The sequence below is a fragment of the Humulus lupulus genome, chromosome 5, assembly GCF_963169125.1.
Source record: "Humulus lupulus chromosome 5, drHumLupu1.1, whole genome shotgun sequence".
NCBI classification, from domain to species: Eukaryota; Viridiplantae; Streptophyta; class Magnoliopsida; order Rosales; family Cannabaceae; genus Humulus; species Humulus lupulus.
This window is the reverse complement of record NC_084797.1, coordinates 243267986-243412164: the sequence shown is the minus strand read 5'-3', so window position 1 is coordinate 243412164 and position 144179 is coordinate 243267986. Positions and strand designations below refer to the sequence as shown.

The window sequence follows — 144179 nt, the reverse complement described above, 5'->3', positions numbered from 1 at the left end:
TCATTTTCTTGTGTTATTATTATTACTCTCACGGCATTATTTTTTGTCGAGTGGTTAATATTTTTATTATATATCTCATCAACATAATTTTTTTTCTATATAACAAGATTGTCAAAAATTGATCATTATGTAAATATTGTCAAAAATGGATCATTACACAAGAGTATATATATAATTTTGTAAAAAAATGGATCTCCCTCCATTGTGACGAAAGCCAGTTGCAAGAATTATTTTATTTTTTATTAAAAAAAGTTGGGAGAGAAAATTGGAAGAGAGTAATCAAATAAGAATATTATCTTTATAACAATAATATATCTCCTCTATATAATAAGTGTGTAGATAACATAAATTATTGATTTTAATGGTTTTTTATTTTTTTAATGTTAAGTTTAACGAAATATTTTTATATTTAACGGAATATTCTTATATTTAACATTAGTTTGTAAATATTACTTAAACTTAAATAAAACAAATTATAATATAATATTTAAAAATAATAAATAATTAAACAAATTATAATTTGATATTTTTGAGATATTTTACAATGATAATTATTTAAAATTAATAAATAATTAAATAAATTAAAATATGATATTTATGACATATTTTACAACGATAATTATTTAAAATTAACAAATAATTAAAAAAATTAAAATAAGATGTTTTTTTATATATTTTACAATGCTAATTATTTAAAAATACTAAAATCATAGTTTTTATAACTTAAATAAAATTTAATTAAACTTAAATTCACTTATTATAATAATATCATATTAAACATATAATATAATCTATTGTCAATTAGCAACAAATTCTTTTTTTTAAAAGATTATTTAATTAAAATAGGATATTTATTTGAAATTTATATGACATTAATATAAATTTAATAAAAATAATTATAAATTTTATAAATAAAACTACAGAAACGTGTATTGCAAGTTACTTGTATCTAGTATATATATAAACCAAAAACAAGTTGATGCTATTCAAATTAGAGATTAAAAATAATTTTTTTAGAAACAAAAAAAAAAACAAAAATCAGAAATATAAACTAAATTGAGATTGATAAAGAATGAAAGAACCATAGATGAATTGACAACTCAACATTAGGGATCTAATTAAAATCCACAAACAAAATTCACTCGAATTATTATTTTTATCATGATATCAAACACAAATTTGTTATTTAATAGTAAATTTGCAATGAAAACTTCATTGAAAAAATAAATATAATAGTAAATTTCTATTGAAAACGAATAATATAGTTTAAAAACAAAAGACGCTCTTGAGTTAAATTTTAAAAAAATTGTTATAGTATTTTTATTTGAATTTATATATTTTTGGATTATATGTTTTGTTTCATGTTTAGACTATGTATAAACTTATAAGAAAAGAGTGTCGAACCTCTTCACAATGATAGAAAGACGAGAAGCCGCTACCACCACCAACTCGGAGGACTATATTTATCCACCATTTTGGTGAGTCAAAATAGGCCAAACAATTATGTTCTATGCATTAGTCACTAAGACCAAATAGTTCTGTCTACACCAAACATAGTATAATTTTAAAATTATCAAATACAATTCATTTTTAGTCCAATCTTATCAAATAATCCAATTCAATCTTATCCAAGAGATTCATAGCCCTAAAAAAAGTATAATAATAATAATAATGATGATGATAATGGACCTAGACCCATCAATAAGATTTGGTTCTTCCTTGTGACTTTTCAAATCAGTTTGATTTGGACTTGACATAAATGGATTGAAGCCCAATAAGCCCGGACCAAGTAACATTTTTTTTTGGTTTTTTTATTTTGTTTAGTCAATTAAACTGAAAATTTCAGTTTATAATGAAAGTGAGACTCTAATTTGATACCTAAGAGAAGTTGTTTACACATACAAATAATTTTGAGATCAAATCTCTATTTTCTCTCTTTAACAAATGAAATAATAAAAAAATTATAAGGCGGCGTTTGGTTGAAGAGAATAAGAAAAATAATAAGAATGAGAGTAAATAAAAATTAGTATTATTAAAAAAATTAATTTTTGTAAATATATATTGCATTGAAATGATATTTCATTCCATTTTTAAATAAATAGTCATTACACCAAAATAGTGAAAAAACCATTAAATACTCTAAAATACAACCAAACAAAGAAATAGAATGAAAATTGAATTATTTCTTCAACTATCCCTAACCAAACATCACCTTAATTTCTCACCTATTAAAGAAATTGCCCTCCATTTAATTATTCACACTTTGTTTGGACCTTGGATTTTAATAAGGAAAAACTTAATGAGGGAAAATTTTAATAAGGATAATATTTTTCACAAATTTAATGCAAGATTTATTTTAATATTTTATTGTTTTGTATGTATTTATAATTTTTGTAAATTTTAAAAAATTATACTACCTTTAAGTTTTAAATTTTCTAAAAATAAATTGTGATTTATTAATTCAATCCAAAGATAAGAAAATGAAATCTTATAAAGAAAAACAATACAATCCTTCCTTATTCTTATCCACTTCTGTCAATTTTGGGATTGTGGTATTGTTTTGGTTGTGTTGGAAGTTGATATGATCATGATGAAGTTTGAGGATAATTTTAAAATAAGATTTGATGGGCAATTCTCCAATTTTGTTGGTCAAGTTGGGCTTCTCTTTAGGAGTTTATTCTTATATATTATTTATTTATTGTTTAATGTTGACTATTGTTAACAATAACATCAAATTTAAAAAATAAAAATATTCTCCACCGAAGTCTAAATCCAATTGAAAATGGGCAATTTTCACTTATATACAACAAAAGTAAAGAAATTACCGTAATAATACCAATAAAACTAATTACAAAAATATATACAATCTAGACTATTTTAATATAAATAATTATGAAAATGCAATCCTTAAAATTCAGACACTTTCCTTATATGTATTAGTTTCAAAATTTGTAACTTCCCATAAATAAAATACAAACAATAAAATCGTAATATTAAATATAAATGATATGATATGAATAAATATACACAAATAATATCATACAATTAATATCTGATTTACACAAACAAAAAATGAAATATGTAATCACTATTATCACGTGTCATTTTCAAAAAAATTTGACATATATCTTCAACGTAATCTCTTTATTATAAGAGGAAACAAAATAAATGCAACCTAGACATAAAAAAACACAAAACAAATCTGTAAAATCAGTTATAAATGAAGATATTTATTAATTAATATTTGATATGAATAAATATACAAATTTAATATCATACAAATAATGACGGATTTACACAACAAACAATTGGAAAAACATAATCACTATTATTAGGCGCCATTTAAAATTTTTTTAGACATATATCTTCACAAATCTGCATTTGTTCACAATTTCAAGAGAAAACAAAAGAAAAAATGTTGGTTGAAAGAAAAATAAATATGTTTATAATTTCATATAGGAATTAGGGGTATTGATCTAAAGCACACTTCTTATACAAAAGATGCAATATCTACTTTTGAAGCTGCTATGGTTAAGAATGAAAAGTTTCAGTAATAATAGGAACAGTCCGCATATAGATATAATTATCAATTTCACCAGTTCAAAAAAATAAACTAATACGTTTATTTTGTAAGGAGTGGACATGAACAAATAATTATGTTATGATCCATTGTTAGGAATAATACGAATAACTTAAAAAATGATATAAACAAAACACAAAAATAAATAAACTATGATGAGGAAGGAAAAAAACAATGCTATTGTAAATCTAAACATAAAAATATAACACTTAAAAGGACTCTTTGAATAAATAATTAACACTCACATTAACTTTTATAAAACTATAACCTAATAGTGTTATGTTTTTTTAATTATTAAATTAGATCTGTTTTTTTTTTTTTAAATATTGTGTGAAATTAAAACACATCTGTGTAACTCAGAACCTTTTGTTTATTTTCTATGACATGGTGAAAAAAAATGAACACGTGGAAATAAACAAAAAAAGAGTGAATTGCTCTCACAAATAAATTAATAAAAAAAGAGGTTTAAAGTAAACGCAAAGAAATAACGATTAGTATTATGAAATATTGATTAAAAAAATGCGATTTATTTATATTATCCAGTATTACAATAACATTTGTTAATATAAAAATGATTTATATTTGTAAATGAATAAAGGATAAACTAAACAAAAAAATATATATAAATGATATTCGATTTTAATAACATTTGATAATAAATAAGTTATTTTCATTTGTACATGAATAAAAAATAAACAGATAAAAGACAAATAAAATAAACACGAATTAAAATTAAACAAAACATGCTAAATTTAATACCATTGAAACTTGAATAAAATTAATGTGCTCAAAATAAAATACTAAAGGAAACTGACAAAACAGAACTCTACCATAACATTATAAATGAAGTACAAACTTAAAATTCTAAGCAACAACGATCCTATTATTTCTTCCGACATTTTCCGAATCAGAACCACAATTTTTTTCAATTTTGTGAGCACCATGATTATACAACTTCACGGCGATCTTGTTCCGGAATGCTTGAACAGGTAATGGATTGGGCAACTTTTCAATACACCCATGCAAAAAGAATTCAGCATACTTGATAACAAAAATGCCACAATCACTGAAATAAACATACGAAAAAACAATAATAGATAAAATGATTAGACATGGGTAAAGTAAAATACAAAAGTATAAAAAAATTTATTAAAAATTACCATTCTCCTTGCTTCGGAAGTTTTGGAACAACGAATGTATCAAATTGATCACCATCCTTCTTCCTAATAAAATATGATGTGTTTTTGTTCACATCAATCCTGTTTTGGTAAAACCTCATATTGGCTAACAATAATGGCAACAAAATAACAAAAGGCTCAAGAGATTTCTTCAATCTCCTATAAGTTTTTCCCACTAGCGAATTGAACAATTTCAATTTCCGTTGATGAATGTCAAATACCAAGAGATACCAATGATCAACTATATCCATATGCACAGGAATCAATACAAAATTGACAAGCAACCATGGAGTGAACTACTTGAGATTGATATTCAAAAGACTGAATATCAATAAAATGCTCAACACAAGACTTTCTAAAAATTTCCTTCTGCGCATTAGTCAATGTCTCATTAATAATCTTTATTACATTATAATGAGATGTGTAGACTAACCTCCCACCCGGTCTATTATCGGGTCTGAAAAAAAATTCCCAATCCTGTAAAAAATTATACAAATTAACATAAAGGAAAAAACAACATTTCAGCAACAAAAAAAAATAAAAATAAATATATTATGATGTAAAACAGGTTGATATGAACAAAATTTTAACACACAAAAAATAAATCTAAATCAAAAACCTAAAATAAAAAAATAAACAAAATTTTTATAATATGAAAAAATAAACAAGCGCAAACAAATGAGAAAAATAAACAAGTGCAAACAAATAAAAAAATAAACAAAAGTATAAAAATTCCAAAAACAAATGAAACAACAAACAATTGCATAAAACTAATAAATAAAAACTATCTGTTAGAAATACAACAAAATAATACCTACATTAAAACACTATAACTTTCTATTATGATAAAAATCTTAACTAAAAGAAAACAAATATTTACTTGTTCAAGAACCCAGAAAAATATACAGAAAAAAAAGCTACAAAAAAAAAAAAACAAACCTTTATCAATGGGGATTCGGGGATTGGGTCGGAGTCAGAAATAGAGTCTTGAACAAGGACAGCTTCATCAACAATTTTCAACTTCTTGTTAGTTCTCGGTTTAACAGAGGGGGGTGATCTAGTTTTCATCTTTTTAAGAGTTGCATGCATCTTCACACTCGGTGGGGAATCTCTGTCATCATCGGACTCGTCGGTTTCAAAGTCATCATCGATCGGACCATCATTCTCCGGCGACTCAATGGATAGATTGTCTCCGGCACTCCGAGTTGATACCATGGCAATGGATGATGAAAAATAAAAAATGGGTTTGGGAGTAAGGGTTCACGATAAGGAAAGGAAATAGAAGGAAATATGGGGTTTTATTTTTGAAATGGGAAAATAAGTATTTTCTGGGTATAGGAAAGGGGTATGGTGCAAAATGACCCTTAATGCTGTGTGAAAGTAAGTAAATGTCCATGTTTTTAATTTTGTAGTAAAATAGCCTAATCATCAATTTAATATCACATATTACCAAATACACCCTCAAACAAATTACTATTTTATTCTAAATATTTTAATATTATGGTATATGTATATTAGTTTTGTTTAATTAGTTTTTATTTTAAAGTTATTTTGATTTTTTTTCGTTTTTTATGGGATGTTGAATGATATACTATACCACAAAATATATATACTGAGTTGAAAAATAATATACTATCAAAACTTACAAAATTATTACTAAAAAATGTATATACTATGCTAACAAAGTTATATACTACCATTAAAATGTATATACCATGATACAAAATTATATACTACCACTATGTATAATAAAATAGAAATTAAATATCACAAAAAAAAAAAATTATATACCATACCACAAAAAACATATACACTAATTGGAAAATAATATACCAACAACCTATAAAAAAATTAAAAAATCAATATAACTTTAAAATAAAAACTAATTAAACAAAACTAATAGACATATACCACTATATTAAAGTCATACAGTCCTAAATAAATAAAAAATGGCAATTTAGGTAATCAACAATGTAAAATGGTCATTTATCTACAATTTTAAAAATGAAGACATTAGCTTCTTGATAGCTTTATTTTGGGTCATTTCCTATAATTTCTGGCAGAAGGAGAAAACTGGGTTTGGGGGTAAATGATCACGGTAAGGAAGATAAAGATAAGGAATTTTGGGGGTTTTGATTTTGAAATGGGAAAAAGGCTTTATTGGGGAAACAAAATGGCAAAGACTTTTTAAAAGTTGTTCAGAAATTTTATTGAATGAAAACAAAAAGGCAATCAAGTATTAAAAGGAAAATAATAAATATATAAACTTATATCACGGAAAGTAATAACTAATACAAAATCATTAAAAGAAAAAATATATACAATCATAGTAATTAAAATAAAAAATCGGTTAGGATATGTATATAAATATGAAAATATGTTGGAATGTATTAATATAGTAAATAAAAAAGATATTGTAATGAATTGTGTAAATATCCCATTGAAAATCCCAATTCTCCCATTAAAATCTAAAACCTAAAAATATTTTCAAAACTACACACAAGCTAGATAGGGCCTTTTTCTTTGGATTAATTACATAAAACACTGTATGTTTAAAAAAAGTTTGAAATATACGGTGAATATAAATAATTACATATATACGGTGCTTTCAAAAAAAATATACGGAGATTAGTAAAAGGAAATAAAACAAGAATACAATTCATTAATGTATCAATTTGGTCTCTAATAGGTAATGAATAACTTTTTTTTATGTCAGAAGAAGTGTGATGAAATTTTATTTTGTTGTTTACTCATAAAAAAAGAAAGATCATTAATTGATGTAATTTAATTATGTTGATGTGATATAATAATATTCAATCATTTTCTTTTCAATTTTTGTATTTTTATTTATTTAAAATGAATGTATTATTAATATTAAATAAATATTTATGCTTGCATAAATTATAATATTTTTAATAAATATAATCTATTTCTATACTAGTAGTTATATATTTTTTTTAATATTTGTTACTTATATTATGTAATCAAACATTTTTGTATATATTAGTTACAAAATAAAATAGTATCTTTTAATAAGAAACTTAGTTTTATAAATTTTTTTACAAACATGTACTAAATTCACAAGTTAATTTTATAAATTTTTGTAACAATCATGTTAAATAAATTTTATAAATATTTATGTAAATGTTAGTTACAAAATTAAACTTTTTAGTTGTGAAATTAGTTTCGTTAATTGTTGTTATAAAATGTAAAATTTGTTTAAAAAAATATTGTATTTCACCACTATATATATTCATTAAAGTGTTTTATAAATAATGAATATCTTAAATTTATATTTTTAAGTTGTATAACATAAATATGAAGGTTCCTATAATTATTTGGTACAATATTGTAACAATATGGAAAAAATATAATATTTTTATGTATATTTTGGTTATGATTTCTTAACTATAAAATATTTTCGTAAATGTTAGTTACAAAAATATATTTCTTAGTTATAAAACTAGATTTGTAAACTATTGTTACAAAAATAAAAAATTTAGTTACAAATTTGTTTGTAAGTTTTATCTACAAAAAAACAAAAAAAAATCTACAATTCTATAACGGATTTTGTAAATACTATTTACAAACACGTAACAGATATTTACAAGTTTGTAACAGATATTTACTAGTTTGTAAACGTTGTTCACAAAAAATTGTATTTTACAGCTTTTATTTATGATTTTGCCACTCCGTATTTACAATTTTGCCATTCCGTGTTTTTATCCAAAAATTCCGTATTTTTGTAATGCACCGTATTTTTCAGATTTTTTTTAACTTTTAGTGCATTTTTGTAAATTTCCCTTTTTCTTTTTCCAAAAAAATGGTATTATTAAAAGAAATAAGGATTTGGTTAGTTTTGAAAAATATAAAAACTATAAATATAATTAATGGTTGTATTTTTAAACTTAAAAATAGAAATATTATTTTTACTTTTGTTTCTTTATTTTTAAAAAATAAAAATATGTTTGGTATTACTTTTGTTTTTTGTTTTAAAAAACAAAAAATAATAAATGTATTTGATAACTTTTATTTTTATTATTTGTTTAACAATATAAAATAAGCTGTTAATTTGAAGAAAAAAAAAAAAAAAGTCGAAAACGGTTTAAAAAAAATTTGAAAATGAAAAAATTCTATTTTCAAAATTTAATAAATTTTAATTAAAATTTAAAAAAATAATAAATAAAAATAGAATTACCAAACACGTTTTATGTTTAATTATCAAATTTTTAATTAATTAAATAAAAAACTATTTTTGTAAGTATTACCAAACAACACCATAATTAATGTAAACTAAATTTGATTTGAAAACCCATATTTCTAAGAGAATTAAAAAAAAAAATTTGTTTCTTCCATTCGGTCAATTTTTTTTCAATCTTCAATGGCCACAAAATTTGCTAAACAAAAATTTTCAAACACAATATTGAATAAAATTGAATTTCAATACTGTTTGGGAGAAAGACAATAGTCATATAATATGATTTAAAAAAAAAAAGAAAATGGAGAAAATGAATTTGTTTTTGTAAAGAAAATAGATTAGTCAACCCTTTGACCATTGACTTTGGACATTCATTCTTTCTTGGTTTCCAAACAAGAGTTGGGACAAAGACTGTTATTGATAATAAGAGTTCGAACGAATTAAACAACTCATAATCAAACACAGACAAATCACACAAACGATCATCACAAATAATCACATTCATTATTTTTTTTTTCATTTGAACAAACCAGAATCCTGAAATCTAGAAATGGCATTCTCAAACTGGCTCCATTTTTGGTCCAAAGTCCCAACGTACCCAACTGACATTCTGATCAGCCCAGGTGAGATTCCGGCGAGGGCTTTCTCCTCACTGTTGAGCTCACTGCTGGTGCTGCTACCGGAGCAGGACATTAGGGTTTCGTAGTAGCCCAAACTCACAGCCATGTAGCCAAACTGGGAATGGTTCTGCAACACGTCCATTAGATCATTGGCTCTCTCCTCCGTCACCATGTCCAGACACAGAAGACCACCGTAGCCATAGTCCTTGTTGGCCATGGACTTGAGGAGCTCGTGGTGAGGGTGGTCTTCTAGGCCTGGGTAGATCACTTTCAGCCCCATTTTCTTCATTCTTGTGGCGAATTCCAAGGCCCTTTTGCAGTGTTCTTTCATTCTCAGGCTCAGGTGGGGGATTCGCTCTGAGAGTTCGAAGGCAACCTTGGCATTCATTGTTGGGCCTAGAAGCATTAGACTTCCTTGGTGAAGGTCCATCATCGAGTTTACCAACTTTTCTGGCCCACACACAGCTCCTGGTTCATGTTTGGGCCCAATACAACAAAATTAGGGATTTTTTTTTCATAAATATGGCTTTTTAGCTATTAATATGAAAAAAAAATATGGTAATTAAACTTTTTTTAGTTTGTAGGGACAAATTTAATAAAAAAAAATCAGATTATGGGAAAAAAAATGGCATAATAATGATTTTTTACAAAAATATGGCATAATAATGATTTTTTTAAAAACTTTATTAAGAAACCCATACAAAATGTAATTTTCACAAAAAATTAATACTTTTGGTATTTTTGTAAAAAATTGTAACCCTTTTGGCTGGGGATCGTAGCCACATGCCGACCTGCCTATAGCGTATATTTCAACAAGAATAAAGCATTTTGTAATAATTATATATAAAATTATAGGAAAATTCTCTTATAGGAGCTTCACTTTAAGCCCTACCTATTCTCGACCTTTGAACAGTCTTTAGCACGAATTTTTTTTATGACCGTATATATTGTAGCTATTTAGAGCATCAACATGATTTTTAAAAAATATTTTTATGATTTTTAGTTAACAAAAAACTAAGTTCAAATATGTTGTTGTACGCGTAACTAATTTTTTTTATGTACGTAGAAAACACGTTAGAACCTAGTTTTTAGTACTGTAAAATTTTCTGAAAATTTACAAGATGCTCTAAACAACTAGAATTTACACGGTCATAAAAAATCGCGCCACGAATCGAGAATAGTGAAACGGCCCGCCGATAGGAGAATTGTCCTAAAATTATATTTTTCTAAAATTTGAGAGTCATTAGTCACAGACCTGGCCTACTTATGTCATTTCGACAAAAACAGACCTAACTAGATGAGTAAGTAAAATCATACAACATATTTATATCATTTTAATATGTTTGTGAAAATCTAGTGGATGTAATAAAGTTCACAAAAGTATTTATAATTATATAGTTTAGAGAGATGGTGATGATAATGACAACAACAACAACATCATCATTGAAAAAGGGTTGAGTTTTATTTTTTTATTTTTGATTGAATTAGCATTATTATCTTCTAATCTCTTTTGCCATATCTTTTGTTTTGTTTGATTAAAAGTAGATTAAACTTATAAATAGAAAATAAAGAAAAAACCTCTCTAGTCTCCACAGTATCTAAAATAGTACTTTGAAGAAAGATAAGAAAGACAGAAACACCACGAGTCACGAGAAAGAAAAAACACAATAACTCATCACACGTGCTTTTCAGTTCACAAAAAAAAAAAAAACAGAGTACACGTGTCATGTATATCCGAATGAGGTCAAATATCCAACTGTTGAGGACTTAATGAGATTTAACACGTGTGCGGTTACAATTATTTACTATTGCAATTATTTTATATTTAAATTTTTTATTTTATTTTTTAAAAAAACACCTCAACCTAAAATTAGACCAATATAGATGAATTATGTGAACATTTTTTTTTCTGAAAAAAATGTATTAAATTTCCATTTGAAGAATAAAGTGTTACACTTTTTGTTTCATTATTATACTTAAAAATTTAGGTAGGTTACTATTGCAATATGTTTTACGTGGCTTTCTATTGGACACATATTTTAATTAATTAATTAATTTTTATAAATAAATTTAGATGTGTTGCTTTTTCTTTATGGAAAAGCTGAATATTCTGTGATCTAGTTAACTGAAATTTTAATTTATATGGTACAGCTTTAAAATTCTTTATAATATGTTTTTTTTTTGCCAAGTGAAATTTTCGAGAGGTTATAATGTTATACACATATATTTTATTTTAATATATATACAATAATATTATTTAAATCCTAATTTCAACATTTATGTAGAATTTTCTGAAAATAAATTTGTGACAAATCTCATTAAAAATAGAGATAAAAATACTAACAATATGTATAACTACCCAAAATAAAATTAATGTTTCCATTTTTTGTTATATAGAGAAATTTTAACATAATTTTTTATTAACAACTTTTTGAACCAAAATTACACACTAATATATTTATTGTTTTGATATTTATATACTCGCTATTTAAATTTAAATTTTTAAATTTATGTAGAATTTCCTAAAAATAAATATATGAGAAATCTCATTAAAAATAGAGTAAAAATACTAAAATTATGTATAACTATCCAAAAAATATATGTTTCCATTTTTGTTATATAGTGAAATTTTAACCTAATTTTTTATTAACAAATTTTTGAACACTAATATAAACATGGTTTTTGTAGGTGGCACATTTTATATATATATATATATGAGATATAACAATTTCATTTTTAAGTTTTATTGGTTCAACTTTCAATTATATTTAAATTTAATTTTCAGTAATATAAATTATTTAAAATTTTCTAAAAATTTATAAAATATTCTAAATAACTACAATATACTTAATTTTATAAATAAATTACGCTGAAAATTATTAACAAATCAAAAACGGTGAAGAGTCACACCAACGAACGAATCAAACAAAATTATCATATATATATATATATATTTATATAAAAGAGTAATTATGAGTATTGTATTTTTACCTGCAATAATGTCGGCCCCACCACTGATGAACTTAGAAATGCTATGAACGACAACATCGGCTCCGAGCCGAGCCGGCGACAGAACCATCGGCGAGAAAGTATTATCGACGACCACCGTCACACCCTTCGCGTGTGCCACACGACTGAGCTCGGGGATGTTAGCGACGGCGAGAGTGGGGTTCGAAACGCTCTCGAAGTAAAGCACTTTGGTCTTGCCCTCCACGATCGCCTCCCTCACGCTGTCCACGTCACTCACGTCGACAAACGTGGTGGTTATGTTACACACTCGGGGAAGGAAGTGGGTCAGGAGGGCGTGGGTCCCACCGTACAGTGTCCTCGAAGCGACGACGTTTTGGCCGCTACTGACTAGCTGCATCAGAACCGAGGATATGGCGGCCATGCCACTGGAGGTGCAGTACGCGGCTTCGGTGCCCTCCATCGCCGCCATCTGCCGTCCGAGATTGAGCACCGTCGGATTGAAGTGGCGGCTGTAGATGAAGAAGTCTCTGTCCGCCCCCAATTCTCCGGCGAACATCCGCCGCATCGTCTCCGGCTCCATCACCGTGAACGTCGCCGAAGCCTCGATCGACATGTTCACCCCGCCGTGCTCGCCGAACTCGTGGCGCGCACCGGCTAGTGCCGCCGCTGGGTCTTGGTCCCACGTCGTCGGGAGCAGCATTGATTTCTTGTTGGCCACGGTTCCGCTCCCGTAGTCGCTTCCGTCTCCGCCGTCGTGTGCGGCGGAGCGCCTCTTGGTTGGGATGATTCGTGTTTCGGCCATTGCGAGTAAGGATTGAGATTGAGATTAAGAGAGTGTTAGAATGTTGTGTGCATGGAATGGAAGTTTGGGGTGGCTATATATAGAGAATGGGATTGAATTTTAGGTACCTATTTTTGTGGGACAGGTACACTGAATGTGCCCGTGATTTTATTTTTAATGACTTTTATTTATTTTTATAAAAAAAAATTTAAAAAAAAAGAGTTAGAATTTGATTAGTACTTGTATGTGAATAATAAAATTATATAAATAAATTATAGGTATTTTGGTAAAATGATTTACTTTTTAAAAGTTATTTTATATTTTAATTTAGTTTTAATAATTATTTGTAAAATCTTTTCTCATAATTTAGATAGTTAGTCGAAAATTTAGATAAATAATCGAAAAATTCAAACAATCAATCTGGTCAAAAAATTTAGACGACTAGTTAAATTTTAGACGAATGTCATTTTGTAAAAAATTATCAAAGACATACATAAAACGTACGTAAGATATATCAAAAGTTTGTTAATTTGTCCAAATAAAAGCCAAAAAAGATACATCATATACCTAGGTATATATAATTAAACACTTTATTATATATATATATCGCTTCATTAACTTCAGTGAACAATTAATAATACAGAATATATGATATATATTTGTCAATGTATTATATTATATATATATATATGTTTAGAGACATTAATTTTGCTGATTAATTCCATAAAATATATGCCAACAATTAACACCCTTATTTTCACTAAAACAAAATATTATTTTCACTAATTTTTCATAAATTAATTAGTAATTGTACAAATGGAAAATAGATTTTTTATTTTTAAAATGTTATTTTACAAAAGAGTAAAAAGAGTATTGTGATGTTGGACACTCTTTTGATGTCATTATTGAAATTTAATATGAACTTGATATATTTTAATTTTGGATTTGATATAAAATTACATTAATAATAATATTTTTGTCAAGAGTGTTGTTATACTCAACACCAATTTAATGTGATTTTTATAATTTAATATCAGTCTTATATCTTTTATTTTTAATCATTTTTATAAATTAAATGAGATCCAAAAAAATAAGCCGATTTAGAAAATCATTTTGCACAAATTATTAAAAGAGACTATTGTAACATGTGTGTATTTTGAGTTTTTAGTTTTTAATATTTAATTTTTTAGGTGGTATGATATTATATATTTTTTCAATAAAGTTTTTGAAAAAAAAAACATTAATTAATAAAGAATATGTGATTAAGATTCAGAGGGAGAAATGAATGACCAAATTGAGGAAAAGAACAAAAGATATAACATAAGGAATCTTTTATGTATTTGCTTTTTTCTAATTATTATTTTGTTTAATTTTTTTGTGGCAAATTATTATTTTATTTTTGGTTATTGGAATCTTATATATTGAAGGATTATGGTCCGTTAATAAATTATATTATCTTTTAGACTCTTTTTATAATTTTTGAATTTAAGAATATATTTGTTCAAACATATGAATAAAAAACTAAAATGATAATGATTATAGAAGTAAAATTAGTAATGATTTCCACCAGAATTTATAAAATTAAATATAAATATTATGGAATGTGTGGATGGATATGCAATGCAAATATACCACGTCTGCTTTTTTTTTTTTTCTTTTTTTTTTATCCATATAGTTGGAACTTCTACCAATAATTTAATTTTGAAAAATAAATATCTATTGTTGTGGTAATTAATTAGAGAATGGATCTTATCTTTTTTTTTTTAAAAAATAATAATTTAGTCTAATTAATATTAATGGAGATTGACAAGACATAAGCAACAAAAAAGTGGGTGTAGAATAGGATTTGTTAATTTAATTTAAAGTATATTTGTTAATCTATTCATCCTTATCTTGCTAGTTATGATGAGCAAATACCTAATAAACTTATTTTTATATAATTTTAAAATATAGAAATATATTTGATCCCAAATAAATAAACATGTACTAATTATTAGGGAAATTAAATACATATATAAATAAAATACTTTGGTTTAAATTCATTATATTATTATGATTAATTTTGTAGTGCTCATTGGAAATTGATTTTGATTGATTGATTGATTAAAACTCAAAGTAACTAGCTTATAATGACTACCCTAATTTCCTTTTCATCTTTCTCGGAAACCAAACAACACTTTCCATTTGTTCGTGATTTTTAATAGACATTTTTTGATATCTGGTTTGAAAAATCTCTAGAAATTTCTGTCTTTTATGGATTGTCTACATTAATATGGTTGTGACACAATAGTTTTTTCTTTAACCAAAATAGAATAGTCACAATAATATATTATTAATATTGCAAATAATAAGTTATTTAAAAAATATTCTAATTAAAATTCCAGTTGTAAAAAGTAGAGTTATTTGATTGCAAATTATCAAAGTTTGTTTTTTTGTGTGGGGCTGCGTAGATGTATAAAATGAACGATATTTTGGAGTTTTTCATTTTTGCAATATATAGAAGAAATAAAAAAATCTAAGTCTATATAAGTCTACATGAGTAATGTGTATAATCTCATCTAAATAAATCTATATACATGTTTCCTATTCTAAATATAATATATATGCATAGAAGATATTTTTCATACGGAAGTTTGTAAATACAATAACAAAACTATTAAAGTACTTACGATATGCTAGGAATGTAAACGGGGCTGGGCGGGGTGGGATCGGGGATGGCTCCCCCGTCCCCACCCCGTCTCGGAGTCGGGGCCCCATCAGGTACCCATTTAATAAAAATATTTAATTTTTTTCTTTATAAAATTGATAAAATAAATTTAAAATAATTAATACTTTTTAATATAAAATAATTATAAAACAATAAATTATACCATTACTAAATATATATTTTTTATATAAATTATTATATTATATATTTTTAATAATATTTATATTAAAAATATAAATTGCAATGTAAACGGGGCGGGTTCGGGACGGGGTCATGTCCCTTGCCCCCACCACATTAGGAGTGGGTCCCCACGAGGACCCTACCCGCGGGTTAAATTGACATCCTTACGAGAAGCATAGCGGAACAATGACTACACCCTTTGGATTCCCTAATATTTTGTCATTGTTGAATGCTAGGAATTGCAATAAATCCAAACCGCGCGCTTTGAAACAAGATCATAATCTTCTAAGTCTTTCTCTAAAACAACTTAGTATTTGTATGGGCAAGTCTCAACACGTGAGAAGAAAATTCCTAGAAAAAAAACTAAGAGGGAGTGGACGACTATGTATAGAATATTAGTAGTGAATTCTTATCTTGTCAAATTTATATGGTGGTTCGATGCATAGATATTAGTAATGACTTAGCATCGAGCACTATCGAGCACCATCGAGCTAAGTCATTTTTTCATGAAAATCTTGATCTTGAAGGCCCCAGGGAATGGTTGCTCGATAGTGCTCGATGCTAGCTCGATGGGGCCTTCAAGATCAAGATTTTCATGAAAAAATGATTTAGCTCGATGGTGGTTCGATGGTAGCTCGATAATGGCTCGATAATGCTCGATGGTGCTCGATGTAATTCTTGCAAGAGATATAATTTTTCACTTAGGTGTCCGTTTGGGGTGATTTTTTTTTTGTATTTTTTCAAGATATACACATTTAACATACTCATATGCACATTTGAGAAGTTTAAAACTTAAAAATATACCAAAAGATGTCTTAAACATGAGGTATGTTTGCACTTTTGTATTTTTTACAAGTGTTACACTTCACAAATGTGCATATTAACATGTCAAACGCGTAGATCTTGAAAAAATACCAAAAAAAAAAAAAATCACCCCAAACGGACACCCAAGTGAAAAATTATGTCTCTTGAAAGAATTGCATCGAGCACCATCGAGCCACTATCGAGCTACCATCGAACCACCATCGAGCTAAGTCATTTTTTCATGAAAAATCATGATTTTGAAGGTTCCATCGAGCACCATCAAACGACCATCAAGCAAGGTCGATTTTCTACAGATTTCAGAGTTTCAGATCTGAAAAAAATCGCCAAAAAAACCCAAAAATCATGTCCAAATTTGTTCGAAATATAATATTTAGTGCGGTGGTGGTGTTGGTGGTGGTGTGAGGTGAGAGAGAGAGAGAGAGAGGGAAGAGAGAAGAGAGAAGAGAGAAATGAGGAGGAAATGGTAAGGGCATTTTGGGTAAAGTACAAAAAAGTAGCATTATTTTGAAAATTTTAATATGCCTAGTATTTTTTTGTAATTATAGCATTTATCAAGCATACAAAGTGAAATTTCCCTTATGACAGACGGGGAAGATATTCTTTACAATAAGTATTTATATCTCTATGAAACATTATTTCTGCACGATTGTTATAACAGACATCCCACTAATTTTTTAGAAATTCTAAATAATTTACAGTGTCAAAATCAGAGTTCATACAGTCAGTTGCATACGTGCCTAATTTATTTTATACGCATGGAAATATACTATTTGAACTTTGATTTCAGCATTGTAAATTATCCTGAATTTCCCGAAAATTGGCGGGATGCTTATTATAACTTGCAAGTATGCAGTCATACAAAAAAATAAAATTGGCTTATAATTTCTCTAAGTACCAAAAATAGAAAACACTCTTATGGTAGGGGCAAAAATAATATCCCTACCTAAGAAACTCTCTATATTTATATATATATGGAATTTCTCATATAGGGGCTTCACTTTAAGCTCAACCAGTGGGACTCTTCAGTGTTCTCAACTCGTGAACAGTTTTGGGTGCGATTTTTTTTATGACCGTGTATATTGTAGTTGTTTAGAGCATCCTGCAAATTTTCAGAAAATTCCAAATAGTTTACAGTACAAAAAACTAGGTTTAAACATATTTTCCACGTACATAAAAAAAATTAGTCACGCGTGCAACATGTTTAAACCTAGTTTTCGGTACTATAAACTGTTCAAAATTTTCTGAAAATCGTGTCGATGCTCTAAATAACTACAATATACACGGTTATAAAAAAAAATCGCATCAAAAATTGTACAAATGTCAAGAATACTGAGAATCCCACCGAAATGGCTTAAAGCGAAGCCCTATACAAAAATTGTGCTATATATATGTGTGATTGGATTTAGTAGGCCTTCAAAATTACTTATAGATCTAAGATTTACAACCAAGAAACTAAAAGAGAATAATATGATTCATCATCAACTTAGCTTAGGTTGCATTTTAGTATTGTTGAAATGAAATGGATTAATGTCAATACTTTGTGAAACATGAAAAGTAACATTATTTTGTTTCTGGCAGCTTTAGCATGTTATCCATGGACTTTTGAACCTATAATTATTCGTTAATACTTGGTGAAAGTGTGCAAGAAAGAGATACTATAACACTACTTTAATAGGTATTTTAAGTGTTGAAATTACTTTTGTTTACTTAATGATATTTGTTGGTGTTTATATTTGATTTATTACCTTCTTAGACTATTACAAATTGAATTTTTATTTATTTATGCATATATTTCACACTGCAATAAATCTCTTACTTTCAACAAGTTTTTTTTATTATTATTTTTTAAATGAGAAATTTATTAAACACTTAAGTCTACTACATGTCAGAAAAGCATGGAGATCAATTATAAATCTTACAAAAAGATGATCTATGATGGCTAAACAATTTAATTTTTTATTTATTTATCTATGCATATATTTCACACTGCATGGAAGTTAACACAAGAGGTTAACAAGGAAAACGAAAGGTGAAAGTATGTAATACAACAGAAGGAAGATAACAAAGTAAATACCCGAGCTACAACTACTGGTCGCTACACTATTGACTCTATTAATCATATACTCATTTTCTGGCATGAAGAAGTCTGGCCCTAGATTTGAAGCATATGTAAAGCTACCGTCCCCGTCAAACATATGACAGGGAATTGGCAAACCATTTAAAAGCGAAATAACGTTACCATTGTCATCAGAAGACTCTCCCAAGTCAACAATAGGCTCTGTGGCCTTTTCTTTCCCCTTGCCTTGGGGAGCAGAAGGCCTTTCTGCAGAAGGGCTGCCCGTGGGTTCCCTGATCGTAACTCCTGTAGGCCTCCTCCTGGGAGAAGGCACAGGAGGTTGCTGCTTGGGAACCCCCTCGGCAGTGGCTTCGTCCACTGCGGACCCTCTGTTTTCATGGCGAGGAGCCAGGAGGCCAGATGACCTCAGGTTGTTTTCAATGATTAAGGCCTTGACACTTTTCGCTGCATCAGACATCCTGGCCAAAGCATTGGACCTCAACACCATGTCTGGTGTTGGAGTCGGACGTAACCAAGGGCCTGAAAAACAGGTCAAGTTTGAGAAAAAGGGAAAGAGTATATTCTGGGGAAAGGTATCGACCAGCGAAAAGATAAGCTCTTACCTCCTCTTGCGAAGGCCAAGTTGTTACTGGCTATGTCCGGAGTAAAGAAGTACTCCTTATTGTAATGCCCCACGTTCGAGATATGGGTAGTGCCACTCAAGAACGTCCGGCCGGTTTCCTGGTGACAGAAGTGAAAAAAGCCCGTCCCGTTGTGCTGAGGGTTGGACTTGAGATCAAAGAGGTAGTTGACCTCATGAGGTGAAGGTTCTGGCCATTTGTTAAGTTTGTATAGGATATAGAGCGCGGCCAGCATCCTATATCCATTGGGAGTTATTTGAAAAGGGGCGACACCAAAGTAATTGGCCACCCCCACAAAAAATGGATGAAGAGGAAGATAAGCTCCCGCCTCAATGTGGTATCGGGACCAGGCGCTGTTCACCCCTCCTGGGCGGTTAGCTCTCTGGTCCGCGGTGGGACGTGTAATGGTTACCCCCGTGAGGGGGAATTTTCTGAAGTAGTTGGCAACCATTCGAGGGGTCACCGAACTAGCTGGGGAGGTATACCACTCGACATCAGGCAGATTCCGATGACGAGGACGAGTCCTAGTTTGAATATTAGGGTCAGGAACAAGATTTTCTCGATCACTGGTCGAAGGAACCCCAGCCTGCGAGCCAGGCTGGGCAGGAGAAGTAGGGTTACTTTCAGACTCGGGCCTTTTCTTACCAGAAGACTTTGAACGAGCCATCGGAGGATAAGGATGTGGTCTGAAAGAGGTTCGCGAGAAAGGTATCTGGTGAATGCGATCGGTTGGTTGTTCTTCTCCCTCAAGCAGCTGGGCGAGGAGGTCGTCGTCGATGGGTCTCTCACCTCACCACAAATCTGGCATTAAAATCTGCAAACAGAAGAATGGGGAGGTGAGGTTAGAGGACTCTAGAAGGCTTTTAGAATAACGCTGGTCGAGTATAAAAGTTAAGCCTTTATACAACAACATTCTAACAAGAAACTAAATCTTTCTATGCGAACAGTTTGAAAAACGAATTAAAGGGTGAAAGTGAAAAGTTTTCCTAAAAAGTTTTTTCAACTCCCCTTAGGGCGGGAAAAATTATTTTTTTCAACTAGCTTAAAAATCGAAATGTTACTTCGGTTTTACGTCCTAAAAAGCATGATCCTGGGTTTTAAACTAACTCATAAGCCTACTCTGCCTACAAAAACATTCTACCTACAGGCACCTAAAAACCAGAAGCCAAGAGACTTAAACAGTACACCATTAAAAAGCATGCACCACGAGAAATTAGAAGCATGGGGTTTCAGTAACTTACCAGGGAAAATGGTCGTGAAGGTGGAAGAGAGAACTTCGGAAATCAAGGAGCCCACCGTCTGAGTCTTGAAAGCTCAAGGGAACGTTCGCCGGAGAAGGTAAAGCTCTGGTTTTTAGGGTTTTGGGCAGAATAATGGCGTGCGTGAAAAGAAAAGAAATGACTCTGGTGATCTTATATAAGTCTGTCTCTGATATTAAAAAGGCGTAATCATTAGTTTTCCATTTTAGAAGTATGGGGGAACGTGATGGCCGTCGAAATTGTTTCTGGGGAACTGAAAAGTCATAATTAGATAGGAGTGGGTTGCTTTTTTCAAGAACACACGAAGGGTTCTGACACGTCAGGAGGGGTTACCAAAGAGTCGTTCGTTCAAAGTTTATTTACTGTTCGTAGTAAATAAACTTTGGGGGGCAAATGTTATCCAATAAATTAGCATTTGTGACGTGGCGAATAATCTCTTGACACATGGCTGATACCTGGAAGCGTCTGCCAGAGTATCGACCAAGAGGCACACCAGAAGCAGGACAAGCCTGTCTTACTCGCGACCAGTCTGGTCGGTAGTTCCGCAAACAAGGCAACATTTATGGGAAGATCTTTATGAATCCCGAATTTATCTCATGTAATCTTCGGAATATCCCAATATTCAGGGGATTATATCTGTAACAATCTTTTGTAACCCTCCTTGGGCCTATAAATAGCAAGAGATGGCTCAAGGAAATGGACTTTTGGCTTCTGAATCATAGGAATTATAGAATTTCTCTTAGCAAACTTGTATTGTTTGTCAGAAGTGTTGAAACTCATTGAACCCAAGTTCTCTGATCACACTTTTGATTATATATCAATATCATTCTAAGTGGACGTAGGTCATTACCAGATCCTGGGGCCGAACCACTATAAATCACTGTGTTTTCTTTACTTTTGTCATCATGTTATTCTCTTTACATTTGTTTATTTCAATCATATTTTAACTCCGTGTCAGTTGGCCAAATCGTGGGTCAAAAATCATCAACTTAGCATGTTATCCATGGACTTTTGAAATGAAATGGATTAATGTCAATACTTTGTGAAACATAAAAAGAAACATTATTTTGTTTCTGGCAGCTTTAGCATGTTATCCATGGACTTTTGAACCTATAATTATTCGTTAATAATTTGGTAAAAGTGTGCAAGAAAGAGACACTATAACACTACTTTAATAGGCATTTTAAGTGTTGAAATTACTTTTGTTTACTTAATGGTATTTGTTGGTGTTTATATTTGATTTATTACCTTCTTAGACTATTACAAATTGAATTTTTATTTATTTATGCATACATTTCACACTGCAATAAATCTCTTACTTTCAACAAGTTTTTTTTATTATTATTTTTTAAATGAGAAATTTATTGAACACTTAAGTCTAATACATGTCAGAAAAGCATGGAGATCAATTATAAATCTTACAAAAAGATGATCTATGATGGCTAAACAATTTGATTTTTTATTTATTTATCTATGCATATATTTCACACTGCATTAATTCTCTTACTTTCAACAAGTTTTTTTAAAAAAAAAATGTTAAATAGTTAAGTAAAATTATGCCTAATTCATGTCAGAAAAGCATGTAGATCAATTATAAATCTTACAAAAAGATAATCCATCATAGCTGACCAAACTATTTAGGTACAATATCTAAAACGATAAGCCAGTCAAAATTCCTGCAAACAGACATAGATGAATATAATTTCTTGATTTTTTTGTTTTTTAATGAAAATTTAATTGATGTTAAATGGTCAGTTTGATGATGATTCGATGTTAAATTAGTAGAATTTCGATAATTAGTGTAATTTGCTAAATAAATGATTTATTTTAATAGTATTTTGATGAGGTTCGATGATAAGATAATTTAAAAAAATATAAATAAACTATGGACCTTGATGATATTTCAATTGCCAGGGTTGATATTAGACATGATGGGGCTGTTTGTTAATGCTTAAAAAATAATTTTTTATTTAATTAATTAAAAATTTGAAAATTAAACATAAAATGTGTTTGATAACTCTATTTTTATTTATTATTTTTTTAAAATTTTAACTTTAAAATAAAAAAATTTCACTTTCAAATTTTTTTTAAACAGTTTTCATTTTTTTATTCTTTTCTTCAAATCAACACCTTATATTGTTAAACAAAAAATAAAAATAAAAGTTATCAAACACGTTTATTATTTTTTGTTTTTAAAAACAAAAAACAAAAATAAAATAATATTTTCATTTTTGTGTTTAAAAAATTCAAAAACAAAAATTTTACCAAACACAACCGATATTTTTTGCAAAAAAAAAAAAAATCATATCATTGAAAGTCATCGAACACCATCCATTATTGACACACTAGTTTGTATCATAATTATGAGCCAAATTATAAATACAAATTATCATATTCAAATGAAACAAGTATAGTGTAGTGTGTATCCAACTAAAAAAACATAATGAGTAAGAATATTAGATAAAGTTTTAATTTTTTTCCTTAGAAATATATGTCCATATTTGCCAAACAACTTAATCAAATTATAGATTTTCCTAATAATAGGGTGCTCTAGTATTAAGAACATCTCTTCAAGTCAATTAGTGCTTAACACTCAATAGTATGTGGACCAAAAGAAAGTTGCAAAAAGTCAATATTTTGGAACAACTTGTTAGTTACAATACTAATGGTCACTAATAGAATTTTAGTTATAAAAATTTGGTTGAACTAAAAATACATTTGTCATAATAAATATATTTTTTTAATCTTAATATATTTTTATAATAATATTATTTGGGGTAAATAATTATTTGGTACCCTATATTTTCAATAATGCTTATTTGCTATCATGTAATTTGAAATTATACGTATATAGTACCCTGTACTTAAATTTGATCAATAAAATTGTATCAATATGATCAAACTGTCATAAGTTATATGTAATTAAGTAATTAAATTTGAATTTAAAACTCATATAATTGATGGCAGTTTGGTCATATTGATCACATTTGAGTCTAGAGTATCAAATATGTACAATTTCAAATTATAAAAAATCAAGCTTATATTTCGATAAAACACATGATATCAAAAGAATATTTATCCTATTATAAATTTTTAAGTGGTTTTGAATGATCGATATATGTATTAGATAAAGATAACTTTTTTACTCGTGTATGTAACAAGTTTCTGATTTGTCTTCGTGACTATATCATTATCATTTTGTCAAAATTAATTTTGGTACATTTTTCTTCTATCTACCTATACACGTAACTAGAATTTCAATTCAAAAATAAAAAGAAATTCAACCTTGATTTCTAATTTTTCCAAATTAGTGTTAAGGGCGACAAAGAAAAAGAGATCAAGTTTAAAAAATGCCAAGCAAAATTGAAATTTAATTGAGTTTGACATCCAAAATTTTAGGATTTTTATTTTCTTTTTTGCCTGGCAAAAGGGGATCATGTGTGTACATGGATGGAGACAATAACTATAACTTATCTTAAAAGGGCAAAAACGTGAAAATAATTTTCGAGGGGGCAATTTCATAATTTCCTTAAAAATCAGGGAATATTGTGGAAAATACTTATATAATTTTATTTACAACTCATATCTCCCCCATTTCCTTATGAAAATTGTGGGTACCATCGAATGAAGGCAAACTACAAATTTATTTTATATGGTAATGTAATTAAAAAAATAGGGTAGGTAACTATTTGGTATCCTTTGTTTTTCCAAAGTATTATTTTTGTACACTCTGTTTTTAATAATGTTCATTTGGTATCCTGTATTTTAAAATCGTACATATTTGATACCCTAAACTCAAATTTAATTAATAAATTTTTACCAATTTAATCAAACTGCTGTCAATTATATAAGTTATAAAATTAAATTTAATTACTTAATTTCATATAACTGATGAGAGTTTGATCATATTGACAAAAATTTATCTATCAAATCTGAGTCTAGGGTATCAAATATGTATAATTTTAAAATACAGGGTACCATATGAGTATTATTGAAAACAGAAGGTACAAAAATGATACTTTGCAAAAACATAAGGTACCAAATAAGTAAATTCCCTAAAAAATATCATGTAAGCCCTTTCTCAAAGAAAAATAGCATTTCATAGGTAGAATAGTGTTTTTAGTGTTGCAGTACCCAATCTTAAGGGATTGACATCCCTTTAGGTTACCTATCTTAAAGAAAAATAACATTTCTAATGTTGTGTTTTGTATATTTTTTTGTTTGGTAAGTTGTTTTACAGTGATATAGGAAGAATGTGCGGGTTTAATAGTAGCACTATATTAGAGACTTATGTTTGGTCTTCTTTCGAGTTTTGTTGAATCAGATTAATTAGTAGTTGTAACTATTTTTTCCAAACGATCATCTTATTGCAACGACTTAGATTTTTTGTTAGATGATATTGCAAGTTTGTTGTCCAATTTTCCAGGAGTATCGCTAATCCATGTACGTCGTACAACCAATAAGACTGGGGTGGACGACGAATTCGTATGGCTAGAAAATTTCTCTTATTTTCTTCGAGCTATTTAGTCTTAAAGACTGTATGACATTATAAATGTAAACACAAAAATAATATACTATATAATATAAATCACATTTAACATCTTGGGGCCTTTATTAATATTTTGGATGCTTCCTTTTTCTTCATAATTAATTTAAAATAATGGGTCTAAGGATAAATCACAATCAAGGCTCTATTCACTCGTGGGCATGACATATTTGATACAAAATTAGATGTGAACGATATCGAAAACATGAAAAACGATGAAGAATTGTTAATTACATAGTTAGTGATAATTATTAAACCATTATTACTATATCAACTACGTAACTGAAAGTAATGTCTCTTTACATGATGAGGATTATTATTATTATTAATTGTACACGTAACTCTCAAATTAAAACGCTATATAAGATTAATTAACTAGCAATTTGTTCAAATAAGAAATTCCAAAAATATATCATTCATGCACGTACGTACTGTTTATATATACAAAAACGTTATTATCTAATTAATCTAATAATCTCATGCGTAAAAACAAATATATATCTTTTATACTAAGTAGAAGCAACGTTCAAGGCATATTTTCTTACAGGGCCGGCCCTGAAAAAAAGTGGACCTAAGGTTTTAATAAATTTGAAAAAATGGGCTCTTTTGTATATGTAATTTTTTTATGTAATTTTAAATCAAATTAAACTAATATTTAGTAATTGTTAAATTGTAAAATTGTTGGTAAAATTGGTAAAATTACATGATATTTGGTAAAATTGGTAAAAGATGATAGTTGGTAAAATTGTAAATTACATGATATTTTTGGGCCCTGGGTAGGGGTGGGCCCTAGGCACGGGCCTAGCCCGCTTATGCCCAGGGCCGGTCCTGTTTTCTTAGTTTTAAAATTGTAAACATTGTCTATAATTTTAATAAAAACTAGTTTACTGTTTTTTTTAATATATATATAATAGAATGAATTATAGTTCTACAGTATATATAAATATTGGGGAATTCTTTTATAGGGGCTTCACTTTAAGCCCTACGGGTATGGCTCTTAGTGTTCTCGACTTTTGAACAGTTTTCGGTACGATTTTTTTTATGACCATGTATATTGTAGCTATTTAGAGCATCAGCGCGATTTTTAGAAAATTCTGAATTGTTTATAGTACTGAAAACTTGGTTCAAACGTGTTGTTGCACGCGTGACTGATTTTTTTTATGCGCGTGGAAAACAACATATTTGAACCTAGTTTTCGGTAGTGTAAACTATTCAGAATTTTCTGAAAATATGCAAGATGCTCTAAATAGCTACAATATATACGGTCATAAAAAAAATTGCGCCGAAAACTGTTCACGGGTCGAGAAACACTGAGAGCCCTACCGATAGGGCTTAAAGTGAAGTCCCTATTGAAGAATGATCCTATAAATATTTATATCAATAGTCTCTACATATATGATATCTAAACACAACGTTGATATAGATATATATTTACATAGCTACATGACATATATATAAAATACAATAATATTTAAAAAGAAATTAATAATAGAAATAAGATAAGAATAGAAAAAGTCATAGTGTAGACAGTAGTATACATGCATCAACTATTTTTAATTTCTAAAGTATCTCACAATATCATTTGGTGAATTTGACGAAGAAAAAGAGCTTCAATAACTCGATAAAAAAATAAACTATTACACAAATTTATGAGATAAAATATATGTATGTCTTTATTATTTTTAAATAAATATGATTTAGTTATTTAAATTTTCATAAAATATATTTAAAATATCATATTTTAATTAAATTTGATTGTTTAAGTGTATGTTTGTTCTAGTTTTGTAATTTGACAGTGAAAACAAAAGATTATATATTATATGTTTAATATAATATTAAATTTAAGTTTAATTAAATTTTATTTAAGTTATAAAATATATGATTTTATTATTTTTAAATAATTATCATTGTAAAATATCTCAAAAATATCATATTTTAATTTATTTAATTTTTTTTAAATTTAAGTCATGTTTACAATCTAATGTTAAATATAAGAATATTCTGTTAAATATAAGAATATTTTGTTAAAGTTAATATAAAAAACCGTTAAAACTAAGAATTTCCGTTATCTACACACTTATTATATAGAAGAGATAATAAGTGTGTAGATAACGAAAATTATTAAATTTAATAGAATATTCATATATTTAAAGGTAGTTTGTAAACATCACTTAAATTTAAATAAAATAAAATTAAAAATTAAAAATAGATATTTTCCAATAATAATTATTTAAAAATAATAAATAATCAAACAAATTAAAATATGATATTTCTGAGATATTTTACATTGATAGTTATTTAAAAATAATAAATAATTAAACAAATTAAAATATGATATTTTTTTTTAGATATTTTACAATGATAATTATTTAAAAATAATAAAATCACACGTTTTATAACTTAAATAAAATTTTATTAAACTTAAACTCACTTATTAGAATAATATCATATTAAACATATAATATAATCTATTGTCAATTAGCAACAAATTGTTTTTTTTTTTTAAATTAGCAAGAAACTTAAATTTAAAATACACGTATAATATTTAATATTACATTAAACATATAATATATATAATATCTTGTTGTCACTCCCAAATTCAAAAACTAGAATAAACGTAAACTTAAAAAAAATTATTTAATTAAAACAGCATATTTATTTAAAATTTATATGACATTAATATAAATTTAATAAAAATAATTAATAAATTCTATAAATAAAACTATAAAAACATGACTTGCACGTTATTTGTATCTAATATATATATATAGACTAGGTAGAAGTAACGTGTAATGCACGTTTTCTTAGTTTTAAAGTTGTAAACATTATTTATAATTTTAGTAAAAATTGGTTCACTGTTTTTAAATATATATATATATGATAGAATGAATTATAGTTCTATAGTAAATATAAATATTTATATCAATAATCTCTACATATATGTCATCTAAATATAACGTTGACATTAATATATATTTACATAGTTACATGATATATATATATAAAATAAATTAATATTTAAAAATAAATTAATAATATAAATAATAATAGAAAAAGTCAAAGTGTAGATAATAATATACATGCATCAATTATCTTTAGTTTCTAATGTATCTCACAATGTCCTTTGATAAATTTGATGAAGAAAAAGAGTTTCAATCACTTGATAAAAAACAAACTATCACACAAATTTATAAGATAAAAAAATGATATGTATGTCATTATTATTTTTAATTAAATATGATTTAATTATTTAAATTATCATAAAATATCTTTAAAATATTATATTTTAATTAATTTTTTTTGTTTAAGTTTATGTGTGTTCTAGTTTTTAAATTTGACAGTGACAACAAAATATTATATAATATAATGTTTAATATAATATTAAGTTTAAGTTTAATTAAATTTTATTTAAGTTATAAAATATATGGTTTTATTAATTTTAAATAATTATTATTGTAAAATATCTCAAAAATATCATATTTTAATTTGTTTAATTATTTATTTATTTAATTTTATTTAAGTTTAAGTCATGCTTATAATCTACCGTTAAATATAAAAATATTACGTTAAAGTTAACAGAAAAAAAAAATAAAAAACCGTTAAAACAAAAAATTTCTCTTATCTACCCACTTATTTATATAGAATAAATATATAAATAATTATTATTTTTTATATATTTTTTTATATATAGGTATGGTGCACATGGCACCAACATAAAATATATATATATATAATTTATATAAATATATTTGTAAATCCCATTCCTCTCTCAAGTCTCAAAAGCCGGCTGACTATTATTTTTACAATCTTAAAAAATAAATTATTTCAAAAACATTATATGCATTTTTTTTTCCTAAATCATTTTGTTCATTAAAATTGACAACTAAAATAACACCAGATCATGACATATAATCAACCCTCGTATATTAATAGTCTTTAGGCATTAATTTCTTTTTAAAACAATTAATTAAAAAAAATCATTACTTAAAGACTCAAAATTTTCACATTGAACTCAAATCAGGCTTTTATAAAATCATTATTAGTACAATAAAAATAATAATTCCAATCAACCATGTTTACAAGGCTTGATCCTTGTATTATTAAGACTTAATTAGGAGCATTTGGGTTTGAGATTGTATGTATAAATCATATTTTTTTATATTATTATATTTTACTTTAAAATTAATTTATAAATTTCAACACGATTATAAATAAGAAGGAGAATAATGGTAAAAATAAGAAATAAGAGAATATAATTATTATTTTGTATTTAATAAATTGTAAGCTCGAAAATATTCTAATACAAGAGAATTTAAAATCTACCCATTTAATATATTTTATATTATATCTCATAAGATAAATTAAATCCTAATTTATTTATTTTTTGCTTAAAAAAAATCAAAACTTATATATAAAACATAAAATATGTAAAGATTACTATTTTCATATTCGGATTACCCATGCCCAAGGGACCATAAGGGTAATAAAATAATCAGCCTAAAGAAGCACGAGAAGATTGTAAATATTATTAGAATAAGGTTAAATATTATTTTGGATCATGTGTTTTGTAAAAGTTATCGATTGACTCTTATATTTTTTTAAATGACAGTTCAGAACATACGTTTTGTAAAATGAAACAAAAGAGTATATTATACTTAATTTTAATCAATTCTTAAGTCGTTTGTAATGCGAATTGGTTTAGAGAAATAATGAAAGTAGTCGATGAGCTGAGAATGAAATATTATATTTTAATTTTTTTTTACCAAAATTAAGCATAAATTACTATTTTATTTTATTTTGTAGAACACAAAATTCAAAACAATATTTAATCATAGAATAATAATACGCATATTCAAAATATAGACTTAAATATTAAATAATAAAACTTAATTAATTGAAAAAACTGTCATGCACATATTACTATTATTATTATGGGAATTTACTAATTTAGTACCCTATGTTTTTGCAAAGTATTATTTTGGTATTTTCTATTTTCAATAATGCTCATATGGTACCCTGTATTTTAAAATTATACATATTTGATACCCTAGACTCAGATTCGATAGATAAAATTTTGTCAATATGATCAAACTGTCATCGGTTATATATAATTAAGTAATTAAAGTTAAATCTGAAACTTACATAATTGACAGCAGTTTGATTAAATTTGTAAAATTTTATTAATTAAATTTGAGTTTAGGGTACCAAATATGTACGATTTTAAAATACAGAGTACCATATAAGCATTATTAAAAACAGAAGATACCAAAATGATACTTTACCAAGAATATCAAATGATTGCCTACTATTATTATTATTATTATTATTATTATTATTATGGAAATTAGATAGAGTATATTCTAGAAAAATCATAAAGAAGCACGTGGTAGGGAATGAGTACACGAGTGTCACTTGAGATAAGACCAGATAACAATGACATTGTCTAATGTTTATTATTATCTATTTTGTCTAATTCTACTTTCCATTTTCACACCAACTTAATCATAATCCTTCTAATGTATGTAGTGATTCATCATCAACAACTACAACCTCATCATCTTCTTATTGTTCTTGTTCTTGTTCTTGACGTGTTTTTATCTATAACTATTTGGTTGAAATTATTTGTAAATTTTGTACAAAATTTGATACACTTTTCAAAATATCATTGGAATAATAATTTTGCTAATATGTGTTAAAAGATAACAATTACTACGTTTTTGGTATTTCATTGAAAATGCTCTTATGTTACCAAATTCTATCTAATAAAAAACTCAACATAATATATGACACCCGACATTAAATTATATTATTAACAACGTGAGATATTAAACAATACTATATTTTTTTCGGGGAATTCTCTTATAGGGGTTTCACTTTAAGCCCTATCGGTAGGGCTCTCAGTATTTACAACCCGTAAACAGTTTTCGGCGCAATTTTTTTTATGACCGTGTATATTGTAGCTATTTAGAGCATCCTGCAAATTTTCAGAAAATTCCGAATAGTTTACAGTACCAAAAACTAGGTTCAAACATGTTGTTGCACGCGTGACTAAGTTTTGTTATGCGCGTGGAAAACAACATGTTTGAACCTAGTTTTCAGTAATGTAAACTATTCGAAATTTTCTGAAAATTTGTAAGATGTTCTAAATAGCTACAATATACACGGTCATAAAAAAAAGTCGCGCCAAAAACTGTTCACGGGTCGAAAAACACTAAGAACCTTACCGGTAGGGCTTAAAGTGAAACTCCTATAGAAGAATTTTTCTATTTTTTTTTTTTTTTTGGAAAAAGTTTAAAATTATTAATCAATAATTGTGAGGTGTAGAAGGGACATGTTGGGCCCTACAAATAATCTTCTGCCTATCCATCCACATCTACCAAACTTGGTTTATGTCAAGTCCTAGCAAAAGTAGTAACCTTATCCACACATGTGTCTCAATAAGCCAATCTTTTCTCTTTTTTCTTTGTTTCCTTTGGCATGGCTTTTGCCTCTAGTTATTGTATGGTAGAACAAAAGTAAAAATTTAAAAGTTGATTGGTTTGTCATTAAAAAATTATAAATTATATGGTTCTTAATTAAAAATTTGAATTTAGTATATACAAATTTTGTGATTGGTTCTACTATTATTTATTTTTAATGGGTTTTTAATAGAAGAGTAGGAGAATATTTTAAAAAAAAATTGAAATAATGATTTGAATAATAAAAAAACATGAAATTTTTGTTTTTAGCTTAAAATTTGAATTTGGTCTTTAAACATTCTTAACTAATAAGTTATTACTATTTAGATACTTTAAAAAAAATATTGGGTTAGAAAAACTATATCATATTGCGATTAGAGCTATGCAAAAATTTTTGCAATCCACCTAACCTAAATAAACCGCCAAAACCAAGCCGAAAAACCCGAGTTAAATTTGACCCGTGGGTTGAAAAATAGGTCCAACCCGCCCAATTAAATTTTTATTTAAACTTTCTTTTTTATATTTTCTTAGACTTTAAACTTTCATATTTTCATTTTATTTTTAGATTAAATATTTGTTTAATACTTTAATGTTGATTCAATTAATATTTTAAAAGCTACAAAAAATTTTAAAATTTTGAAGCTTGATGTATAACAATTACACTAACAACATATTGTAAAAAAAAAATTATAACTGTTTGGCGGATTAACCAGCCCAAACTGTTGGACGGGTTAAAAAAAATTTCCTTATTTGGGTGGAATATAAATTAGATAATCCAAATCGATTATTACATAAAACGATTTAAAATTTTTATAACCCGCCCAATGCTTAGCCCTAATTGCGATTGCAACGAAACTAATTTTTTTAACTAGAATAAGGATAAAATAAAGAATTCATAATAAAAAAAAAGGATAAAATAGGAAATTTTCAAATTTTGACTAATGTCACAGTCTCACGCATAGTTTCATCTATTTTGTATCCCTAGCTAGATCTCGTGTGCTGTATATATAGATTAATAATAAAATTTTAAAATTTATAAAAGAAAACAAATGAAGAAGGAAGCTATGGTTTTGTTTTTGACCAGTCTTTCAGGGGTCGTCTTCCAAAAGGAAAATTCTACATACTATATATGTGTGTGTATATAATCCAATCCGAGTTGGTGAGTGTCCAAGATCTAAATATCGTCTACATTAATAGCAAAATTGCAATTGAATTGATGTGGTGTTGACAAAGTCAGTTGTGGAGAAGAAATCACACAAGTGGGATTATATGGGTAAGAAAACAACTGAAGAGATTCACAAAAAGACATCAAGAAAAAGAATATTCCTTCACATATAGAGGACAATCCAAATGGGTACAAAAAAAAGACTGCAAGAGTTTCTGAATCACATCACATCATGTTCATTTTTTGATAGCAATATAATGTATACAAAGTTTTAATCATGATCAACACAAATGGACACCTTCACCACCAGATATAATTGATTGATTTTCATGTTTTATAATGTGCAATTTTCCTGCTAGGCTGTAATGGTAGCAGTTAAAAACAAAAGAATCGTACCAGTATGTTGAATATGGAGAATGAGGCACTTGCTGATGATTTACACCTCCATGTGGTGCACTATGCCTGTGTTACTAGAAGATGAAAGAGCTTTAGATGATGCTTCTCTCTCCAGATGCTCAAGGAATTCAATGACTACAGTGTCTGTCCAAGGGGCTCCAATGGGAGCTTCACCACCGGCAACCCATCCGAGATGGCCGCCTTGTGGTGTCACTATCAATAAACAATTTGGATTCGCCTGAGAAATTGTATGGGATATTTCAAAAGGTGTGAGATAAGATTAAGATTACATGTACAAAAAATACACAATGAGTAAAGATAAGTAGGTTGGACTAGTAGTCCTCATTGAGCCATCACTGGAAGAAAATGACATTTGTGCTGGGGAAAAGTTTATCACCCTAATATATTGGGAACTCTATATCAGAATAATACCAATATTTCTTCTCTTTTTCATTGAATTCTCAGAATAGGAGAGAGCACAAGGTAATAGGGACATATGGTATTAAAACAAATTAAGATTTTAGGAGGTGGTATTATTATATAGAGCGAAAGAATGCCTCGGACCTTTATATCTTCACGAGGAATTCCCCTACTTGGAGCAATTGGATCATTTGCTGCCTGTGAACCATTAAAAAGATAATTATGATAAGTTCATATAAGGTATTTACTGAAAACACACACACAATTCCTGAACCAGTACCTTGAAATTCAGGGTATATTTACCAAATATGAATTTCTACTTAAAATCTGGATGCAACACAGAATACAAAAAATGTAGTAGCAACAACTATGTCCTTCAATTGTACACTGCCCTAAGTCCATTCCTGATGCTTGTAGATAATAGTTAACATCTCTTGCATGTTCTCTTCAGTGTTATTAAGTAATCATTATTAACAGGAGGTTACCACCCATATACTATAAGTGAGCTATCTTCTATTTAGGTACCTTCAATAGAAAACGTTATGTGGAGTGGAGAATCAACTGCCAAGTATTCATTTATCAATGTCAAGAAACCAGCCTAATACCTATACCAGATGATTATCATAATGATTTATGATGATATAGTGAGATGTAAAAGGACAAGAATAAGTGTGTATGGGGTATGACTCTGGTATTACCTGGATGCAAAGCAAAGGTCTGCAGACATCTTTAATGGAATCTGAACTACTGGAGTTGAAGTAGTAATCATCTACTGACTTAAAGCCAAATGAAACTGAAAGGTATATTGAATATTTTAAGGAATGCGCTCAGCAGTGATATTATATAATTGTATCTAGGTAGAAAAAGCAGCTTTATAAACAAATATTTACCACGAGTTAGTCCTTCATCAAAGTCCCTGACAGTCTTTGCCTTGGCAGCCATTGGAATATTAAAATCACCACCAATGTCCTCGAAGAGTAGAGCATGCCTGCAATGTAGCATCAATCAATGGACTCGTTAATTTGAGCAATGTTTCAGGAAACTAGGTCGGTATATCAAGGAATTACTTTTTGAAAATTTTGCAAAGAGCACTTGAAAGAGCTTTGTCATAAACATTATTGAATCCCTTGTGAAAATCCTCATCTGCAATGACCAAATTGAAAGGATTGCACAATGACACAGCACCAGAAAGGGGGCAGGTATGAGATTCCTGCAATTAGCATATAATTGATGAAATGCAGGCTGGAGCAGTGTAAAGGCAAACAAAAGACAATAATACACACACACACACACACACATATATATATTGCAGTTCTTATCCCTTTAAAATCAAACAATAAACTCTCCTTCCGAATGGATTAAGCCTCAATCATAGGAGCTCAAGTTGATAACTGTCAACTAGATGTGCTTGGCAGATTAATGTTCAATTCTTTGAGTTCCCCATCCCCATTATGGGAAACCCTTTTTTAAGTGAACTTACTACTTTCTCAAGCTTATACCATAAAATTACCACCTTGAACTAAGGGTATATTTGGTTGGGGGTATTAGAATAGAATGTAATGGAGTAAAACAAAATCCATATTCATTCCATTTCTTTGTTTGGTTGCAAATTATAATATTGGAATGTCATTCCAATAGAATGGTTTTTCGACTATTTTGGTGGAATAGCTATTCTTTCAAAAAAAAAATTAGAAGAAAAGGTCTTTCTAATGCATAATAAAAAAAAATTATCAATTTTTTTTTACTTGTATTAAATCTTAATTCCATTCCATTCTTGTTCCTATGTTTTCATTACTCCCAACCAAATGTATCCTCGTAGATTAGGAAAGTGAGTCATGAGCATTGTATGGAATATATGTACAAGAAAACGAGGGTGATTAAATGATCATCTCACCTGACCTAAGTAGCGAACAAGAATGTTTGCACCAAGAGACCAACCAACAGCATATAAATTAGCTTTCGGATACCGAGCACCAACATGTGCTACTACTTCGTGCATGTCTCCTAAAAATGAAGCTGAATAGAACTGCAGATCAGTGTTATGAAATTATTACAAACTTAGTTAAGTCACTAGCATATCAGACTTCAAAAGTGCAACTTAACAATCCAATTAAAAAACATGATAAAAAAAACTGAAAATAGCATGAATTTTTAATGCAGCAGTTCTTTGGCAAATGGGATTCAAAAGATCCCAGCATTAGGAAACACTTCCCTCCCAGCTCCACAAGAATTTTAAATTTCACAATCCTAGATCCACTAAGTTTTATAGTTAATCACCAATTCTAAAATGAGCATAACTAAATTAACTGGCCCACCTCAGCTGGTAATAATCAATATAGTGGGACATGCACAGAGATTTAGTAATGGCATTGGGTAATCATCAATTCTGAAATAAAGACCAGACCTGATAAGTTAAAAATAATGTAATTCAGGGTCAGGGTAACCCAAAAAGACATTACTTTGCCTACCAACATACAATATTTGGCAAATGAGATCAAAAGAGCCCAACATATTAGGTAACACTTGCCAACCCCCTCAAGAATTTTAAATTCCAGTATTCAAGATACATCAAGCTTTAATGGCTAATCATCAACTCTGAAAAAGGGCAAATAACTGCATACTAAATGGTCTACCTATGATAGTAATTTCAAGGGATAAAAGGTGGAAACGTGAGACAAGGTCAGATAAAAGACCCAATATTTATTTAGGCCTGACACGAAATAAGATTCAATGTACTGTAATTTACATGTAAAGGTCAGTGTATCACAATGTACATAGTATTAGTATATCAGTATACTGACCTGAGGAGTGGTAACGGGGCTATTCCCACAACCCCTGCTATTGAAGACAACTACACGCCATCCCTTGCTTTTGGCTCGAAGTAGCATATGTCTCACGTAAGAATCATCACTACCACCAGTCAAACCAGGCTGCAATAATCCATTACAAGCGATTAAGCATCAAATTACAACAATTGCTTAGTTACCATATCAAATTAGACAAGCAATTAAAGAAATTTGCTAGAATCGCTGATGCACAAGCTCAATTTCCCTTTCAATCGAACTATATCAAAACAACAAAAGTAACAAACCAGAAGAATGAGAAGAGGAGACTCGGGCGACAATCTGCGATCATCGCCAGGGACCCAATCGAGGGCAACAGAACCATCATCCTTAGTACGGAGGCACTCGCGGCGGAGCCTGACGTCGGGGACGGACCGGAAGAAGGCGGCAAAGATGGTTTCCACGTGGCGGTTCCAGGCGACGAAGGGGAAGGGTGTGTAAGGTCGGACTAGAGTCTTGAGCGCGTGTAGAAACGAGCCACGAGTTCCGTCGACGATTTCTAGCGACGGGTGCGGCCGAGGTGGGTTCTGGTCCGGCGGCATTGCTCCGGCCGAGGAGAGACGCGAGCGTTTGTGGAAGAGTGTGGAGTGGGCGAATGGGTTGATGTGTGGTGTGGTGCCTAAGTAGGCTTTGGCCATGGAGTTTTGTATGGATATGGAATCTTTAAAGATACGTTTTTTACTTTCCTTCCAATTCCAATCTCAATCTCCATTCATTCCCATAAAAATATGTTGTAATAGTTCTCAATCTTTTCATGTCAATGCATGTTTGAGTACAAATGGCATTCTTGAAATATTTTATATTTTAATTTTATTTTTTGTTTAACAATATAAAATTAGGTTGTGATTTGAAGATTAGATAAAAAAATAAATAAATAATCGAAAAAAATTATATTTTTAAAATTTAATGAATTTTAAATAAATTTTTTTAAAATAATAAATAAAAATAAAATTACTAAACACTAATTTATATTTTATTATTAAATTTTTAATTAATTAAATAAAAAACTATTTTTTTTTTAAGTGTTATTAAACAACACCTAAATAACTAATAAAATTTAGATAAATTCTAAGATGAACATCCTTTTTTTTGTATTGGTACATTTTTTTTATTTTCGGTATATTTTTTAGGCATTTTTTTATGATTTTGTACATTAAAGTTAATTAAAATATCGATAAATTTTTCAAGAAATTCTTAATAATTAAAATATTGAAAATAGAGTTCAAATAATTTGTTACACTCGTGATCATTATTATTTTTTATGCGCATGGAAAGTAGCTTGTTTGAGCTCTGTTTTCTTCAAATTAAATTATTTAGTATTTACTAAAAAAATTATAAAATACTATAAATAATACAAGATGATAAAAAAAATTAAGTAAAAAATTATTAGGTAGTGAAAACAAACTAAAAGTGCACTGGTACACCCAAAGGTGTTATGAAGAATCACCCTAAAATTTATTAGAATATTTACCATTACTATTAAATAATTTAGTATAATATCTCATATATTTTATTTTTGGGCAAAAATCAATATAAGATCATGTTGGATACTATTATTGTACTTTGGCAATGTCTAATTTATTTTATTATTGGTGCAAGTTGCACCAATCATGTTGAGAACTATAATTGCCCTCTAATAATGCTTGATAGAGAAGTGTTAAATGATGTTTATTTTCAATTGAATGCATGGTTGACAAATGGTATCCTTACTTAAAATATTTTATATTTTAAAAGTTTTATATATAATCAATAAAATAAGATACAATTTTAATTTAGGGTTACAATTCTTCAATATTTGGACTTTAATCATTCAAAATATTAGTTTTTATTTGTGTTGACTGATGATTTAGCCAACAACACGGAGTCACTAAAACGATAAAAATTTATAAGTTGAATGCAATAACTAAACAAACCAATGATTTATAGTAGTTCGATCCCAGATCTTGGTAATAACCTACTTCCACTTAGTATTTTTGTTGATGTATTATGAAATCTGTGATCAGCAAACTAGAGTTCACTGAGTTTCACAAGCTCCAAAAAATGATACAAAAGTCGTGTATAAAAAGCATTACTTCTCTCTGAATACCAATTGGGGTCCTCTCTCAAATGAATCTCTTGAGTCCTATTTATAGGCTCAAGGATATACATATGGGTCGTGTCTACATTTTGTTTCAAGCATATTTGAATAATAATAAAAATCATAATCTTTACATAAAAATATTGTCAAATATATTACTGATAACTATATTTGAACTCTGGCTTCGTTACTACAACCAAACCTGGTCGTATATGTCATCACATCTTCTGTCGTACTTTTTAGCCTCTTTCTTGAATCCATCGAGCAACTCCTATTCTGGTCGCTAGTCGACCACGATGTAATCACAAAATAGTCACATACAACCCACGTGCACACTAATTTTGACACGTCAACAAGTAAGTATTTTTTAGGGTAAACAAGTTGCATTAAGAATTCCCAAATACAATGGATCTATTTTTTTTCAAGAATAAAGCATTATATGCAATGATACAAAACATGATAAGATCTTTTACATTACTTAATCCAAAAATAATTTTTCAAACTCGACACAACCGACCAGAAATAAGTGTCAAATTAATATGAAGAGTACATAAGATAATACTATGAGGACAACATACAACCAACACACTATTATTATCATTATCACTATGACTCCGACTTTAAAGCCAAAAGCTCCAACCACCTAACCATGCGAAATTAAAAGCCTCTTTATGTGGAATTATTCCCACATTCAAGACATTATTGACCATATTTATTCATTTAGAGCACTCAAATATAAGATGTGAGTCTTTCTTTTACTCTTCATTGGTGTTGACCCACGATTTGGCCAACTGACACAGAGTCAAAATATGAACGATGTGGGCGAATGTAAAGAGAATAATGTAATGACGAAAGTAAAGAAAACACAGTAATTTATAGTGGTTCGGCCCCAGGATCTGGTAATGACCTACGTCCACTCAGAATTATATTGATATGATATCAGAAGTATGATCAGAGAACTTGGGTTCAATGAGTTTCAACACTTCTCACAAAACAATACAAATTTTCTATAAGAAATTCTATATCTCTATGATTCAACTGCAAAAAGGTCCCTTCCCTTGAGCTATATCTTGCTATTTATAGGCTCATGGAGGGTTACAAAATATTGTTATAGATATTATCCCCTGAATAATGGGATATCCAGAAGATTGCGTGAGATAAATTCGGGATTCACAAAGATCTTCTCATAAATGTTGCCTTGCCAGCGGAACTACCGACCAGACTGGTCGTGGGAAAAACAGGCTTGTCCTGCTCTTGCTGTGTCTCCTGGTCGATACTCTAGCAAACGCCGTCCAGGTATCAACCACGTGTCAAGAGATTACCCGCCACGTCACAAATGCTAATTTATTGGATAACAATTGGCTTCTCGATTTGGATTTTGATGTTCTTATAGCATAAAGTAACGAGCGTTGCTATTTGACACATCCAACACCACGTGAGGCGGCACTCTATAATTAATTAAGAAATATTTATTTGTTTAGAGCACTCAAATCTCTTTGAGATAAGATATGAGTCTTTTTTTACTCTTCATTGGCTTCTCGATTTGGATTTTGATGGTCTTATAACATAAAGTAATGAGTGTTGCTATTTGACATTTCCAACACCACGTGAAGTGACACTCTATAATTAATTAATGATATCTCATAATACTTATTAAATTAAAATATATGGGACCTGATATTGAATTGCACCAATAACAATATGTCACCTTCTTGTAGTGTAGGACACAGTAATAATGCCCTTAGCAATTCTCTAAAGTAATGCTAACTCAACAATTCTTACTCTTTTTTTCACCATTTTGTTTCTTCACAAAATGGTTCTCTATTTAGGAACATTAGAAACTTCTTGTTTGTCCTTTCAAAGTATATTGCTTAGAGACTAACTAAATATGCATTGTTTGTTTATTCATAGTTGGAAGATCTTATGACATTTGTACATGTATTTTACTACATGATTCATATTATCAAGGACAATAATAAGATTAACTTTCTCTTAAAAAAAATCAATCATTGAGAGAAAAATTGTCAAATTATAAGAATGTCTAATCAACATTGTGTGTGAGTAAAATATTTTGATTTTTAAGGTTCTTTTTAGTGATTATAAAATAAAGTATGGTGTTAAAGAAAATCTATGATTTAATATTACTTCTATCAATATATTCATTTCATTTTTTTTAAGAAAAGTACTTTTAGATAAATAAGAAAACAGTTGGATAGTAATTTTTAACATTATAATCGTCTTTTAAAATTGAAAAAAAAAAAGAGTAATGGCACACATGTAAATTATCATATTATAATTTTTTTTCAAAAAAAAAATTATTCAGAAAAAAAAAACAGTTACAACGACAAACCGCCATTGAAGAGAAGCTTTCAAGCTTCAATAGCAGCCTTATTCTTCTTCTCCTCCAAGTACTTCTCTTTCTCCTCCTCCGTCATGAACGCCGTCGCCGGAAACGACTTGCCAATCCCCATTGGGGTTTTGAAGTAAATCTTCTTCTTCGCCGGATCTTCTATGCTCATCTCCACAATCGGAACCCATAAAAACATCTGCTTGCTCTTAACTCCGGTCATCTTCTTCATCTTGAACTTCTCCACATACGCCGTCACCTCCACCGCGTAGCTCACACGAGTATTCGTCTTCTCGAAGAAGTGTTCGTACGGTGCCTTCTGTTTCATCCACACGTAGCCAGTCTCTTTCACTCTTCCACACTCTTCCAGATCCTGCAAAGGCAGAACCCCCTTCGGAAACCCTAGCTCCTCCAGAAGCTCGATCGATCTCCGGTGGCACTCCTCGTGGCCGTACACGATCTCCGCTCCCGCGCGCTCGTCTTCGCTGGCCATTTTCCCCAAAAGGTGATGTCTCCGAAACACTTGATTTCAATTCTGTAAGGGTTAGGGTTAGGGTTTGGGTTTGGGTTTGTTTGGTGAATTGGGGTTTTTGGAGGTTAATATAGAAAACAAAAGAGGAGTAATTAGGGTTGTTGAGCTGAATTTTGGCCTCTTGAAAAGGAGGTGGTTCAACTAATGGCTAGCCACTTAATGATCTTTCTTTATTGTCGGTGTGAATTTTCCCTCTGAGTCAAAATTTTCTAGGAAAACGTAAGCCAAAGATTGAGTCTTTAGCGTGCACGGTTTCACAGCCATTTCTAAGCTAAGCACATACATAACTACTAGTACTACTGTACCACTACCTACTCAGAATTGTCTAGTAATGAATATTGAATATGAATACGCTTTCTTTATCATTTTTAATTACCCAATGATCTGTTGTTTTCATATGTTGATGAAAGTAAATTTCAATTCATTGTGGTCATGGTGTTTCATTGTGGTCTGATGATGAAATGTGATCCTTTATTTTTAGTATATAAATTGACATGAACACATGGGTGTTCAGCTCATCATCTCAGCTCAGCTTAGCTCAGCTCATGGGCACCAGCAACTGTGTTCTTTCTTGTTGAGCCTTATTGTCACTGAGTGACCCCATGACTAAGCTCATTGGGCCCTGAAGCTTATGTCAGAGGAAGATGACAATAATAATGATTCATAAATGTTGTCTTTTTGTATCAAGTGATGCACTGTTGCTTTAAAATCATCTCTGATTTTTCTAACTTTTCTAGAATTATATTGCAATTGAAGTGACTAAAAATTAACTGTTGTATTGTATATACCAGTAAAAGATATTTCAATAATATTTGACCATTTTTTTAATATGCTGCTCATATAAGGTATTTGACCATCTTCTTCTTCAGCATTACAGATTAACCAGACAGAAAAATTCTTCAGAAGAAAATATGATCTTTTTTCTTACAATCACTTGTTTGATAAACCAAACCAAATACAACTTAGTTCTCTTTGTTATGATTAGGTTTTATTCAGTACCCACCTTATGTTTTGAGTTATCAAATATATTTTTCTGTTATAGAAAACCATGGCATGTGCTAATGATTTGGCTTTTTGTTGCTACAATGCCTTGGATTACAGTTTCCCTCTTTATGAGAGAATATCAGTCGCTATGTTTTATTATTATAAAAGGTGAAAGCTTTTTCAGGCCATGTGAAGGAAAGGAAGGACTGAAACTTTTCCAGGTCTTGCTGTACAATCCTTGTCATTATCTGCTGGTATGTTACCATTACACTAAAGAGCTTTTCTCTTGTTTTGAACAACATACTGTTGCTATGTGAATAGATGACAAACTTACAACTATACAAAAGAATCATTGTTTCTCTTTTGTCTGAATTCTGGGATTTGAAATGAATACCATAAATGCATTCCAGATCTTATACAGTAACTAGCTTAACCATGGTTACCATGTTTTAAGATTAACTTTCTTATCAAAGGAAAAACTCACTTCAATAAAGTGCGGTAATTATATGGAAATCATTGAGGGCTTGATTGGTTCGGGATTGGAAAATTACATTTTCAAAAAGTGTGCTTCTGAAATAAAAATCTGTGTGAAAATATATTTTTGAAAATGTGATTGGTTCAGTATCAGAAAACTGTTTTTGAGTTTTAAAAAACTGAATATGTGATTGGTTTGGTAGGGAATCTGAAAATATAAAGAAGTGATAGATTTGTAGGATTTTATGATAAAATGATTTGGAATAAGAGAAAACGTGATTTTCTTGTTCTTGATTTTAGAACACAAAATTAGAATACCGATTTGAATTTTATTTTCAAAATTATCTTACCAATCACTTATTCTTATAGTTCTTATAGGTTTCACTGTTTTCAAATTTTTAAAATGATAAAATTAGATTCGGTTACTATACTTTGCATGCTTATGCGACTTCTTTCAGAGTATTTTTCTTCATTGATGAGGCAAGCCTTTTCTTCTGAATTCTACTGTATATGTGAGATCTATTAGAAAAGTTGGTAGATTAATTAGACATTTTTTGTCATATACCTTCAAACTTTTTTGAGGGGTTCCTTTCATTTCATGTTCTAACTAATGGTTTTCATTTGATTTAACTCGGAGATTTCAGTTCTTTAAATCATGTAGAATTCATTCAAATATGATCTTTGAAGAAGTTTTCATTATTCTAGTCTAGTGTATGACCTACCATATCACATTCCTTGCTGTTGTTTTCTATATCATAGTCATGTCCTAAGCTCATATATTTAAATTTAAAAACAATTCTAGTTCATGTTGTTTGCTTCAATCTTTATTTATGTCATTATTCTTCTTTTTCTCAGGCTGGAAAATATATTAATTGTTTGGGTAAACCGCAAAACTAAAAGGACATAATTGATATTATGTAATCATTTGTACTTTTATTTTCATTTGAAAGTCTTTAAAATTGATGTTTATTTTAATATAGAATATAATCATTTGGTGCCCTCATAATCAACAAAATATAGGTTTGGACTTTATAATAGGAATAATACTCGTGGTACCTTAAAATTATAAAATTGGTATAAAATAGTACCTTCATCGCAAATTTGGTACTTTCGCTAGTTTAAAAAACAATATTGGGACATGTATTTTATTTCAATTGATCCATGTATGTTATAAATAATTAAATATTTTAAAATTATTTTCTCCAATAAATCCTATATTTCAAGTAAATTAAAAGTTTACGAAAGAAACATAAAACTAAAATGAATTAAAACCAAATTTGTGTTCTTTCTAATAAAAATATTTTGTTTTTAAACTTAAAATCAAATTTTTGATTCTATTAATTCTCATAATCAAATCCAATTTCACCATTAACGAAACCACATTAAAATTACATGAACAACTATTCAACAAGAGCAACATCAAAGTGTAGGTCTTCTCACGTTGCTGCCTAGAACCCTAACAGACAACAAATTTGTTGTTCCAAAACCCTAACAAAGAAAAGATTTGCACGATTCACAACCTAAACCTCATCAATGACTAGATCTGGGCCAGTTTTGCCCATAACTCTACCGACTTGCATATTCACCTTCCCACCACAAAAATTACGTGAACAAAACCTATTCATTATCAAACTCATTCTAGAAATGTAGAAAAGAAAGAGCAACAACAAAGTGTAGACGTTCTCATGTTGCTGCCTAGAACCCTAATAAAGAGCAAATTTGTTGTCGTTCAAAACCCCAACAAAGAGAATATTTGCACGAGACACTACCCAAATCTCATCAACGACTAGATTTATGCGGGTTCTGCCTATAACTCTACCGACTTGCATATTCACCTTCCTACTTGCCTATCGGCTACTCTATCGTTAGAAAGAACTCGAAGACGAGCTACGAAATTTGTCTTTGTGGATATCCGACCCTCCGTGGTTAGCTACCATACTTCTCCAATCTAGGGTCTTGCACCTCCTCAACCAATAGGTACATGCCTTGACATAGAGAAGAGAAAGAGGAGGAAGATGAAAAAGAAAAAGGATATGATTTTTGTTTTAGGTTTTTTTTATTTAAAATATAGGTTTTATAATTACTAAGTTAATTAAGTTTCTAGAGAAATTTATCTTTACAAATTTAATTATTTTTTTTAATTTTAAATATTTTTAAAAATATATATATATAACATTTACCAATAAGAAGACATGCGTCATTGTATTTTTCTCAAATTAATTTAATATAATATTTTAATTACTTAATTATTTTGAACTAAGAACAAATAAAAGTACCATTTTAAACCCTTTTTGTATTTTCATTAACTGCACGAGTAAATAATATTTAAATTGTATTGAGAATTGTGAACCATTTAATGGTAGCCAATCTGTTTTATTAGCATTACAAGAGTAAGGGCATCTCTTGATTGGTTCTTGAATTTCACGAGAGAAAAAAAAATTAAAAATTTTCATTTTCTCTTATTTGGATTAAAAATAAAAAATATATCCCAACATAAAAAAATATCCAAAAAATGTAAATATTTTCCTTTATCTTTTTCTATTCTTTTCTCGTACAAAATTTTTCCTGTGTAAATATCAAAATCCAAATAAAGTCTAAAAGATCTTCAAAAACAAGGACAGTTGGATGAGACAATTCTTGTAGAAATGTAAAATATTTAAAAAAAATGATCTTCTAGAGACTATGGCCAATGAATTTACGTGTGAACCCATATAAGCCTAACCATAAAAAAAAAAGACAGATCATTGAACAATCGTTGACAGAAACAAAAACAAAAGAAAAAACAAAAATGGTAATTTGGTGAATGTGACAATGATGACATATAACAATGCATGAAGCTATAAATATTATGTGGTTGTCACTAAATCCCACAAAACGAACAAGTATACAGAATGTGACTACAAAAAGTGATGAAAAAAGAGGAATTTGATCGAACTATTGATCGAACTCTGTGACAAATGACATGATGATGTTGTAACAATGCAAAATAATCTTTGACACCAAATTTTGGTGAAAAAAGAACAGAAAAAAAAAAAAGGAAAAGAAAAAGAAAAGGTCAAATATTTAAGGGGAAAATGCAGACTTTACCGCGGCCGCCGAAGGGCCCCAAACTCCCGACTTCAACCCCAGAAAACGGCTATTGGTTTGCCTTGCCCATGGAAACAGTATGGCAGGGCAGGTGGTATAATTTTCCATCTCATTCTCCAACCTCTCTCAATAAATCGTATCTCCTGATCTATGACGCCATCGCCTTTCTGCCAAGGTGGCAGAAAAACATGCATGGACATCGCCGCCACTGACTTCTCTGCACGGCAATGTCAAGACAACAGAGCGGAGGAGAACTATAAATAACCCCCGAGCTGTTGATCGAAATACTGCGCTCGCCACCAACCCCAAACTGTCATTTTCCCAAAAACGTGATGACCTGACTCATGGTATGCAATCCCAGACTCCAACTCTAGACTCCCAATGCATGCAAAGAAAAGAAAAATATGCCAAGTACCAGCAGCCTCAAAAAGAAATTGCTCGACTGATGGCCAACTTGGCCCACTCAGCAGATTCCTTAATCAAATGATCATCTGAAGTCAAACATTCATTTAGAAAGTCTTTGCTCGACAGTGATTGCTGAATCAAGATACCAGCATTACTACCCAGTGTATCAGCTAGGTCCCCAAGGACCCCAATGGCTGTCTTGGTCACCACATCGTCCCTGAAAGAAGTAACATAAATCATGAGAAACGATAGCAGTAATGATTGATAAAAAAATAATAATACGGTTATGAGTAAAATGTAAACAAATTCTATTTGAGCATACATGTCCTTCTCCATAAATAGACTATCCAAGAACTGCAGGACATGAGGTGCAAAAGGCATCAATAGTTGGATCTTCGCAGAGCCCTTGAATCCCTGAAAAATCCCAGAGTAGGCCTCCAAAATTCCATTCCTTAAAGTATTGGTGTATTCTATCATGTCATCATCAGCCCCGGATGTATTGACAGATAGCTCTGCAGCACCCTGAAGCATGGGCATTGCATAAACTAAGTACTTCTCGAAATTCTCTCCAATTGCCAAAGCAATGTCGCCAAAGCATGAAAAGATGGGAGGCTTCACAGAACGGTGCAACTGGTTGCTTGATAAGTTCTTGAGGAGTTGAGTCATTATCCCATCACAGTAAGGCAATATACTACCTTCTAGTGCTCTGCAAATATCCCCCACCACACCAACTGTAATGGCACAGACCTGGTAGTCCTCGAAATCTTGAAGACCCATTTCCAAATACTTGTAAAACTCTTGCATGTACTTTGCAAAGTCAGAGCCTGCACAATAGGCAAGAGCTCCAATGGCAAGCATAGCCTCCTCATGAGCTGTGGCACTTTTACTACCGAATACTCTCAGAAACAGGGTCATCATTTGGTCAGCATATTGCAAAAAAGGACTCTTTGTCGGTTCAGATGAACCTAGTTTCTGAATCATGACCTGCAAGCAGCCACAGAGAAGACCTTGTAGTTCATTACGCTTCTCTCTCTCTTCCGATGAACTACATTGTGCTGTAAAAGTCTGGTCCAGCTCCGAAATAATGGCAGGAACCAAATGCATCACTATCGGAGCTGTATCATCAGTAGAACACCTGACAACTTCATTTAAGGTCTCATAGGCTGCTGTTCGAAGGCGTGACTCTCCAGCATCAGCCCGATGAGTCACATTGAGAAGAGCCTGAATAATATCATGAAAAAACGGAGTCAATGGAGAGGATGATTGTTCCACGTCCTCATAACCCTGAGCTAGGAAATACAGAGCGCCGCAAGCTTTCTCAGCAACATTAGGAACATCATTCATGCTCTGAAGAAGAACTGTCATAATCTGTTGGCAATTTGCTTGGGTAATTATCGGTGTCTCCAGGGTTGACCCATGCATAAACTCAAAAATTCTTCCAAGTGTCCACGCTGTAGTGTCTTTCACATGATTATTTGGATCGTTCATCAGAGCATTAAGCATAAAGGTCAGAGCAACATTAACAAGGGGGGTGAGCTTGTCTGGGGATGGACCTTCTAGAATAGAGCCAAATGCATAAGTGGCCGCTTCCCTTTGTCTCCAATCTGGCTTTGCTATGTTCTCCTCAATGAATGGCATTACCAATGGGACAATGGCATCACCAACTGTACGTGCAACCAAACCCAAGCATGTGCCTCCAGCCATTGCAATATTCCAAGCTCCTTCATCCTGATCCTGATCTTCTTCTTGCTTAAGCAAAGTTTCCAACAACAATGGCACAAGGGCTGGTAGAGCCTGCTTTACAAAATAAAAGCACGGAATATCAGAGTCCCCACTAAATTCTCCTCCATACTCTTCTAAGATATCTATCTCTTCATCACAAATTGAACTCCAAAACTCAACAGCTTGTAGTGCAACAGGTTCTTCATCTTCTTTGATAGCCTTTGCTGTAATGTTAAAAATGTCCTGGATATAAGAAGCCAACCTCTCATAGTATGTTGAAGATATAGCAACTAAACACTCAAAGGCTGCCTGTCGAATCCTCAATTCAGGAGAAAGAGTGGCCTCACAGACAACTCTCATAATATAATCTCGTTCCATGTCGTTGGAAAAATTTGCCTGAGCAAAACCCAAAGCATTATACAAAGCTCGAGTAGCAGCAAGCCTGACATCATTGTTACTCTCAGTTGCATTCATGCCCTGAACAACAGCTGTAAGTATCTTATTCACCTGAGCCTGCTCTATCGCATCAGGAGAAACTTCCTCACATATGTACCCAAGAGTTTCCAAAGTTGCTTGCCTTGTGTGAGCTGGAAGCTGATGAGTATTTGACAACAAAGCTTCGATCAGTTCAGGCCATTGTTTATGTGGCAACTCGATACTAGCAACCTTTGCAATGACTTGTGATGCAGTTGACCGAGCATCAAGGGCAGGAGATGTTAGGGTTTTTAACAAGCAAGCTTTAACATGGGCCTTCACAGGTTGGTCCAATGACAGCCATCTTTGTACAAGTTCAAGCTTCCTGTTGTGTTCTTTTGCATCCAAAGCATTCTTAAGGATCAAACCAGCTAATTTACGGCTCTCGGCAGGCTTCTCGTCATTAGCCAACTCCCCAGCAAGAGAAAGCAAAAAACTTGGAAGATTTTGCTCCTGGAATTGTTTAAGGTTCTCTTCTGCATGATTACGGACACTACTATCCACGGCTTGTGCATTTAAAAGGATTTGTGTCACCTCCATCGCCATTTGAACCTGATATATATATATATATTTTAAAAGGGCCAATTATGTCAGATTAGACTTTAAAGGATCCACGATTCTTACAACAAGCCAAACAATATTTTAATGCACATATGTAAAAACCAAGCAGATTAAAATAGCACTAAAGATTGAGCAATTTGTCAACTGACAAGTACAACCAGAAAAAAAAAAAAAAAAAGTCTGAAGACTTTAGAGTTAATAAGCTCAATGAAGTTAAGAAAATAATAACAGCAACCATTGTAACTAGTAAGAGATTAGATTCCACGTACTGAAAGGAGTTAATCACACACACCCAAACAGAGATACAAAAAATACGACTTAAAGTACGTGTAGAAAACTTGAATTTCATATAAATTGCAAAATTCATTAATTACTTCAGTATAATATAAAACTAAAAGGAACATTAAAAAGCAGAAAACTAAGTCGTCTACAAAATAGTTGAAGCCTTTTTCGTACATGGGTTACGTGGGTTACGGGCTAATAATAGAAATTTCTTGAAAAATCCTATAAAAGTAGAATCCAAGTTGTAGAAAAATAAAGACCTCGTCTCTTCCTCCCAAATTCTAACTCATTAGAAAACTAACCCAGAGGTTGAACCGTCAAAGTATCAAACAATGACAAAGATATGATTTAACAGATACTAAATTCTCTTCTCGCCATACAAGAAAAAAAAAACAGATAACCAAATCAACAAGTCTGTGTAAAGTTACCCATGAACTTTAACCCTACGTTTGAAACCCAGATTGGACGAGGAAAAAAATAAGGATTCCATTTGCTTTCAAATGAATTTTGAAAAGAGATAAGAATATTTTTTTCGAGAAATTAGAACAAAAACTTAAATTAGTTGGGAAGAATTATCTCAAAACGATTGATAAAGTCAAAATTTTGAAAAGAAAAATTCATGAGAGAACAGAAAACAATTTTTCTCAATTTTTTATTCTATGCAATTCCCCCCACAATTGTTTTCCTCTCGATTAACAATCCAAAGAAAGCCTAAAGATCTATACTGAAGAAAAGAAAAATAAGACCAAGTTGAATTAAGCTACGATACTATCGTCTTCATCAGAAGCATAATGTAGTTCACAACGTACTCCCATTGCTCCAAAAAAACATTATTAAAAAAAATTACCAAAATGAGAAAGGAAACTAACAACCCTAATTACATCAATTTCTCGCGCTTTCCAAAACTGAAAAACACGAAACCTATTCTCCACAACCAACTGAAAAATTTCAAGTAAACCAAATCAGATTTTCACAGAAACCAGAAACGAATAGTTCTTTTTCTAATACTATCCATTCGTCACAATTTTCTCATCAACCAAACAAACCACAACAACGAAAATCACACACAAAACAATACCATTAAGCGAAAACAAAGCTCGAAAAGACTCACACAGCCTGGATCAAAACACACAGATCCACAATCGAATAAGATTCAACTGTTGGATAGCATATTGAACAAACAAAACACGAAGCCCCAAAAAAACAAGCACATACTTACTTGGAACGAGCTAACTCGGCGAGATTGAGCGAGTGATCAATCCGAGTCAGGGAGACAAAAGTAGAAGAAGGAGAAGAATAAGGAACGGTTGGCGACTCTGTAACCCTAGCAGAGACTGTGGGAAGAACAAGCAGAGAAGCCGATATTGTAAAGCTGGGGATTTACAGAGAAAGAGAAAAAAAAATGAAAAAGAAAAAGAAAATTAAAAATTAAAAATAAATAAATAACTATATTTGATCTATTATATTGTTGTCAGGTGAAGTCACGCGGGAGTTAAGCGCGTGAGAAATATGAGCCAATAAATGAAGAGCAGGCGCGTTTGGTGGGGCCAACTGGGCTAGTGGTTTACTGGGTTAATGGGCCTTTTAGGGCTTCGTTTGTTGAGAAACGTTGCGTACGCGCTTTGGTGGCGCGTGGGAATATGAGTGGGAGTATTATTATGAGTGTTATGATTATAGTTTTTTTAATTATTGGATATGGGCTTGATCCGCTGTAAGCCTTCTAATCACAACTGTATATGTACCCTTCTTCTTCTTTTCTTTTCTTTTCTTTTTTTTATTATTATTATTTTTTTTTTCCCTTTTTGGAAGTTTGCTATGAAAACACAAAACGACAATAAATTGTCATGATCTTGTGTTGTGTAATAAATTTGAGAAAAATAGAGATGAATGATTTATTGGTTTGCATAAGGTTAGTTTTGAAAATAATATGTAAAATGTACTTACACAACATTCTCTTGTGTAACTAGGGTCTAGTAATTGGAGTTAATGTAGTGTTTTTCTTTGTTGGAGTTCTTAGAGTGATGTATTTTTTTTCTCTTTTAAGTTCCGACATGAGAGATTATGTGTTTGGTTGACCATTAAATGGAATTTTCAATTTTGAAAAAATGTTGGTAGAATTCTTTATTTTATGGAATCATAAAGTAGTGTAGACTCAAATTTTAGTTAATAAAGCTTTGGGTTTGTTTAAAGGATGGAATTAGAGATGTAAACGGGACGAAACAGGGTGGGGCAAGTCGGGGTCGAGGCGGCTCCCCCACCCCTCTTTTTTCGTTGCAAAAATGTACATTTATTTAGCTCTTGTTCATGCTCAAATGGGGTTGGAAGCCTCAGCGAATGCTCATTTAACTAAAAAAATGATTTTTAAAAAAGAAAAAAACTAAAGATAATTAATATTATATCTTTTATATATGAGTTATTATATTATATATTTTAAATAATATTTATATTGAAAAATAAAATATAATTGGAGCCTGTTTGGGGTGGGGTCTTGCCCCCGCCTTGGCCTTATACCCCGTTAAAAATAAGGTGGGTTCCTGTGGGTTAAAATGGCAACTCTAAAAGCACAACCTATGGATGTTCTACTCTATTTTTAAAATTACATCTTCAAAATCTTACTTTTTTCTATTTTACATCAAACATTTACATTACATCTTACATCAACTTCTCTATTATTCTCTATATTTTCTCTACATCACTTAAATAATATTTTTTATTCATTAAAATAGTAAAAAAGAAAGAGAAAGAAACAAAACAAAATAAAATATAATTAATATAGAAAGAGAAATAAAGAAAAAATTAATAAATCAATTTTAACTCAATGAATGGTTGTCTTTACATGTAGACTTCATTAAGGTAAATAATGTTTAAAATAGCTCAAATTTAACTCATTCATTGGAATCCCAATTTTATTATTTTTCTTTATATTTTAGAAATTTAGCTAGTTTAGCTATCATCATTCAAACTTGAAAACCTTGGCTTTGTAAAGTGTCAAATACCAACTTTATACAAACACCACACCTCTATATATATATATATATATATGCTTTGAAAATATACTAGGTAGAAGCAACGTACAATGCACGTATGTTTGGTTTTAAAGTTGTAAACATTGTCTATAATTTTATTAAAAACTGGTTCACTATTTTTTAAAATATATATATATAATATAATGAATTATAATTCTATAGTATATATAAATATATATATCAATAATCTATACATATATGACATCTAAACACATCATTGACATATATATATTATCATTGTTTTCCACCCATAACACGTGGCATGACTCAGTGGGTTCGAGGGCCCTCTTAAAGAGGTCAAGGCCCATCCTGAGCCCGATGAACAGGGAATAAGAAAGTCTTGATAGCCCAACAACACTCGATGGGCACGACCATAATAAGGGAACCGAAACCAAGATGCAGGTCTGACTCATCTTCCCGATCCCAACCTACCTGTATCCTCCGGGATGCCAATAGAGGTGGCAGACTAACTAGTCGATGGAAATAAACCTTGCCAAGAATCTAGGGGAGATATTCAGTGTCATGATGCCTAGGACTTTGTAGAGTGGATATTTTGGTTCATTTGGAAGTTTGGATGAGGTTTGGGACCAAGTTTTGGAGCTTGGAAGTGGAGAAATCGAAGGAGGAAGAACCAGGGCTGATTCAGCCTGGTCCTAGCGCTATAGCGCCCAAGGGAGGGCGCTACAGCGCTGTCCAGGGCTAGGCTGCTCTGGTTCTAGCGCTAGGGGGGCAGCGTTGTAGTGCTACCATGTTCTTCTTTATTCATATTTTGGGCACTTTTGAGGGTTTTTGGCTCGGGGTTTCAACTCCTAAGGCGCGGGATTGATTCTACTAACCGTTTGAGTACGATCCGAGGTCCCGGGAGTGAGGTTTAGGTCAAGAACCTTTTCATTGTTGATTTCATTAATTGGAGTTCCATATTTTGTTATGACTAGGTGACCGCTAAGGGAATCCAATGATTGATCATTCTCAATGGTCGTTATGCACCCCATATGTGACATGCATGGTTATTAATGACGCATGTTGAGTGCTCTATATGTGGACATTTATTGCATATCAAATGCTTAGCAAATCTTGCTTACTTGTGAATGGCACTGACTCATTAGTCAGAATCGGCAATGGTATTAGTATTAACTGTGAAGTTGTGACTCATGAGTCAAGTTAAGCAGTAGTACTGAGCACTGGTCGTATGGTATTAACTCATGAGTCAAGAACGGTATTAGCGTGTTTAACGCAAGCCAAAAAGATTATATCTAATCGACATAAGCATTGAATGATTCATCATGAACATTAATGCTTGACCGACCTCAAGTTCGATGAAAATTAAAAGCGCTTGTTTAGCCTAATAGCTATTTACTTAAAGCAGGGCGAGAAGGCCCAGGTGACTGCATCGTCACTTAGCTTAAGTTCGTGACTTACTTATCAGTCACTTATCTGGTTCAAGTTCGAGACTTACTCATCAGTCAATTATCTGATTCAAGTTCATGACTTACTCATCAGTCACTCATCTGGTTTAAGTTAGTGACTCACTCATCTGGTTTAAGTTAGCGACTCACTTATCAGTCACTCATCTGATTAGGGCTGTAACACCCTCACTTATTTTAGTTAAAACCATATTTGAGGTGTTACGTTTTAAAACTATATCATAATTTATTTCTGCGGAAGTCTGGACATATATATATATATATTTTTAAACTTGAAAACTTATTTCACATTATTTACCTTAAACATAAAGTGTGTCTCAAACATATTATACATAAGTATTAAATAACCCAGTTTGTTTTCAAAACATAACTTCACACTTTATTACAAACATCTCACTGATAACTGAAATAACCCACAAAAGGTCGATGTGTTCATATGTACAAATCAGGGTCAGGACCATGCTTCAGTTCTCCTCATATCATTCACATATTTCTTTCTCTACCTGCAACACAAGACAACTGTGAGCCTAAAGCTCAGTAAGCAAAGTAATGCATGCAATGCTAATGATTACCCAATATCAATGGACATACACAACTTATTTTTAAATTTTGGGCCCCTTAATATTGTGCACACTGTTTGAATTGGTCAATGCCTGCAGGGCTTGTTACACATATAATACAAAATCCCATGGGTTCTCCTCCGGCTAGCCATCACCACAGTAGGACACATTAAAAACCTTATTCTATCGTTGCCCCGTCGGGCTCAAGAGTTAAGGCGGCCACACACTATGGTGTCAATACATATAACAATAACTCATATGGAGGAGAAATAAAACGGAAACATGGCAAACAATATTATTGGTTCACTAAAACCTAGCCAAAATTATTGGGCAGCCACTATAAGCCTACTATAGGCCTCCGTTTACACTTATTAACACTTTCATTCGCCTTTTCAAAACAGTGGCACTGAACTTAAACTTCTTATAACAACTTTCTTTTATGTTGCACAAAACTTGCAAAGGCATCATATAATTAATCATCATAATATCATGCATGGTCTTATATCATATAATAATTTACCATATCACTATTATGTCATGCATACAAATTTATGATGAAGTGTCACTGTATGTTAATACCACTTACTCACAAAATATTCATATAATGCATACTTTCACATAACACATAATTCTTGTGTTGCAGTTGAGTACTTTACTTACCTTTTGTCCAAAATATAGTTCACCGTGTAACAAGTGGTGTCTTAGGTATTGATGTGCTTATCCTGACAATGGCATGGATTTCTCATCATAATGAAGGCAGTAAGACATTGAACTCTCATTTAAAAATACCCATAAAACATCATATCAAATTTCATATCAAAATCATGCCTAAAATGTCTTAAACCACCTAGATCGAGCGTTAGATTTATCTTAGACACTTAGAGAAATTTTGACAGAGTTTCCCCTTAATTTTAGCTATCCTCAAATATCAAAATCAACCAATAATCAACATCAAATAACCTGTCATAACCATATATCCCAAATACCAACATGATTCATCATAAAGTTATCATATACCGATTTTGATAAAATTCTTATCTCCTAGATCATCACCCAAATTAAATGAGTCTCCACATATATTCAAACATTTATAAACATATATAATCTCCTATAAACTCAATCAAATAACCAAAAATCATCTTGTACTCCAAGAACCCCAAAAACCTCATAAAACACAAAATTTCACTTACCGAGCAACTTTTCGGCGAAAACAATCTCTTCAAGATTTTCTAAACCTCAAACCACTTGGAAACCCCAAGAAATATCTTAAAAAGGATAAAACAACATATATAAGCTCTCAGAAAAATTCAAAAACATAGTTTAACTTCCAAGTACAAGAACTTACCATAAAAATGTTAGAACTAAGCTTAATCTACTTCTTTGGCTTTGCTTTCACTTGGATCTCCTTAGAATTTCTTCAAACCAGACAAGAAATGGTTTTTGGTTTTCTTTTCTCTCTGTTTTTCAGAATAATGGTCGTGCAATGTGATAAGGTTGATGAAAATTCCTTATTTTCAATGATTTAGCCTTATTGTATCAAAATTTGACACCTTTCATCTCATCATTTCACCTTTTGACTTATGAAAACCTTATCACTTCAATAATTTCGACTTAATCATCTGCTAGGCCTATTATCCTTATGTGTAAAACACTCACACCAAACCTTAGGTCCATATGACTTCATACCCAATAGTTATGCTTACCCGATCGAGCGTAGCGCACTTATGCTAAGCTCGTTTTGACTTTGCATCAATACCACTGATTATGTATACCTCCCATCAAGAATTGATCTAATGGTTCTAAAACCATTTTTACATCATCAATGAGACCTTAATCATACCTCGATTACATTTGGTCAATCCATAAATACTCAATTTTACACCGAAATACTAGTAATCAACATTGTACTATTTTTCACTACTTAATCTATTTTGCCTTCTATATCTCACTTTCATCACTTAATTCCATGCCTTGTCCATATTTTTCATACTTTCTTATATCTTGAGCACATCAAACACCCATAAAAGACAACTCAAATGCCACAAGGTTAATAATATTGAGCATACATATAGACATCACATACACAACTTTTATACTTATACATGAAAACACTTATAAGAATATGCATATGCTCAAATTATACATATTGTATGATATGTAATGCAATGCAATCATGTGATTATTGGCTATATTATATCAAAATAATGTGGGTGCTACAAGGGCTATAAGCCCTAACATGGTTATTAGAACATCGAAGTGTTAATCATTCATCTGATTAGGGCTACACGCCCTAGCATGGTTATTAGAACCTCAAAGTGTTAATCATTCATTTGATTAGAGCTACACGCCCCAACATGGTTATCAGAACATCAAAGTGTTAATCACTCACCTAATTAGGATTAACTTGATAGTCATCCGTACAAGAGGGTGGGATCCACAATCATTGTTTGGACTTATTTGCATGCATGAATAGGACTATTATTGATAAGCATGCCTATTATGACTTAGTAATATGTTATTACTGTTCATGAGCATAATGAGTTTTCTTGCTGAGCTTCGACTCACGGGTGCTATGTGGTGCAAGTAAATGTAAAAGAAAGCTGGACCATCATTGAGTTGGAGAGCTTAGGTGATGATGTGTACATATGTGGCTACTCAATCGCCACGACCGAGGGTTTAAAAAGGAATTATGGTTAAACCTTATTTTGCTGCTTAAGTTGGCTGGTTGTAAATCTTTTGTTGTAATCAACATTTAAATTATATTTTTTGGATCCCAATGTATATGTAACGTCCCTAAGGTAGGGTACGTCTGCCACATACTCGTAATTCTAGGGTTTACGAGTATGTAAGGCACTTGACCAAAAGGATTAAATAAAATGATACGAAGAAATGCAGAAAAATTTAAACTTTTATATAAACTTATTAGAAGAAATTATTACACGTATGAATACTTTAAATTTAAGGCAGCCATATGAAAACTCTAAACCATTATTGCATTGCTACTGAGTCCGTGCTCCACAAGTTGCTCAACAGCTAAAGCCACACCTGGAAAAATGTTGGAAAATAACATAATGAGCTAACGCTCAGTAAGCAAATCTCATGCATACACATACACATGAATGTCGTGAGTTTGTAGTGCACATATACTAATATGCTGACTTATATACTTATGCATTTCATTTATTGCTCATGCACTTTCAAACTTTACTTTTATGCTCTTTCTTTTAGTTTCACATTTTTATGGGCCCAATATCACTTGTGCACACTGTTTGATTCAGCCAATGCCTGCAGGGCTTGTTACACATATCATATAGAATCCCATGGGTTCTCCTCCGGCTAGCCATCATCTCAGCTAGGCTCATCATAACACTCATTTCATCGTTGCCATAGCTGCCATACTTATTACACATATGGAGGAGAAAGACGGAAACATGGCAAACATATCTGAATGGTCAACTCTGACCTAGCCCACACTAGTGGGCAGCCACTATAAGTCTTATAGACTTCCGTCTTCTTTACTGAACTTACTTGATTGCTTCATCAAAACAGTGGCACCCTTTTTAAACATCTTATTATCACTTTGCTTAAGCCTTGTGTCATTAAAATGTTTAACTTTACATAAGACTTTTCAAGACATTTCATAACTTTTCTCATATCCATATGCATGGTCTTATATCACATAAATGTACATGCCATGCATACATGCTGATGCTGAAATGCCAATGTTCGTGTTCATGACTGATGTTGATGGTATTCAATCAAGGCATTGTATCACATCTCATATAACTCAAAACATCTTTAGTCATAATACATGAAGCTTTGGGTTGGTGGCGTTGTTATACCTTAACGTAGAGCTATGGCTCAGGTCTAAGGTTTCCAGCCTAAAAACTTAAACGCTTCATATATCATAACATATAACAAATCATGAACATAGAGTAATCCACATATCCATCAACATAAGAACACATACTTGCACATAATTCATATCATTCTTAACCAAGTAAGACATCTTTTACATATCACAGAATTCATCAATTACATATCACACAACACCCTTATGGTGTTCATATAACCATTCTTCACATACTTATCATATGCATCATCATCATACCATACTTAACTCATCAGATGTACACAATCAATGTAGTCATGCATCTTACACTTAAGCACAAAAGGTGAGATTTACTTACCTTAGGTCCTTAGCTTATTTTAAAATTCCTCACCAAGAGTCAATCAATCAAATCCATACAAATCCTATTCAATGCACATCATTTATTAAATTCTATCAAAATCATAAATATACACTATTGATAGTGTATATTAATAATACCAGAAACTATATAAATGATAATAATAAATTATTATCAACGTAATGCAAATAACTCTTCATATAAAACAATGCTTTAAACCTTGCTCATAAGATAATGTACTCTTATGATAATAATAATAATAATCCCAACAAAATAATAATTATCGTCTATAATTAAACTTATTTCGATATTAATAACAAAATACTTTAATAGCAATACGTATATGAATGTATATATTCAAATAATCATTTTATAAAAGAAATCATATTTTTAACATAAAGTTGTAATAATCAATATAATGATAATAATATAAATATAAATATTTCTATTATTATTAAATAGTCATAATATCAATTCCAGTGATATAATAAATATACTTTCTCCAAAATTCACTGGTCTTACAAATATCAATAACTGTAAGAAACTAATATTTGATATTATTTTAATATTCAAATATTAACAAAATATTAACATATAAGAATAATTGTTAAATAATACGTTTGCTATAAATCACACTTTTCATAGATATATATATACATAAAACTGTATTCTTGATTTACTTAACAAAACAATAACAATAATAATTAAAATTAATTAATCATAATAATTTCCATATTAATGGAAAAATCAATTAAATATGTATTTTTATACTTTATTTAATATCTAATATTTTCTAGAAAATTGGACAGCACAACGGCTATAAAGTGGACAATTCCAAAATCAAAACCTGTATCAAAAATATATATAATCCCAGACAGCCAGTAATTTACAGAAAATATTCCATATATCAATAATATATAATTATATACTATAAATACACATAATAACAATTACTCTAATCAATCACAATTAAATCACAATATATAGGTTAAAGAAATTATACCAAAATGATCGGGTTCCACAACAAGTCAAACGATGATTTTCTGAGACTCAAAACGTACTTCGGAACCTCGAACACTAAGTTTCGACCGTCGGTCTACGGTGGATCGCGGTGGCTCGTGGTGGGCCCACCACCCAACTATGGTAGATGTAGGAACAAGTTATTGGGTTTTGAAGCCCACAACACGAGGAGCACGATGGTGGTGACGGATCGACAAACGGATGCCCGAGGTGGCCGAATCGCAACTTTGAAGTCGCGGGGTGGCCGAACTTAAATCGAGTGGTTGAGGCGTTTAATCGGCGAGTGAGCTCTAGATTCTCGCGTGGGTCGATAGTTCGGAGGCCTCTGAATCCAACGGTCCGGCGCGTGGCTAAAAATGGTGGCCGGAAAGTACTCCTGCGTCGTCGGCAACAGTAATACGCAGAGGAGAGAGAGAGAGAGAGAGAGAGAGAGAGAGAGAGAGAGAGAGAGAGAGAGAGAGGTTTTCTGAGGAGAGAGAGAGAGGGTTCGGGTAAAAAGAAAGGCTGAAGCCTTTTCTTTTCTTTTTTTTTATTTTTTATTTTTTATTATTTTTAAAAATTACACTTGGACCCAAAATACTAAAATTCTTTTCAAATAAGCCCTTTAGCAAAACTTTCTTAATTTTATAAAAATCCCCAATTAAAATTATATGACATTCGGGTCCAATACTTGACTATTCAAGTTTCTCTCTCTTTAATCTCATTAAAAACATAAAATGATATTTTAAATACTATTTTTCCATTACTATTTCTTAAATTTGTAAACTTGTATATTTTATGTATTAAAACTCTGATTTATAATAAAAAAAATGTATAATGAAAATGTTGGATATTACAGTATACAGTAAACATTTTAGTGAAACGTTGTATCTTACCAAATTTTTTAATCATAAATCATACTTAGTTACACGATTATGGCCAAATGACTCGATTAACGAGTTTAGTACTGTTTAAAATGCACACCGTAACGGTCCTTGGGTAGCAGGGCATTACAATATCTATCTTGCTCATCTCTTTTGAGAGATTTGTATTAACTACTAGATATAAGCAACGCGTAATGCACATCTATTTAGTTTTATTTATAGAATTTATTAATTATATTTATTAAATTTGTATTATTGTAATATAAATTTCAAATAAATAAACAGTATTATATATAAAAGAATGACATAAATATATTAAATGAAAAATTAAACCAAAATGCTGGTTATATATATTTTTTAAATATATATAATATGATAATATTTTTAAATATAAATAATAAATTTTTTAATAAAAATTAAGAATATGTACTATATATTATTATTATTATGATATTTTATAATATTTAAGTTTATATTGATATAAGTATTAAATATATAGTTTTGTATTAAATATTATTATAATAATATTTTATAATATTTGAATTCATATCAATATATTTAGTAAAAAAATTGGGATTTTATATTGTTATCATAATAATATTTTATAAAATTTAAATTTATATTAATATAATTTAGTTTTATACAATATATTATTATAATAATGATATTTTATAATATTTGAATTTAAATTTATATTAATATAATTATTATATATATAGTTTTATATTAAATATTATTATAATAATAATTTTTTATAATATTTAAATTTATATTAATATAATTGATAAATATTAGGTTAGTCTCAAAAACATATTCAAATATTTACAGATTTGACCAGTTCAAACCTTAAAAGCATGTTTATTTTACCATTTAAATAAAATTCCATTTTCTCTCTCTCTCTCTTTTTTTTATTGAAAAATTCCATTTCCTCAAAGAAAAAAAAAAAAGATAAACCCACACACTTACACGTGCGTACCCGTGTAGGATTTTAATCCAACAATTCAAACCAAAACGCCGTCGTTCAAATGCTCTCCCTTCAGTCACAAAGGAGCCATCCACAGCCGAAAAAGAAGGCTCTCAAATATCGGCAAAACCCTTGTGTTGCGAAGCTCAATAATATCTCAAATCAAAAAATTTAAAATTCGTTACTAAATATTTCCATCGAATTATTTTCCCGGAAAACAAACGTATCAGGTTTCCGAGAAAATGACAGAGGTGGCGGGCTCTGTGGTGCAAGAAGTGCTTGGCCGTAGGGCATTGGATGTGGATCAACCAATTATCGACTACATCATCAACGTCCTCGCCGACGAGGACTTCGATTTCGGAATAGACGGCGAGGGTGCTTTCGATGCCATCGGTGAGCTCCTCGTCGGCGCTGGTTGCGTCAATGACTTCACCGAGTGTCGTTCTGTGAGTTTCATCTTTCACTTACCTTTTGGTTTTGTTTCTCGGTCAAAACTCTTTCCACAGAACTTGAATTTGCCGACTAGGAACAGCAGTGGATTGATCCTGTTATACTTTCGATTTATATATTTATATTTGTTTTCTCGGAAGCCAAACTGGGAAGTTTGGGATGGTCATTTCAGTATGCTTGATAAGTGCAATGCCAGTTGCTATTACTATTATCTGTCGTGAAAATTATGTTAAAGCTTTTTATGCTGAATTCATGGAACTCGTGATTCATTATTTGATTAAAATTTTTGTTTTTGGGGATACCTTTGGTTGTTGTTTATAATAGGTATGTAGCACATTATCTGAAAAGTTTGGCAAGCATGGGCTAGTCAAACCTAAACCAACTATGCGGAGCCTTGCAACACCTTTTAGAATGGATGATGGAATGGATGAAGAGCAAGCTCCAAAAAAGAAGCCTGAAGTTTTTGATGGCCCATTGCTCACTGAACGCGACAAAGCTAAGCTAGAAAGGAGAAAGAGGAAGGACGAGCGCCAAAGAGAGGTAAAATAGAACACACAGAAAGAACAAAGAAGATATAGAAGAGAGAAATTAGTAACACATGTCTTTAAATGAGTTTGCAACATATTAGGAGTCATACAAACCATATAATGAGCACTGCTGTTATTTGATCGATGTTTCATATGAACTGGGTCACTATCAAAATATATGGTCATTAAGTTTTTTTAATCAAAATATGTACTAATTTTTATTACTCAGGTGGAATACCAAATCCATTTAGCAGAAATGGAAGCAGCCAGGGAAGGGATGCCTGTTGTATGTGTTACTCACGACAATAGTGGTGGATCAACTGTCAAGGACATCCGCATGGAGAATTTCAGTGTTTCTGTTGGTGGCCGTGAGCTCATTGTGGATGGTGAACTCACACTCTCGTTTGGAAGGCATTATGGTAAGTTTGATTTATGTTGGCATTGTAATTGTCTTTATTTCATCTTCATCATGGGGAGGGTGAGTTTTAAAAAAAAAAAATTTCACCTTGCATCAGTCTCATGGGCGTATTCTAACAAATTGACTCTCTATTTGAAAAGAAATTATAAATGACTAATCTCTTTCTATTCATTGCAACTTCTCTCACTTTGATGGTGATTATTTAAGACAAAATATATATTAATAAAGATGAAGATGTAAAAGGAATGGATCTTTTGATTTTATACTACTTCTGCACACAACTGTATTTTATGTTTCATGGTTGGTGACTTGTCAGATTAGACCAATTGTAATATGTGTGTTGGTCTTTGGATTATCTAATGATATTTGGAAAGGGTTACCATTCATCCCATAAGGTTTTGTCATTGCTGTAAAGGAAATTGTACTTTTGCACTGTTGAAGGAAATTGAAGTCGTCTTTAAATGATACAAGTGATGGCAAATTGAAATTGACGTGTGACGACGACATGTTTCTGTGCAATTTTCCAGGTCTTGTTGGAAGAAATGGGACAGGAAAAACAACATTCCTTAGGCACATGGCTATGCATACCATTGACGGCATTCCTTCAAATTGCCAGATATTGCATGTGGAGCAAGAAGTTGTTGGTGATGATGTATCAGCTTTGCAATGTGTTCTTAACTCTGACATTGAAAGAACCCAACTTTTGCAAGAAGAAGCTCGTCTTAGTGCTCTGCAGGTGAATACATATTTTCCATAGTTGCTTTGTTTGTCTTATTTTGTCCTAGCATACTTTGATTGATCTTTTTGGTTGAGCTGATGTTTAAATTCTCTTTTTTTGGCTTACTTTAAGAGAGACATGGACTCGGAGGATTTTAAAAGCAATGGAGGAATGGACAAAGATGCAATTTCACAAAGGCTTCAGCAGATATACAAACGGCTTGAATTCATTGATGCGGATTCTGCAGAGTCTCGTGCAGCTGCCATCCTCGCGGTTAGTTCTGTTTTGGGTGTTTGAATCTTGTGACTTCTTAGTGTCTTCTTGACATATTGCCCTAAGCTCTTTTCTGAAATTTAGCTTGCTTTATTTGATCTATAATAAATATAAATGGTGAAGCAACTATGTTTTAGCTTGTTCATTTTCTGATTGGTGTCATGCTATAAAAATATTCTACAGGGTCTTAGTTTTACTCCAGAAATGCAGCTGAAAGCAACAAAAACATTTTCAGGAGGATGGAGAATGCGAATTGCCCTTGCGCGTGCCCTGTTCATAGAGCCTGACTTATTGCTACTGGATGAACCCACGGTGTGCATTACAAGTACCTTTGACTATATTCATTTTTAGTCTATATATTGATTTATAAAAATACTCTTGTATGAGCGGCTTGCCTACTCTCTGTTTTATTTTCCTTCAGAACCATCTTGATCTTCATGCTGTCTTGTGGCTGGAGACTTACCTGGTGAAATGGCCAAAAACGTTCATAGTTGTTTCTCATGCTAGAGAATTTTTAAACACGGTAATATATCTTTGTTATGTTTCCCATGCTTTGTATATTTAATAATACATGCAGGGCATGTTCAAATGGTCAACAATCATGTCTTATTCAAAGTTCCTTGTTTCTGCAGGTGGTCACTGATATTCTTCACTTACAAGGACAAAAACTAACTGCTTACAAGGGGAATTATGATATATTTGAGAGGACACGAGAAGAACAGATAAAAAATAAACAGAAAGCTTTCGAAGCAAATGAACGTTCAAGATCCCATATGCAGGTTGTTAATCCTTTCATAATGAAATAAATGTGGTTATGCTGATTGTTTTTATTATTTACAATTAAATATCTTTTTATGCTAAACTTTGTCTGCATTATTGGTTGCCTTGGCATCAACACAGAGGGAGGTCAAGCTGTAATTATTGTCAAAAACATATGCTTTGTTAATAACCTTTAATTCTGTCTGAACTCTGAAGTATGACATGTAAAACATATTATTTATACATTCTGGTTTAACTGATTCTGACTTCTGAGTGGCCTATTAAGTTGGATTTTATATCCTTATAGGTAGTTCATGGGTAATTTGTTTTGGAATTTGCTGCTACATTTCTTTTATTTTTCTGCGACTCCTAATTTCACTGAGCTTTTGTTCACTGTTGTGGATGCAAATAACCAAGCTTTTACTAAAATCTTGTTATTTCAAAACATCTTTTTCTGTCTTTTTTATTTTGTCATGACTCATGTTTGACTAGCACATGATCTCCTTAACAATGCAGACATTTATTGATAAGTTTCGCTACAACGCAAAGAGAGCATCTCTTGTTCAGTCAAGAATCAAGGTAACCTGTCCTCCCACACTCTTCTCTCTGCGATTTAGAGATTGCTTTAACTTTAACCTCTACATCCTGGTTCTATTTTCTTTTTTGATGTTCGACGCATTGTTATTTATTTATTTTTTTGTTATATTACTCTGTCTTTGCTAGTCCATTGACATATTTCTTTTTTCATTAATTGCTAGGCATTGGAGCGGATGGGTCATGTGGATGAAGTTGTCAACGATCCTGAGTAAGCACCATTTCTTTTTGTAGTCAATGTTAAATTCCAAAGAACAGCTGCTACATCAAAATTTGTCCTGAACTTTTTTCCTGCATTGTAATTTCATTTTTGTTTCATTAATTTCTAGCTGTTCTTACTCCGTTCTTTTTTTCTTTCTATGCAGCTATAAGTTTGAGTTCCCAACTCCAGATGACAGACCAGGCGCCCCTATAATAAGTTTCAGGTTTGCAACTGATTTTGCAGAGTGGTTATATATTTATCTATTGATACCTTTTGGCTTTTGGAATTGATAGTGTTGTTGAAATTTTTCATTTGCTATTATTTCTGCTGCTTCTAGTGATTGGGATTTATACTGACTTCATTTTCCATATAATAACCACCTCAACAAGCACTGTTCTTGATAAACTTCAAAATATTGAATCTTAGTCATATTCTGGTTTAAGATACCATTTTTCACTTGATTAACCTGTGGTGCTTTCTATTCCCATATTCTCAATTAGATCAAATGCTTATAATCTTTTGATGTGATGGAAAATTATTTGCAGTGATGCATCGTTTGGTTATCCTGGTGGACCTATATTGTTTAGGAACTTAAATTTCGGGATCGACCTAGACAGCCGAGTTGCAAGTAAGGAATCTTGTTGAAGTGGACTTTTTTTATTTCTCTTTCTAAATTATCTAGGAATGCAGTAGACAGTTTTTTTTTAGCTATTTGTAGTGTTATTCTGTGCATGTACTTTACAATTTCAAAGTTTGTGGAATTTTCCAATGTATCCGGCATACATTTATGTGATATAAATCAATCACAAAACTGATATTTATACTTAGGAGTGCGTGTGTGTGTTTTCATGGTATGTTTGGATATATTTATGTGACATAAATCAATCTTAAAGTTGATGTTGACCCATAGGAGTGAGTGTGTTATCCCACTGTATATTTGCATTTATTTATCTGATATAAATCAACTTAAAGCTGATGTCGATACCTACAAAACTCATAGTCTTGAATAATTATGTTATTTTAAAAAAAAAAATCACTGTTGCTAGTGTAATCTTAACATTTTGTTTTTCAACTAGTTAATTTTGTATTTTCTTCCATTTCTTACCCAAATTCACCTCTGGGTTTCAAAATCATTTTGCAGTGGTTGGGCCAAATGGCATAGGAAAATCAACCATACTCAAACTAATTGCAGGGGAGCTACAACCAAGCTCTGGGACAGTTTTCCGCTCAGCTAAGGTTTGTTCGTTTTTCCTTCAACTAGTCAACTATAATTATAAAATAGTAATTGAATTTCACATTTTAATTGAAATGCGAGTGTGTTTTGTTAATGGTTGATATTTTGGTGATATAAGAGGACTGCTGGATTCATTATTATCAATAAAGCTATCTTGTTTCCTGTAAATAAATAAGTATATATAAGACATTATTAAAGCAAAATATATGCTTGTTTGATTATTAACTCAACTCATTGCAGACCTGGAGGTTTAGTGCTTTAATCTGATCACCATATTGTTCATTCAGGTTCGTATAGCTGTCTTCAGTCAGCACCACGTGGATGGACTAGACTTATCTTCAAATCCTCTTTTGTATATGATGCGCTGCTATCCAGTAAGTTCTTGTTAACAAAACTACTTTTCTTCCAGAGCTAACAAACATAACAGCCTGTTCTTAGCGTTGCCCCATCTACTTTCCTTGTGTTTCAAATACATGTTAACCTTGGCAATATGGATTTTCAGATAGCACCAGAAATTTTCATTCTTACCTAACGAATATATGGCTCATTAGAAAAGTTCATGCTAGAATTATTGAACTTTCAACCTAGGGAAATATCTTTAATGAAGTTTAGGTTTTTTTAATGCTCATAATTCCCATCTCCAATTGATCGTTCTGGGAATAATGTTGTTTAATTCCTGCCTTAAAAATTCACTTTCGGTTGAGTGGGTTTAAATTGAACCTTTTGTAGTGCTTTTAGCTCTTCTGGAAAAATTGACCAGGTTATTGTCAAGGTCTTCAGGATTGCACTTGTAACTGTTACCATGGATTTATCGTCCTATTTATTATTTTATACCTGTTTGAATATTTGATATAACGTTTTTGTTTCCAATATGAAAACAAGATGATAAGTCTCTCATATGAAGTTTCCTTTTTCCAGGGAGTTCCTGAACAGAAGCTTCGAAGTCACCTTGGTTCTTTTGGTGTCACTGGAAATCTTGCTCTTCAGCCAATGTACACTTTGTCTGGTATTTTTCTCACTTATTTCTGTCTACTTTTTAGAGATTAATTAATTCTGTCACTTGTATTTCACCCTGGGCCACAAAAAGAAAGAAACTATGGTGGTCAGGTGTCAGCCAGCGTTTGACAATGATCAGTAGCTCTTTTCTTTTTATTATTTGTTTTTATCTTTTTTAATGCTTAACCGGATTGCACATTCATTTGCTCAACTGAAATATTAGGTGGTCAGAAGAGCAGAGTTGCATTTGCTAAGATAACTTTCAAGAAACCTCACATAATATTACTTGACGAGCCATCCAATCATTTGGTAAGACACCCTTTTCCTATATTTTCTATTTAATGGCTTTTCCCAGTTATGATCAAAGACTTGCGAATTTAGAATGCTGATAGTTGATTAACACGAGTATCCTGGTTGAACATCATGGGTTACACTTGGTCCTTTATTTTTCTAACTTCTATTGTTTTTTGAGCCAAGTGGAACCGTCAATTACGGATCGATTTAAGTTAGCCAGTTTTTTGTAAAGAAACTTGCAATTATCAAAATATTTTAAGACTTTAGATAAACATGTACTCATTAATGGCTAAATGTGTTATCTTTCCTCTGTTCTGTTTCCTTTTATAAAAAATGTGTTGAGACTGGCAAATAAATTACATAGCTCTAAATTCTAATTCATTTTTCTATGTATTGTAAGAAACAAACAACATTATCTTCATTAACTACGATCTTCTTACATATTATCATCGAAATGTAGGATTTGGATGCTGTTGAGGCACTAATTCAAGGACTCGTTCTTTTCCAAGGAGGCGTTCTTATGGTAATTTAGTTCCATCTTCTTTGCAACTCCCATTTACATCCAAGAAAGATTATCGCCTTCTTTTTTTTTTCAACTTTTAAAATCCAATTAATAAACTAGTATAATCTAGGCATTTTACTTTAGCTTTAGTTACAAATTGTGTGTGTTTCTTCTTGGTTAACAGGTTAGTCACGACGAACATCTAATATCGGGAAGCGTGGAAGAGCTATGGGTGGTCTCGGAAGGTAGGGTGAATCCATTCCATGGAAGTTTCAACGAGTACAAGAAGATTCTCCAGTCTTAAAACAGGTAACAGGTTACAACATTTTCTTCTCAATAGTTGTGAATTATTTACACTTGAGGAACTGAATTTATATCTTCAGAAAAAAAAAGTGAGAATATTTTGGATTCTGCGATATAATAAAGCTTTCTTTTCTCCAATTTAATGGTCATTTATAATGGCCTCATTTGGGTTCACTTGAGTTGAATTTTTCATTAATGTGCGTATTGCTCAGTTCATTTTGTAAGGGGAATATAATTAATTACTGCATTGGTTCCTAAAGTTCCAAAACAAAGTCTTATTTTTGGTTTTAATTTTGAAACAAAAAAAAATAGAAAAAAAAATTAATGTGGCATTTCAAAGTAGAGTTGATCTTAATATTAAGTCTCATATACTGTAAAAAGATCTGTTTTTTTTTTTTTGGTTAAAACTTGTACAGAAATTATTGGAAAAGGACTACGAATTATAATAGATTTACGATGTTAAAAAAACATAATGCGAAATTTGCCCCAAAGGTGAAAAAAATGATTTTTTTTCCTCTACTTTATGGTAGTCAGAAGGAATACTTACAAAGTTGTAAAATAAAATACCATAAATGGGCAACAAATTAATTAATATATATATACATATATATTTCTATTCAAGGGGCTAGTTGGTATAGCTTATAGCTTTTAGTTTCTTAAAAGCAGTTTTTTACAAAGTTAGAAAGATATTTTTTTTAAAGTAAAAGCTTAGGGCTTGTTTGGTGTTGTTTTTTATTTTTTGTTTTCAAAATTTTGTTCTCAGAAATGAGAACAGAAAATTGTTTTTGTAGTTTTCAAAAAATAAGAGATGTTTGGTTAATGTTTTCTAAAAATAATTTTTTTAGTTTTATTTTTTAAAAATTTTAAATAAAAAATTAACAAATATATTTACAAAGAGAAAAATATTTTAAGAGTTTGTAATAAATAATGAGATAAAATAATTTGAAAGAAAAAATGATGAAAAATAAGAAGTGAGAAAGTTAAGAAAATTTGAGAACAATAGAAAACAACTTTTTGTTGTTCTCAAAATTTTCTGTTTTTTGTAACTTTTTTTTTTTAAATTGTTTTATGAAAATAATGCCAAACACTCTAACTTATTTTCAAAATATAATTTTTAGTTTTTAAAATAAAAAAACAGTTTTTTAGTTAAGGTGTCAAATACCCTCTTAAATTTTGAGCAAACTCATTAAAAGGAATGCACACATGTCAGTTTTTCAGATTTTAGGTGTATCGAGTTTGAATTTTGCGGATTTCGAGTTGAGAAATAGGATGTCGAACCCATTCTGAATTTTTTGGGTTGCCAAAGATTTCTTAAAAAAACTAAAAGCTAAAATTTGTCTTTAAGAAACATTGTCAACCAGATACTAAGTAAATAATGTTTAATTAAATGACAGAAGAAGACAATTTCGCTAAGATTAATCAAACCAACTAGAGATTACACTGATAAAAACGTGCCATAGACACAAAACTTAAATAAATAAACTAATCTAGTCTTCAAACCGATACAATCATCAATGAGTTGCCTTTCAAATTATATTAATTAATCTATTGATACTCATTTGATAACGCTATCAATAGCTTCAAGTTATTAAATTTTGTAAGCCTTCGATTTCATTATGCTAATATCTTGGCTTAGCAGTGTATCAATTCTGGTTTAAGATACATAATTATATTTTGTTTAAACAAATAATTTTATTAACAATCAATGCAATAGTATATATTCATATATATTAGGTAAATTTTGCAGCAAATATAAGTTTCAAGACAAAAAATTTTTTTTATAAAAAAATATTATATTGGTTTCAAGACAAATGTATGTTTTATTGAAGTTTGCGGCAAAAATATCAAATAGTTGTTGCACTTAAATACCATTTTTTTTTTAATTTTAACATCAATAATACAAAATCTTTGTTAATAGTTGTACTTAAATACCAAATCTTTGTTTATAGTTACTGTTGACGGTGAAATATCGTCAATGAAATTAGGTCGGAAAACTCAAAGGTGAATGTGGCGATACTCATGATAGGCGAGCAATCACGCGCACATGGTTTAGCGGTTTGCTATGCTCTGTGATCTTATTCTTCTCCAAGACCCGTGTTTAGATAAAAACTTAGAATGAACTTATGGAAGGATACACATAGATGAACAATGGATTGAAAAATGTATATTGCTTAATAGCCTCTGCATACAATGAATCTTCCAACCCCCTTTCTGGAGGGGTGATCATCTATTTATATTGGAGCTCTAATGGCTCTTTTGTACATAGTGGTCCCTCAGGACAAAATAGTACATGAGTACACTGTCAGGATAGCAGTACAGATGGTAGTGGTGTTGGAAGAGTGGTGGTCTTCTCTAGTACATGTCAGGGGCCTGCAAAAGTGCTCTTGTCTTGGTACCATATTATGCCCCCACTACTTGTTGGGTACTGACCTCATAAGCGTGCTGAGGGAGTCCTGGCCATGTACCATTCTTGTACTGCCGCTACCAGTCTGGCGTGGACACCGTACCATTTGTATTCTAACTCTTCGTCCTCCGTGGTCACCACGTGGACTCCCTTAAGGACGAGGCTGGTGTGTGAGAGGAGGCCACCACGAGGACCACGACGTGACCGTTGCGTGTGGCATCTTGGGGGTCGCGAGACGTTTGTCTCCTGGTGGTGTCGCGAGGTGAGCGGGGCGCGCGGGACGCTTGGGCTCTTTACTAGTGTCCAAGGTGGAGTGGTCAATTTGAGCAGGGTCATTTTGAGCACTAATTTGAGGGTTCAAATGGACTTCAACACATGATTGCTTTGGACCTTCCAGGGACCTTAGGCATGAGATGTGGGTTCTTTACCAATGTTGAATTTTGAGCATCCACACTTGCCCCCCAGTCTAGGAGAGGACCTTTAGGTGCTCTGGTAGACTCTTCTCTTTGATTCTTATAAATAGGTCTTCATGCCAGGCCTATACCGTGGCTCAGCGATTTGTCGACTCGGCTCATAACCTTTCCATGTCGAATGCCGAGACGGACCGTCTTGCGGTTCGGGTCCAGGAGCTTGAGGGGGAGCTTGCTGAAACCAGGTCTATGCTAGAAAGGGCCTTGGCGAAAATTTCTTGCATCATCGAAAAAGAAGAAGAGGGCAATTGCCAAGGCCACGATGTTGCAGGAATGGGTCACCAGCCTAGAGGCCGAACTCCAGGGTGCCAATGCTACCGCGGCTGGGTCGCAGGAGAGGGCCGCTTCCTTAGAGGCGGATAGGGTAGTTATTGAATATAGGTCCATAGAGCGCGCCCTTTACGGTGTATAGAGGCAGGATCCAAACTTTGATTTCTCCTCCTTTTGCAAGCACATCGTTGCCCGGGCGGTTGGGTGGAACGCCCGTAGCAGGTGCCGTGGTTGGTGCGTGAGGCGAGGCAAGGTGCACGCGGGAAGCCTAGCGAAGTGCCCTGCATAGCGAGAGGGTTCAAGGTCCTTAGAGTGTCTCGCAAAGCTAGGCGGCCCTTTGGGACCTATGTTCGGATGCGTGCGTCTATGCATGCGGGACACAGGAAGTCTAGCGAGGCTGCACCCCATGTGATCACTTAGAGGCAGGACGCGATGTCTCGCGTAGACATGACGCGCATAGGAGGCCAGCTGTGAGCCTCGCGTAGCGAGGGTGGCGCCTTGGGGTACCCATGTCCGAGTGCTGAAGAGTGCGTGGGAGGCCAGTTGTGAGGGCCTCGCTATGGGAGGGTGGCTCTCTTGGATGGAATTCACAAAGGAAGAATTCCTACATTCACAGCTCCGGTGCCCTCGACATCTCTCAGCGTCAAGACAAGTAGGGCCTCGCTATGGGAGGGCCTCGTGCACCTGTCCTCTTGTGACGCGTAGCTTGGCCTCTTAGCCTAGCAAGGCCATACTTCACGGCTCATAAGGTGATGCTTCCCTTGGGACAATCTCTCGGTTTCACAAGACTTACGGGTCTGAACCTGATAATGTGACTAAGTGACCTTTAGTCTTGTATTTTAACCATGTACTGGAGATTTTTTTTTTATGGTGTATTTTTGGTATCCACCCTTGCCCCCAATCTATAGGGAGGCCTTAAGGCTTTCTTGTAGACTTTTCCCCTTTTTTTTATTTTTATTTTTGTATTTATCATGCTTGAGGTCCTTTGGAGCCCACGTGAAAGGGGGTTCGATAGGTCTCTCTTTGGTGCACCTTGATCGTATCTATAAGGATATATTGACCCCTTGGGTTCTAGTTATCCTTTTATATATTTTTGCGCACGCTTATTATTTCTTGCGAGAAGTGTCCTTCTCGTCATTAGGCATAGTAATATTTTTGCAAGCGTCTTCTTTGGGACCCTTTTTGCAAGCGTCTTCTTTGAGACCCTTTTTGCAAGCGTCTACTTTGAGACCCTTTTTGCCAGCGTCTACTTTTGAGACCATTTTTGCAAGCGTCTACTTTGGAGACCCTTTTCTCAAGCGTCTACTTTTGAGACCCTTTTTGCAATTTTTGAGGTGATCTCCCCTCGGGTCGGGACTTTCATGGCTAGATGGTCTTCGTTCAATCTCAAACTTGGTCAGCAACCCCTCTAGCATGACGCCCCCTTCTATATGGACTCTTCAGACGTATTGGTAGTAGGGCAACTGGAGGAAGGTTCGCTTTCTTCAACATAGAAGTTCTTATGAACCTCTTCCACACGTATGTACTTCTGTGCTCTCTCTCGAAGTCATCCAAATTCGAAACTTCTCTTTTGAGCATGTTACCCCACAACTTGCTTCCTGGACGAACTCCGGCTGTAATAGCCATCTTGTGCTCCACTTTGGTTAAACCTCCCACCTTTGTTGCTTCTATACTGAACCTATGGATGTAGTCCTTTAGACTTTCATTCTCGCCTTGTTTTATGTTAGCGAGGTTGGTAGTTGGCATGACGCAATCATAGGCTGCATGATGTTGCTGAAGAAATTCATCAGAGAATTGTTGCCATGACTCGATTGTTCCTGGCCTTAACCTCTTGAACCACTTGTACGCCACTCCTTTAAGCATAACGACAAAGCAATGACACTTTGCCCTGTTGTTGACGCCTCTTAACCTCATCAAGTTATTGAAGGAGTCTAAGTGATATTTTGGGTCTGTAGTACCCTCGTACGGAGTCATGCGAGGCTCTCTGAAGCCAGTGGGCATTTGCTCAGCCTAAATCTCCCTTGTGAAGGGTGAATCACGGTCGAATTCTTCGTCATCCATGTGCCCCCAAGTGCAGTGGTGATCTTGCCTCGAGGGGTTCGCATTTTGGTGTCTAGTCCCATCCTCTTTTTGCATAAGGAGTTTTGCAGGTTCTCGGGCTAATCCCTTGCCTTGGTTGTGTCCCTCGGGGGAACCGCGGGGGGTGCGTTTCTTACTTCTGACCTCTCCCCATGGAGCTCTTTTCTTAGGCCAAGGGGTGCCTCCTTTGAGGGGACTTCAGCCTCGTTCTTATGACCATCACCTTCCCTCCGCCTTTGCTCCTGGGGACATTTCTTCGGCCTAGGTCCCCCCTGGTACTTTGTCTGGGGGGTTTTACTGGTGGAAAGTTGAGTTCCCCCATCGTCTATGGGGACAGTGCTTTCCCCTTTTTCATTCTCCTTCCCTTTACACTTAGGGAGGGGTATGCTTGACTTCCCTTGCAGTAGGTCGTTTAAAACCTCCTGCATGTTCTTCATCGTGGTTTCCATCATTCGAGTCTTTTTATGCAACTCGTGAATCTCATCCTTGTAGAAGCGAGTCCTTAAGCTGGAACTTACCGAGCGTACCCCGGGACCCTTGCCTGGCCAGTGCGTCGAGGGACCGAGGTCCTGATGGCTTGAGCGTGGTGTCAACGGGGGACGGTTAAGTGGATACACTAGTGGCTCTGAATGACCTCCACCGGGCTGGATAGCTGGGGACGATGCTTCCCTCTCCTCCCCCGGGGGAAGAGGTTCCTCCGGTCTACCTCCATGCTTAGGTGGAGGGGGGTCTTTCTTGGACGCCCTCCACTCTACTCCATCCCCACAAACTTCATCATCTTGCATTTGCCGTAGGCGTTTTGAACGTCTTAGCATTTTTCTTTGTTGGTAGTGATGAAAGAACGTTGGCCTGATGCTTGTTCTTCCCACAGACGACGCCAAACTGTTGACGGTGAAATCTTCTAATAGCCTTTTCTTAGAATGAAAGGTCGGAAAACTCAAAGGTGAATGTGGCGATGTTTAGATAAAAACTTAGAATGAACTTATGAAAGGATAAACATAGATGAACAATGGAGTGAAAAATGTATATTGCTTAATAGCCTCTGCATACAATGAATCTTCCAACCCCCTTTCTGGAGGGGTGATCATCTATTTATATTGGATCTCTAATGGCTCCTTTGTACATAGTGGTCCCTCAGGACAAAATAGTACATGAGTACACTGTCAGGATAGCAGTACAGATGGTAGTGGTGTTGGAAGAGTGGTGGTCTTCTCTAGTACATGTCAGGGGCCTGCAAAAGTGCTCTTGTCTTGGTACCATATTATGCCCCCACTACTTGTTGGGTACTGACCTCATAAGCGTGCTGAGGGAGTCCTGGCCATGTACCATTCTTGTACTGCCGCTACCAGTCTGGCGTGGACACCGTACCATTTGTATTCTAACTCTTCGTGCTCCGTGGTCACCACGTGGACACCCTTAAGGACGAGGCTGGTGTGTGAGAGGAGGCCACCACGAGGACCACGGCGTGACTGTTGCGTGTGGCATCTTGGGGGCCGCGAGACGCTTGTCTCCTGGTGGTGTCGCGAGGCGAGCGGGGCGCGCGGGACGCTTGGGCTCTTTACTAGTGTCCAAGGTGGAGTGGTCAATTTGAGCAGGGTCATTTTGAGCACTAATTTGAGGGTTCAAATGGACTTCAAAAATGGTTGCTTTGGACCTTCGAGGGACCTTAGGCATGAGATATGGATTCTTTACCGGTGTTGAATTTTGAGCATCCACAGTTACAATTAAGTACTAATATTTTAAAAATAATTTTGTCATTATAAATTAAAATCAATTTTATACATTTTTTAAAAACAATTTAAGAAATATTTGCTTTTATAATGCTAAAAATTTGGTATTATTGTTGTAAAAAAATTGGTACTTAAATGCAACTATTAACAAAATTTTAGTATTTTTTTTTGTAAATATAAAAATTAGTATTTAAGTGCAACTATTAACAAAAATTTTGTATTATTGCTACAAAATAATAAAATTGATATTTAAGTGCAATTATAATGAAAGAATTGTCAAATTTTTAATTAATTAAACAAAAAATTATTTTTTTCAGTGTTACCAAAAAAAAGATTCTTTAGTGTATTTTGTCTTTTGTATTTTCATTGTTTAACTTCGTTTTTTATTATTTATTCTTTTCTTGTTTTGTTTTGATTGATAATTTGTCCTTTTATGCATAAATTTATATAATTTTTTTTTTAGGTTTATATTTTTTTGGACCATGTATTTTGTTCCATTATTTGTTTGGATCCTGTGTTTTGACAAATTACTTTTTAGACCCTATGTTTTGTAAAATGGTTAAAATAGAACCCTAAACTTAATTTTGATGAAAAAAATTTGAATATAACAACACAGTTTTTAAGCAGAATGATTTTATTTTTGTTCTAAATTGTTAGTTTAGTAAATTATTTGTGATTTTAGTTGAGAAAACATTGACCAAAATTGGGTTTAGTGTTCTATTTTAACCATTTTACAAAACATAGGGTTTAAAAAGTAATTTGTCAAAACATAAGATCCAAACAAGTAATGGAAAAAAACACAGGGTCCAAAAATGTATAAACCATTTCTTTTATATAACAATTTAGGATCTGATTGAATTTCAAAAATCCATCGTCATCCATATATAATAGATTTAAAATACATATATTACTACAATATATTTCTTATAACATAAATAATCTTTATATTTTTTTTCTTTTTCTATATTTTGTTGAATAAGCATCTACATATTTTTTATTTTATTCTTATTGTTTATGTACTTCATTCATTCTTTTACGTGTCTAATCTTATATTTACAAATAACACCTTAAAGAAAGTGTTCGGACTGAGATAAAAAAATGAATGTTTAAATGTTAAGAATATTTTTATCCAAAAAAATTAAAATAATTATGTATTTGGGATAGTAACTTGTGTTAACGCACTACAAAATTTCACTAAGATATATAACATGAAATTTCTCTAACCAAATCTCTATCAAATTAAGTCAACCTAAATTCTTGACCATTTCAATCTATATTTCAAACAACACCCCCAATTAATTATTAATTACGATTCACTACACAAAACCCTGCACGTCTTACAGTTTCAACCCTCTTATAAATATAGAAAGATATTTATTACACGATTTTTCTCGTTTCAAATTCTCAATTATTTTTCTCGATCTGCGAACCCCTCCAATGGAAGACGACGGTAACAATAGTATCGTGGCGAAGGAGAAGCTGGACCAGGTGGCCACCTGGGTTGGCTCCACCGTCTCCTCCGCCTTCTTCTCCTCCCTCGAGCGATTCTCCTGCGTCAACGTCACCACCGACGACGACGACGAAGAAGAAGAAGGAGAAGCCGACTCCCAAGACGCGGTCAAGAACCCTCCTTTGACCGTAACGGACCAGTCTCAGTCTCAGACCCAGGCCCAGGCCCAAAACGACGTCGCCAAGCTCCCCGTTTGAACTGGTCTCGGTATATCTCGATTTCTACCCTCCTATTCAATTCTCCCCTATTGTATACTAAAGAAGCTAAATTCTGAAACCGTTTGTTAATATTCGATTAGGGTTTGGATTCTTGTTGTGTTTTTGTGAGATGACTTGGTTTGTGAATGGTGGAATTGTGGAAATTGACTTACTTATTATTTATATTGTGAATGTGAAATAAAAAAAAATCGTTTTTTTCTTGAATTATGATTGGTTTGAAATCTTTGTTAGTGATTTATGTTGGTTTTGAATGATGTAAACTTCCATAACTAAAATTGGTGCTCGAAAATGGCAAGTATGGTACAGTTTAAAAGGATGTTATATTGGGTATAAGTTTATGAGAATTGTTTGCTTCATTCAGCTATCAAAAATTAATTAATAAAAAGAAGTTTAGCAATATATTTGCAATTCAATTGTTAATTTTAATGGCACACCTGAAAACTGACACAAGCTCCTTTCCCAGTTTGAACAATGTTCTTATTTATCTCCAAAGATATGCAGTTCATTTTCGGCCAAGTTATTATCTTTTATTGTCCTTAGAAAGTTATCGAAGAATCTGATCATGTACATTATGAGTCCAAGTATTCGTTTGTTTAAAAGTGAAATGCATTTACCTTATGCCTCTGGCTTTAGAGCTGGAATTAAGACTTAACCTCCAGACTTTGTTCCCCTCCCCTCCTCTCATAATCTCACCCTGGCCTACCCTATGAACTTCTGATTGCTTTAAATTACTTAGTCTAAGAAATATATTTTTTTCAGGTAAATTTTGACTGGCTTAAGAGTTAAGACAAAATAGTACTGTGCTCAAGCAAATTTATTGCAGTTTATACTTTTGCTAGTGTAGACATCTGTGTTAACTTTGAGTTCAAGTTAGAATTTGTGTGGTCTTACATAGAGCTTTACTTAAACCGTTGCATTAACTCATAGTCATCTTCTCTATCACATGGCTTGCTGTTAGAGTCTAGAGATATCAAAATTTCAGGAAAACTTTTACGTCAAAAGTAGTTTTAGAAAATGAATTGATCAATGATGCTCCTATATTTTGCAAAGTATTGAACCCTACATATTTGCCTTCTATAAGAGTAACAGCAAAGGTCTTAACTCCAGAGAAAGTTGATTTGCTACAAAAGTAAAAGTTTCTACAAGTATGTAACCACTAGAAGAGGCATAGTAAGAGCATATTAACACTAACTTTACCATGGTTGTCAATCTCCACGCTCCTTCCAACATAGCAGCATGAAAATGCAACGTCTGATAATGTACAACCGTGCTCTCTTCTCCTTGAAAACTCTTTTTGATGTCTGAACTTTGATTTGCTTCTGTGAAGAAGTGGAGTTGGACAGCTCCATGAATGGAAGCCTTCTGGTTTAACTTTCTCTTTTTTTCCCCTCCTGCTGTTATAGCCTACTTCTTCTGCGTTTCTTTTATCTCTGGGTAAAGGAATTTCCCTTATCTAAAGGAATCTATAGGAGTTACTAGAGGTTGTTTCAGAACTCCTTTTGTAAGTCAGTAAATTATTGTTGAATGTAGTAAAGGCGTGGAGACTGACTCCACTGAGCTTCTGCAGTCAAACAGGGAGCTGGATTTCAGCTTTCAAATGCGGTCTTCTGGTTCTGTGGTCTAACATCCGGACTTCCAGGTTAGTTGTCTTCTGAACCAACCATATTAGTGGTCTGCTTATAGGATTTATTACCAAAAAGACAAATGGACCACATAGCTCTAGAAAAAAATAAAATAAAATAAGAAATTGTTTACATATACAGTAACTCTTAAATTTTATCTCCCTAGTACATTGAATAATTGGATTATGGATGGGTACCAACCATAGCTTAGCCTTCTTAGGCCAATTAGAAGCGCGTTTTGGCCCTCTTACAGCCTCATGACTCGAGCCAGTAGGGCCATCTTCTTTGACTCTCTCCATAGAGAGTTTCCTGAAAATGTACCATAACGGGGCTAAATCCATAGTAGAGTAGTTTGATACAGTGTCCTACTTAAAAGGTACACTTTGGTCATGTTTAGCCTACTTGTTTTCCTAGCTGATAACCTATTCTATTCCAGAAGTATAAATGAAAAAACTGTTATTATATATGCTGCTTACCTTGCTTTGTTTGTAACGCTCTGTTCTGTACAAGCTTTGCTGGTGCCAGTTATTATACTCTTCTATGTATCTTCTGATAAAAATTGTTGATAATGACACAAAAGTAAGATAGTAAATAAAGATATAAAAAGGACCCCCCCCCCCCCCCCCCCCCACTTTTATTACTACCTTTGACAATAACTTCAAATCTGATAAGGGAAATATGAATCGTTTTTCTTTTTTGCCTAGCATCTGTTTCGAGTACTCACCTCTTAATTAAACCGTCAAAGGATGTAGTCATCCTTGACTTAATGCCTCAGGAGTCAGGATTCCCTTCTTGGAGTTTGTGGTATAACAAGTTATTTTTATTTTGAATAGTGGGGCTTAGGCTATATATTAGGTGGAGACTGGAGAGAGAGAGAGAGAGAGAGAGAGAGAGAGAGAGAGGAAAGAAAAGGTAAGAGTTATTTGGTACTTGATAGTAAAAACTGAGTGGGAACACTCTAAACAGTAAACAAGGTCCACCAAAGGCTAGACAATGAGCTTAGTTGGGTGAAATCCCTCTTCTTATCTGTAATGTTTTTCATCTTCAATCTTAAATGTAATTCCATTAGGTTTTCAAAATGGCCCATGAAATAGCCTCATCATGTCCCTTAAGCTAAACAATGAGCTTAGCTTAGTTGGATGGTTGAAATCCCAACACGACGTGATTGAGACTCGATAATAAATTGTATTAATAACGATAGGTTGCGATATGCTGTATCATGTAGAGTTGATTTTCTGCATTTTTTTTAATGGGAAATTGACAAATACTAAAAATTAAAAAAAAAAAATAGAGGAAATCATAATGGTGCAAATCACAGGCTATACTTTTTTTGGTTTGGGAAGTGTCCAAATGGGAATCTGCTGAGCTGATTTCCTGCAATATTGACGATCCCAGGCTTGATTTGGGCACTGTTTTTTTTTTTTTTGTTTCATTTTCTCACCTTTTTTTTCTTTTCTTTTGTGGCAGTGATTTTTATGGTGTCATGTGGAAAACTTGAACAGAAAGAAGCCTTGCTTTATCATAAATGCATATGCAATAATAATAATAATAATAATAATAATAATAAACACTAAAGGCCAAACACAATGCGTTAAAGTACTATAAAAAATACAAATACATGTATACTTTTTTTATAATATGAGAACTGGGTTACTGATATATATTGAAGAAAATAATTGAGGGTGAGGCTACGAGGAAACACTTTTTGCAGACTTCGATTTCGCAATGCGACGTCGTTTTCTAGGTTGTGTTATTAATATCATTTTTGGTTGAGCTCCTGTGATGATATTTTCTTCTAATCTTATTTGTTTTTCACTTTGTTGTTCCAATTTCTGAAGCTTCTTTCTCAAGAAGCTTGTGTGGGACTGAAGAGACATCTGAGGAGCTTAATCATTTTTTTTTTTTTCTTTTTCCCTGAAAATCTCAATAAAAATGTTTTAAGAGAGTTTCAAATAAAAGCTATATTTGATCATAAAACGACAAGTCGTACCATGTTCAATGCAATTCCATTTCCAACCCTTTCTTCTTTACCTAACAAAGAAGAAGATACAAATTAATGTGAAGATTGATGAATACAGTAACATAACAGTTTTCTCATTGTACATCATATTATTTAAATGAAATATTTCTTAAAGAGTAATGTATTTGATTGTTTTCACTTCCAAGTAGAAATGCACACAAAGCGGGAAATTGGCGGGAAGTATTCTCCGTGTTAGTTACTTATTTTAATCTCTGTTTTCGATCCTATCAAAAGAGTATAGCAAGGAATTTCTGTTGGGGTGGAGAATTGTTACGGGAACTATTTATTTAAATCTTTTTTATATAAAAGTGTGTAGATAATGAAAATTATTGGTTTTAATGATGTATTTTGTTAACTTTAACAAAATATTCTAAATATTTAACGAAATATACATTTAAAATTGACTTAAAAATAGATATTTATCAATTATATTAATATAAATTTAAATATTATAATGTTATAAAATATTATTATGATAATAATATATAATTCTAATTTTTTAATTCAAATATTATAAAAAATTATTATTATAATAATATGTAATACAAGACTAAATATTTAATACTTATATCAATATAAATTTAAAAAATATAAAACATCATTATAATAATAATAATATATAATATTTAATCTTAATTTTTATTAAAAAAATGATCATTTATATTTAAAAAGATTATCATATTATATATATTTAAAAAAAATCAGAAATAATGTTTTGGTTTAATTTTTCATTTAATATGTTTATATTTATGCCACTCTTTTATATATAATATTGTTTATTTATTTAAAATTTATATGACAATCATACAAATTTAATAAATATAATTAATAAATTTTATAAATAAAACTAAGCTGCATTGCACGTTGCTTATAACTAGTAAATATAAAAATACAAGTTACATACAAATTAAAATACATTAATCCTTTATCTTTTTTTTTTTCATTTATTCTATTGTTTGTTTGGATTTGTTTACAACTAACCTAAGTGTAAAAATGACACATAAATAAAAATATAAAATAAATAAAATTTTAAACTGGTCCCATCTTTTCCTTTGCATGATTTAACATTTAAAAATGTAATTGTACTCGTCTCTATCTCATTTCCTATTTTGGGGAGAATTCATACCCTATTAGAAACATCTCCCCGAGGGGGGCCGTCTTCGTGAAAAAAATGTGTATCCCTACCTCGTTCCACGTACTAGGGCTAGATTATTTTACAGTGAAGAGCAAGTTGGTGGGTGGCATTTGAGGCTTGAGGTGTGTTGGATTTGGATTTGGATTTTGGATTTTGGGTGAGTGACCATAATGGTAGGTCCAATTTGAGACCATGTGGAGCTCATCTCCATGGATGGACCAACTTCTAATTTTGTTGGTTTCTTCTCTACGACTAGTCACCAACCAACCTCACTATTTTCCTCACTAGCCAATTTTTGTTTTTCTACTTTCAAAACCACCACGCCGACCCCTACATTATTATTTTGTGTTTTGTTTTCTTTCGAGTTCTGTCTGAAATTAAAACTTGAGATGATTTTATTTTCTTTTATTTATATTCAAGTAGAGTATTTTTTTTAAAAATAGCGAGTTAAATTGATGTAATTTTGTAAAATTTTGAACTATCATAACTATATTGGAATAACATTTTGAGTAAATATCACACTTGGGATCATCATTTTTAGTACATGTTTTCTTTGACAATTTAAATCTATTTTTGTGTTAAAATAGAGATATGACTAGCACATGACCCTTTTTTTTATTGTACATGTATTTCTCTCTTTATATATATATATACTTTAAGCTCTATTGGTGGGGCTCTCAGTATTATCGACCCGTGAATAGTTTTCGGCGCGATTTTTTTATGACCGTGTATATTGTAGCTATTTAGAGCATCCTGTAAATTTTCAGAAAATTCCAAATAGTTTATAGTACTGAAAACTAAGTTCAAACATGTTGTTGCACGCGTGACTAATTTTTTTTATGAGCGTGGAAAGCAACATGTATGAATCTAGTTTTCGGTACTGTAAACTATTTGGAATTTTCTGAAAATTTGCAGGATGCTCTAAATAGCTACAATATACACGGTCATAAAAAAAAATTGTGCTGAGAACTGTTCACGGGTCGAGAAATACTGAGAGCCCCACCGATAAAACTTAAAGTGAAGCTCCTGTAGAAAAATTGTCGTGTATATATTACCAAACAAAGTTAGATAAGAAAAAGTATATGTATAATCAAGTACCATGAAGATAATGAAGGACTAGCTGCTTCTTTCTGCCAATTTCCTTAAAAAATACAAGTTCTATTCGAAGAGCATGAACTCCCAATACTAGAGCTTGTATTTGATAAATTCTACCCAAGACAAATAAAGAAAAATAATGTTATTCAATTTATACACATAAAATGATATTTTTCTAAAATTTGAAGACTTTTTTTGTAGGTAAAAAATTAATATTTTTCTAAAATTTGGAAACCCTTTAGAGTGGAGGCCCCTAGGTGTGGGCCTAGTCCACCTATGCTCATACACGACCCCATCTACTTTTTGAGGCAAACAAAATGCTTATTTGCATTGATTTATATGGTCAATATTTTTTGTTGAAGGAAGCTTTCAAAATGTTGACAACACTTGGGGTTGTTATCTAATGATAAGGTAATCATGTGAGCATACATTATTTTTTTATCTATATATGATGACATTCCCAAATCAAGTGTGATTAGATATGGTGCGACTAATCATGACAGATCTAATCAATTAATCAATCACTTCTACTCGTTATTTTTTTAGTCTCGAGGATAAGATGTCACTATCTCATCAACTTGCATTATTAGTTGAAAAATTTATCCTTACTTTGCAAATAAAACATCTTTCACTTCTACTTTTTGTAAAATTTAATATCTAACTTTCTCTTCCCTATAAATAAGAGTTCAAACCTGTTTTTAGATGATGGTTTTCTTTATATACTGTTACTCTAGAGAATTCTCTCTCAATAATATAACCATGAATTTATGAAGTATGCCATTTTATTTGAATTCAACCATGTTAAAAAATATAAATTAGTTCTGCATTTTATTGTTTATTTGATCAATACACCTTAATCACATATATATTGACAAAAATCTCCATCAACAATGATTATTATTTGCTTAAATTGACTTCATTATTTGTATTGGAAGTATATTTTAGATCAAATTCAATTGCTTTTAACTAATTTCCTTAATACCAAACTAGAGACAACCCTTCTGCCAAATTAATTGAGAATGACAAATAAATATAGTGTAATCGATCTATTTAATTAAGAAATTTTTACAATGTTTATATGGATTTTAATGTAAATTATATTAAAAATGTAATGATACAATTACGTTTGGCTAAGCTTGTTTTAAGTTATTTTTTAAAAGTGTCATTTTGGAGATGTTTGAGTAAAAAATAAAAAAATAAAATTTTTAACTTATCCAAAAAGGATTTTTGATAAGTTATTTTTTAAATTAGAATAATTTTTAATTTATTCATATAAATGATCTTTTTTATTATTATACTTTGAAAATAATTTTTTATTAAAAAAATATTTTTATATAATAGTTATCTAAAAAAAAAATCATAACTTTTACTTATTTTACTCTTTTAGCTATAATCAAAAGCTTAGCCAAACAGAACTATATAGTTTTTAATATAATAAATTTATTATTTAATTTTATGAAAGATTAGAAATATACAACAACTTTACTCTTTTGTACTTTGTAAGATAATAACGAACTTTTTTATTTTAGAATAATTATTTAAACATTAGTTTATTTTCTCCCATGATCATCCAAAACTCTTTCTCGATTGGTGTTCTTTGATACTATTTAGCTCCATTTTAACTCTTTCCTAATGTCTTAGAATTATTAAGAAACACAAAATAAATTAATTAGAACTTATAAATTAATAAATAACAAGTACATAATCATAAAAACAGAGAACTTAACACTTGAAGTGTCACCATATTCATTCCAACAATTCCCTCCCCAAAAGAAGTTTGATTCTTTAATAACATTAATTGTGAAAAATGATATAAATGCTACAAAAGATAACATTAATTATAGGTGTGATATAAATGTTAAGTACGCAATAATCTCACACCTATAATCTCTTGTTAATCCATATCGTTTTCCCATTCCATTCCACAACAAACAACAACAACAACATAATAATAATAATGCTCCGAATTCTATTACTATTATCATTCATTTACTTATCTTTACTACTAACCATCGTCATCTTCACTCTTTCGGAAGGTTCTTCATCTCCATCACTATGCATTTCCAATTCCGAACCCGAAAAGGCCACAACCCCTTTACTCCACTTTAGAAAGAAGGCAATAGAATCTGTTTTTTTGGAATGCAAAGACAGGACAATGGCATCACTACTGGCTCATCAATAGCAAATGTAAGGTATTAATTACTCGTTTAACTTCTCTTGTTTTCACCTCAGTCGATCATGTGTTAGAATTCTTGAATACTCATATAACATGCAATTTCAATATTCAATTCTATAGACAAACATATTACTACAAGTGCTTAAACATGAAATCTTAATTCTAAAGAAACTTTTGATGATTCAAAAAGAAAAAGAGCATAAATTGCAGAAACGTACCTTATTCCATTGTTAGAGATAACCTTTGAATATTGATCTAAGACAAAAGTTTCTCTTATTTTCTCTCTTGACGGAGGTTGATGGGGGAAAGAAGAGAATAGATGTCGTCTCTTGTTTCTTGTTTCTAATTTAACCCCTCAATAAATATAAGTTCCAAAATCCATTTGTTTTGATTATGAATTTAACAACTCACCATACTTAATGTGACCCATTAAGTCAGGTACACACACACCATTGCATACATTAAAGCAACCAAAAATATTTGCATATAAAATATGATCAGTTTTCCTTACTTTGATGTCAAATCTTTTACTTACTTTCTTCAGATATTGAATTTATGTTCATTAGACTAATCACCTTGTAAGGACTTATCATTCCACCAGCTTTCAAATTGGGTCTTAATTAAAATTTAATATAAAGTTTTTTTAATAATATTTGTATATAATTTAGTAAAAGATTTAAAAATGAGAGGCAATCGGACTAATAAAGTCCTAGGTATGGGTATAGCTCGCCTTAGTCCAAGTTGGTCTTGCTCGAGATCAATCTTTTATTGGCAAGCTCGAACGTGATATATTGAGATTAAGCTATGTCGGTTCTTTTGCCTAGTTTGTCCTATTGAAAATAATATAAAAAATGACGAATTTTTATATCTAAACAAATTTATCGTTTACCTATGAGCATGCACAACTAATTCATGAGCGACTAAGACGAATATGAGTTGTGATGCTCCTGGAAAATTGAAAAACAAAATTACAATATTCTACAAATTAAGAACATATAACTATTAATTAAAATTAGAGAAATGTAATCTATGAATCATGGGAACAAAATTAGAAAGGCAAGCAACACTCAAAGTGTAACTTAATGATGACTTTGCATGGCAATACGTCCAAAAACCAAAAAAAGTCCAAGCATTTGATTCCCATGGCCGGCTCTCTTAGCTTCTGATTCCGGCAATTTGGCACCATTCAAAATGTTATCACGTCAACCTTTATATTCATTCCTCTTCCTAATCGAGATACCGTTTCGTTTCCCCATTCCAACAATGGAGACCATTCCATTCCTTTACCTATCTTTACTACTACTACTAACCGTCATCTCAACTGTCTCAGAAGCTTCATCCTCTCCATCACTGTGCGTTTCCGATTCCGGACCCGTAAGGCCCACAACCCCTTTACTCAACTTTCTACAGAGACTCCAGGAAACCGCATTCCTCACCTTCGGAAAGACCAAATTCGACCCAAAGCTCTACGTCGACTTGCCGTTGAAGTACAATCTGTCCGATTCCGAAGAGGGTTTTGATAAGCTCGTTAGGTACTCAAATGGGTCTGTTTCTGTTAAGGATTTGAGGAAGTATGTAGAGAATTACTTTGAGGGTCCAGGGGAGGATTTGGTGTATAGGGAGCCAGAGGATTTTGCCCCAAAGCCAAAGGGTTTTCTTCCAAAGGTGAAGAATGAAGAAGTGAGGAGTTGGGCATTGAAAGTTCATTCCCTTTGGAAGAATCTGAGTCGACAAGTTTCAGATGAGGTGAGTAAGCAGCCCGAGTTGCATACTCTGATTCCTCTCCCTAACCCGGTAATCATTCCCGGGTCACGGTTTAGAGAGGTCTATTATTGGGATTCTTATTGGGTAATCAGGTTAGTTTCATTCTCTTATTTCATCAAATCTCCATTTTTTTCCCATGAATTTTAACTATTTATTCAGAAGAAACTCAAGTGGTGCTTGGCAAATGATCATATGAGATTCAATTTTCTAATTTAAGAATCATATATTTAAAGGATTTTCTCTGTTAAACAGGGGATTACTAGCAAGTAAAATGTATGATACAGCAAAAGCAATTGTGAATAATCTCATTTCACTTCTAGAACAATATGGTCATGTTCTTAATGGTGCAAGGGCATATTACACTAATAGAAGGTATATAATCCTTTGTTTTAATTAGCTTCTTCTCTTCTTTTAGTCTGAAAGTGTTATCAATTTTCGTTTTATGTAGTCAGCCTCCTCTCCTCAGTGCAATGGTCAGTGAAATATACAAGAGGACTGGAAGTTTGGAATTTGCTAAAAAATCTCTCCCTGCACTGATCAAAGAACACAAGTTCTGGACTTCAGGTACTGTATATATATACCTATAAAGAGATTATTTTCTCTTTGTTTGCCTATTTTGCCTTTTCTTTTAGTTGGTTTTTTAAGTTCTATTTTGTTGTTTTAGGGATACATAAAGTGACCATTCAGGATGTTGAAGCTCATAATCATACTCTAACTCGATATTATGCAATGTGGAATAAACCAAGACCTGAATCTTCCACCCTTGTAGGTCATTTGACATACTATTTTTTTAGCTGTATGATGGTTAAATAGTGGAACAATATAGTGTAAAAAGATTTTCTGGACTCATATTCTGCTTTTGTTTCTTAGGACAAGGAACTTGCTTCCAATATCTCATCTTTTACTGAGAAACAGAAGTTTTACCGTGAGGTCGCATCAACTGCTGAGTCGGGATGGGATTTCAGTACAAGATGGATGAGGTGAATTCATTTTTGGTATGAGAAATTAGATTTCATACTGTGAAATCTCTTTCTTTTGGTTCCTTTTCAATAATTGATTTATGCCTTCTCATCCAAAGTATCAGAAAACATCAAAAGAAACCATACCAAAAATGTCAAAACTAATTATAATCTGTCTTTCATTTAACTTATGTGATTGTTTATAGTGTCTAAATGGATACTGTGTGAGAATATTGAAACATTTATAAGAACACAAGTTACACTAATTATCACCGATTGATTTTTAGATGAAATCTCATAGTTTTTTTATGTTGCAGGCACCATGTCGATTTTACAACATTGGCAACAACATCGATCTTACCAGTTGATTTAAATGCATTCGTACTTGGGGTAACTTCCTAGAACTCTCTATTGAAGAAGCCTCGAAATCTTTTTCTGAGCATGTGACGAGTTCTATTTTGTCTGTCGAATTAGATGGAACTCGACATTTCCTTCTTGGCAAAGGTTACAGGAGATTACACCATCTCTAAGCGCTTCTTGAAAGCTTCTCGAGTTAGAAAGAAGGCAATAGAATCTGTTTTCTGGAATACAAAGACAGGACAATGGCATGACTATTGGCTCAGCAATAGCAAATGCAAGGTTTTATTTACTCTTGTTTTCACCTCAGTCATGACTGTTATCAGTAGTGGTTCTTACTTAAACCTCTTTTTTGACACTTAGGTAAGTCAAACATGGAAAGCTAGGAACCAGAATCAGAAAGTATTTGCTTCAAATTTCATTCCTTTATGGATCGAGTCGTTCCACTCAGGTTTGTTGCTCATCTGGCTCAAGTGATTTGAGCTGATTTTCCAGCCTCTGATTATCTTACAACCTTGTTTGGTAAATGAACTTGTTGGAAATAGAGAAGCATTAAAAGTTGTGGTAGAGAGTGTGAACATAGTGACATTTTATCTTTAGCAAAGGAAGAAATATATTCAAGGGATAATACCAATTTTGAACCTCTATCTTTGCGAATTACACGTTTGGACCTTCTGTTTTGAAAAATACTTTTCTAGAACTCGTGTTTTGTAAATTGGTTCAAAAAAATACTAAACCATATCGTTTATTCACATGAAGATGCTCTACTGGTGGATAAAGTCATGAGAAGTCTTCAAAAATCAGGTCTTGTTCATTCTGCTGGTATTGCTACATCTCTCACAAATTCAGGACAACAGTGGTATTTTGATATTTGCTATACTTGTTTTATTTATTCATTCGAGTTATAGGAATCGAGAAGGAATGCAATTAGATATATTATCAAAATTGTTAACTCGGTCTATAATCATTTTCCATCAAAAGAAAGAAAATCTGATACATGACTTCTATTACATATAACTTTTTCGGTCAGTATAGCTTCGATCATCGAATTCTTATAGTATCTTTTTAATTCATTTCAAATGAATGAATATCTTGTGAAAAAAACAGGGATTTTCCAAATGGCTGGGCTCCAATCCAACATATGATTATTGAAGGTTTGGCAAGGTCTGGATTGAAAGAAGCAAGGTCAATGGCAACTGATATTGCAGTGAGTTGGGTCAGAACCAATTATGTCACCTTCAAGAAGACAAAAACCATGCATGAAAAATACAATGTGGAGAAGTGTGGATTTTTTGGAGGTGGTGGTGAATATGTGCCTCAGGTCTCACTCCTATCTTAATTAATGGTTTAATCTGATTATGACCCTTTTATTTTCATCAAGTTAAGCTTGAAATGATAATTTGTTCTGATATAGATTTTTTATGGAATTTAATTTTGCAATGCAGACTGGTTTTGGGTGGTCAAATGGAGTAGCATTGGCATTGTTGGAAGAGTTTGGATGGCCTGAAGACCTAAGCATTGACTGCTGATTTGCTTAGGAATATTTTACACTTTGCCTAATTAATTAGCAACTTAAAAAGAGAAAAGCTCACATGATGATCACTTGTAATAAATAAATAAATAAATAATGATGAATAATATTTGGAAAAAAAACAAAAACCAAAAAACATGCCCTTCTTGATTAATCACATGACTAATCTAATACTTCTGAATAAAAAGTATTTACTTCTAAGATAAAATAAAAAAAAAATAAACAAACACCCTTTCAAATTAGATGAAATTACATCATACACTACTATTTTAAAAAATAAAAAATATGACATCAATGATAAAAATCCATTTTTATCATTTTTTTTTTAATATGTGGCTTAAAACGCTGCCACGTAGTTGTGTGTTTATTTTAAATTGAGTGTGTGCTTACCATTATTTTTTTTTTGTGTGCTTATTATATTTTTTAATCAATAACTTTCTCCCATTTCATATCATATTTAAAAATTCCATGCTTATCCATCAACATTACAAAACTATACTCAAAACAATTTTAAAAAATTAGATGCTTATAATTGCATCAAACTTAGAGATAATAAAATTTAAAGAACATCATGTTAGGAGAGTATGTTGGTCCAAGAAGAATATAATCAAACCAATATTACTCAACTTCTTCAACTAATTATTCTTTATTAATTATAGTTTTCCTTTCCCACTAAGTGTTCACATGAATGGTAGGTAAACAAATAGGTTACCCTTTTTCTTTATTCAAACTCCTCATATTATATATATTTTTTAAACTAATAATCATGTGAAATTTTGATGCTTTTTGGATTTTCATTAATTTATTGTACAATATTTAATAAGACACGACTTAAATTACCATATAATTTATACATTCTCATAGTCTTTCCACGTAATTTCCTTGTCATTATCGCATATCTTTTGGCCATAGTCAAATAGGGCTTTATTATTATTTTCTTATCTGATCAACAAACTTCATCCATTTCAAAATGTCTTAGACCAAAATTTAATGACATGGTAGTCACGAATTAGATTAACGTTGAACTAAACCATTGGTAGATAAGATCAAGATTAACGTTGATGCAGCTATCTTTGAAGCTGAAAATAAGTTTGGATTTAGCTGTACTGCCACAAGTTATGTCGGTCTGCAAGGTTGGAAAGGTGTCTCTTGTGCTGCGCATGAAATCCAAAAAATAAAAAAAATCGAGTACACTGACCTTCTGAACACCGAAAAAACCAAAACCAATTAAACCGAACACTGAAAAAACAATTAACAGCGTAAATCGCCACTGTTCGATCGATTGGAAAAATTCATGTGGACCGACCGATTTGAACCGAAACCGACCGAAATTATAAATATATGTAGGTTATGTTATGCTTATGGATTTTTAATTATGTTTTCAAACTCTTAAATTTGTGAATGCAACTATGTTTTATGTATTTATGTTTTAAAAAAGACAAAAAAATGATTCCAACAATCCAAATTTTTTTAGTTTTTTTCATTGTCTTGCAAGAGCCTCTATTTATTGTTTAGGTCGTAATTTTGGGGTGGGCAGAGCTCCCTTAGAATTCTTCTCTATTGTATTGGAATAACTTTCAGGGTGTTTGTTTTGAGTAGTTGGGTTATCTTGGAAAGTGTTGATGAACTTAGAACGGAGGTAATATTAAACTTATGTATAAAAGAGTTCACTTTACCCTTAAAATACACACTCGTAGGACTCACACAAATTATTAATTTTACCCCCTTAAAATTAAATTCTTAATCCCACTTTTACTTTACCCCATACCAAATACCTCTTCAGTTTAATGAAGGTATACTTTTACTCAAAAACAAATATATATTTATTTTTTCATTGTAAATTGCACTAAAGAGAGTGAATTTTGTGCCCATAATTTATATGATAATTAAAAAAATATAATAAAAAACACTTTACTTTTACTTAGTATGCATATAAAATGCAAGTATTGTAAAGTAGACATAGAAAATGGAATATATAAATATATATAATAATTTTTTTAAGGAATAAAATGGATTTTAGGGATCACTTAATAAAATAAAATACTCATGGTGAATTAACTAATGTTCAATTTTCGTAAAGAATTTTTTTTATAATTTGTATAAAATATATAATTTCTCAAAACAGAAAAAAGAAAATATATATAAAAATAATTTAAAATTCACAATATTGATTAAAAATATTATAATTTTTTAATATAATAAAAGATAAAAAAATATATTATATAATTATCTCAAATAACTAACTTAAATGACTTCAAGGACAAATATGAAACCATTCCATTCTACATCTTTCAAATCATACAAAAACGATCATGTGAAAAGATCTTCAACCATATTCTTCTTCAAAAAGTGAAACCAATTATTTAAATTTTCGTTATGTTATTGATAATATCAATATATTAATATAATGAGAAATTCTCCTATAGCGCTTTACTTTAAGCCTTACTCTCAGTGTTCTTGACCTGTGAATAATTTTTGACGCGATTTTTTTTATGACAGTGTATATTGTAGCTATTTAGAGCATTCTGCAAATTTTCAGAAAATTCCGAATAGTTTACAGTACTGAAAACTAAGTTCAAACATGTTGTTGCATGCATGACTAATTTTTTTTATGCGCGTGAACATGTTTGAACGTAGTTTTCGATACTATAAACTATTCAGAATTTTCTGAAAAATTTGCAGGATGCTCTAAATAGCTACAATATACATGGTCATAAAAAAAATCGCGCCGAAAACTATTCACGGGTCGAAAAACACTGAGAGCCCTACTAGTAGGGATTAAAGTGAAACCCCTATAGAAAAATTATCCATAATATATATAATTATAAAATATATATAAATGTAGATAAATTAACTCAAATTCCTTGAAAATTCTAGAGAAAAAAATATATCTTTATCGGAATTTTCTTAGGTAGGGGCATTTATTTTTGGCATTTCCAGAAATTATAACTTAATTTTTTTGCATGATGAAGTACATTATAGTTATAACATCATTTCATAAAATTCCCAATAATTTATATTTTACAGTATCGAAATCAGAGTTCAATCAGTTAGTTGTAAGCATACTTGATTTTTTTATACACCTGAAAAATATAATATTTGAGCTCTAATTTTGGCATTGTAAATCATTCAAAATTTCTTAAAAATTAGCGGGATGTCTACTATAAATATCATGTAGGCTATCATACAAAAAAATTGGATTATAATTTCCCAAGTACTGAAAATAAAAAACGACACTACCTTATAGTCAAAAGTAATGCCCCTAGTTAAAGATGTCCCTATGCTTTTATATATATATATATAGTATATATACACTAAAATTCAAATAATATAAAAGTACGTATTTGCATGCATGAGTGAGAAAAAAAAAGATTATATTAAATTTTTTTATTTTTTTTAAAGTTTGACCTTTTCTGAGTCCGTATATATATATATATATATATATTATAACGAAACTCATAAATGCAGTTATTATTTGCCTAATTACCTTAATTTAATTCAAACCACAGAAATCTCTTCTTCTTCTCTTACCTGTTTTTTTTTTTCTTAAAAAAGAAAAAAGTTATCGTCAATGTCTGCTTCCGATCTTCTTCTTCACACACTCTCCCATACCCAAAACCCATTACTACTCTCCTCAAACGACAAACCTTTCCCGACGAATCACGTCGTACAATCCTCGTCGTTACCCGGTTCCGATTCCGGTCCGGTAATCCCCACAACCCCTCTGGTCAGCTTTCTAGAAAGGGTCCAAGAAACCGCACTCCAAACATTCGGAAAGTCAAACTTTGACCCGAAACTGTACGTGGATTTGTCGTTGAAGACTGATTTGACGGCCGCCGAGGCCGGGTTTGATCGGGTCAGGGAAAGCGGGTCGGTCTCGGTCGAGGATTTGAGGGAGTATGTAGAGGAGTACTTCGAGGGTGCAGGGGAGGATTTGGTGTACTCGGAAGCAGAGGATTTTGTGGCAGAGCCAGAAGGGTTCTTGCCTAAGGTGAAGAATGAAGAAGTGAGGAGGTGGGCATTGGAGGTTCATTCGCTTTGGAAGAATTTGAGCCGGAAAGTCTCCGGCGAGGCACGGCGGCGGCCGGAGTTGCATACTCTGCTACCTCTGCCTGAACCGGTCATCGTTCCCGGTTCAAGGTTCAGAGAGGTTTATTATTGGGATTCTTATTGGGTGATCAGGTTTGTTTTTTTTGTTTTTTTTTTTAATAATAAAATAATAGTTTTTGAGATTTTTAAGGTATGAGTTTTTTTTTTCTTTTTTTTTTAATTCTAGAGTATGGAATTGAGTTCATGATTTTTTTTTTTAAAAAAAAAAATTATAAAACAATTGAGGATTGGATGGTTTTGTGTTCTTTAAATTGAATGATTCATAGTAAGAAATTTTAACATATTTTTCTAGGCATTTTCTTCTTAAAAAGAGAGGCAAAGTTTCTTTCTTGGGCCAATTCAAGTGCATGAAATTAAGTTTGTTTTTAATGAGATTATAATGGTTTTATTTTATTTTTTTTACATGGAATTGATTTCTTGAATTTGTTTGTTTGAAGTATGAAATTAAACAATTGAGAATTAGATGATTCTCTGTTTTTTATATTATATATCATTAATAGTAGGCTAATTCTAGTACTTTTTTTTTTTAAAAATGAAGTAGAGAAAGCATCTGCTAAAAATTATGAGGGTTTGCTTGGAAATAATGAAAAATAAAAAAAATAAAAAATTTAATACGAGTAAAATATAATTATATTATGCATTGATATAGTAGTCATTCTACCAAAATATTAGAAAATCTATTTTATTGGAGTGACATTCCAATATCTTAAATTGAAACCAAACAAAATAAAAGAATAAAATCAATTCTTTTCTATTTCATTCAATAATAACAAAGAGGTATCGAGCTTTTAAGATCGAACGACTTAACTTCGTAATGAGACGAGTGAGTATTGAATAACTTTTCTATAATTAATTTGAACTACATCACATCATAATCAAACATTACCTCTCTTGAACTTGTTTTGAAGTTCATACATACTTAAACAACTAATTGCTATAATATTTCTCTATAATTAATATTTTCTTCAAAAGTTATTCAACCATAGTTAATCAAAACAAGATTTTAAACATTTTTCACTATAGCTTCTTTTGGTGATTATAGTACATGGAATTAAGTTTCTTGATTTTGTTTGAGTTATAGCTAAACAACTAAGAAATGGAGCATTATTCTATAATTAGTACCAATTCTTCTTGATTTTTCATTTTAAAAAAGATTATTGATCTTTAATTATAATTTTTTTATTTTTGCAGGGGATTACTAGCAAGTAAAATGTATGATACATCAAAAGCAATTGTGAGTAACCTCATTTATCTCATAGAAGAACATGGCTATGTACTCAATGGTGCAAGAGCCTATTACACAAATAGGAGGTATGTGATAACACATCTTTCTTGGTATATTTTCTTCTCTTTTTTACCATTTAAATCGTGGTTCGGCCCTAAGTATAAGCAAGTAAGGCCTGCGTCTAGGGCTCCCAGACAGAAGGGCCTCGAATTAAAAAAAAATTTATAATTTTTCCTTTCTAAATGGATTTCTAATTTTTTTTTAAAAAAAAAAGATAACATTTTATAATAATCATTACAAATATTCAAGATTTCTTATTGTTATTGTTGTTAAAGTTGATACTTTTATAATACATTAATCCACTAGAATCCAATACAATAGAATTTCGAAATGAAAATATTTCCAAATTCCATTTTCAAATGTAAATCATGACATAAAAAAAAAAAGGCTTTGCCCAACAAAACGACCTATTAAAAAATTGAAAGAATTTAATTCCTAAACTCGATTAGTAGTACTTCTAGAGTCCAATTCTTCCCCATACTACGAGTGAAAGGGAAAATGTAAAGACTACCATTAAAGCAGCCCAAGCGAGACTTACTATATCCATGGGAATTATGTCATCGATTTCTTTGAAAGAATTATTCAATTATTGTTTGGGTGTTAGAATTTTTTTTTCTACCAATATCGACTTATATCCTCTCAATTATAATACAATTAGTTTAGTCCGAAATCTATTCTTATATAGAAGTATTACTATACTGTATTTTTTTCTATTTAATTATTCTCATAATACTATCCATATATCATTGCAACTATATATTTTTTATTTCACTATTTTCTCAAGACATAATTACATTAAAAAAGGTAACTTTTGCAGCCAACCTCCTCTCCTTAGTGCTATGGTTTGTGAAATATACAAGAGGACTAAAGATCTAGAATTTGCTCAAAAATCTCTCCCTTCTTTAATCAAAGAATATCATTTTTGGAACTCAGGTATTTTTGGCTTATAACTCATACTTTTTTATTTGCTTTCAAATTTTCTATCCAAAAAATATTTTGCTGTTTTTGAAGGTATACATAGTGTGACCATTCAAGTTGATGAAGCTTGTGATCAGAATTTAAGTAGATATTATGCTATGTGGAACAAACCCAGACCTGAGTCTTCAACCATTGTGTGTAGTGTACTCATGTAATTTTTCATTTTATTTTAATATTTGATTAGATTGGTATTGTTAAATATACATAGTTTTTTTAGGACAAAGAATCTGCTTCAAAGATTGCAAATTTTGCTGAGAAGCAGCATTTTTATCGCGAAATAGCGTCAGCTGCTGAATCGGGATGGGATTTTAGCACGAGATGGATGAGGTATCGAGTTAAATTGTTAAAATTATATGATTTCATCTAAAAACTAATTGGTGATAAATATCGTTATTAAATTTCTTGGTTTGTTGTAGGGACCACAAAGATTTTACTACACTGGCCACAACTTCAATCTTACCTGTGGATTTGAATGCTTTTATACTTGGGGTATGGAAATATCCTAAATGTATATGAATATATATAAATATAGGATTTATATTTTTTTAGACTCTATGTTTTGTCTCATTATCTGTTTGGATCCTTTGTTTTGATATATGACTTTTTGGACCCTATGTTTTGTAAAATGGTTAAAATAGAACCCTAAACTCAATTTTGATGAAGAAAAAATTGAATATAACAACACAGTTTTTAAGCAGAATAATTTTATTTTTGTTCTGAATTGTTAGTTTGGTAAATTATTTGTGATTTTAGTTGAGAAATCATTGACCAAAATCGGATTTAGGGTTCTATTTTAACCATTTTACAAAACATAAGGTCCAAAAAGTAATTTGTTAAAACATAGGGTTCAAACAGGTAATGAGACAAAATACAGAGTCCAAAAAGGTATAAACCTATAAAAATATATTTCAATTTATTAATATGGAAGATTTGTTTCATATGTTGGTGGATCAGATGGAACTGAATATTGCCTTCTTGGCAAAAGTTACAGGAGATGATACCATCTCTGAGCAGTTTTCAAAGGCTTCTCTAGTGAGAAAGAAGGCAATGGAATCTGTTTTCTGGAATGGTGAGATGGGACAATGGTTTGATTACTGGCTCAACCGAAGCTCCTGTGAGGTTAGTGTTTGTTGTGATCTGATTTTTCTTTATTGCATATTTATCAATAGTGATGATTTATTGTTTTAAACAAGTGTTCTGATCTTCTTCATTTGATATTATTATTGCTCAGGAGGCTGAAACATGGAATGTTGAGAATCAGAACCAGAAAATATTTGCTTCCAACTTCATTCCCTTATGGATAGAGACGTTTCGTTCAGGTTTGTGCGGTCATGAATGTTACACATTGCACCCGTTATTTGAGTATTAAAGTGTAACAATTAAAAAGATTTGGGTTTTTTTGCCGCTAATAACCCTTAAGAGGGTGTTTGGTATGAGGTTCGAGTTTGTGGGAGTAGAGTTAGAGAATGTGAAACTCAAGTGTTTAAATGGGTTAAGATTACCCTAAAATTAAGCTAAAAATACGACCCACTTGAAAACACAAACTCCTAAGCCATCAAAATAAATTTACCAAATATGAGTTAAATTTAATATTCTCATTCCCACCAAACCAAACTCTCGTACCAAACACCTCCTAAAAGAAATTAATGAGATCCAAAATTGTATAAACTCGGACAATGGTCAAGCTTGAAACCAAAACCATTCTCAGCCATTCAAGCAGGCCCAAGATTAGCTGGTGAATAGGGTGAGTCTGATCTGATGAATGAGATGGATACATTCTATATTCCCAAATTTTCTGCTTTTTTTTTGGGGTCCAAAAAAGAGGTCAAAAATTTCAAAGGGGAAATTTTTGTGCTTATAACTTGTGGGGCATGGTGTCAAGAATGGCCTACTTGGGCCCTTGTTCTATTCAAGCTCAAGTTCAAGTTCAAAAATGACCATACTTTTCTAGCTACACCTTGGGTGGGTCATGTGTCTATACTTTTTATTGTAAGAAAGTAGTTAATTAATAATGACATAAATTTATCTGAATACATACAATGAACAAATTCATTAACAAGAATGAAAGTGATCATGGTATCATTGTCATGGTTCTGATTTAGGCAAATGGCCTTGTAATTGATTTGTTTTGGTGGGTTTTGTGTATGAAGATGGTTTTGTGGTAGAAAAAGTGATGAGAAGTCTTCAAAGTTCAGGTCTTCTTTGTGCCTATGGAATAGCAACTTCTCTGACAAACTCAGGAGAACAATGGTCAGTAGTTTAGTCCACACATGATCATAACAATGTCTATGATAACTTGTATAATTAGTCAAAGATTAATTATAATTTGTATTAGGGACTTTCCAAATGGGTGGGCTCCAATCCAACATATGATTATTGAAGGTTTGGCAAAATCAGAATCAAAAGAAGCAAGATCAATGGCTGAGGATATTGCTGTGAGGTGGATCAGAACTAATTATGTGACCTACATGAGAACACAAACTATGCATGAGAAATACAATGTGGAAAACTGTGGAGACTTTGGAGGTGGTGGTGAATATGTCCCCCAGGTAGGTTTCACTCTTTCGTAAATTATTTTATGTTTAACTTCTGTTTCGATTTGTTGCGATAAAGTTTTCAATAATTACGTCTTCATGTTGATCGTATTTCAAATCATTTTCATTCGATAACAATAATCGAATAATGATCTAATTGTTAAAATCTATGTAACCATTTATAGATAAATATTGACGTTTCTTTTGAGCGTTTTTTTGGCAAAATGAACTATTTTTTAAAGTTATTTTGCACTCTAGTTTAGTTTTAATGCTTTTTTGCAAAATAGTCTCTTATAATTTAGACAGGTGGTCGAAAAATTCAAACAGCCGGTTGAAAATTTTAGATAGCTGGTCGAAAAATTTAGACATTCGGTCGAATTTTAGATAAATATCATTTTGTAAAACATTATCAAAAGTAGATGAGTATGCAAAATCACTCAAGAAAAAATGTTATTTTCGCAAATTTATCTTCTTTTAATATGTAATAATAATGTTGCAGACTGGTTTTGGTTGGTCGAATGGAGTAGTATTGGCGTTGCTGGAAGAGTTTGGATGGCCTGAATACTTAAGGATCGACATTTGATTTTCTTACAGAAGAACTTTAGAATTTTCCAAATTGAGTTCTCAATATTGGAAATTGATCATTCTGTAAGTAGCTAAGTAGCTATGATTAGGGTTCAAGGTCTACTAATTGGGCTAGTGGCATGGTTGTCTATAGGATTAATTGGATGATCTAGTTGAAAACATATTTATTGCAGTCATTTTTTATTTTAATATATTTTTCTACACATAAATAGTTATAATTCTAATTTTTTTTATTTGACTATATATATTTTCTAGTCATTTAAAATATTCTACAAAATTTTAAGAAATTCTACCCAACCTTAAATGAATAAATGTTCCACACAATGAGAAAAACGACAATAAAGGACACAGACTGTGAAAAACGACAGCAAATGAAAAAAAAAATGTAAGAACGACAACAAATAAATTTGAAAAAACGACACAACAGTGAAAAAATTCATAACGACACAAACTTTGTAAAACGACAAAAAAAAATAACGAAAACGACAAGAAAATAGAGAAAATGAATAAACGACATAAATTATGGAAAACGACATTACATGAATAAACGACAATAAGTGACAAGACGGCCATAGCCTGGCCCTATAGATGAGAAGAATTAAAAAAACGACAAAAAATATTAAAAACGACATTATTTGAGTGAGCGACAACAAGTCAGTAAAACGACATTAATTTTGTAAAAGCAAATGACCAAAATTGAAAAAACAACAAAAACAAAAGATTGGGAAGAAAAGAAAGAACTGAAGAGAGAGAAAGAGAAGAGAAGAGAAGAATCAATGGCGGGGAGGGAGAGAGCAGTGGCGACGCTGCCGAAACTGATAAGGAGTTTGAGAAATCAGCCACCCAAGCCGAAGGTATCCATGGCGATGCCTCACCTACAACATAATCAAATGCTTCCTTCTCTGAGGCGAGCCTTTTCTCTCTACGATCAGATCAACATCATCGACAACGTTCCCGAAGACCAGCTTCGCTTTCAACGGTATTATTCATTCCCTTTTCACCTCTTTCCATTTCAATTCAATTCGACTCTAAATTTGATTTGATTTCTTTTCTTTTTCTTCTTAGCTATACGGACACTGGGTTTACTGTCAATGGTGTCGACTACGAAGGAAGCTTGCTTTCGGTTGGTAATTTGCTCATGTCTTGGACCCCCAAAAATTTATCCCAAATCACTCCTGACAGGTACTCCTCCATATGTTTTTTAATTTTAGAATCACTTTGAAACTTAGTGTTGTTAATGGGTGCTTGAAAATGTAGTTCAGGCTACTTGTCTGTTGAAAAAGAACATTTTTTTTAAATGATTGTGAAGATAAATTGCATTATTGTACCAATTAGGTTCAAGTTATATACTTTACTCATTAGGACCGTTTCCTCAGATATATTTGTTGGGTTTTGACTCAGTTATAATAAAAAGAATTGCTTTATAGGAAATGGTGAGTAGATTTATGTGAATTTTCTGGTTTATTGGCTTTCATGGTGGGTGGTATCAAAGATGGCCCATGGTTTGTTGAAGAATTGCAGAATTTCAGAGCCAGTTTTTAAATTTTGTTGATGAAGTGAAAAGTCCATTTGGGTTTGTGAGTTTAACTAATTAATTGGTTGGAAACCTTTTGGGTCTATTACCCTTTATAGGACAATGGAAACTCTTGTGGAATTATGATGAAACAAAATGGAACAAAGAAAGATTTGGAAAAAGAAACTAAAACTGAAGCTATGATAGCTGGGTCCCTCGGTTTCCCAATCAATGCACTTCTTGAGGAAAAAATTCAAGCTGGAGTGGTGAGAAAATTGGGTGGGAAAGAACAGAATGATTATATAGTTGTGAGGAATTATATATTAGTAAGGTGGAGGGGAAATGTTCGAATGTGGCTATCAAGGGGGCAGATTAAAGAAACTGCGAGTAATGAGCACAAACATTTGAGGAATCATCTGCCTATTATTTTCTATTGTATAATTGTTATATTAATTTTGAGGAATCATTGATGCTGGACTGGCTGGGCTAGCAGCAGCAAGGCAAGTCTTGTCATTTGGATTGGATTCAAGGTTATTATTCTAGAAGGTAGAAATTGACCTGGTGAAATATTTAATACGCAAAAGATGAGACAGGGAGGTAAATATGTTGCTGTGGAGAGCATTGTTAATACTGGTATCCATGCTAATGCTCTTGGGGTTCTATCTAGGCAACTTACCATTCTACTTCATAGTTCATATAGTAAGAGATAATGGTCCCTTGTACAAGCCAGATGGGTCACCTGTTGATAAAGAACTTGATTCCAATGTTGAAGTTATTTTTTATAAGTTGATTGACAAGGTCATGGAACTGAGACAGATTATGGGTGGATTTGCGTATGAATCGATATTACCCTGGGTTCAGTTTTGTAGAGATTACGGATGGTGTATGCTGTAGGTCGAAATGATGAGGAGAGGCAATGTCGTGATTGATGATTGGCACCATGAAAATTTGGAATATGCAATTGCTGGATGTCTTTCAAACCTTTTTGGCTGCCTTATTGGATCAGGATGACCCTTATGAAATGGGTGGTGACCACTGTTTTCACTACAATATATCTTGTGAACAGGCGCTTGAACTAGAAAACTTCACAGGAGGAAATGGAGGTTGGTTGTCAAACATGGTAAACAGCATTGGATTGAAGCTGATGGGACATGGGACCCAGTGCTGTAGGAAATTTATGTGTTTCTTTGATTACTAGTATTGGTAGCGCAAGAAGAGGCAAGGGAAGGAATTGTGTGTGGTGGACAGCCTTAAGTTCTATGAAGATAATGTTAATTTCAGGAGCTTTATTTTTTAGCCTTTTGAGTTTTGATATATACCCTTTGGCGTTTTCAAAAATTCTCATCCTCTTTATTGTATTCAAGAAATCTGATCAGTTTCTTGGAGCTTGGACTGGAAAGCCAGTTTTTTTAGTAAATTTAAGAATTTATTCGTCTTGACATTGCCCGACTTGGTGGCCAACTAGTCAGACAGCCTTGACATCTCACTGAAAATTTAAGTAGTTCAAACATGTAACATTATCGTATTTTAGGTGGAATAGAATAACTCTAAACGGGATTCTTTTTTTCTTAAAAAAGATTATTGGTAGCTATATTGATATGTGATGTATTATGTGTTTCGGATCGGGTCCTGTCCTTTTCTAAGATGGCTTGTTCTTCTCTAACTGTGCTATATTGTTCTTTCGGTTTTATAGTAAACGAGTCTCATCTTTAGTGCTTATTTTACTATTTCTGATCTTTTGTTTTATGTTACGATGCAGTCTGTCCATCTTCAAAATTGTGCGTCCTATACCAGGTACGAGATTTAGTATGTTACGCTGTTAAACGCTCGTATATTTTTCTTGTCCACCTACCTTTTCAATGTTGTTAGCAACACTCTATTTACTCGAAATTTCGTTCAATGTTTCAATTATAGAGATCTTGATTCTCGGCTGTGGGCGGAACATTGTACCGGTAGATCCCGAACTAAGGCGCTTCATACGATCAACGGGAATGAAATTGGAAGTTCTTGATTCAGTAAGCAAACTGTGCTTGATTATCACTGTAGTTGTGTGCAAGAGAAATTGTACTTGAACTTTGATTTTCTGATTAGTGGTGGTTCATGTAGAATTGTTCTTTATTTGAAACACTTTTTAAATTATGTGTGTACAACATAGGATTGAACATTCACTGTTGAAAACAACTGTTAATGATATCCATTTGTTTTTGTTTCAGAGAAACGCAATTTCAACTTACAATATACTAAACGAGGAAGGTAGGATCGTGGCTGCTGCACTCATACCCTATGGAGTTTCTTCATGAACCGGCGGCTAAGTTCTTGTTTCAGCCTTGTTCTAAGGTTCAATCTTTTTAATAAACTGAATTTTGAGTAGCTCAAACTTTTGTTTTTTTGTTTTTGGTTATCTTATAGTTAACCACATTTTGATTGCAAAGTAGAGCTTCTTCATTTTTGTGTCAACCATATTACCCTACTCTGGCTGGTGTTTGAAACTAGATTTTGAGCATGTTAATATTACCACCAAACACTTCAAAATCTTTTTTTTTTTTTAATATCGAAGAGATTATAATAAGATTTGGGATATCAACTTTTATTCATAGTACAAAAAACTTGAATACATGGTATAACTTTTTTTTTCAAAAAATGTTTGTCATTTATTAGGGTGAAATTTACTTGTATAACTTAAAATATTGTACAGTAACACTATTTTCTATTTTTGGTAGGAAGGAAAAAAATAAGAGGGAAAGAAAAAATTTAATATGGAAAAGAAAGTTTGTTTCCATGATAGTTGTTTGGCAGGAAAGTTATATTATTTTATAGGGAAATTTGCAGTAAAAATTATTAAGATGTTCAAAATGTTGTACTTAAATCACCAAGTAGTTTTTTTAGTGGCAAAAGTCAAAAAGTTCAAAAATTGTCTAAAACATTGCACTTAAGTCATTAATTAATTTTTTTGGCAACAAAAGTCAGCAAATAGTCTAAAATGTTGCATTTAAGTCGTTAAGCAGTTGTTTTTGTTGCAAAAGTCACATTTTATATTAATTTTATTTCAATCTTAATTAATAAATAAATATCTTAAAATATATACTCATAACATCAATATAATAAAATGAATCTCTTTTAAAAATAATTAATAATTTTAAATTTTATAATATAAAAATAATATTTAATATTAGTTAAATTAAAATTTTAAAAATAATACAACTTAAATTGAATTAAAACTTAGTTAATTTAAAATTAAATAATGTTTGTTATAACTTTTGATTTTTTTTATTTGTAAAACAAATTTCAAATAATTTTTCAATATTAGAATTATATAATTAATTAAAATTGTGATAAAATTAGTGTAAAATATGACTTTCGCAACTAAAAAAATTACTTAATGACTTAAATGTAATATTTCGAATTACTTATTAACTTTTGTCGCCAAAAAATCTATTTAATGACTTAAGTGTAATATTTTAGCTTACTTATTGATTTTTGCTGCTAAAAAAACTAATTAGTGACTTAAAATTAAGTAAGTTAAAAATATATTAGTAATTAAATTTCTTATTTCCAGTCATTTTTCCTTTCCACTCTCTTTTCGGTGAGAGCTAAAATAAAGATTGCAAAATCTTTATGATTTCAAACACAAATCACTTCATAACATAACTATTAATTTTTACCTTCCAAAAGAGAATATATCATACTCATTCACTCTATTATTCTAATAATAATAATAATATAAAAAAATCTATATTTTTAATATTTATCATTGAAATTGTTGATTTTATTTTAGCACTTGTAGTAATGACCGACCTGTTTACGTGTATCACGTTTAAATTCCTCAAGCGTGTATCACATTTCTATACAATTCTATCATTGTTTTGTTCAAAGTTTAGGAGAAGAGAATATTCATTGAATTTTGTTAAATAAAAAAGTTAAGTTAGTACACTTTTCTTTTTCTTGGTACTTCAAAATATAAAGAAATGGTTATAAAAGAACACTTGATCAAATTTTGTATTGTATTTGGTTCATACTTCTTTGACTACGTGTTTTGTCTCATTATTTGTTTGGACTTTGTGTTTTGTAAAATTGTACAAATAGATCGTAAACTCAATTTTGATAAAAAAAAAAATTGAATACGACAACATAATTATTAGGTATAATAATTGTGTTTTTGTTCTGTATTATTAATTTAGTTAATTATTTGTGATTTTAGTTAAAATAAATTTTGAATAAAATCATTTATTTAAACTATTTTATAAAACGCGGAGTTTAAAAAACAATTTGTCAAAAAACACAAAATCTAAATAAGTATTAAGACAAAACACAAGTCTCATTACAACCCCATTAGTAAAACAAAACACAGGTCCTATTACAACACCATTTTTTTAACATTTTGCTATAGAACTTGATACAAAATACTATTTATTATTCAAATTTTATTTAATTAATTTCACCTTTCTCTCTCTTATTAAATCTTATTAATATTTTGAGAAAATATTTAAATAAATAAAAATGATTAATTTTTTTTTTATATGATATGAATGAAAAAAGATACGATGTATAATATGTTGTAAAAGTCACTAGATCTTCCTATTTTATTTTAAATGATAAGAAAAAAAATTATTGTGATTGCTCTTATTTATTATAACGACGATTGTAAAAGGGAAATTTGATAAATCATGCTTACATTAGCTTAATAATTAAAATTTGAACCAAAGTTAACCACCCTATGATACAAATGCTTATCTTTCATTTAATACCAAAAATACCCCTCTCATAACACCTTTCCTCTCTATTCTCCCTCTTCCTCTCTACCTCTCTTCACCATACCTCTCTTCACCATACATTCTCTCTCACTCTCTCTTCACCATACGTTTTACACACAAAATTTTTATACTAAAATCTTGCAAGAAAGATACACATTCGGACATTGTGGATTGTTTGAGGAGAAACACCAAGCTTTGTGTTATTTTTGCTCATAGTGAAGATATTAAATGGGTAAGTGATTTTCTTTGATTCTTGTTGTTGTTGGTTGCTTTTATGATTCATAATGCTGTTTATATGTTGGATCTATAGTTTGTTGGTATTTTTTGCTGTTTTTTTGGGTGAAAATCGTGTCATGTGAAAATCTGCGTTTTCTTGGGTTCCCTGAGTTTTTTTCTAAATGCCCGATAGTGTCCGATAGAGACCCGATACAGGCACGATATTTGTTGAGTTTCAAGGTTAGGGATGAAGGTCCGATGGCAACCCGATGGTTGCCCGATAGTTTGGTTACCCGATGGTTATAAGGGTACGATGGCTACCCGATGGTTGCCCCGATTATTATTTTAAATCTACACATCCTTTTAAGTACGATAATAGATCGATAGTAGTCCGATATATGCCCGATAGTTATTATTAAGTTACTGCTGACCTAATAGTACGATGGTACTCGATGTTACCCGATACTTGCCCGATATTAGTGTTTTAAGTGATCAAAAAACATAAATAAAACTTTGCCCGATACCGCCCGATATGGCCCGATACTGGTACGATTCCCAAACATTTGAACTAAATTTCGACATTTTGTTGCCATTTACTGATTTTTTTTCTTTGTACATGATAGGGTCAACTTTGTTCGCGTACTTAATGTATAATGGTGTTTGGGAGCGTGAAGGTAGAGATTGGGTTTTTAATGGAGCCGAAAATTTAACGTTCGAGTTGGAGAAGGACATAACTTACTCACAACTTGTTGAACTTCTGTACTCAGAGCTGGAGGTTGACAAAGTGCAGTATGACCTGAAATTAGAAGTGAATTATAAGTACATGAAAGGGTTAATGTATCGGCCTGAACTTATAAGGAATGACAAGGGTGTAAGCTTATATTTGTCAATGCTTTTGAAGAAGCCAGATGAATTTGTTCCCCTTTTTGTGACTTTGGTGGAGAAGAATATCATTGTTTATCGTAATCCTCCACCAAGTACTGTTAAGGATACTCGTAGTGAGGTTGGGACTTATGTTCCAGAAACAAATCCGGAGGTGCTGGTAGCCACTGCTGTACCTGAATCAAACCCTTTCATACCAACAGTTGACCATGTAGCACAGATGCCATTTCATGATGATTTTCCTGATTGTCCTGACCCTGAAAATGATTTTGAGGGCAATGACGACCAAGAAACAGAGGTCCGTTCTCAAGCTTTGAGCCTGAGTCCACTGTCGTACCAAATACCGAGGCAAACAACATGTAGAAGTAGACCCCGTAGAGAAGATCGCCAAACACCTGGTACTAGTAGTAGTCGTCCAGACGGAACAAATGATGCTAGAGAATTTAGTGATCCACTCTCTTCTTCGACATATTATAGTAAATTCAAAGCTCAGATGTTTACAAGAGAAGACATTGAGGATAATAGTCACTATATATCTATGGGTGGCACATCGGGCGGGGAGATTCATTTAGGAAAGTTTTTCAGAGACAAGGAACATTTAAAAAAGGTTGCTGGCTTGTTTGCAATGAAGAAGGGATTCGACTTTATAGTTAAGAAGTCTGGTACTGATGTTTGGTATATTACATGCAAGGATCCTGATTGTGGGTGGAGGTTAAGAGGGAAGAAGAAGCAACTTTCTAACATGTTCGAGGTGACAGCATTTGAAAATGTACACACATGTTCCCTCGATGTTCGAAAAAAAGATAACCGTCAAGCATCACCTTTGGTAGTTGCCGAACTGATCAAGGATAAATTCTCAGTTAACGGTTCAGATTATTTAGCCTCCAAAATAAGAGAAGATATGAAGAATTCTTTCGGGATCGAAATGAGTTATGAGAAGGCTTGGAGATGCAGAGAGAAAGCACTCCACATAGTTAGGGGTACGCCTGAAGCTTCATATTCGAAGTTACCTGGGTACTTGCACATGCTGCGGTTGAACAATCCCGATTCCATTACTGATTTCAAGGTAGACGAGGGTCGCTTCAAGTATTGCTTTTTTTCTCTGGGTGCTTGTAGGCGGGGATTCAAGTTTTGTCGACCTGTTATATGTATTGATGGGTCCTTCTTGAAAACTAGGTATGGTGGCCAAATGTTGTGTGCCGTGGCATTGGATTCAGACAGCCACATATTTCCGATTGCTTTCGCAATGGTTGACAGTGAGAACCACGACTCTTGGACCTATTTCATGAGGAAGTTGAAACAAGCGATTGGTGATGTTGAGAACTTAGCATTCGTATCGGATAGGCATCAAAGCATTGTTCATGCTTTGGAACTTGTCTTCCCTGATGCACCCCATGGCGCATGCTACCACCACATTATTATGAACGTGGCTAGCAAGTTCAAGACTGATTGCTTCACGGATCATATTTACAGTTGTGCATACTCGTATAAGAAGACAGATTTTGAAAGAGAATTTGAAAAGATAAAAGCAATGGATGTTCGAGTTGCACTATATCTTGAGGGCATTGGATTTGAAAGATGGGTTCGTGCGTACTTTCCAGGGGACCGTTACAATGTAATGACAAGTAATTGGGCTGAAAGTTTCAACAGCAAAACTAAGGACGCAAGAGCCTTCCCGATCACTGCTTTTGTTGAATTCATCAGGTTTACTATTCAAACATGGTTTGCTACTCGAAAGGAAAACGCTGAAAAGTGTAGCACGACTCTATCACCAGTTATGGAGGGGGACTTGTCATGTCAATTTGAGAAATCTCGGTTCTTAAGCGTCGACAGAGCTGGACCTTATACATTTAATGTCCACCCCGGAGGAACAGTTCAGAGCGGTGGTATAGTTGATTTGGAGGCACGACAATGCAGTTGCGGCCTATTCCAAATCATGAAGATTCCTTGTCCACATGCATGTGCTGCTGCTCAAGAACGAAATATTAGCATGTACGCATTGTGCTCTCAATATTACACAAGAGAGAGTTGGAAGAGCACATATGAGGGGACAATTATGCCAGTTGGTGATGAGGATGATTGGGAATTGCCTGAAGACATTAAGAACATCCAAGTTGGAGTACCGATTGAGAAGAAACCTGTAGGCCGACCGAAGAAGCAAAAGGTCGGACGAATTAGGAAAAATCGATATCCTTCTAATGGAGACAAGGTTGTGATACAACGATGTTGTAGCAAGTGTGGTGGTAAAGGGCACAGCAAAGCGTCTTGCAAGTACCGAGGTTAACTTGTTTTGTTTGTATTCTAGTTGACCTATTATGTTTTATTTCTGCTTGAACTAGTAATATTTGTTATGTGCTGGATTTTGCAGGTTTTTTTCTATTTTTTTCTCCATTATGAAACTCTTAAATATGTAATAATCCAGTGTTGGTTCGATAGTGCACGATGCCGGTACGACAATGCACGATATTGTTTGTTGTAGGATTATTTAAATGTATCTTACAATATGGTACGACGTTGCTCGATGTAGTACGATAGTTAATGTACGACATTAGGGTACGATAATGTACGATATTTGTCCGATAATGGTACGATGGTATGGTTTCAGGACTGTTCGTGAAATTTGTGAGGCAAGTGAGGGTACGATAGAGTACGATAGTGATCGATGATAGTACGATGCAAAGATTAAGCACATTAAAATGTAGTAATTACAAAAAGAGCAATCAAAAAAATTATACAATTCAAAAAAATTAAGACCGTTCAACATAAGTTTTGGTAGAATAAGTCTACACACCACCTTTGCCTAAAAAGTTTCATATTATTGTCAGTTACATTATCAAATGGTAGTTGTAGAAGCTTATGTTCAATATGCTCAATTACGTAACATCCGCAATCGCCACTGCATTAGAAAATAAACAATAATTTAATAAAGTTTTGTAATTAAGAAATAATAATTAATATGTGATATTTAATAAAGTTCACCTGGATTTTGTTTGCGGTACGAATTCACGTGGAATGAGTTTCCAATCGAAGGGTCTGACCTGACTCTCTGATGCTGTCAACTGAGGCGCGAGTATAACGTCATGGTTCTCAAATAAACCGGACTGTCGCAAGACCGACGGGAAAATGGTACACCAGTCAACCATCAAGCTGATCAAATCGTTTTCGGAAATTGATCCAATACTGGAGTCAAAGATGTTGAGCATCCACCCATTCAGGTCTGCCTCTACAGCTACCCAATGCATTTGGTCTTTCAAGAAGAGGGCAAAATAAATGAACTCCTTGTTCTGCCAACTCGGTAAGAACTGGACTGCATCACCCCTAACCAGGTCCAATATACTGTCATCCCAACTAAATCTAGAGTAGTCAGAACCTGGAAAAGCGTCCCACCGACCCTTCAATGATTCGGGAAAAATTGTAGGCATAACAACACATTTCTGAGGGTACACGTTAGGATAAAATTCTAGACGCCTCCTCATGAGATGAAATGCTGCATCTAAATGCTACATTAAAGGAAAATTAAGTCAGTAACCACAATATCGTACCAAAATAAACAAACAAAAAAACTATCAGACATGAATATAGTAACTATCGTACCCAAATCGTACCATTATCGTACCCCAATCGTACATGAATATATTAACAATAAAACCTTCTATCGTACCAATATCGTGTTAATGTCGTACCATCATCGTACCTTTATGGCAAAAACTAGTATTATACACCATCGTACCCACTAGCGTCCCACTGTCGTACCATCATCGTACATTATCGTACTACCATCGTACCTAAATTGTCCCACTACAAATTCTAAATTTATGATGGTAATAGTAACTACTTAACAAATTATATCGTACCACTATCGTGCTAATGTCGTACCACCATCGTACCATTGACATAAACAGTTTATAATTTGACACTTATAATTATCGTACTACTTTCGTACCATATCGTACCCATATCGTACCACTATATATAGAAACATTTAAATAAATTTTCAACATTATTTAATTATGAAGTTATAGAAAACTTACAGAGTCAGAAAGCCATGTCCTCGGAGTATGCAGTTTCAGGAACCAAGCAGCATCGTGTGTCCCTGAGAAGCATTCCCTCGGATATTTATTCCCAATGGTGCCAAGCAACCACTTGTGAAAGGTCATAAGTAATTTACCATCAACAACCCTCAATGGATCCACATTCACTGCTGTCTTCGATTTCTTATTCCTTTTCCTCATTGCAGTGTACTCATCGAACCACCTAGGCCTCTTTCTTTCTCTCCTCTTCTCCGGTGCTGGTGGAGCTATGTTTAAGAATTGTACTTCAGAATCTTCAGTATCTCCGATTACAGTAATTTGCATATCCTCTGGTGTGCGAAAAATGTGATCATCTACATCATCAGGTCTGTAATCGTTAGGGAGAATGTCTTCATCTACAGGAGACTGAGGGCCTTCTTCAGTGGACTGAGGGTGTGGATCTGGAACTGGCCTACTAAGATCTTCCATCATTGTCATAAGCTTCTGCAATTGACCCAAGATCTCGGACTGACCTTTAATAAGGGCACTTTGTTGCCCTTCAACCTTTTCCAACCTGGCCAAAATCATAGAGTAGCCTGGTTGCTCAGCTTGGGAGGAGGTGCTGGCATGAGGTGTTGATGGGGGAACCTCAGGTGCCTCAGGTTGAGCTGGTGGAACCTCCTTAAAAATATTTGCTGCTTCTGCTTGCTCAGCTAACTTTTCAGCAAGCTTTTCAGCCTGGCTCTGTAAGGCTTCCTGTGTAGGCTGTCCATCGGGACCCACCTCTAGTTCCTCTAACCCCATGTCCACATACAATGGGGCTTCATTGTCTGTAAGGGTCCTCACATACTGTTCTTCAGCAGGTCGGGCACACAGGTAGGGGTATACTGTCAACTGCCACAAAAAACAATGCATATTTAGATTGGAAAGTAAAACAATATATCATGTCAATTGGTAAACTATCGTACCCCAATCGTACCCATATCGTACCCATATCATGCAATTATCGTACCCATATCGTACCCATAACATAACAATATCGTACCCGTAAGTGAGAATTGCTTGCTAACTATCGTACCATCATCGTACAACATCGTACCAATATCGTACCACTACTACTACATTAACAAAGAATACATATCGTACCCCCATCGGACCATCATCGTACCAAATCGTACCACTTAGTCAGTTTTCAAACAGTTGACAAAAAACCACAAAATAACCCCATAATCGTACTCAAATCGTACTCTATCGTATTCCTATCGTGCAGTACCCATAAAATTGCATATCTAGAAAAAAATATAGAACATTCAAAAGTAAAGTAAAAGCTCACCTTTTTGGCAAACAACTTAATAAGTTGCTCTTTGTGTATCTCTACTTTCTCCTTGCTCTGCCAGTTGATCATTCTTGGTATGCCTTGGCCCAATCTCACAGCATGATCCTGACCCAACTCAATGATGGACTCAAAAGCCCAATACTGCAATGCTGCAGCATACCCATAAATAGAGTACTTGGCCTCCTTTTGAGTCTTTCCTTTCTCAATCTTCTTCTGTAAATGCTTCTTCATTTCAACAAAGTCTTTTTGACAAGTTTGTAACAACTTCTGGTATGATATCTTCCCCCACGGGTACTGGAAAAAGAAGTCAACGTCGTCTACCATCTTCAGCATGTCAGTCCAAACCATCAACTTCTCCTCACGACCTTTCAAAACACCCTCAACTAATAAGCACAAACCCATCTTGTACACATCATCAACTATTTGACAACTCTCAAAAGTTCTGCGCAGTTGCCCTATGCTCACTGGGGAATGACCATTGAAGTACTCAAGAATCAACCGATCCGAAGTGGTCTTCGCTTTAATCTCAGCTTCAGACGGTCCGGCCTCAAAATTTAAACCAGTAACTAAAGCGAACTCCAATTGGCTAAATCTACATCTTTTTTTCCCAATATAAAACTGGACTTCGTCAGTCTTCTCCCCTCTGAATTTGTGCAACAACAATTGATGGACTAAGGCACCAGAAAAATTTAATGGTTCCGCCATGAAGAACTGTTTGAAAGGGGATTCCTTCACCCTATCCAATAAACCACACTGTATAAATTTTGCTTTAATCTTTGGAAAGTACCAACTGCCGCGCCAAGTGATACGTCCCGTAAAATGTTCCTCTACTGGAACTATCAGTTGTGGAGGTCTTAAGTTCTGCATAAAACAAATAAATACCCAATTAAATAGAATAACAAAAAAAAACATCAAATTTTATATTCTGCAATATACTATCGAGCAACTATCGGAATCTATCGCACCATATCGGACACCAATGGAAAACTGGAACTATAACATTATCGTGCACAATCGTACCTAACATCGTACACCATCGTATTATAACATACACAACAATTTGTTCCCACTATCGGGCACACATCGTACCCAACATCGTACCCTATCGTACCTCCATCTTCAACCTCAAGTTATCAGAAAACACAACCTATCGTACCACCATCGAACCACTATCGTACCCCTATCGTACACTCATCTTCAACCTGAAGTTATGAGAAACACAAATACTATCGTACCCATATCGACCCACTATCGTACCTTATCGTACCTCTAAAAAAACCCAGAAATTTTTTTCAAAATTTTACGGTTTATCAGATGTCACACAGTCAGATTTAACACAGTCAAATTCAACAATACATACTATAACATTTTTTAATGGAGAAGAGATTAAAAAAAACACATACCCTAGACATTTTTGCGCAATGGGGTGTCGGTTTTTCTTCTCCGGTGAGGGGTTGGAGCTTGGTTTTTCTTCGTCTCCGGTGGGGGTTGGGGCTTGGTTTTTCTTCGTCTCCAGTGGGGGTTGGGGCTTGGTTTTTCTACGTCTCCGGTGGGGGTTTTTCCGACCGTCGGGTGAGGGAGAGAGCAGCGTCGGGTGATGGTGGGTGAGGGAGAGAGAAGCGTCGGGTGTGAGTACTTATGTTGCTCGATGGTTTTGTGGGAGTGAAGAGTTGGGATTTGGGAGGGAACGGGAAATGGGCAGGGGAAAAGCCGAAAGGTACGGTTTTTATCAAGTTTTTTTATCACTATCGTGTACCATCGGGTACAATCGTGTACCATCATACTATTGGGAAAGCATCGGGCACTTATCGGGTACCATCGTGTACAATCGTACTAATAGGTCTGCATTAACTTAATAACAACTATCGGGCATGCATCGGACTCGTATCGATCCATTATCGTACTTAAAGGGTTTGTAGAATGAAAATAAATATCGGGCAACCATCGGGTAGCCATCGAACCTTAATGACCATCGGGTAACCAAAACATATCGGGCAAGCATCGGGTGGCCATCGGACCTCATCACTAACCTTGAAACCCAACAACTATCGTCCCTGCATCGGGCCTATATCGGACACTATCGGGCATTTAGAAAAAAAATTCAAGGAACCCAAAAAAACGCAGATTTTCACAGACCACGATTTTCACCAAAAAAACAGCAAAAAATACCAACAAACTACAGATCCAACATCTAAACAGCAATCTAAATCATAAAAACAACCAACAACAACAAGAATCAAAGAAAATTACTTACCCATGTGTATCTTTTTTGCAAGATTTTAGAGAGGAAAGGTATGGGATTTTGTTATGAGAGGGGTATTTTTGGTATTAAATGAAAGATAAGCATTTGTATCATAGGGTGGTTAACTTTGGTTCAAATTTTAATTATTAAGCTAATGTAAGCATGATTTATCAAATTTCCCTTGTAAAATCTCTTATTATTTTTTAGAGAGACTGAAGAATTTCTTTCAAGAAAAGTAAAGACTAAGTCTACTACACAATTTCAATAAACTAATACAGTGAAACAGTACCCCAAAAAGCGAGCAATAACGACATAAAGGCTTACAAGACGTGCATATAACGACACACATATCTAAGTTATGGTTTACTACAAACACCGTACTATCAAAGATAGTAGATTAGGGGTGCACACTGGTTGGATTTTCGGGTTTCAAGTTCATCGGGTTCGAGTTTTACGGGTTTCGGTTTGAGAAAAATGGTACCGAAACCGATCCGAAATTTTTCGAGTTTTTTTGGGTTTCGGGTTTCAGGTTTTATTCGAGTTCGGTTTCGGGTTTGATTTTGGGTTGGGCTGGGACATTTGTGTTTTAGGCTGAAAAGCCAAATTTTGCAAAAATAGCATTTTTTTTTACACTTTTTTCGGATTTTGGGTTTGATCATGGGTTGGGCTGGGCCAATTGGGTTTTGGGCTGAAAAGCCAAATTTTGCAAAATATACCATCTTTTTACACTTTTTTCAAAAATACCATTTTTTTGGATTTCGGGTTTGAACCCAAACCCGAGTTTTAACAAATTTCAAACCTGAACCCAACCCGATTTTTGTTGGGTTCAGGTCGGATTTAACCCGAATCCGACGGGTTTTCCCAAAAATGGATTTTCGGGTTGAAGGTCGGGCGAGTTTGCGGGTTTTTCGGGTCAAATGTTCACCCCTGTAGTAGATAATGAACAACACAACAATGTAGTACATTGATTTTAGAAAGGGAAAAAAAATCTATATTCTAATTATTTTATAGAAAAGTTTGATGTGAGCTATGACTATAAGTCTATTAGGCATCTATTAAGATAACATTGAGCTAGCATAGTATTGAAGAAGCATCAATTGGTGTAACATTGGCACTGCATGGAATTTGTTATAATACAATAACAATCTATTTTTACAATATAATTACCAAAATATCAATTATTTAAAAAAATATTTGAACATAATATAATAAATCAAACAACTCAATATATAGTTAATCTTGTATAAAATCATAACAATATATGTATATATTGTCTTTGTTTTAAACAAAATGTAAAATTTTTGTTTTTGAATTTTTTAATCATAAAAATGGAAATATTATTTTTATTTTTATTTCTTTATTTTTTAAAATTAAAAATATATTTGGTAACTAAAAATAAAAAATAATAAATTTGTTTGATAATTTTTATTTTTTGTTTAACAATACAAAATGAGGTATTGATTTGAAGAAGAGAATAAAAAAAACAAAAATTTAAAAACGGTTTAAAAAAAAATTGAAAGTGAAAAAATTCTATTTTCAAAATTTAATGAATTTTAATTAAATTTTTTAAAAATAATAAATAAAAATAGAGTTATTAAACACAATTTTATGTTTAATTGTCAAAATTTTAATTAATTAAATAAAAAACTATTTTTTTTAAGTGATACCAATATATTTACAGTACTTGAAGAAAAATATTAAAGTAGAGAAAACTTATTTTAAAGAATATTATGTTGCTAGAATCTTCCTTAGTTGATTTTTTTTCTATTTTTTTTTTCATATTACTAATTACCTTAAATTTCACACAAAAGTCAAACAAAATCACTATTAGTTTCATCTTTGCTGTCATGATCTCGACCTTAAACACAAAATCAACATCTTATCCTTAAAAAAAAACATAAAATTAACATCTCATACAAAAGAAAACCTACTAAATTACATCAATAATTCGATCTTGTAATATGGGTGGGATTCCAACTTAATTAATGCTTAATTAATAATGTTGGTGGTGATTAGGACAGAAAGGTTGGATCTATATATGTATATATATATATATATGTGCATGCTTTGTAAGCAGCTAGCTAGCACTGATTGAGATATCGATCTTTTATTGTACAATTATTAATTAGTAATATACAAATAATAATAATATTAATTAATAAGGTTCCAAAGCTGGTGGAGTTAGTTGTCCAAATATTACTTAAGTAGATATATATATATATATATATATATATACACACATCAACATATCTTAATCAATCAACCTAACAAATTAAAAGATTAAACATAATTAATCATTATTTAAGTACGAATTTAGTCATATTGGTTCTCATATATGTGGCAATGATTTTGAGTATGGAAGTATTAACATCATAATAATAAGATTTAGGGCCTCATTTGATGTGGGTGGTGGGTTGGTATCATACACACATACATATACATATCTATATATATATATATCTATATACAGGGGCAGACTGAATATGGAACGAGTGGGGTCAACTAACCCCAGTGAACTTTTAGAAATTGCATGTACATATGTTAATATTTTTGTAATTTTTTAAGTATTTTAATAATTAAATATATTGACCCCACTAAAATATTTACATTTTCTTTTTTAAGATTTTATAGTTCTGTTTGTTTATTTCAAACTTTACCACATGTACTTTGCTTTAATTCATGAGAATATTATTCATATGTATTTTTGTTAATAAATTTTTTTTTTTTTTGAATTTTTCTTTTGACCCAGTAAAAATATATTCTAAGTCCTCCCAATCTATATAGATATATATATATATATATAAACACACTATCTATATTATAGTGAACAATATGAAAAGCTATTGGAACTTCGATTGTCACCTTAATTGGCTTCTTCTTTTTTGTTGGTTTTTTTTTTCAATAATTAATTGTAAGATAAAGCCAAAAATACACAACTCATCACAGTATATTCACACGCACAAAATAATACTTATCTCAGCAAAATCGCATATTCTATCTTTAGGAATCAAATTTTGGAATTTGGAATTGCTTGTATAATTTATATATATATATATGTGTGTATGTATGTTGTTGATTAAAAATTATATCTTTTCTTACATATAATAAAACATCTATAATAAGTGTCACAAACTACTTTCTTCTAGTTGCAATTTAAGTACGTAATTGGGCCACTTCTTATATAAATATATATATATATAACTATATAAACAATAAAAGGTTTTTTTTTTAGTTTAAAATATTTTCCTAATTCATAACATCTCATAATTAGTCTTAGAAAATATTACCATATATATATGTATATCATTTTAATGTTATGATTATATTTACAGTGTTTTTAGACATCACTTTGTGCACCTCAAATAATTATTAATTATTGTTAACATGATAAATAAAACTACTTGTGTAGTCCTCATTAAAAGAAATTATGGGGTTCGTTGTATTAATATTAACCTAATTAAAGTTGATTAAAAATAATATTTGAATTTTCAATTATTACTTATGTTAATTATTAGTTGCACATACATGTCATATAAATTTTGAAATAATTTTTGTTATAATATTTGAATTTGGCGTGACAACAAGAAATTATATATTTAATATAATATTAAATATTATACTTAGATTTTAAATTTAAGTTTCTTGCTAGTTTTTTTTTAAAAGCAATTTGTTGCTAATTTAATTTTATTTAAGTTATAAAATGTATGCTTTTATTATTTTAAAATAATTATCATTGTAAAATATCATATTTTTATTTGTTTAATTATTTATTATTTTAAAATAATTATTATTGTAAAATATCTCAAAAATATCTTATTTTAATTTTTTTTATTATTTATTTTATTTTATTTAAATTTAAGTGTTTACAAACTACCGTTTAATATAAAAATATTTTATTAAATATAAAAATATTCTATTAAAGTTAATATTTAAAAAATAAAAAACTATTAAAATCAAAAATTTTAAGTATTTAAAATCCAATATAAAAATATTTTATTAAATATAAAAATATTCTGTTAAAATTAATATCTAAAAAATAAAAAACTATTAAAACAAAAAACTATTAAAACAAACCAAATTTCTTATCAACACATTTGATATATAGAAGAGATATATATATAATTATATATTCAAAAATATGTTTAGAGGAAATGATTGGTGTCATGAAACCAAAGATAATAATTTAAACCAATAGAATGCAAAAGTTAAACCCTATTTTTAAGGGGGGAGAAATTAAAAAAAAAAAAAAGAGAGATCCCATTGCTAAGATTCTGATCAACTCCCAAGTGGGACGAGTGGCAATCATTGAGAAATTGGTAGTATTCAAATAACACCCTTTTAATTAATTAATCAATTCATTAATTAATGTTTTTTTTATATATATATAACAATCCAAAAAACTGAGTATATGTATCTTATTTTATGTATATATATATATATATATATATTTTGATTGGGAAATGAGTAAGTGGAAAGTAATGAGTTAGAACGCTCCAAATTTCACATTAAATTTATATATATTATTAGTCTTAATTTATTATGGAATTTGGTCTTCTCTCCCAAATTCGAATCTTTATTAGTCAAATAGAGTTGGCCAACTAACCAAAAACTCAGATAACAAAAAAGGTAGATGATTTCCTTTATATATAAATTTATATATAAGGGAGATTTAAGAAAATTGTAATGACATGCTAAATCCAAGGTTTGATCTCATGGTGGTGTATCCAAACATATCAATATATATATATACATATATATATAATATAACTTTTTTCTTTCAATATTAGGTGTATCCAGGGAAGGAAGTATAATCATGCATTTCACTTTTGTATATCGATTATATTATACGCATTATAGATCAATAGCCCTAATAACAAGTACATGCATATATTTTGCTTATTATTATTATATATATATATATGGACTATAACCCATTAATTTTTTTAATAATAACGGTAAATTCTTTTTCTATTTCGTCACCTGGATAGATATAATCTAAATTTTTTTTATATGACAATATACATTGTAGTTATTTAAAACATTCTGCAAATTTTAAAGAAATTCTGAATAGTTTACGAAGCCGAAAAAATGATTCAAACTATCAAATTTTATACGCGTGCAACATACAATTTAAACCGTGTTTTCGGTAACATATTTTATTTATAATTTTTTGAAAATTTGTAGGATGTTCTAGATAGCGTCATATAAAAGAATTTATCCAGATGCCAAAATGAAAAAATTGATGCACCAATATTATAAAAAAAATATATATATTGTAATCGCTGCCTCTATGTATATATATACATATTAATTTACATTATTATATAACAAGCACAATTGTATGATTATTTTCCGACCCTGTTCCTTGAAAGGAGGTTGTAGAGTTTAGTGGTACTTAGTTGTTTGTATTTATATATATATATATAGTCTTGTATGGATAATGCATATTTTTGCTTTGTACGTAATTTTGATATTCATGGCCGATTTTCTTCAATCACAATAAATTAATTGACAACTTTACTAATAGTGGGTATGTACGTAATACATAAACAAGTTTTTGACAATATATATATATATATATATATATATTATCGATATGATAATATAGTGTTAGTATATATTGTGACAACTAAGAAGATCAAAGTGGTGTAATTATTTTTTAATGAAAAAAATATAATAATACAACTTTTACACAATTTTATTATATTATTTCCAATTCATTGTATCCAATATTATGTTAAAAATATATAATATCTTTTGATAAAAATATATGAGGATGAAAAAATAGTATATTTAATCAAATGCAATAAGAATCTTGCTAACTTTGATTGAAAGTGGCACTAAAAAATATATATCATTTAGTGATAATTATATAATTTTAGTTATAATTTATTATATATAATGATAAAATTTGTTGTGACTAAAATTATATTTGGTTACAACAAATTATAATTTTTGTGACTTGTATATATTTTTAGTTAGAGACTTTTTAGTAATGATATATGTATGATGATATTTTTTTTAATTACAGATTTTCTTATCAATTCTTGTATGACTCTCTTTAATTAAAAAAATATATAATTACATCAAATTTGGAGCTAGCTCCTTCACTATATACAAATCCATCATGTATATATGTTACTCATTTAAATTTATAATTAATAATAAATTACAATTTTAAATTACTTGTTAGTTTTTCACTAAGATGTATTTGGTTGAGAATAATGAAAACAAATGAATAAAAATAGTAACAGGAAAAGAAATATGAATAGAATATTATAAAATTTAATATTAATAAAAATATTATTAATTTTTTTTTCATCTTGCATTGAATTGATATTTCCCTCCTATTTTATTTTCTAATAGGATAGTTATTCTATCGAAATAGTGGAAAAATCATATTATTTTTCATTGCGTTAAAATGTAACAAAACAAAGAAATGAAATAAAAATTGATTAATTTTCATTCCATCAGTCCAACCAAATATGTTATAATAATAGATGCAGAAAAGATTGATCAAATTCATAATCATATATGTGTATTATTTTAGCATTTTAAACTCTTCTATAGAGAAGATTTGTAATAGTAAGGGAAATTTGCGGCATAAATACCCATTTTGTTCATTTTGTTGCTAATAAGTACCCAATTTTTAAAAATTGCGGCATAAATACTCATTTTGTTCATTTTGTTGCTAATAAGTACCCAATTTTTAAAAATTGCTGTATTAATACTCAAAATTCCACTTTTTAGACTCTGCTATTGGTACCCACTTAACAGAGTTACTATTAAGGACACGTGTACTATCCTGATAATTCTTCTTTTTTTCACCTAATTAATTAAGAAAATACAATAAGTACCATCAATAATGTGTCTAGCTTTATTTTTAGCCCGATAAAAAGTCCAAGAGGAAACTTTAGAGTACTAATTTTTATTTTAATTAGTTTTATGTATTTTCTTAATTAATTAGGTGAAAAAAAAGAAGAATTATCATGATAGTACACGTGTCCTTAATAGTAACTCTGTTAAGTGGGTACCAACGGCAGAGTCTAAAAAGTGGAATTTTGAGTATTAATGCAGCAATTTTTAAAAATTGGGTACTTATTAGCAACAAAATGAACAAAATGGGTATTTATGCCGCAATTTTTAAAAATGGGGTACTTATTAGCAACAAAATGAACAAAATGAGTATTTATGCCGCAAATTTCCCTAATAGTAATGATAAATATTTAGACACAAACCGAGATTAAGAAGATAAATAATTAGGTCTCAGGCCTGTGTATGTTACCGATTTTATTGATTTTTGTTACCATTTGCTCGTCTTTAGATAAAGATTTATCAAGATTATACTAGATTTTTTTTATAAAAAACATTAAACTGGATTTAATTGAATGAAACCTAACTTTTTAATTTTTACTTTTATAATAAAGCAAAAATATCACTTTGGTCCCTGTGTTTTCTCTAAATACGCAATCGACTCATATGTTTTGTTAAATGACAATTCAGACCATGTGTACCTTATACCTAATTTTGGTCAAAAAAATTTCAAATATAATATTTTCATTCTCAACTCCTCGATCACTTTCTCAACTTCTCTAAACCTATCGTATCACTAACAACCCAATAATTGATCTTATAATTAAAAATATTTTAACTAAAATTGAGTATAGGGTACTATTTTGATTCATTTTGTAAAATACATAGTCCAAATTATTATTTAACAAAACATAGAAATCGATCGCGCATTCAAAAAAAAATACAAAAACCAAAATAATATTTTCCATAAAATAAATGAAAAAGAGATAAGAGTAGTGATGGAGAAAAAGAAGAAAATAGGATGGATCAAAAGTAAAAGGTGTTTTCCTTTAAGATAGATATATAGGTACATAGTGTCTAGATACGTAGCTTAGCTATATAGCTATATATATATATATATATATATATCAAAGATCGAAAAGCAAAAAAGTATATGAGCTTGCTACTAGGCTTTGACATTTTCACGATATGTGTCAGCCTCAGTACACCATATTTCAATATGATCAGATTCAAAACATCGAATCGAAGCTTGATCAGAGACCACTTTTTTTATGCCCATTCACAACACTGCTCAAATCAAATTATCCCAAAGAATAATATGATACCTTCACTAAAATTACAAATTTAATTATCTATCATTATAATTAATATTACTTAATTAAAAATAATAATGTTAATAATTGTGAAGTGATAGAGTGGTGATGTTTTGTACTTTGCATAAATTTGTTGCCTGGCAGAATAGAATCCATGGTTTTTGGTCAAATATATATATACCTTATCTTTCTTCCTCTCACCCATGTGCAACCTAAAAAGAAAATCCTTGTCCTACCAATATTATTAATAATAATAATGAATTATTTTCTTCTTTTATTTATTTTTAATATGATTAATTAAGCAGTGTCAAGTGCTATAATGGCCAGATTAGATACTAATTAAACTCACAATTGTTTAACTTTGGCGGCTAAAATACAAATATTTTGTTGCAATTTCTAAGAAGGGGTGACATTCAATTATATATATATATATATATATTAAAATAAAACAATACTTTATTATAAAACAACTAAGATTATCAAATTAATATACATATATATAATATTGTCGTGTTAAAATAAAAAGATTATATATAAATGGATAGTCAAACTCAAATGAATCCAAGATCACGTTCCCCATCTTCCTAGCCATAACATATAATTACTTTAAAGATTATTATTATGCCCATGCAATAAACTTCTATTTCAAACTTTTATTATATCGTTTTATATATATATATACAAATAAATAAATAATTTTTCTTCTATATTAATTTACAAGGTTAAAGGTTCAAGAAAATGTATTATTATCATTGTGATTGTGATCTGAATTGCATTTGATTCGGTTCGAAGAGTTTGCAATACGATATTTTATGATGAACTAAAATTATAAAAAATGAAAAAAAAAAAAAGGAATTTTATAGTGATAATAATGATACGATGCTCTCATTTGTATTATTATGTAAGACACGATTATAATGGTGTACGCTTTTGTGCACTATTATGATGAATTGTACATTTTTATACTCATAGACTCTAATTTTTTTTTACATGATATTATTCATTGCAGTCACAATGGACCTACTGCAAACTTTTAGGTAAATCTGAATAATTTTAAGTACCGAAAATAGAGTCTAAGACAATATTTTTGCGTGCGATGGTACTAAAAGTTTGGAAATCTATTTCAGTATCTTAAATTATTTAGATTTTCCAGAAAATTTGCAGGAGGTTCACTATCACTACAATGAATACTTGTGACAGTCAGAATCTCGTGATCCATAGGGGGAACGACCAGGTAGAAAGTTGTTCAATCACACATCGTCTGTGGAAGGTCAAGTGTGATGATTCTAAAACTGTGTAGGTATGAGACTATATAATTGAAGAGAGCTTAAATTGATTTATAGGTGACTTCCTGGGAAGTTTTCCCTAAAAACGTGTGAGTGAGGACCTCTTAGATTGCAGAGCCAACTATCATTCATAGTGACGTGAGCGTTACAATACTAATTCGTAAAAATAATGAGATCATAACTTTATCGCATATGTAAAAAATATATGATTCACATAGAGCATACTATTATAACTCAACTTTATATATATATATATATATATACACATTTTCTAGTTCAAATATACATCCATGCGATGAAGGTTTCCATGGATGTTTCATAAGAACAAAACAAAAAAGCAACGTGGCAGTACCAAATTGTAAGTGAACACTTGTTAGAAAAACCAGTATGGGTATGATATCAAATACTCTCTATATAGTACTTAATAATCATATAATATAATGTTATATATATATATAGATATATTTAGATACGAATGGGTTTGTGGAGGAAGAAGGAATATGATGTCACAAGGGCCCCATATGGAGGGGCACGGGAGAGGGCTTTACAAGTGCTCCAAAAAGCTGAAATTTTTAGTGACTTTTATTTTTTATTATTTATTTTATTTTATTTTTCCTTTAATTTATTATTATATATATCTAACTTTAGGCTAATAATATATGGGCCCAAAACCCTTCTTTATCACAAAAACACACCCAACATGACCAAACGTGCCTTAAATAAATCATATTCTCTATCTCTTTGTTCAATTATGAGTTTATTAATATCACCTTTATATTTTTCATGTTCCAAACTCATGATAAGGAGGTCTTTTTTTAATAAATATATATTTGATCGTAATCTTCCTTGGATGGTAAAGTAGTATAGTACTACAACTTCAATATTTTTGTATGTGTTGTATTAGGATCACTAAATCCATGACTGTAAAGTAGTATTAATAGGAATACAATTGTATATATATATATAAATATAAGATTATATCTTTTAATCTGTAACCTACCCATCTAATATACATATACATATACATATACATATACTCTTTTATATGAGTGTGTGAATATAGTATAGTTTTATTACATATGAATATAATGTAAATGATTTGTATAATGAAAAGTATATGCACTTTTTCAAAATACACACATAAAAATAAATATGTAATATTCTCCCAACTAATTAGACTCTAATATCAATAGAAATATTCGAAATTTACATTAAAAATATAATGGACCGGTGGAGTTCTTTTGTGTTTTCGACCTGTGAATAATTTTTTGTGCGATTTTTTTATGATCGTGTATATTGTAATTATTTAGAGCATCTTGTAAATTTTCAGAAAACTCTGAATAATTTACAGTGCCGAAAATTAGATTCAAACATGTTATTTTCTACGCACATAAAAAAAATTAGTCACGAGTGTAACAACTTGTTTTTAACCTAGTTTTCGGCACTGTAAATTATTCAGAATTTTCTAAAAACTTACAAAATACCCTAAATAACTACAATAAATACGTTCATACAAAAAATCAAACAGAAAACTGCTCATGAGTAAATAATACACAACAACCCCACTGGTGAAGCTCTTTTTAAGCCCTACACTAAAATTTCCCTAAAAATATATATATATATATATTCACAAAGGTTATGGTATCAATTTTAACCCATTATAACATTAGTTATGCGTACCTAATAAATAATTATTTAGTGAGCACATGAATTAAATTCACTAATCTTGTGCTTACAAATGCTCCCAAAATCATACCAAAGATCATGAATTTCATGTTATTTAATAAATAAATAAAAAATATAGTACTTATTTTTTCTTCTCTTTCTAAAAATGTAATCGTGTACTTGAATAGAAGTGGAGTTGTTATTTTCGAGAAAGTGATGTTGGTTATTTGCATATAAACCACAAATCACAAAAGTGGGGTTAGATTAATTTCTCTTTTTTTTTTTTAAATGAATAAAAATATTTATAAAGTATTGAAAAATAAATAAATAAATAAAAATAGAAGGTTTGAACAGAATGATGATATGAAAGTTTTTTTCCATCCCGAGGAAATGACAGATTCGAGGCCGTGGAATTGACCGATCTTACCTAAATTCGCAAGCCTCTCACGTGCGATTCCCTTTGACGAAAAATCTTAGTCAAACCTCTCTCTCTCTCTTAATAATTTTAATTTAATTTTAAAAATAAATTAAAATTGGCACAGTAGAAGTAGCAGTTGATTGAGTTGTGTACACCTCGACCCTCGTGCCTAATCGATTATTTGGAGTTTAATTAATCGCCGACTCGTTCCCAACCAACCAACCAATTAACTAACCACATATTCGGTTTTATGTTAACTATAAAAACTTACTTAACAAGATAACATCTATATTATACCGTTATTTCAACCCCATTTTAGACACATGGACTGATATTTCTAGTTATCTTGGATAATAATCTTCTTTTTCATTAATTTTTACAATTATGACATCCTTGACATTTTATAATAGAACAATTGGTAAAAAAAATAGATCATTTTATAATATTGTTTTGTAACGTAGTCTTTGGAATCCAAATAAGGTAATTATAATTTTTAGGTAATATACTTATTTGGTATGTTATGTTTTTGTAAAGTATCATTTTGATAGTCTCTGTTTTCAATAATACTCATATGATACTTTGTATTTTAAAATCGTACATATTTGGTACACTAAACTCAGATTTGATATATAAAATTTTGTCAATTTAATCAAACTGCTGTCAATTATGTAAGTTACAAATTTAAATTTAATTACATAATTACATATAACTGATGACATTTTGATCATATTGACAAAATTATATCTATCAAATCTGAGTTTAGGGTACCAAATATATACGATTTTAAAATACAAGGTACTATATGAGCATTATTGAAAACAGAGGGTACCAAAATGATACTTTGCAAAAACACAGGGTACCAAATGAGCATATTAATTTCTAATATGGTGTCTTAAATTTTATAGATAAATTATCGAGAATTTCTGACATAGTGTCTGAAATTGATAAGAGTCAAAAGTGCCTATATTACTATTTTGTAAAAAGTTATTAAAATACGATTATTATACAAAGTAACTTGGCGAACAACTTTTTTTTAAAAAAAAAAAGTATTATATTGTATAAGTGATTGATTTAATTGATTGTTGTCTGTATTTCCGCCTCCGACACGTGACAACTCACAATGACTGGCTTGGACAGTCATAGACATCTTCAGAGTATGTTACCTCCCGAGGGCTCTATTCGAGGCGAATATAGGTGAGGTCGCCTATCTTCACCAGGGAGTAAGTCGTGGATACCTTTAAGATAGATAGCTCTCCGAGGCTTGCCCCCAGAGCTGAAGGTTCTCTAGCTAAGGAAATTAAGGCGAGGGCTCTCCTCCCCCAGTCGTCTCACAGGTTCGAGGTTTCGGTTCTCAGACCTAAGATAAGGCGCTAGGTGTCAGCCAGTGCGAGTTTGCAGTGCTAGAAGATCGCATGACAATTTTTTTGGGCGATCAGTCAATAGTGTTGTCGAGTGTACGACTTGACAATTCGTACTCCCTGATAGTACCTAGGGCATGTTCCCCATAAAGTAGGTACATTTCTGCGGTGGGCCCCGCAATTCTCGCTTGGGTCGTGGTCTCTATTAAATGTAGGTCAATGCATTGAATTGATATTAAATCCCTTAATAATGGGAAAAATGTGTATTAATTACTAATGATTAATATTAATGACCTCAGTCTCTATAAATAGGGCTGAGAGTCTCTTTGTAAAGAATTCAGTTTTTCAGAGAGAAAACATCTTATACTTAGAGCAATCTAAACACTATCTAAGAATACTCCATCAGAACTTGTCATAACAAGTTTTCAATCCTCTTAATATCAGAGACTCATGGACTAGGGTCATTTTATAACCTGAACTACGTAAAAATCTTTGTGTTCCTATTACTCATTTCTTTAATCTCACGTTTTAAGGTTGATAGCGAAAAATAATCAATATTGATAAATAAACATTAGGACATATAAACTAATTTTTATATGATAAACACAATATAACTCTCAACTATTTAATTACATTAATTATATTCAATAATATCAAGATAAGGATCAGTGTTGATTTTTCTTTATATTGATTGATAGGGTGAATAAGGATTATAAGAAACAAGGCAAAAACAAGCCTAAATTTGATGGTTTAATAATAATTTATCATGACTCTATCCCTTTAATATGATTGATTGTTTAATTTATTATTTCATTAACATTTTTGTAAATAATTTTGTAATAGAAAAGAACTACGCAATCAACATAGCAAATTAAGCACAAAATGAGTCAAAAAAATAATTACATAAATAAAATACTAACAAATTTAGTATTAATTAATATATCATCAAAATTTAGAATCCCCAAATTGTAATATTTTTTTCTACTCAATTAAAATAAAATAGGGTGGTGGTTGACTTGACCATTTCCTCACATTATTTCAAAATATTCTTTTCTTTTTTTTTGCTATTGTCACAAATCAACTAGTCCTCGATTAGTTGTCGACGTTAATCAATTTACTAATCTAATGATAATTAGTTTTATTTTTCTATTATTTGACGGTCAAACTCAAATCTGAAACTGTACGTGGTTGTGTGATATATACCTAATAAAAAGTATTAAAGAAAAAAAAATTAATTATACGAAATTATGCTTTTAATAAAACACACCGTATTTTACGATATCTTGTCCCTATCAGATAATTAAAATTAATACAACAATTAAACACAATAACATCCCCATCACAATCTCAATTAATTAATTACTTATTCAATTAAGTAAAAATACTATTTTAGCCCTATATTTTTCCCGAATATATAATCAGTTTTAGTGTTTTGTTAAATGACAATTCAGATTATTTGTTGTATAGAATAGATCAAAATAGTACTTTATACTCAATTTTGATCGAAATATTTTCAATTATAATATCAATTTTCGAGTCCTTAGTGATGCAATGAATTCAAAAAAACAAAATAAAATACGAATTATCATTTAACAAACACATATCTTTTTTTGTAAAACACTAAAAACAAATTATCATTTATTTAACAAACACATAAAAACCAATCACGTATTTGAGAAAAAAAAAAAAAAAAGTAAAAATCTTATTTTTTATTTAATTAAAACCTAATCATGCAAAAAAAAAATTAACCTCATATCCAATCACGGACAAATATATAATCCCTTCTCTCCTTGTTCGATTCTCCACTAAAGAAAAAACCACTAATAAATATAAACTAAACTAATCGCTTCTCTCTCTATCTTTTTTGTTCTCTACAGTACCGTACTAAACCAGCTTTTTCTTTCTTTCTCTCTCCTCTTCTTCTTCTTCTTCTGGTTCTGAGTTTTAATGCAAAGCGGAACTGCCTATAGCTAGGACTGTGTGCCCGCTGCGGTGCGTTTAATGCAAAACGGCGTCGTAAAGCTGAAACTTCTGACAAAAACGACAGCGCCTTTCGCTATTTTCCCAACACTTCCTTCTTCTTCTTCATCTTCGTCTCGTTCTTTTACTTAGCCAAAAACCCAAAAGAATCTTTCGATTATTGTGAAAATTCACAGAAAATGCTGGAATCGGTGAAGTACCTGATCGGCTCAGTCGGAGCGAGTGGCTTTGGCTCAAAGTCCACCGCCGAAGAGGTCACTCAGAACTCTGATCTACGATCCGTCACCGCCATTATTACTGGTAAGTAATCAAGAAGTTACTATTATTGTCTTTGATGATTATAGCGAAAATGATAATAATCATAATCATACTGTGATGATTGAAACAACACGAGTCCTCTGTTGGTGATTTTTTTATTATTCATTATTGTTTTTCCTTAGGAGCTACGTCAGGAATCGGTGCCGAGACGGCTCAAGTTTTGGCGCGGCGCGGCGCGAGGCTGGTTCTTCCCGCTCGGAATCTCAAAGCTGCGGAGGAAGCCAAGTCGCGAATCTTGTCGGAGTATCCGGACTCGGAGATCGTCGTCATGGCTCTCGATCTTAGCTCTCTCAACTCCGTTCGTCGCTTCGTCGCAGAGTTTGATGCTCTCCAGTTACCTCTCAACCTCCTCATGTGAGTTTTCCTCTCCACCTTTTCCTGTTTGGCCGGAGAGAAAATAACGAAGAAAACGACGGAAAATACGAACAGTTAATTCGCTCCTTCTCTAATTTTTTTTCTTCCTTCAATATTCGCAGCAACAACGCCGGAAAGTTCGCGCACGAGCATGGAATTTCAGAAGACGGAATCGAAATGACCTTTGCCACTAATTATCTAGGTATTATTAATTAATTAATTATTAAACTAAAATAAAAATAAAAATATAGTATTAATTCTGATAATTTTATTTCTTTATCTTCAGGTCATTTTCTACTGACAAAGCTTTTGCTAAAGAATATGATCGAAACGGCGAAGGTTTCGGGAATCCAAGGCCGAATCGTGAACGTTTCTTCCACCGTACACGGCTGGTTTACCGGCGATACACTCCGATATCTCGGCGAGATAAGCCGAAACAAAAGGTGAGAAATTCAAACAATAATAATAATCAGCGATTAAGTATATAATAATAATAATTAATCTTAATTTTATGGTGGTTAAATTTGTCATTTGTGTTAAACAGACATTATGATGCGACACGTGCGTATGCACTTTCGAAGCTTGCTAATGTTCTACACACGAAGGAACTTGCTCGGAGACTCGAGGTTTGAATTTGATAATGATAAATGATAATCATTTAAAGACAAATTTTAATTTATTTTATTAATTATCAGAAAAAAGTGTTATTTGTTTTCTTTCATTATTATAAATTATTATTATGAAATATTCTAATTTATTTATTTATTTTTTTAAAAAAATCGCAGAAAATGGAAGCTAATGTGACGGTAAACTGTGTACACCCGGGAATCGTGAGGACCAGACTCACCAGAGAACGTGAGGGTCTTATTACTGGTACAATTTATTAATTTATTAATTAATTAACTAATTAATTAATTATTTTCAATTATTATTATTATTAATAATAGTCAAATATTTTATTACCTTTATCCAGATGATTAGATTGGATCCTTGAATTAATTTTTTAATTATTATTATTATTTGTATAGATTTGGTGTTCTTCTTGGCTTCCAAGCTCTTAAAGACAATCCCTCAGGTAAGAAAAAAGTTATTATTTAATAAAAAGAAATTTAAAAAAAAAAAACTTAAAATCATTTTCTAATTTTCTAATTATAGGCAGCAGCAACGACATGCTATGTGGCAACAAATCCAAGGCTGAACAATGTGAGTGGGAAGTATTTTGTGGATTGTAACGAAACGACGTCGTGTAAGAGAGCTACGAACTTGAAAGAAGCAGCTGGGTTATGGTCTGCCTCTGAGATCATGGTTACTACTACGGACACCAAATCAGCTCTTTCTGCCATGAAAACCAATTAATACATATATACAAAAAAAATTACTATATATGCATGGCATGGCAAAAACTATATATATATAAATATATTTTAATTAATTAGTTTTTAAAAAAAAAGGGGTTTAGTGGGATAGATAGATATATATATTTGACTATGAAGAGAGACAAAAACTAGAGAAAGAGGGAATATGTAACTGGAATATACGATGTAGACAGCTTCAAATATGGTAGCTTTTAGTAGTATATAAATAAATATATATATATATATAAATTAAGGTGGACTTGCTTGTATGATCGATGTGTGTGTATGATATATATTTTTCTAAAGTAGTATTGTAAGCTCTATTCTATAAATATATATATATATAAGCAAGTTGGTCATATTTTTTTCAAATTGGTGTTATTGGTAGATTGGCATAATGATCATACAATAATAATCAGAGATATGATAAGGTTGAGTTTGAATATTGGAGAAAAAAGGTGCTTGGAAACCCTATGTAGCTGGGTACGTTGATAATAATATATACAAATATATATATTGGGTTTTGATTAATTATTTATTTTTCGATTTGTATGTATTTTCATATAATTAATAATAATAATAAGTGGGCAATGGGACCGGTTTAGTAGCATGTGGTAGGTTGAGTTTTGAAGAGTATCTTAGATGTTTTTGGGGTGATGATACGACCGTGGCCCTACTAACATGCCCCAGACTGTTATGGACTCCAATTAATACATGCGTTTTAAGGAAAGAAATGATTAACTTCAAATTAAGTAGACCCATTAATTTATTAATTAATTAATGTTAATTGTTTTCTTTCTGGCTTCTACTACACAGTTGTTTGAGTTCCCTTTTTCTTTTTATTCTTCACTTACACACATTTATCTATTTTTATACATATATATATATATATCAATCATATATATATATTTGACCACATATTTTATATGGTGGGAGCCAATACAAACATTATAGTTTTGTAAAGCAAACAAATTAAGAATAAAACAGAAAAAAGGACAATAATTTATGTGTATATATATATATAGAACACATCAATACATTATATATGTACACGCGCGCACACACACTTAGTTCTCAGGATCGATATCCCCATTATATATACAATAATACAACTGAGAAATTTTACGTGTATTGTGTATGTGAGTGTATATATATTTATTTTCAATCATTGTGATCTGAATTTATTTATAAATATGTAAATCTCTCATTTATTATCCATGTGATCATAAGTAGACCATGCATGCATTGTTGGACACGTGGTATCCTGTTATTTATATATTTGTGTATATAAACCTAAATAAAAAAAATATGATATATATATATTATATCTTCATATGACACTTTCATTAATTTACAATTATTGGTTTGATGAGATTTCTGAAGAAGACAAATATATATTAAGAAAATTACAGTGGTGATTAGTTTTCCTCTTCTCTTCTTAACATCGATCTTATTATTATTCATTACTTGATGAACTATTTTGGTCAATTGGCCATAAATTTAGCAAATTTCAATGAAGATCGTTTATTGTGCTTTATATATTGATATAAAGAACGTTTTTGGTGTTATTGACTCTAATATTCTTATTGTCATGCATCTCTTTGACTAATAAGAATGTCGGTTGTCTGAGTACCAACTTATGAACATATGTTAAGTCAGTTTCTGTATAACTGACCTATCAGGATTGATATCTGATGTCTAAATTGTAGTAGTAGATATGATCTTTTTATTATAATGGATATGGAGATATCCTCTTTCACTATTGGAGAATCCATTTTAATCTTTTTTTTAAAAGCTATTTGACAACAATTGATTGTAGGTTTTTTTTTTTTTTAATTATAACCACCGTACTAAAAGAGGATTTTGAAACTCATTATCTCTCATTCTATGTACAACTTTAGTGCATGTCTTGCATTGTTGTAACAACGTTGCTCGTGGACTAATTAAGTTTGCACTTACAACTAATAATGAGTTTACTTCGCAGCATATATCTTGCCTTGTATTTTGACTAATGTTATCAACTATTTTATCAATGAGCATTGGTCTTTTTGTCAAATTTTTTTTTTATTATGTTTTGAATCCACTCCAATTTGTTGTATAAAGAATAAATTAACTATAGTTTGATTTGATTTTGGTTTTATTTTGTATATAATACTATATTATAATATTAGGATAATCTCATTTTTCTATGAAATATATATATATATATATTTAGGACAATTCTTCTGTAGGGCTTCACTTTAAGCTTTATCGGTGGAGCTCTTCAGTGTTCTTGACCCGTGAATAGTTTCCAGTGCGTTTTATTTATGACTATGTATATTGTAGTTATTTAGAGTATCCTGCAAAATTTCAGAAAATTCCGAATTGTTTATAATACCGAAAACTAGGTTCAAACATGTTGTTTTCCACACGCATAAAAAAAATTAGTCACGTGTGCAATATATTTGAACCTAGTTTTCGGTACTGTAAACTATTCAAAATTTTCTAAAAATCGCACCGACGCTCTAAATAGCTACAATATACACGGTCATAAAAACACAATCGCGCCAAAAACTGTTCAAAGATTAAGAACATTGAAAGTCTCACCGGTAAGGCTTAAAGTGAAGCCTATGAAAGAATTCTCCTATATATTTATATGATACTTGAAATATTCTTGTGTGTAGGTTGTTTCTGGTTCAAAGAATGAACCTAAGACCAAAGCCTCCTTATTTTTATTTTTAAAGATTAAAATAGAGCAAATTTTTATATTTTTTACAGTACTGCACCAGGTTTGGTGCAACACAATTCATCACTCTAAATACCTTTTTTTCTTTTTAATAATGTGATATAAAATAATATATAATGCAGTTCTTTTTTTTTTTTTTGAAAAAAGAAAAGAAAGTACTATATATATTTTTTTAGTTTGAAATTTAGAGTATTGGGTTGGAGATGAAAATTAAAATAGAGTATGAATAGTGTAAAAATAATGTATAAGATAAGAGAAATTGATGAAAATTGTCTGTTTTGATGTGATTTTGCACTCTAGCCTAATTTTAATAATTTTTTGTAAAATAACATCCATCTAAAATTCGACAAGTTGTTTAAATTTTTCGACTAGCTGTCTAAAATTTTCGACTGACTATTTGAATTTTTCGACCACTTAACTAAATTTTTGATTAACTGTCTAAATTATGAGAGGTCATTTTGTAAAAAATTATTAAAATTAGGCTAGAATACAAAATAAATTTTAAAAATATGCTATTTTGAACTTAGAACTTTGTTTTGAGGTTTTGGTATGTGTAGCGTAGGTGTTGTATGTGTTGTATGTATTCAGTAGATTTTTTAATATATTTTATTTTGTATCAGATACTAAATTTTTATAATTAAATAATTTTGAAAAAAACTTTCAGACAGTAGATTTTTTTTTAAATAATCACTTTTATTAAAATCTATAAGAAAAAGGTCGTTCATGTAAATACAACAAAGAAATTAGCATTTTAGCCCATTTAAAACTTCTCTATAAGAAGGCCCAAAAGTGAGGCCCGGTGAATACGATGGGCCCAAAAGCCCAAAACCAACCTAAGCTAAAACCCCGACCCGAGTCTTCTCTTCCAAATAAACCCCGAGCCGAGACTGGGATTACCAGAGAGAGCAGCCGCCGGTGAGAAGGAAGCTCATCTTTTCTCTCCAAAAATGGCGACAGCCGTCGTAATCCACGAGGCCGCACAAAAGGTTTTTACACCAGAAACACTTCGCTCCGCAGCCAAACAGTCTATGGGTTGCCTCGTCGTACCCGTTCGTCTCCGCCGAGCCATCAAAAAGTACATCCGAGGTCTGTACTCTTTTTTCAATCCTTAAACGTATTTTTTATATCTGTATAGCTCGAATAAGTGTTGAAAGAGTTTTTGGGTGGTGGGTTTTGGATTGTAGAGCAAGAGCAGCCTCATATGAAGAGAAAGGTACTGAGCTTATCTCAATCATTGAATGAAATCAAGGGCGTGAATCTGCAGCTAACGGCTGCAACTTCGAAGGAGCTCTTTGATGACCCTTTGAAATCTGTGGATCAATCGAAGCGGTGGAAGATTCAGAGCTCTTATGGCGACATTGGTCTCATGTACAGAGACGACGAGACCATCGCCTATGTTGCTTCACGTATGCCCGCTGTGTTCTCGGCCTGTCATAGAGTTCTCAAGGAGGTAATTTTTTAACTGAATTTCTCATAAAATGTCAAGTTATGGTGTCAATACTGAGTTTGCTTCATTGCTGATACATATATAAAGTTAGCAGCTTCTTGAGTCTTGATTCGTGAAAACTGTTAGCTTTGCAAATTTTGTTTCTTTAGAGTCACTGAATTTGGAAGTTTCTCGTTTTATAAAAAAAAATGTTTACTTTTCAATGTTCAGGTTCGTAGAAGGCTACCTGGTTTCTCTCCATCTACCGTTTTGGATTTTGGTGCTGGCACGGGTTCTGCCTTCTGGTGAAAATCATATCTTTTGGATAATTATATGCCTATTGACTTATGATTTGACTTTTGGATTTTTATGTTTATGGATTGAATGTCATAGGGCGCTAAGAGAAGTCTGGCCACAGTCCTTGGAGAAAGTTAATTTAATAGAGCCATCTCAATCAATGCAGCGTGCAGGCCGGAGCCTCATTCAAGGTATTGTTTCCAGTGAATTAATCAATTTTCTTTGAGATTATTGAAATGCTTGCTTATGGTACAAGAGTTATTAGTGTAAAGAGAAGTGATTAGTTAGTGAAAAAAAAAATGTGGTCGTGTAGAAATAAACATATAGTTATGAGTTCTATATTACATTTCATTGATAACAAGAATTATTAACAGTTACATTATGTTTTTGTTTATGTAGTGTCCCACGTGATCATTTTTACACACTACATGTGTAATGGTCTGATAGAATCTTTACTATCTTATAACTGATATGCTAAGCTTGAAAGAAAGCTATTGATGACATGCCATCATTGTGGGCGATTATTATTTGCTTTATGTTTAGAAAAACCATTTGTATATTCAGTGTTTTTTTTCCCAATAATTGTATGGTTTCAGTGTTGTTAGGTTTCAGGTGTGCTGTTTTCTTTGAGTTCATGCTAGCTTTGTTGGATCCAGCAAAATTCTAACCCTTATAGTTATGAATTTTAGGTTTGAAGAACTTGCCACTTATTCATAGTTATGAAAGCATTGAAGCTCTTACCAAAAACATTAAAAAGTCGGAAAGGAAACACGACATTGTCATTGCAGTAAGTGTTCATATAAAAATATATATATTTATTTGTTTATCCCTCAGCAAGGAGTTCGAGTAATTTGCTTTTACTTCATATAATTATTCTTCTTCTGCATAAATATTTGCACTATATATTTGGCGACTTTTTGGTGATACTTTGCTGTTTGTATCTTTTTGGTGAAGTCATATGTGCTTGGAGAGATTCCATCTCTGAAGGACCGAATAACTACAGTACGCCAGCTGTGGGATCTTACACAAGATGTTCTGGTAGGTTTTCAACATATGATAGTTTCAAATCTAAACATGCCCGTCCTTGGCAGTGGTTTTTTTTTTTAGTTTTAATTTAGGGTGTTCCAGAGGTTTATTAATGTGTTTTTTTAAATAGAAATGAGACAGCTTTCTTGCTGATGTCCTTTATGTCATGATATTTATAGGTTTTGGTTGAACCTGGAACACCACAAGGCTCTAGTATCATTTCTCAGATGAGATCACATATTTTATGGATGGAGAAAAGGGTAAACAGTCCTTTTTTTAATTGATATTGGGAAAATATTCGTTTTGTAATTACAGTACTCATTATTCTGATCTTGTGTAAATTGTTCTTCATGATTTCTTAGAAATTAAGGAAATTAAAAGTTGGAACCAATGAAACTTCAAAGGACTTGGCGGCTAATGCTCAAAAAAGTGGTGCATTTATAGTTGCTCCTGTGAGTTTAAGAGTGTCCTTGTTTTTCTCTGATATTAGTCCACCAAAGATGCACATTGTTCTTTCTGAACTTTTACGAGTCTTTTATAACTTTATGCCAATTTCTGCAGTGTGCTCATGATGGGACATGCCCATTGGAGAATGGCGGAACGTACTGTCATTTTGTTCAGCGCTTGGAGAGGACATCGATTCAACGTATATACAAGGTTTTTCCCATAGTGATATGCTACCGCTCATTTAATATTATATGTATTTTACTGTCTATAATTTATGATACAAGCAGAAACTCATTCCTCTGTGACAAGCTTAACTAATGATTTTTATTCTCTCTTATTTGTGACATCCTTCAGCGTTCCAAGGGTAAGCCTTTGCGTGGCTTTGAAGATGAGAAGTTCTCTTATGTTGTTTTCAGGAGAGGACAACGACCAAAGTGAGTTCCTATGTATTAACTGTTTTGGACTGTAAACTAAACAAAACGTGATTGCTACTTTCTTGATTTCGTAGCATCGAAACATTTCATAATTTGAAACTTCAATATCCAGGGAAGCTTGGCCTCTTGAGGGTATGAAATTTGATACATTGAAGGAGCAGCATGCTAAAAGAAACCCAGAAGATTTAGAAATCGACTACGGTAATTCATTTCCATGTTTTAGTACTTTATTAAAAAAAAGAGCCTCATATTGATCTTCTGCTATGATCACTTGTCTTTTTTTTCTTAATATTTGTTTTGACCTTTGCCAGAGGATCTAGTTAAACAGCAGCAACAACAACAACAAGATATGGTTCTGTACGAGGAACCTGATCCTGTTACCTACGATTCTGATGTGATGGAAACAACTGATGTTGACGAAATCAACGATGTAGAGGAGGAAGAAGAAGAAGAAGAAGCCACACCTGCTGATCTCGGTGGTGGTTGGGGTAGGATAATCTTTTCACCTATTCGAAGGGGCAAGCAAGTCACGATGAACATTTGTCGATCAACCAAACCAGACGGCTCAGAAGGTGCATATGACCGAGTGATTGTCACCAAGAGTAAGAACCCCACATTACATCATCAGGCTCGAAGATCTCTTTGGGGAGACTTGTGGCCATTCTAAATTTTGAAATCAACTTGATACAGGCATTTCCCTTGTAATTATTCATGTTGTATTTAGTGCTGATTTTTTCATTTGTTCTCATTATAATTTAGACTACCTTTCTTTCTTACTTTCACAAAGTCTGCAATATGAGATGAATGCCTCTCTAATTATACTATACACTAGCTTAGTCCAAGGCCAATGTCGAAATCAAATAGCACTACATTCTTTCATTTTTAATGTTCTTTATCAAGTTGAGACTAGTTTAATTCACTTCCATGTGGTCTTTGGCTTTTGGAAAATAAGTTTATAACAGTTCCAAATTTTATAAAATTATACTATATTTAAGTGTTATTTTTTCTAGAAAAGGATTTCTCAAATGAAATTGTTTGGAATTCATTTTTTTCCCAGCTAAGATCCAAGCAGAACCAAAAAAACGAAAACTAGGCACATGAATTCTTATTCAAAAAGAAAAGGCCTTACAACAAACACTCACTAACCAATACTAGAGTTTTCTTCTGAATTCTAAATACAATCTAGCACCAAATTTCAAGCCCACAATTTCAACAGAAGTTACAGAGATATTGATTGTGACTTGGTGACTGGTGTCCTTATATTTATATGGAATCTTCAGCAAAAAGAAAAGTTCGATTGAAGATGATCCTCAACCTCGAGAAGCTGCTGATATTCCTCAAAGATCTTATCTAGCATATCATCATTACCTAGTGAAAGTTGGTCCAAATATGTACTCTTCTCACAGCCTTTACCAATAATGATACTATTATTGTTCACAAAATCATCATCTTTGTTACCACCACCATCTCGATCAAGCTCTAGGCTATAAAGATTAAAAACTTCTGCACAATCTTCTCCATGAGCACTGTACTCTGACCCACTAGCCATACTAGTACTACCACCATCAAAACTGTCCTTTTTTGTGCTTGAAAACTGAGAAACTCTAATGGGTTTTGGCAGATGTATCTTGCTCTTCGGTTTTTCGCATGATTTCGATGCTTCTTTGGGAGATTTCTTGTAACAACTGGTGTTGGTGTTGGTGTTGGTGTTGGTGTTGAGTCTTTTGCTTAGGTGGGAATTCCAGTAGTTCTTGATCTCATTGTCAGTTCTGCCTGGGAGTCTTCCAGCAATGAGAGACCAACGATTTCCCAAAAGGGTATGAAGCCTTATGATTAGATCATCCTCATCAGCTGTGATGTTCCCTCGTTTGATGTCTGGTCTGAGATAGTTCATCCATCTCAGCCTGCAACTCTTCCCACACCTAAGTAGCCCTTTCAAAATATTAACACAAAATCTTAGATACAATAGCTAAGATAACATATATATATAACTTTTTATAACATGTGTAATGAAAAAGTGTTGGGTTTTACCAGCTTTTTTAGGCACAATTCTCCAATGGCCTTCACCATGAAGCTGAATGTAGTTGACAAGTAAACTGTCTTCTCTTGGAGTCCATGGACCTCTGCGCAAACCTACTCGTGAACAACAAGCTGTTCTTCCCATTTTCTCAGGGCTTTTCTATGATTCCAAACAGCATGAACAGAACAAAAAGGCACATAATGTTGTCACCTTTATGAGATTTATACCATAAGAAATATTACTATGAATTCTTGTCCAATATTACAAGAAAGAAGAAAAGTCTCTTAATTCATCTTCGTTATATAAATAAGGGTTTATACTTTTTTGAACCATGTGTTTTGTTTGCACCTTATTTTTTTACAAATTCATTTTTAGACTATGAATTTTGTAAAATGGTTTAAATAGAACTCTAAACCTAATTTTGATGAATGATACATTGAATATAACAATACAGTATTAGGTAAAATGATTTTGTTTTTATTTTAAATTGTAAGTTTGGTGAATTATTTGTAATTTTAGCTCAGAAAAAACTTTGACCAAAATCGAGTTTAGGGTTCTATTTGAACCATTTTACAAAACACAAGTCCAAAAAATCATTTGTCAAAGTCCAAACAAATAATTGGACAAAACACTAGTAAAAAAAAACCTTATAAATATATATAGGGAAGATACTGTGTAATTATAGTCATTCTATTAAATGTAAAAAATAATTCTATATGGACATAGTTGTGTATCTAGTATAAATACTTGCAATTAAATTTTATATGTTACATTTATATAGTTAATTATACAATATTATTGTCCTAAATATTTATATATATATATTTCATTTTCTGATCAATTATTACAATCAATGCTTAAGGATGGAAAATTATTTTGTCAATAGTAGTGTCAATTTTGACACATAAAAATATTTGTTTTATGTATTCAATAAATATCAAATCATCATTAATTATAATTTCATTTTTTATGCTAATTTGTATCTATAGGACAATTACAAATAAAGGAGTGCTAAAGAAATTTTATATTTGCATCATCTATCGAAGTTGTTCTTAGGCTTTGTGAGGCCGAGCTCAACAACTTCTTTTTCCGAGGCCAAAATAAAAATAATTTTTTACATATAAAATTGGGTATATACTCATTTGATACTCTGTGTTTTATCGAAATACATACTTGGTACCCTACATTTTCAATAATGTTCATCTGGTACCCTGTAATTTGAAATCATACATATTTGGTACCCTAAACTCAAATTTGAACGATAAAATTTTATCAATATGATCAAACTGTCATCAGATATATATAATTACATATTTAAATTTGAATTTGAAACTCATATAATTTATGTATATTTGGTTATATTAATCAAAACTGAGTTTAGTATACCAAATATGTAAGATTTCAAATTACAAAATACAAAATAAGTATTATTAAAAACATAAAGTGACAAGTATGTATTTAAAACACAAGGTACCAAATGAGTATTTACCCATAAAATTATGAATAATCTTCTTAGGAGGAGGCTCGCCTTGTCTGCTCCAGTGATAATAAATAAATGCACACTCCCAAAATAGTAGATGAAATGTAAAAATTAAAGAGTTATAACATCAATTATGTGCATGAACTTTAACCAATACATTATAGGGTAGTACATATCATAGATTATTGTTGAGTTAACAATAACTACTTGAGAGGTCAATTGAGATAATCTAACACCATTGAAATCTCATCTGATGAGCTTAGCTTTTACTCACTGTTGAGCTGTTTACCATTTCAGAAAGTAAGAATGGTTGGTTGCCACTTTACCTATTTTTTGATCACTAAATTGACTGCACTTCTTTATTGATGTTAGAAACTAGAAATGCATTAATGTATACCAACCTATACATACTCACATGATTATCAGAGCTTTTAATAAAAATAGCATTAAGCTAAACCTACTATGGATTTGAACAATGGCTCCACTACTGATTGTTCAAATTCTATTGTCCTCTTTTGGGTATCCATTAGCAAAAAATAAGTAGAATAGAATTTTGACCCATCACTGTCTATATTCTAATAAATCAAAATGATAGAGATGTAAATATAAATATATATATATATATTTATGTGTGTATTTCTATAGATCTCACCAGTCACACTATCATATTTATTTTTGCTGCAAAATTAATAACAATTCAGCATTTAATATTTTAGTTCCATTTGCTCTTAATTTTAAAGAGTATAAGGACTATCCACATGTGACATCAAAATCTCATTATTGCCAACTAATTTTTTACTATTGTAAATTGACACATAGAATGGAAACAATCAACTATTAGCCCAAAAACAATGATACCCAAATGGTGAAATTATACTATCAATAATGCCAACTTGTCAGTTGAATATAATTGTTCTGCTTATGCAATATGCATTTTGAAGAATTGAGCATTGGTTTTTAATATCTCAAGCTTTCTCAAGAAAAATGATGTATGTACATGGCAATGCTCACATTATTCTATTTTAAAACTTTGCTTAATAAGTAATATTATTAAATTAGAACCCCTTTTCCATACAAATCTATACATATGTATATATATAGATATATAACACTTGACCCCTTTAACATAAGTGTGGTGGTTTACTCTACTAATATAAGACTAGTTTTTCTTTCTAAGTCTGGTGGTTTACTCTACTAATATAAGACTAGTTTTTCTTTCTAATTCTCAAAAAGTTTGACTTGAAATGAGTTGTCCGCCTCATCTTAACATCAGTTATAATGTAGTGTCCCAAAATTTGTTAATAAGGCTTAGGGCCTTGATTAGCGTGCCAGAAGGGCAATAAATGATTTAATATGTGTGGATTAGTGTGAATATGTAATTAGAAATGCATGTTTAGGTGAATTAAATATGCATGTAGGCCCCATCTGGTTATTAGGGGCAAGTTTGTAATTTGAGCCCGTTGAGGGCATAAATGTGATTATTTTGATATAATTGTGATATATCTGTGTTGCAGGATCCGAGACAGTTCTAGGGAGCGGTTAGCTAGAAAGTCACAACAGGGTCGAAAATCTGACTCGGGGCGAGTCGAGGGGTATTTCGGGTATTAGATATTTTATTGGGTTATCGGGATATGAAAATAAATATTCGGAGATATATTTGAGGTTATAATTTCTAGGAGTGAATATGGGGAAAATTTACCATTTTGCCCTCCGGGACGTTTTTGGTACCTCGAGCCTTGAGTTAACCTTAAAGCTTAAGTTAAATAAAACAAAACAAATGAAATATTTGGAAACTTGGAGAAACCGACTTAAGCCTCTGCCTTTCTCTCTTTTTTTTCTAAACCACACTAAGGGGAAAACCTTGAGGAAATAAGTTCAAGCTGGAGCTTTGGAGAACTGAAGCTTGGAACCTAGAGGAATAGCTCAGAACTTAGTTAAGCAAAGGTAAGCTTTTTAATATATTGAATTGTGTTAATTTGCAGCTGGTTTTAGGTTGAATATTAGAGTTTTACATGTTGGAGGGATGAAGATTTAACTTTGATTTTTATAAGGGTTTTGGCTTGAGTTTCTGTTGGGTTCTGTTGTTGAATCAATAGTATAATCTTTGTGATAATTAGTTTGGAATGTTGGCTTGATTCTGGGGATAATTGGACTAGTTTTTGAGGTGAAAATGGTGAGTTTTTCTAGGCTCGAGGGGTCGGGCCGCGACGCCCTTCAGCAAGGGTCGCAGCGCATGTGGGCTGTTTTGAGGCAGGGCCTCGGATTGAGTTGGGGGCCGCAACATGGGTCCTTAGGGTCGTGACGCTTAGAATATTTTTGGGTTTTTAAGAGGTTTTAGGCTCGGGAGTTCAATAGTTAAGGCTCGGGATGGATTCTATCACCCGGATTGATAGAATTCAATGTTCCGGAGACTAGAATTATGACTTAAAGCTATTTAATGGATTGGAACTTGATGAATGGATATTGTTGGTGCATTGTGACTAGGGTTTCTGCGAGGCTCGGATTAGGAGATTGTGCTCGGGATATCAGTGCCTAGAAAGCTCAGGACACAGGTAAGAAAACCATTGTTCCCATAGAGCTTGTATGCAAGGCCGGGC

General features: G+C 31.6%; 14 protein-coding genes and 3 long non-coding RNA genes across 21 annotated transcripts; 7 read left to right on the top strand and 10 right to left on the bottom strand.

Annotated features, from left to right (window-relative positions):
- Positions 1–4328: 4328 nt before the first annotated feature.
- Positions 4329–7451, bottom strand: LOC133834124 (uncharacterized). The gene is made up of 4 exons (XM_062263625.1): positions 5698–7451; positions 5192–5235; positions 4741–4803; positions 4329–4646 (listed from the first exon to the last, which is right to left on the bottom strand). Exons 1-4 carry the CDS (start codon positions 5971–5973, stop codon positions 4445–4447), a joined length of 585 nt encoding a protein of 194 aa, XP_062119609.1. The 5' UTR covers positions 5974–7451; the 3' UTR covers positions 4329–4444.
- A 1904-nt stretch (positions 7452–9355) lies between these two features.
- LOC133778693 (methionine gamma-lyase) lies at positions 9356–13400 on the bottom strand. Its single transcript, XM_062218699.1, has 2 exons — positions 12568–13400; positions 9356–10044 (listed from the first exon to the last, which is right to left on the bottom strand). Exons 1-2 carry the CDS (start codon positions 13346–13348, stop codon positions 9473–9475), a joined length of 1353 nt encoding a protein of 450 aa, XP_062074683.1. The 5' UTR covers positions 13349–13400; the 3' UTR covers positions 9356–9472.
- A 19907-nt stretch (positions 13401–33307) lies between these two features.
- Positions 33308–37570, bottom strand: LOC133778692 (embryogenesis-associated protein EMB8). Its single transcript, XM_062218698.1, has 8 exons — positions 37072–37570; positions 36782–36910; positions 35875–36006; positions 35048–35190; positions 34871–34968; positions 34679–34773; positions 34125–34178; positions 33308–33798 (listed from the first exon to the last, which is right to left on the bottom strand). The coding sequence occupies exons 1-8, from the start codon at positions 37459–37461 to the stop codon at positions 33601–33603; spliced, it is 1239 nt and encodes a 412-aa protein (XP_062074682.1). The 5' UTR covers positions 37462–37570; the 3' UTR covers positions 33308–33600.
- A 3523-nt stretch (positions 37571–41093) lies between these two features.
- Positions 41094–42117, bottom strand: LOC133778691 (uncharacterized). Its single transcript, XM_062218696.1, has one exon. The coding sequence runs from the start codon at positions 41738–41740 to the stop codon at positions 41270–41272; it is 471 nt and encodes a 156-aa protein (XP_062074680.1). The 5' UTR covers positions 41741–42117; the 3' UTR covers positions 41094–41269.
- Positions 42118–46032: 3915 nt separating this feature from the next.
- LOC133778690 (importin subunit beta-1-like) lies at positions 46033–51188 on the bottom strand. Its single transcript, XM_062218695.1, has 3 exons — positions 50988–51188; positions 47052–49477; positions 46033–46946 (listed from the first exon to the last, which is right to left on the bottom strand). Exons 2-3 carry the CDS (start codon positions 49469–49471, stop codon positions 46748–46750), a joined length of 2619 nt encoding a protein of 872 aa, XP_062074679.1. The 5' UTR covers positions 49472–49477; positions 50988–51188; the 3' UTR covers positions 46033–46747.
- A 3350-nt stretch (positions 51189–54538) lies between these two features.
- Positions 54539–56054, bottom strand: LOC133834123 (uncharacterized). The gene is made up of 3 exons (XR_009893311.1): positions 55969–56054; positions 55439–55500; positions 54539–54721 (listed from the first exon to the last, which is right to left on the bottom strand). It is a non-coding gene; the product is annotated as an uncharacterized LOC133834123 (long non-coding RNA).
- Positions 56055–57668: 1614 nt separating this feature from the next.
- On the bottom strand, positions 57669–60819 carry LOC133778689 (uncharacterized). Its single transcript, XR_009869127.1, has 3 exons — positions 59972–60819; positions 58969–59032; positions 57669–57823 (listed from the first exon to the last, which is right to left on the bottom strand). It is a non-coding gene; the product is annotated as an uncharacterized LOC133778689 (long non-coding RNA).
- A 1097-nt stretch (positions 60820–61916) lies between these two features.
- On the top strand, positions 61917–69259 carry LOC133778687 (ABC transporter F family member 3). The gene is made up of 18 exons (XM_062218694.1): positions 61917–62261; positions 62590–62805; positions 63022–63211; positions 63738–63946; positions 64061–64201; positions 64385–64513; positions 64623–64724; positions 64834–64980; positions 65477–65539; positions 65719–65765; positions 65920–65979; positions 66302–66384; positions 66898–66992; positions 67278–67364; positions 67909–67996; positions 68210–68295; positions 68741–68803; positions 68967–69259. Exons 1-18 carry the CDS (start codon positions 62058–62060, stop codon positions 69084–69086), a joined length of 2130 nt encoding a protein of 709 aa, XP_062074678.1. The 5' UTR covers positions 61917–62057; the 3' UTR covers positions 69087–69259.
- Positions 69260–77424: 8165 nt separating this feature from the next.
- LOC133778685 (uncharacterized) lies at positions 77425–77970 on the top strand. The gene has a single exon (XM_062218693.1). It carries the CDS (start codon positions 77476–77478, stop codon positions 77743–77745), a length of 270 nt encoding a protein of 89 aa, XP_062074677.1. The 5' UTR covers positions 77425–77475; the 3' UTR covers positions 77746–77970.
- Positions 77971–79368: 1398 nt separating this feature from the next.
- Positions 79369–80000, bottom strand: LOC133778686 (uncharacterized). The gene is made up of 3 exons (XR_009869126.1): positions 79865–80000; positions 79590–79697; positions 79369–79485 (listed from the first exon to the last, which is right to left on the bottom strand). It is a non-coding gene; the product is annotated as an uncharacterized LOC133778686 (long non-coding RNA).
- A 6890-nt stretch (positions 80001–86890) lies between these two features.
- LOC133778684 (probable trehalase) lies at positions 86891–90579 on the top strand. 4 transcript variants are annotated; one of them, XM_062218689.1, is made up of 11 exons: positions 86902–87670; positions 87831–87950; positions 88027–88142; positions 88243–88343; positions 88449–88558; positions 88855–88927; positions 89012–89176; positions 89258–89345; positions 89654–89753; positions 90002–90215; positions 90340–90579. In XM_062218689.1, the coding sequence occupies exons 1-11, from the start codon at positions 87006–87008 to the stop codon at positions 90421–90423; spliced, it is 1836 nt and encodes a 611-aa protein (XP_062074673.1). In that variant the 5' UTR covers positions 86902–87005; the 3' UTR covers positions 90424–90579. The 4 variants fall into 4 exon arrangements, with proteins under 4 accessions (XP_062074675.1, XP_062074676.1, XP_062074674.1 ...); XM_062218691.1 differs by lacking the exon at positions 90340–90579 and having other exon boundaries at positions 86891–87670; positions 89654–89716; positions 90002–90209; XM_062218690.1 differs by lacking the exon at positions 87831–87950 and having other exon boundaries at positions 86900–87670.
- A 3324-nt stretch (positions 90580–93903) lies between these two features.
- LOC133778682 (trehalase-like) lies at positions 93904–100118 on the top strand. The gene is made up of 11 exons (XM_062218687.1): positions 93904–94607; positions 95727–95846; positions 96638–96753; positions 96832–96932; positions 97016–97125; positions 97215–97287; positions 97753–97917; positions 98030–98117; positions 98949–99048; positions 99134–99347; positions 99832–100118. Exons 1-11 carry the CDS (start codon positions 93997–93999, stop codon positions 99913–99915), a joined length of 1782 nt encoding a protein of 593 aa, XP_062074671.1. The 5' UTR covers positions 93904–93996; the 3' UTR covers positions 99916–100118.
- Positions 100119–100610: 492 nt separating this feature from the next.
- LOC133778683 (uncharacterized) lies at positions 100611–103962 on the top strand. Its single transcript, XM_062218688.1, has 5 exons — positions 100611–100896; positions 100983–101099; positions 103190–103224; positions 103345–103445; positions 103644–103962. Exons 1-5 carry the CDS (start codon positions 100694–100696, stop codon positions 103728–103730), a joined length of 543 nt encoding a protein of 180 aa, XP_062074672.1. The 5' UTR covers positions 100611–100693; the 3' UTR covers positions 103731–103962.
- A 5840-nt stretch (positions 103963–109802) lies between these two features.
- Positions 109803–111652, bottom strand: LOC133778681 (uncharacterized). Its single transcript, XM_062218685.1, has 2 exons — positions 111311–111652; positions 109803–110779 (listed from the first exon to the last, which is right to left on the bottom strand). The coding sequence occupies exons 1-2, from the start codon at positions 111632–111634 to the stop codon at positions 110255–110257; spliced, it is 849 nt and encodes a 282-aa protein (XP_062074669.1). The 5' UTR covers positions 111635–111652; the 3' UTR covers positions 109803–110254.
- Positions 111653–129528: 17876 nt separating this feature from the next.
- On the top strand, positions 129529–132252 carry LOC133778680 (short-chain dehydrogenase TIC 32 B, chloroplastic). 2 transcript variants are annotated; one of them, XM_062218684.1, is made up of 8 exons: positions 129529–130000; positions 130141–130372; positions 130495–130574; positions 130659–130815; positions 130917–130998; positions 131158–131227; positions 131401–131447; positions 131528–132252. In XM_062218684.1, exons 1-8 carry the CDS (start codon positions 129880–129882, stop codon positions 131726–131728), a joined length of 990 nt encoding a protein of 329 aa, XP_062074668.1. In that variant the 5' UTR covers positions 129529–129879; the 3' UTR covers positions 131729–132252. The 2 variants fall into 2 exon arrangements, with proteins under 2 accessions (XP_062074668.1, XP_062074667.1); XM_062218683.1 differs by having other exon boundaries at positions 129530–130000; positions 131158–131245.
- Positions 132253–135316: 3064 nt separating this feature from the next.
- LOC133778677 (uncharacterized) lies at positions 135317–138858 on the top strand. The gene is made up of 12 exons (XM_062218681.1): positions 135317–135538; positions 135637–135902; positions 136110–136183; positions 136272–136366; positions 136865–136962; positions 137130–137213; positions 137381–137461; positions 137564–137653; positions 137763–137858; positions 138003–138082; positions 138195–138283; positions 138394–138858. The coding sequence occupies exons 1-12, from the start codon at positions 135400–135402 to the stop codon at positions 138747–138749; spliced, it is 1548 nt and encodes a 515-aa protein (XP_062074665.1). The 5' UTR covers positions 135317–135399; the 3' UTR covers positions 138750–138858.
- A 286-nt stretch (positions 138859–139144) lies between these two features.
- Positions 139145–140350, bottom strand: LOC133778678 (transcription factor MYB1-like). The gene is made up of 2 exons (XM_062218682.1): positions 140114–140350; positions 139145–140014 (listed from the first exon to the last, which is right to left on the bottom strand). The coding sequence occupies exons 1-2, from the start codon at positions 140244–140246 to the stop codon at positions 139359–139361; spliced, it is 789 nt and encodes a 262-aa protein (XP_062074666.1). The 5' UTR covers positions 140247–140350; the 3' UTR covers positions 139145–139358.
- Between the last annotated feature and the right edge of the window lie 3829 nt (positions 140351–144179).

Coding starts and splice junctions, on each gene's coding strand:
- LOC133778690 (XM_062218695.1), bottom strand. CDS start 49,471: ATGGCGATGGAGGTGACACAAATCCTTTTAAATGCACAAGCCGTGGAT. Junction 46,947..47,051: donor CTATTTATGGAGAAGGACAT/GTATGCTCAAAT, acceptor TACTTCTTTCAG/GGACGATGTGGTGACCAAGA.
- LOC133778687 (XM_062218694.1), top strand. CDS start 62,058: ATGACAGAGGTGGCGGGCTCTGTGGTGCAAGAAGTGCTTGGCCGTAGG. Junction 65,980..66,301: donor GCCCCTATAATAAGTTTCAG/GTTTGCAACTGA, acceptor AATTATTTGCAG/TGATGCATCGTTTGGTTATC. Junction 66,993..67,277: donor CAGTTTTCCGCTCAGCTAAG/GTTTGTTCGTTT, acceptor TTGTTCATTCAG/GTTCGTATAGCTGTCTTCAG.
- LOC133778680 (XM_062218683.1), top strand. CDS start 129,880: ATGCTGGAATCGGTGAAGTACCTGATCGGCTCAGTCGGAGCGAGTGGC. Junction 130,575..130,658: donor CTTTGCCACTAATTATCTAG/GTATTATTAATT, acceptor CTTTATCTTCAG/GTCATTTTCTACTGACAAAG. Junction 131,448..131,527: donor TCTTAAAGACAATCCCTCAG/GTAAGAAAAAAG, acceptor TTCTAATTATAG/GCAGCAGCAACGACATGCTA.
- LOC133778682 (XM_062218687.1), top strand. CDS start 93,997: ATGTCTGCTTCCGATCTTCTTCTTCACACACTCTCCCATACCCAAAAC. Junction 98,118..98,948: donor GATAGAGACGTTTCGTTCAG/GTTTGTGCGGTC, acceptor TTGTGTATGAAG/ATGGTTTTGTGGTAGAAAAA. Junction 99,348..99,831: donor GTGGTGAATATGTCCCCCAG/GTAGGTTTCACT, acceptor ATAATGTTGCAG/ACTGGTTTTGGTTGGTCGAA.
- LOC133778692 (XM_062218698.1), bottom strand. CDS start 37,461: ATGGCCAAAGCCTACTTAGGCACCACACCACACATCAACCCATTCGCC. Junction 35,191..35,874: donor TTGTTCGCTACTTAGGTCAG/GTGAGATGATCA, acceptor TGCTAATTGCAG/GAATCTCATACCTGCCCCCT. Junction 34,774..34,870: donor TGATGAAGGACTAACTCGTG/GTAAATATTTGT, acceptor TATACCTTTCAG/TTTCATTTGGCTTTAAGTCA.
- LOC133778683 (XM_062218688.1), top strand. CDS start 100,694: ATGGCGGGGAGGGAGAGAGCAGTGGCGACGCTGCCGAAACTGATAAGG. Junction 101,100..103,189: donor TCCCAAATCACTCCTGACAG/GTACTCCTCCAT, acceptor GTTACGATGCAG/TCTGTCCATCTTCAAAATTG. Junction 103,446..103,643: donor AATTGGAAGTTCTTGATTCA/GTAAGCAAACTG, acceptor TTTTTGTTTCAG/AGAAACGCAATTTCAACTTA.
- LOC133778681 (XM_062218685.1), bottom strand. CDS start 111,634: ATGCAAATTACTGTAATCGGAGATACTGAAGATTCTGAAGTACAATTC. Junction 110,780..111,310: donor GGACATGGCTTTCTGACTCT/GTAAGTTTTCTA, acceptor CCTTTAATGTAG/CATTTAGATGCAGCATTTCA.
- LOC133834124 (XM_062263625.1), bottom strand. CDS start 5,973: ATGGTATCAACTCGGAGTGCCGGAGACAATCTATCCATTGAGTCGCCG. Junction 5,236..5,697: donor CCGAATCCCCATTGATAAAG/GTTTGTTTTTTT, acceptor AATTTTTTACAG/GATTGGGAATTTTTTTTCAG. Junction 4,804..5,191: donor GATAATAGACCGGGTGGGAG/GTTAGTCTACAC, acceptor ATATTTTATTAG/GAAGAAGGATGGTGATCAAT.
- LOC133778693 (XM_062218699.1), bottom strand. CDS start 13,348: ATGGCCGAAACACGAATCATCCCAACCAAGAGGCGCTCCGCCGCACAC. Junction 10,045..12,567: donor TGGGGCCGACATTATTGCAG/GTAAAAATACAA, acceptor AACATGAACCAG/GAGCTGTGTGTGGGCCAGAA.
- LOC133778678 (XM_062218682.1), bottom strand. CDS start 140,246: ATGGGAAGAACAGCTTGTTGTTCACGAGTAGGTTTGCGCAGAGGTCCA. Junction 140,015..140,113: donor AATTGTGCCTAAAAAAGCTG/GTAAAACCCAAC, acceptor ATATTTTGAAAG/GGCTACTTAGGTGTGGGAAG.
- LOC133778684 (XM_062218689.1), top strand. CDS start 87,006: ATGTTATCACGTCAACCTTTATATTCATTCCTCTTCCTAATCGAGATA. Junction 89,754..90,001: donor ACAAATTCAGGACAACAGTG/GTATTTTGATAT, acceptor TGAAAAAAACAG/GGATTTTCCAAATGGCTGGG. Junction 90,216..90,339: donor GTGGTGAATATGTGCCTCAG/GTCTCACTCCTA, acceptor TTTGCAATGCAG/ACTGGTTTTGGGTGGTCAAA.
- LOC133778691 (XM_062218696.1), bottom strand. CDS start 41,740: ATGGCCAGCGAAGACGAGCGCGCGGGAGCGGAGATCGTGTACGGCCAC.
- LOC133778677 (XM_062218681.1), top strand. CDS start 135,400: ATGGCGACAGCCGTCGTAATCCACGAGGCCGCACAAAAGGTTTTTACA. Junction 135,539..135,636: donor CATCAAAAAGTACATCCGAG/GTCTGTACTCTT, acceptor TTTGGATTGTAG/AGCAAGAGCAGCCTCATATG. Junction 137,859..138,002: donor CGATTCAACGTATATACAAG/GTTTTTCCCATA, acceptor GACATCCTTCAG/CGTTCCAAGGGTAAGCCTTT.
- LOC133778685 (XM_062218693.1), top strand. CDS start 77,476: ATGGAAGACGACGGTAACAATAGTATCGTGGCGAAGGAGAAGCTGGAC.